The sequence below is a fragment of the Alexandromys fortis genome, unplaced genomic scaffold (assembly GCF_014885135.2).
Source record: "Alexandromys fortis isolate MF-2015 unplaced genomic scaffold, M_Fortis_MF-2015_v1.1 scaffold_46, whole genome shotgun sequence".
Classification (NCBI taxonomy): domain Eukaryota; kingdom Metazoa; phylum Chordata; class Mammalia; order Rodentia; family Cricetidae; genus Alexandromys; species Alexandromys fortis.
Window position 1 is genome coordinate 10,279,418 of NW_026067919.1, and position 141,915 is coordinate 10,421,332.

General features: G+C 48.4%; 5 protein-coding genes across 5 annotated transcripts; 2 read left to right on the forward strand and 3 right to left on the reverse strand.

Moving 5' to 3' along the window:
- Nucleotides 1–16,328: 16,328 nt before the first annotated feature.
- Nucleotides 16,329–43,842, forward strand: LOC126500622 (anthrax toxin receptor-like). Its single transcript, XM_050140656.1, has 18 exons — nt 16,329–16,579; nt 22,783–22,854; nt 23,319–23,390; nt 25,019–25,100; nt 25,192–25,225; nt 26,271–26,350; nt 26,432–26,500; nt 26,749–26,826; nt 26,919–26,979; nt 28,965–29,069; nt 30,270–30,339; nt 30,856–30,937; nt 32,237–32,371; nt 32,435–32,539; nt 33,022–33,060; nt 33,995–34,123; nt 35,863–35,940; nt 43,750–43,842. The coding sequence occupies exons 1-18, from the start codon at nt 16,329–16,331 to the stop codon at nt 43,840–43,842; spliced, it is 1,635 nt and encodes a 544-aa protein (XP_049996613.1).
- Nucleotides 43,843–52,878: 9,036 nt separating this feature from the next.
- On the forward strand, nt 52,879–53,889 carry Znf488 (zinc finger protein 488). The gene has a single exon (XM_050140682.1). It carries the CDS (start codon nt 52,879–52,881, stop codon nt 53,887–53,889), a length of 1,011 nt encoding a protein of 336 aa, XP_049996639.1.
- A 6,393-nt stretch (nt 53,890–60,282) lies between these two features.
- Nucleotides 60,283–70,528, reverse strand: Rbp3 (retinol binding protein 3). The gene is made up of 4 exons (XM_050140662.1): nt 67,224–70,528; nt 65,331–65,521; nt 63,284–63,426; nt 60,283–61,800 (listed from the first exon to the last, which is right to left on the reverse strand). The coding sequence occupies exons 1-4, from the start codon at nt 70,269–70,271 to the stop codon at nt 61,478–61,480; spliced, it is 3,705 nt and encodes a 1,234-aa protein (XP_049996619.1). The 5' UTR covers nt 70,272–70,528; the 3' UTR covers nt 60,283–61,477.
- Nucleotides 70,529–73,459: 2,931 nt separating this feature from the next.
- Nucleotides 73,460–81,389, reverse strand: Gdf2 (growth differentiation factor 2). The gene is made up of 2 exons (XM_050140680.1): nt 80,861–81,389; nt 73,460–78,046 (listed from the first exon to the last, which is right to left on the reverse strand). The coding sequence occupies exons 1-2, from the start codon at nt 81,201–81,203 to the stop codon at nt 77,103–77,105; spliced, it is 1,287 nt and encodes a 428-aa protein (XP_049996637.1). The 5' UTR covers nt 81,204–81,389; the 3' UTR covers nt 73,460–77,102.
- Nucleotides 81,390–88,358: 6,969 nt separating this feature from the next.
- On the reverse strand, nt 88,359–101,598 carry Gdf10 (growth differentiation factor 10). Its single transcript, XM_050140675.1, has 3 exons — nt 100,548–101,598; nt 91,446–92,374; nt 88,359–89,296 (listed from the first exon to the last, which is right to left on the reverse strand). Exons 1-3 carry the CDS (start codon nt 101,491–101,493, stop codon nt 89,105–89,107), a joined length of 2,067 nt encoding a protein of 688 aa, XP_049996632.1. The 5' UTR covers nt 101,494–101,598; the 3' UTR covers nt 88,359–89,104.
- Nucleotides 101,599–141,915: the final 40,317 nt, after the last annotated feature.

Genomic DNA, 141,915 nt, shown 5'->3' on the forward strand with positions numbered 1-141,915 from the left:
CAACACTGAATGTCCCATGTTTACTTGCTTCAACACTATATCACATATCACACCTCTTAAAGATACACATCAAACACACAACAAACAGACAATAACACACGCCCCATACCCTACACACTCACCATATACATTCACTACACATGCCATACACAAATCACATAAAACCCCCATAAGCCACATGTGACATTAGGTATCACACAGAGCTTGTGCATCTAGAATAACACAGCTCACACCTCACAAACACAACACATACATAATGGAGACATGTACACATGCATATATCTCAAACGCCAAATGTGCTACACAGACACACATGCCACTTAGACAAGTTGTACAAAAATGCTTATCATATATACTATATACACATATGTTCATACTACAAGTAGGGGCATTAAAAAACAAATACACACAATATAAAACACTCTGCCACCTATAGCATATGTCATGTAGACTACTTACACCACATCCACCCATATCTGCACTGGCACATATATCACACAGCGCTTGTACAAACATGCCACACTCATTCCATGCATCCTAAGTACCCATTTGCATACACACAAATGACCTGTACCCAAGCAGCTACTCCTCAAATCTCACCTTCTATGCACAGAGAGGAAGGCTCAATACTTCTGAGTTCAAGGCAGGTCAGTGTTCCAATCTGATGGAGAAAGAGAAGAATGGCTAGGCAGAGAGAACCCTGGGGCCCAGTGAGATGCTGTGACCCACGCTGCTTCTTTCTACCCTACTCACCGTGTCTACTAACTCATGAAACTTCATAGCTGGACCTTCCACAACGAACACCTTGTCTTCGTTGTCTGCAATTCCATTCAGCTACAAGAGAGAGGAGGCATCTTGAGACCCAAGCCAGGTGACAGGGGACAAAGGGGATCTCTAGATGTGAGACACAACCTCTTGCCCTCAAGTGATGATGACTATGAGGTGAAAATGTCTGAGGACAACTTATTCAACGTTTAGGTATTTCTGCAGTGGGACCTGTTGTTTGTGTCTCCTGGGACAGGCACACACCATCCTCTAGGAGGTAGGGTAGCTGCCTTTGAGACCTTCCCCCAGTAGGCTCCAGAGAGCACCTGCTTACTTGGGCCAAGATACCTTATTTCTGTCATAGAAGTCCATACCGACACAGTAAACATAAGCCCCCATGCTCCGCGCTTTATCAGCCTAAGAGAAAGGAGGTATTGATTAAACAGGCAAAATGCACAAACTGCTTGGAAGGATGGGTCAGACTCACCTCTTTCTTAGATGCCTTCACTACTCGTGGTGACATTTTCCCCCAAACCACAATGATAATCAGACTAGATCTCGTAGTGGCTGACAAAGAAGCGAAGAGTGGCAGGTTGGATGGGGCTGCAGCCCTGTACTCTTTACAACAGGTAGGCCTGGTGGTCCCCACTACTCGGCCTCCTGGGACATCACCCACTAAATAAAACTCTTGGAGAGTTAGGGCCCTGCTATCCAGTGACCAGGACTCCCAGTCACATACCACAAGTCCAGCCTATCCCTAGATGGCAGGAGGAAAGGGCAACCCTTATGTCAGGGAGGTTTGTGCCAACTCTAGGCGCAGTCCCAGGGCTGCCCTTCTGGTAATGGTGGGCACAGTGAGTCGGTATCACAAATTGGTGTGTTTTGGACAAAAGAACCTCAATTCCCTTAACATTTTTTTTCTACATGGTTCAACCTATTCCAGGCAAATGCCACAGACCTCCTCTCGGGAGGAACATGGGTCCTAGCTTTGTGGGGAAGTTGTGCTGGCTGATACCGGGGTCCAGAAGGCAGGTCAAACAAAGGAGGAGGTGAAAGTAGCCTATAGCCTAGGGGGGTAATTAAGCCCTGGCTTCCAAGCACAAGGCCTTCAGTCTGCTCAGGCCCTGTGTTTTCTTCTTTGTATTTTCATCTGTATGTATGCCAAGAACCCTAGTGGGAACGAAGCCAACCCAGTCCTTTCAGGAGCCTCGTGAATCGGGTGCTGTGCTCCAGAGGGGCCAGCTGTGCGGGGAGGGGGGGGGGCACCGGCTTCCAGAGTCCAACTTGAAGAGGCTCAGGATCTGCCCCAAGACCCTGTAGAAAGCCCAGCTCTGTGGGTCCTGCCCCACTGAAGGTGCACAAGCAGCTCACCTCCCGCATTGGCCATTTGGATCTGTTCATTCACCTATCAAAAAAATGAAGAAAACTCAGTGACTCAGGGTGAGATGGTCCCGGTGGTAGTCTACACGGTGCCAGCGCCCACATGTGGTTCTAGGCCTCCAAACCTTTTCCAGAGCTTCGTCTAGATATGTCAATCCATGTATCAGAACCGTCTCTGCGCTGGTGAGCTCATTGCGGATTTCTTTTCTGAAGTGGAACAAGGGTTAGGTGAGGCATGCGGGCAGTGCCAAGTTTGTTCCAAGCTCTTGCACAGATTCATTCATTGTACAGACTGCAAGTGTGGGGCGAGCACCAGGTCCCATCACCTGTCTTTCTGTCTTTCTTTCCTGAGTCTTTCTCTGATCCCTTAGCACGGAGGAAGCTCAGAAGGTGACAGTGTTGCCCAGTGGGTCCCAAAGAAAGGTTTGGTTTTCTCTGAGGTCATTCAGACTTTGGGTACCTTGATAGAGGCCCTACTTGTATCACCCTTGAGGCATAGGATGGCATCTTAGGGATGCGTGACTGAGTCACGGGGCACTACACTTCTAATGGAGGACCTAATGCCATAAATGCTCTCCTTTCCTTCCATGGATGCTGTTGAGGAGGTACATGCCACTCTCCTGCGGTGAGGTTGAACCACCACCTGGCTCCTATCCCATGGTCACAGAGCCCTGGCCTGCCACGCTTCCTTCTGTTCTACTTAAGGCAGTGGTCAGTCTGTTTACACTTGGGCCCTGCTGCAGACTCCATGTCCAGAAGACCCGACGTTGGGAGTGAGACCCAAGGACTGTCCACGAGGCTTGTGCTCCTAAGGCTGGAAAGGAACACGGTCTGTCGGGTGCTGTTAAGGCGGACAGAACGCACTGGAGTCGGCAGTGACTCTGTGACTGTTCTAGGGCAGGAAGGAGATGCACGTGGGATTTAGGATAATCCATTGTGACAAGGCTGAGCAGGCTCAGCAAGTGACCGAGAATAAACCCCGAGTGCCTTGCTTCTGGGACAGTGAGACCCTGCTGTGGACCAAGCTTCGAGGGTCCCATGCCTGGCCCAGCTAAGCCCTGCCTAGAAGCTGAGAACAGCATGCCCATAATCCACAGTGCGGGCCTAACCAGGCCTTGTCCACCCCACTCCAGCCATTCCTCTCTGACCAGTCCAGCCCCTTTTCTCCTGTCCAGCCTCGCTCTATTCCATGGTCCAGTCCAGCCATCCTCCTTCTGCCTAGGTCAGCTGCTTCCTTTCTGCTCAGGTTAGCCTTTTACTCTGCCCAGCCCAGCCCAGCCCATGCTGGCTCTCTGGGTTCCCTGCCACTCTTCTTCCCCTCCCTGCTCCCGCCCACTCAGTCAGGAGGCCGGAAAATGTGACCCTGTTTCCACAGGGAGCAAGGTCAGAGAGTGGGGACTTTCCTCTAGTTCCTTCAAGGTCATTGTGCGCCTACCTCAAAACAAAGCTCCCACCTAGTTGTTGACCAGAGAGTTCTGCTCTCTCAAGGCTGTTGTCCGCAAGTGAAGCTAATGGCCAGACCTCGTGCTCCAGAAATAGAGAAGTAGATGTGTTCCAGCCTCAAACAAGAGTCTAAGGACCCAACTAAGTTCCAGTTCTCTTAATGGAGATAACATGGGGTTCCACCCAGGGAGTGGTTTGCCTGCAGACTCTTTTGGTCTAGGGTGTAAGTGTGACTTGTTTTGCTCTAGCAACAGGATGTTTAGCTAGGACTGGAGCCCTCAGCCTTCAGTTTACCAGTTGTTCATTTCCTTGTACCATGTTAATGCAGTCTTTTGTCTTACTCCTACCTTTTGGAGTCAAGGGTGTTTTAAGAAGTTGGAAATTAAACGTGGGCGAATTTCAGTACTCACTGGAATTCCCTCCCAATATTATCCTATATATTTCTCTATTTTATTATTTTCATTTGCGTCTCCACATTTTTTTGCTACTTTTCTAAATCCCTGCACCTTTACCCTGGCGAGAGGTATTTTTGTCGCCTTTCTCAGGCCCCGAAGAGATCCCCTCCCTACTCCTGCTGGGGTGCTATCTCTATAAGTCTGGGGCTTCTCCCACTTCTCTCCGTATTTCTAGCTTTCTCCAAGGGCCCTGGACAGAGTGTCCCACAATTCAATACACCTCCAGTTCCACATATCCATGCCTCCTTCTCTGTCCTCCTTGTTCTGTAGGAATCCCAGACAGGGCATCCAAAATTTTCCATTTCAGACAGACAGAGATCTCCAGTTTTTAGCATCTGGGACTGTGGACACAAAAGGGCCACCCTCACCCAGTGGCTGCCTATCCCTCATATTTCCTCCTAGTACCTAGCTCTGGGTATTCATAGTCTCATGCTGAGGTTTCTCTGCCTATAGTCAAAGGGGGTACTAGATGCAGTCTCTATATCTCTCTGCTCACCCTACTGGTCCAGGTAGATGGAAAGCAACTCAGAATAGAACATGCATAGGCAAAACATTGAGGGGATACACATTCCTGCCCTGCTGGCGCCCCAGATCCTACGAGTGTTCACAATCAGGGCCAAGGGAAGATTCTGGAGTGTGATGGAGGGAAAGAGGGGAGAATTTCTGGAATTGCGGGGGCTGTGGGTTCTAGTGAAGCAAGGATTTAAGGGGACTGGTGATCTGGGGCTGGAAGTCAGTTTGTTGCTGGCCAGCCACCCTAGGAACAATGGAAGCCACATGGAGGTCTTTTGGAGGCTGGAGATGTCTTGTCCAACCCACAAGGCAAGCCTTGTAGTCAGACGGTACCTACCTGTCTGCAGTGAGTGGCATTTTGACTGTGACTTTGTCATCAAAGAGAATGAAGGACATCCGCAGATTGGGGCTGAGGACAAAACACGGTTGGGAGAAGTTGATATAACAAGTCAGTAGCCTGATAGGAAGCAACGGGGGCGGGATAAGCCAAATCTCTGCTCCCACCCCATCTCTTCTGCATGGGGGACATTTCATAGGTGGGGAGTCCAGACAAATTCAGTGAAGGATTCTGAAGCCTATGGAGATGTCGGGCTCTTAGGAAGAAAGATTGCTAAGATGACCCCATGCTCCCTTCCTGTGCTCTAAACCCAATACACACACACACACACGTACACATAAACACATACTTAAATAGATTCCAACTTTCTGTGACAGAAAACCCTGAACAAAGGCAGCTCAGGGGGAGGAAAGGGGGTTGTTAGCTTACACTTCCAGGTTATAGGTGATAATTTCAGAGAAATCACAACAATGAGATCTTGAGAAAGCTGCTCAAATTACATCCACAGTCAGGAGCAGAGAGAAACAAATACACCCATGATTGCTTTGCTTCACCTGTTCTGTATAGCTCAGGACACTATGAGCTGGGTCTTTGCACACCTTCAATTAATGATCAAGGCAAGCCCCCAAAGATGTACATACCCCACAGGTCAATCTGGTAATTACTCAGACATGAGAGAGTGTGCTCAAGAAGGGGGAAGAACAGAGGAGAGAAAGGAAAGAGTTATCTTGATAGAAGAAGCCATTAAAGGGCTAACAAGAAGCGTGGCACTAGGGTTATTCCCAGGAATCCACGAGGATGACCCCAGCTAAGACTCTAACCAACAGTGGAGAGGACACCTATGCTGTTCTTCCCCTGTAATCAGATTGATGATTACCTTAATTGTCATCATAGAACCTTTATCCAGCAGCTGATGGAAGCAGATACAGAGATCCACAGTGAAGCACTGGGCCAAGCTTCCAGATACAAGTTCAAGAGAGGAAGGAGTGATAATATGAGCAAAAGGGTCAAGATTCTGTGGTGATACCCACAGAAACAGCTGACCTGACCTAGTGAGATCTCACTGACTCTGGACTGAAAACTGGGGAACCTGCATAGGACAAAACTAGGCCCACTGAATACATGGGACAGTTGTGAGGCTTGGGCAGTCTTTTGGGACCACTGTAGTGGGACCAGGTTTTATCCCTAGTGCTTGAACTGGCTTTTTGGAGCCCATTCTTTTTGGAGGTATATCTTGTTCTGCCTAGATATAGGAGGGAGGACCTGGTCTTGCCTCAAAGTGATGAGTCAGATTTTGCTGACTTGCCATGGTAAGGATTACCCTCTCTAAGGAATGGATGGGAGAACATAGGGGGAGTGGGAGGAGGAGAAGGAGTAGGAAATGGGACAGCTATGTAAAAGAAAAGATTGCAGAGAGAGAGAGAGAGAGAGAGAGAGAGAGAGAGAGAGAGAGAGAGAGAGAGAGAGAAAGAAAGACTCTCTTCCCAGGCAATTCTAGGTGGTGGGAGCTAACATAAAACATACATGCTGAACAGGCAAGTTGACAACAATATTTCCCCATGGGTCCCTCCCACCCACCTTGCACTTGGACCATCATGTCCTTCACTTATTCAATCACCCTTTCTCATTCTTGTTCCCCATTTCTGAGGCAGGATTATCTAATTCTGAAGAGATCCATGGAACTAATCTGCTCTGCTTCCTGGCCTGCCTAGAATGCTATCTTTGATCTGTGCTCACTCCACCAAGGGATTCCCATGCCCCTCCAAACCTAATCTGCCTGCCAATGGACCCCTCCTGACAGAAGTCTTTAGGGCACAGACATACTTCACATATTTCTCCACCATATCTTCCCAGGCTGTGAATGTGCCAGCCCAGTCTGCCACGGCACTGGACCTGCAAGGAGATGAGACTTGAGTCATAAGAGTGAAGTGAATGATGGGAGAGCCAAGTGGATCACACATCATTCTACTTTTCTCATATTGCTCACTATCCACTTCCCTCCCCTTTCCCATGGTCTTTCTTACTCCTCCTTCCCATCAATACATCATCAACACATTTTCTCTTTCCCCTCTTTCTCTCTGTCTCTCTGTCTCTCTCTCTTCTCTCTCTCTCTCTCTCTCTCTCTCTCTCTCTCTCTCTCTCTCTCTCTCTCTCTCTCTCTCTCTCTCTCTCACACACACACACACACACACACACAGAAAGGTTCTGCACATGTTGAAGTTACTTAGTATCCCAGTTTCCTAGGAGCCTGCCAAACTTGGACATTTTGATTGGGAAGGCTGCTTCATTCAGACACCTTCACATGAGGGTGGATATAGGCCTGGTCACTGCTACCCTGATATCACAGTTCTCAGCTGATGTGGGACTCCCCTCTGTATGCTGTGAAAGTTTTGTTACCATTGGTTAATGAATAAAACTGCTTTGGCCTACAGCAGGGCAGAATAGAGCAAAGCAGGAATTCCAAGCAGAGATAGAGGGGGAAAGTAGGTAGAGTTGAGGAGATGCCATGTGGTCACCTAAAGAGACAGATGCCAGACAGAACCTTACCAGTAGGTCACAGCTACATGACAATACACAGATTAATAGAAATGGGTTAATTTAAGATGTAAAAGCTTGTTAATAAGAATCCCAAGCAATTAGGCAAAGCAGTGTTTTAATTGATATAGTTTCTGTATGATTATTTGGGTCTAGGCAGCCGGGAAATGAACAAACAGCCTCCACCTACAAACTGGCGCCCAATGTAGGGCTAAATACATTCACACAAAACCCGAGAGAGCTTAAAAAGAAATTCTAGACACACAATAAAAATAGAGTTCAGGGCTGGAGAGGTGACTCAGAGGTTAAGAGCATTGCCTGTTCTTCCAAAGGTCCTAAGTTCAATTCCCAGCAACCACATGGTGGCTTACAACCATCTGTAATGAGGTCTGGTGCCCTCTTCTGGCCTTCAGGCATATACATAGACAGAATATTGTATACATAATAAATAAATAAAAAAACAGAGTTCAGCACAGCTTCTTGGTAGCTGCATTTTTTCCCAGATGGGCTCTGCTTGCTGGCCGTGAGCAGGGCACCATAACTCCTTTAAGAGAGGTCTTTCTGACTCAGCATTGGCAGTGAAAGCTGTGCAGCTTCTTTAGGTTTCCTGGTTTGTTCTAGTTGTGAGAATAATTCTGGCTCTTTCAGAAGGCTGAGCACTTAAATGAGGTCTGTGAACAGCATGTTACAAAGTGCTTAATGGTAACATAGATCTGCTACAACCCTGGAGCTGGGGCAGTATGCATGGCTCTCAGAGGCAGCAAATATGCCTTCACCCATGGTGAACTGAGCAAAGCAAGCAAGCAGGGCTCTGGAATTGGTTCTAGCCATGAGTGCTTAACATTTAAAAGAAAAAGAGCCCACTCTTGGTCAGAAAATAATTACAGATACACACACAATAAAAACAAATTCAGATGAAAAAGACCTCTAAATGGGTCACAGTGTTGGATAAATGTATGTAGACTTGAGAGAGAAGGGGGAAAGAGTATAGACAGTTATAAAAGAGTACAGACAGTTATAAATTAAAGAAGTAAGGATAAGAAAATAAATATTAAACTTGTAAAAAAAGTAACAGGGGGCTGGAGAGATGGCTTAGCAGTTAAGAGCACTGCCTTCTCTTCCAAAGGTACTGAGTTCAATTCCCGGCAACCACATGGTGGCTCACAACCATCTGTAATGAGGTCTGGTGCCCTCTTCTGGCCTGCAGACATACACATAGAAAGAATATTGTATACATAATAAATAAATAATTTTTTTTTTAAAAAAAGTAACAGAGTAAAAAACATGTAAAGATGGAATGTACACAGAGTCTGGATTTTGTATATGATTGTGTTTTCTTTGAATTTTTTGACTGAATAATCTTGAGCTAAGTACAGAGAGACATTTCATTGTATGGGCTGCTAAGCTAAACCAACACATATATTTTAAAGGTATCTTGATTTCAAAATTTGGGTCTAAGGATATGTTGCTTTGGAAAAAAGATTTTGCTTTTATTTCCACAGAGGATAAGAACCTATGGATTCCTTCCAGCTAATGTGGCTTGTTGGACCAAGACCCCCCTAAAAGATCTCCATAATTCCCCAAAATACTTTGCCCAACCAGAACTAGTAAGCAGTTTCGGAAGAACTATGTCCAAATTTACAAATATTGTTTATAAATGTTTGTTTACATTTAAGGGGAGCTATGACATGCAAATGAACTTTGCATTGTTACGAATCTTGGTTTACTGATACAAATTTAATGTCAGTTTTGTTATATGTATATTTCTGCTCTTGATTAAGGTATTGTGTTTGTGCAGCTAATTTAAAAATGTAATGTAAATTAATAAATATAGGTTAATAGATAGTAATCTATAATAGTCAAGCTTGTAGTCATGTTAGTTAGGTTTTCTAGATGTGCAGATATACGTCAAACCATAAAAGGACTAACAGAATATGGCATTTAAAATGTTTAAGAACTTAGAGCTTTTCTCAACAATGAGGCACATCTGCTCCTGCTGGCACCAATCTAGTTCAAGAGGATTATGGGCATTGAAGAGGCTCCTTATGGAGTTTGCTAGCCAAGAGAAACTGTTCCTGCCTGGACTGCATGATGGTATGTTATATAAACTGGACATGCAGGACCCACAGAAAAATGACTGCTAAATTTGCCTAAAGAAGGTGAGACAGTCCTTCAGGGTTCCTGCTTCATGAAAGAGTCTGCCAGACATTTTGCAGGACACAGAAGAAAGTGACTGATAAACTGCCAATATAAGCAGAACTGTCTTTGAAATTCCCTGCTTCATGGAAAAGTCTGCCAGATACTATGGGCCTTTAGGCTGAAGATGGGTGCCCCAATGTTACAGAAGAACTTTGGGTGACTGTCTAGGCAGTGAGATGTCTCTGTCAATTCTAGAGTTTTGGAAGATGCTTACATGTACTTCCTGTTTACTTAGGTAATTTTATATCTTTCTGGATTCTTTGATGGAGTTGAAGAATAGATAGTTATAATTACAGTTTTCTTTGTTATGATAAAAGATAAAACAGATATAAATGCTGTAAGTGTAATTATTGCTTAATACCTGTTTTGTTATATGTAATTTTTCTATGCTAAAGTTGAAACCTTCCTTTTTATTTATATAGATATGGGGAGATGATGTGGATTTCCCCTCTGTACGTTGTGAATATGTTTTATTACCATTGGTTAATGAATGAAGCTGCTTTGGCCTATAGCAGGACAGAATAGAGCAAGGTGGGAATTCCAAGCAGTGATAGAGGAGAAAAGTGGGTGGAGTCAAGGAGATGCCATGTAGTCACCAAAGGAGACAGACACCAGACGAATCTTACCAGTAGGCCACAATCATTTGGTGATACACAGATTAAAAGAAATGAGTTGACTTAGGTTATAAAAGTTAAGTTAATAAGACAGCTAAGTGAATAGGCCAAGCAGTGCTTTAATTAATACAGTTTCTGTGTGATTATTTTGGGTCTGGGTGGCTGGAAAACAATCAGCCTCTGACTACATCCAACAGGTCCCATGAGCACAGGCCTTTCCAGTTCTGTCTGCTAGCCCTCCTCATGGCCTTCTATTTAGTAGAAATTTTAGACCCATGTTCTTTGGAAAATCATTCCATATATGGGCAGTAGTATGAGGCTCTAGGTCTGATTTACATATCTTGGTCCTGGAGATAGTTTGGGGTGAACTGACACTGGGCCTGACCTAGTCTCTTTTCTGGTACTGTATTAGATTTAGACTTTGATGCTATCTGAATCAGAGGCATCTAGCCCTATGCTCTCTATCTCTTTCTGGTAATCACAAATGTGCCCTTCCAGAAGGTGATGTTCATATACGTGATTGTTATACCCCATAAGCAACCTTATCCTCTCCATTGTTTCTGCCAGGCTGTGTCTCAAACTTGGTGCTAGATGATCCTATACCAGCAGCATCATTACTCATGGTACACATTGTTCTAGGCACACATGCACCATGCTTTTGGTCCAGGTCAATCTCAGTGGTTTAGTTCATTATCATGGTGGAAAACATGGTGGCATGTAGGCAGGCATGCTGCTAGAGAAGGTATTGGGAGATCTCTATGTGATCTACTGTGATACTGTGTCTATTGCACTGAAGAGGCACCATGACAATGGCAACTCTTATAAAGGAAAGCCTTTAATTGGGGTGGCTTACAGTTTCAGAGGTTAAGTCCATTACCATCATGGTGAGACATGGGCACACAGTCAAATATGCTGCTGGAGAAGAACCTGAGAGTGAAGTTTGAGCTAGATCTTGACCAACAGGCAACAGGAAATGATCTGAGACACTGGGCATGGATTAGGCATATATGAAACTTTTCTTTTTCTTTTAAGCCACAACACCAAGCTTAGAATTCTCAAAAATAAAAAAAAAATAATTTTAAGAATTTGGATAAGTGGTGGATTTTACATCACAGAGAGCTAGAAAATGAAAGGAAAATAAGTGCTATGCTATCAGAGGAAATACAAGCAGCTGCTGTATCTCCCTCAGTCAGCTGTGAAGTGTCCAAGGAAAGTATAAAGGGGGCTTCACTGGTCAAAGACACCTGAGAGGAGCTGACAGGCTCCATGAGAGGGCCAGAAGGAAGGTCCTTCTTCTTTTTCCATAGGAAGCAGTGGTCTTTTCTCAAGCTGCTGTTCAACCATCTGTCCCGAAGCCAACAAGGGCTGACACTCAGATGCTGAGGCCCCTTGACTGGTAGAAACTTGCCCACAGGTTGCTTGCTGAGGAGGGAAACAGCAGAGAGAAGAAAGCCAGGCCAGAGGAGGAGGCGTTAAGCAGAGGATCACGGAGTGACTCAGAAACACTGCTTCCACACTACCGAGTTCTAAGAGCAAAAGGCTCTCAGTCCTCACAGAGCCAGGCCAGCATCTTGTCCCTTGTGCATCGCTGTCACGGAGGCAAAGCCTTGACATAGAGAAACCTGGGTGGTAAGAATTACGGGCTATGCCAGGATTGGGATTAGGGTGTGTCCATATTCACTACAAAGACAGACAGTGGAAGATAGGAAACACAGACCTAGAAAGTCTCGTGCCTTGCCCCCCCCCCATCCCACCCCAGCCTTTTCCTTTTTAGGACAGTCTAAAGCAAAGTCACCCTTTTCTCACTTAAACTCCCTGGTGACGTGCTGCAGAGAAGGAAGGAAACTGGAGCCTCTGCCTCTAGAGCTCAGTGACTCAGATGTGCTTTATCTGGCAGCTCCCATAGTCACCCAAAGGAAGCAGGGAGAAGTGGAGCCCGAGATGGCAGGTACCAGCCATGGAGCCTTAGTTGGCTTTCTCTTGCTGTGCCCAACTTGGGAGAAGAAAGGGTTTATTTCATCTTGGAGCTTACAGTCCATCACAAAGGGAAGTCAGGAGAGGAACTCAAGGAGGAACCTCAAGGCAGGAACGGAGTTAGAGGCCATGGGGAGCACCGGCCCGCTGACTTGTTCCTGTGGTTGGCTCAGTCTGCTTTCTTATACAATCCAGGAACACCTGTGTAGAAGGGGCACGTGGGCTGGGCCCTCCCACGTCAATCATTAATCAAGACAGGTCCACAGGCCATCTGATGGAGGCACCTTCTCAATCAAAGTCTCCCTTTTCTCAAATGACTATTTCGTGACAAGTTGACAAAAGCCAACCAGCACAGTCACGGGGAGCATTTCTTTTCTCCAGTGAACCAGGGCTGCACTGCGCTGAGCCTAGCTCTCAGAGCAAGCGGCCATCAGCTCAACATCGCTCCTGGGCACCAGCTTCTCTTCTCTGTCCACTTCAGACTTGTGGGTGACATCCTGGCTTCAATCTCCCCACCCCCTTCATTATATATGGCCAGTACAGAGCTTGCAATCTGATGTCTCCCAGGCACTGTGTGGGCTTCTGAAGCCCACTGCGCTGCAGCCCCAGACCCACCCTTCAGCCATCCAGGCAGACAAAGTGCTCCTCGGAAAACACATATTGGAGCCCCCCTCCTTTTTCTTAGCGACACCCCCTTATATCTGTCCTCCCTCTTATCTTGTCCCCTAATCCCGTCTCCTTATACTGTGATCCTACTGCAATCGTCAGAAGTTTGAATCTCAGAGTCTTTGTCCAGGTGGCTCCCTCCCCTCGTTCTCAAAAGCTACTTGAACTAGAGAGCAGGTGCATACTCGTTTTCTTCAAATTCAATGAAGAAACCAATGAAAGATGATAAATGAAAAAAAAAAAAACAGACAAAATCTACCAAAGGACCTCCTGATGTTTTCCCTGTCTAGGCATAAAGGAAATCAGAGAGATCCAATTTTCTGGTCTCTCCCCCCCTTTGGTTTTTAAATACAGGGTTTCTCTGTGTAGCCCTGGCTGCCCTGGAACTCACTCTGTAGACAGGTTGGCCTCAAACTCACAGAACTCTGCCTGCCTCTGCCTCCTGAGTTCTGGGTTTAAAGGCGTGCACCACCCCTGCCTGGCTAATCACTCACAGATTAGAATCTTCCTGATTCTCTCCTGGCAGAAGCTACCATGCTGTAGCCTTGTTCCACCAGGGCATAGAAACACATGGGGGTTCTCTAGGGCCAGGGTGGCAAGGGCTACTCACTTGTCAAAGACGAAGTAAACGTCAAAGTCACCGTCACAATACTGCAGAATCTCTTCCGCCTCCACCGTAGCCTGCCTTGACCTCCAGTCTTCATAACCATAGAACCTAGCAGCATACTCATGATAGGGATTTTGGCCAGAGTGAGGGTGCCGGGAACTCTGGACAGAGACAAGTGGCACAGACAATAGCAGCAGCAGCAGTAGCAGCAGGTGCACCGAACGGGACACCTGGGGACTATGGTCTCGCATCTTCTTGGCTGACCCTGTGACTGTACTAGAAATGGGGACTCTGTGCCAGAGTCTGTGCAGGCCGAGTTCTATCTACCTCAGACTTCCTTCTCGTCTTCCTCTGCCTGCATTAAGGAACATAACCCTTGTGCCCTCTCAGCAGTCCTTCCTGCTGTTGTCTACTTGGGGGCCTCAGAACCTAGAGACTGGGTATGTAGCTGCTCTCGAGCATCCTTCCTCTCCCTGCCTCTATCACCCTGCCCCATTACCTATGATGGACAGGGAGGTTGACATGGTGACTTTGTGACTTGCCCTTTTGCTCACTGCCTTCATGTTGACAGTGCCAAGTGGCAGTCATAGGACCTTTGCAGAGGTTTCAAATAAGGCTTCCTAGTCCCTCATCACAGCTCTCCTCACAGAGATCCTTAGGGGCCATCTCAAGGAACCCAATCATTTTTTTTTCTCTAAGAATGTAGCAGAGGGAGTGAGGTTACCAGATCACTAAGGGCGAGGAGGCCAAAGGACCGGGAAGCCTATGTGTGGGACACATGAGGCCAATTGTGTGCCCTTGAGTCAGCCAGGCAGTAGCAGGGTCTAGAAAGGGATGGAGATCGGGCACTGCTGTCAGCATCCTCTGTGGATGGAAGCAGTCCAGGCATTCTTGGTCATGTGACAAGCTGCCCGATCTTGGTGACAACACAGAACCATTTATTGTGCTCACGAATTCCATGGATCAGACCCTTGAGGAGTGTGGAATGACAGAGCTCCTGGAAAGACATCAGCACTGAGGCAGGACTTGTGTGATGGAGACTGAAATTATCTGGAAGTATCTTCACTACTGCCTGTTACTGGAGGACTCCAAAGGCTCATCTGCAGCTGTTCACAGAACCCTTGTATCTGTGGATATCTATGACTTGGGGCTCCTCACATACGGTAGCGTCAAGAAAAGGTCTTACGGAGGCGCATCTCTTCGTGAGCATCTACAGGGGGCAACATTAAAATATGGAACCCTTTATGACACCTATGTTTGTAGATCAGAGCTCCTGCAGCCTAGAACGGTTAGAAACAAGGACACGGCCCCCGGCTCTTGGAGCACTGTGGGTGGTCTTGGCCCATGATGACATCATAGCACTTGCAGGGGCAAGGGGATGTGCGATAGGGAGGCAGTTGCATTTAAAAAGGTTTCAGAACCTTCCAATGGAGGGTGAACAAGCTTAGAAACACCCCCAATCAATTTTTCTTTGTTCTTTATGCATGAAAACAAATCTGATAAAATTGTTCTTAGTAAGTCTAAATGATATGGGAGAGTCTTCTGTTTTGTGTTGATTTCATTGGTTAAATAAAGAAAGTGACTTGGCTTTTTAATAGGACAAAAAATTAAGTAGGTGAAGTAAACAGAACAGGATGCTGGGAAGAAGGCAGTGAGGTCAGTCGCCATAGCTCTCCTCCCCGAGATGGAAGCAGGCTAGAATCCTTCCTGGTAAGCCACGACCTTGTGGTGCTACACACATTAATAGAAATGGGTTAAGCAAGATGTGAGAGTTAGCCAGTAAGAGGCTAGAGCTTATGGGCCAGTCAGTGTTTAAAAGAATACAATTTGTGTGTTATTATTTCCAGGGCTAAGCTAGCCGTGTGGGGATCCAGGTGGGAACATAGCCTGGCTGCTCCTTCTACATCTAAAATAGATTTTTAAATCCATATAACATGCAAATGCCTCACAGCACACTGCATTGAATTGGTGGGCTTTTGTTTTGTTTCAGGAATTACTTGAGAGAATATCTTGAATATTTTGTATTTTAGAATTCATAAGATTCCATTAGCATATTGTGGGTCTCTTGGCTCACAACTGAGAGATGGAGCAGGGTCCGAGCAGGAGATGAGCATTAGCCCAGGGGCTGCTGAGGAAGCCACCAGACAGTTCTGACTCCTGACGGAACTCTCCCCCAAGAAGCCCTATCCTGAAATATACCCTGTCCTTCTGAGGGCCCCACCCTGCAAATATAGTAAAATGGTTAAGTCACCAAGTTTGGGCAGCTTGTCACACGGCAGTGAACAACTGAACTGCCCCTGCTCACAGAAGATTGTGGCACCTCCACCCCCTTCTAGACTTTGTCAGATGACTTAGGGACAAACAGTTTCCTCATGTCCACTTCCTCACTAATGATGACCCATGATCTTGACCACTTTGAAATACCATCTCAGTTAACAAATGTCTGGATTCCTTGACATACAGGAATACAGGTGAGGGACAAGGAGCCTTTATCTGACACCACATGATCTGTGACTGCCTCTTGGCACTGCACTGTCAGCATGCAGGACATTGAGCAGAGGGGCAGGTCACAAAGTCACCATGTCAACCTTCCTGCCCATCATAACCCTAGAGTGTTGGGTGAAGGGCTATGCAGGTATTGAGAGGCAGGAACCCCCAGAGTAGCTGTGTCCCCAGTCCCTATGCTCTGAGGTCACTGAGTGGACAGCAGCGGTGAGCATTGGTGAGAATACACAAGGGCTATTGTCCCTAAGTGCAAGTAGTATCAGCAGAAACCGAGAAGGAAGTCAGAAGTGGCTTGTGGCCCATCTATCTGGAACCTTCCTAAGACCACCAAGAAGATGCTGGCCTGCTGGCCCCAAGGATCTCACTCTGTGTTCCTGTTCCTGCTGCTGCTGCTGCTTCCATCACTGCTCAGCACAGGGAACTCCCTGTCCCAGTACCCTAACTGGGAAAGCTACCGTGGCCTGGCCTTGGGCTCCAGAAATTTCCACCACCATGAAGCCCAGAACCAAAGGCATATGTGGCACCGAAGGAGTTCGAAGCAGATACCATGCCAGGCCACCCCTGACATCTACTTCGTCCTGGATAAGTGAGTGGCTATTCCTTATAGGGCACACTGGAAGCCCAGCCTCCCTAGGGGCCATGGTGGTCAGAACCCAGTCTCTGTGACTTATTTCCTGAGGTCAGGGAGGCCACCATGGTGCTTCCTGGTGACTCTGACTATAGTGTCTTGTCCCCATCTGGGTTTACACTGTCCTCCAGCCCACTGACTGTTAGCAGCTGACTTCTCAGCCCAGTTAGGAGCCCACTAAGGGGCTCTACAGAGATAATTGCTGGCACCATGTGGCCTTTGCTTAGCTATCCTAAGTGATCAACTTTCTCCTATACAAAGAGCCAGAGACAGTTCCTGTGCTGTTTGCCTCAGCGTGGCGCTCGGTAGGAAGAGGTTGTGGGCCAGTGTTAGGAGAGCTAGCCTTGATTCACTTCTCCGAACTTCCTGGTAGGCTGGGCCTAGATTTTCTGCCCATCCAACCAGAGCCATGTTGGAGAAGGGCTGTCTGGGCTCTCTTGAAGGCTTGCTCCATCAAACATCCTGGGCTGCAGAGGAGCTTGGGGCTTTTATTTTGGAGTGCTCTCTTGGGTTGACAAGGAAACCTGGGTGGTGACAAGACCTTGCTTCCTGAGCTCTGGTGACAAGACTGGGCTCTGCTCATCAGTTTAGGCTTGGATCTTCTGATTTCTGTCATTCTTCTTGAAGACTGGTGGGTGATAGGACATGGGCCTAGCTCCTTGTTTCTAAGCGAGGCCAGCAACATAGAGAGCCTTCCTAGACATTCAAAGAGAAGCCTTTTCTCTGTCCAGCCCAGGAACTCTGAAAAGAGTGGGTACATCCTGTCCCTTTGATAGTTAGCACTGCTGAGGTCGGTGTTTTCCCTTGGGTATCAGGGCCAGATGAGGATGGGCCCTATGGGGTTGTGGGACCGACAGCGTGGGACTCTACAGAGTGGCCCTTTCACGGTTAGCCTGATGTATGTGTCCCAGCTACTTCTCTAGGGCCCCTCTGGGGTGCAGAAAGGAATGAGCCCTTCTCTATGGCGCACAGGAAGGACTATGAGCACAAATAGGGGTGGTGGAAGATAATTAATTATGTAGCCTGTTAATGCAGCCTGCTGGTTCACAAGAGAATGAGGGTAAATTTAATACCAACACTTATAAAGAATATCATAGCTCAAGGCACCTGTCAGACTCGTTACTTCTGATCCCATTCCCTCAAGGAGGGTACATGCATGACTAGATTTTTCCTGTAGGTATTATGGCCTTGTCTGTGCTAGCAGGATTATACCAAATACCTTCTGTTTCTGTTTGGAGTTTATAGCTCCTCTTTCAACTCATAGCTAAAGGTCTTTAGCTTTTTCATAGCTTGCTTTTCTTGAAAAATTCTGTCACACCCCTTCCCCTCCATCATGTTTACATGACTATGATGTTTAGGTCTCAGATTTCAGCACAAAAGGCATTCTCAGACACCAGGGCATCACTGTTTCATTTAAAGCAGCATTAATCCACAAATGAGGCAGTGTTCTGAATTCTAGACCCCTGTATGTCATATGGCCTTTCTTCCACTGTTCTTGAACCCTCAATTTGTCTTGAGCTCTGGAATCAAGATTCTCCTTCAGTATAATCTCAGGTTGAAAACTTTCAGAGTTGTGAGCAGGGTAGACTCTTCACAAAGGGACAAAAGCAGATGCCCTGTCACCTCCTATTAGGGAAAAGAACTTGTCTGCCACATTGGTCTGGGACGTCCCCAGAGCACAGCGCTGTGTTCGGTTTTTAGAGTCAAAGCTTAGCTATTCACAACTGAAATAGCTATCCCAGAAGTAACGAGCAACACATGGGATTTTGGAGAAAGTTCTAGATTCTCCTGTAGTTGGTTAGAATGCTATAAGAACTGGCTCTACCTTTCAGAGCTTTATTCTCTCTGTTGTAGAGCTTAGCTGATATCATGGGGTTTATCGGTAGGAACGTGGGTTCCGCGTTAGTATCATCTAGCAGTGAGCTTGCCCGTCATCTCCACACAGAGTTCAGCTGGGTAGAAGCAGCAGCAGGGTGTGAACAGCGTGATCGCTACTTGGCGTGGAACTGTGATAGTTAATATTGACTGTTAACTTGACAGGGCTAAGCGTCACCTAGGAGACATACCTTAGGGAATGTTGATGGGCGAATTTCTAGACTGGGCTGAGTGGGAAGACTTTTTTTTAAAAATTGGCTGCACCATGCCAAGGGTCCCAGAGTGGATAGAGAAGGAGAAAGCGAGCTGCTAACTAGCATCGGTTTCCTCTCTGCTTCTGGGCTGCTGCTACAACATGACCAGCTGCCCTCTGGTTCTGCACCCATGGCTTTCCTGCCTCCGTGATGGACTATGCCCTGAAATCTGAGGCATAATGAACCCCTAAACTGCTCCTGTCAGCAGTTTTGTTCCAGCTACTGAGATGTGGAATAGTTGCTGTGATAAACCGGACTATGTGGTTAAGACTTTTAGAACTGATTTGCAATAGAAAATGTGAATAAATTTGGACATTTCTGCTAGAAAACCCCTACAGTGCTGTAAAACAGAGCTTCGTGGGTCATTCCAGTGGCTGTTGGGAAGACCAGAATGCCAAGATATATGTGGGAATGGGATGGATCTGCTCCCAAGGTTTCAGAGAGGGATGGGGACTCTGGGATCTGGGAAAGAATATGTTTGCATTACACTTACGTTCTGAGAACTTGAGTGAGAGAAAGTGTTTAACTGATAGCTTTGTCAGCAGAGCACTTGGACTAAAATGCACAAAGCCCTTGGCTCCATGCTCAGAACCACATAAAAGAGGTTTGGTGGTGCATAGCACTTAGGAAATAGAGGCAAGAAGATCACGAGTTTGGGGGTCATTCTGCATAACAAGTTTGAGGGCATCCCAGGGTACATGAGTGAAACATGATTAATAAAAGCTCAGGGTCAGAAATTGGGGTTCAACCTGAAGATCTGAAAAGTAAAACAGCCAGCCACTGGCTCTTACCTCGACCTAAGTCTGAAATAGCGATCCTGCCTCCTGGAATCTCAGAATGAGACTATCTTTTGAGAGCTGTTTCCTCCCATTTTATAATCCTCTCTAGGGCTGAAATTAAAGGTGTGCACCACCATCATTAAAGGCATGCACTTCTCAGTTTCTATGGCAACTAGTGTGGTTACTGGCAGTAAGGGTGCATAGCATTGTGGCTACTGAGATTAAAGGTGTGTGTTACTATAACCTGGTCTGTAAGACTGACCAGTGGGACTGTTTTATTCTCAAATCTTCAGGCAGTCTTTATTTGTTAAAATACAATTGAAGCACCGCTATACACAAGACTTTTTTTTTTTAAGTAAAGGACTAATTTGTTTGGTGGAAGAAATTTCAATACAGGATAGCATGAATATTGCCCATTGTTCTTGTCCTAGGTCTCCAATAAAAGATAACAAACAAGGGAGCAAGATACACACACACACACACACACAAATGTGACTTGTGGGGAAAGGAGAAAGTTCAAGTTGCAGAAGACAAGGTGGGTGCTGAGAAAGCAGTTGGAATTGGTATGAAAACAAACATCTTTAAAGAAAAACCTTCTCTGCACTGAAACAATAGAAAAGATGCCCCAAGGACAAAAAGGCTACCTAGCAAAGACTTGGTCTTCTGAAAAATACAGATTCACCAGAAGGGGAACATCTACATTGGGAATGCCACTGCAGTAGTTCAGCCGCCCACTCAAGTGTTTCTATGGGGCCAGTCCACAAAGACAGGTGGTCTAAAGGAGCAAGGTTTAGTACACAAATGTTTGTAGACATAAAGATGCTAGATTTCAGTGTTCATGGTCCATGGTGCCATGGTTCTAGGAAGCCACTGGGTCCAGACAACGTGTGGCTAGATCAGAGTACATGAAGCTGAGGAGGTGAAGTCTAAGTCTCAGTGGAGATCTAAGGGGCATCTGCTGAGAAAAGCTGAAGGCATCTGTGTTGAACGCAGCAGAGCTTGTGGGCCAGGGCTACCCAAGGGAGATGATTTCAAGACACCAGACACTGGACATGATGTTTGTCCCGCTTGGTTTTGGCTTTGCTTTAGTCTGATCCTTGCTGTGTCTCCATTTGACACAGTAAATTTTTACTCTGTGCTAGTGTATGTTAGAAACATGTAATTTGTTTCTGGGAGTTATTGGAGCTCACTGTCTTAGTCTGAAAAGATTATGTGTCTACACTTCTGAGCAGTACTGGGACTGCAATAAGCTGCTGGACTTTTGGAGTTAGACCGAATGCATTTTTATCTTCTGAGATAGTCATGAGCTGACAAAGAAAGGGGGTTGGTTTTGTTTGGTGTCAAGTTGACAAGGGCTGGACATGTGATGGTTAGCATTATCAACCTGACAGGATCTAGGGTTGCTTAGGAGACACATTTCTGGACATGGATATTAGAGAACATCTATGTCAGGCTACCTGAGGTGCGAAGATCCATGGTAAATGAGGGTAACACTGTTTAATAAGCTGGAGTCTCCAACTGAATTCAAAGGAAATAGCAAGCTGAGCACTGCATCATTCTCTTGTTGCTCTTTCTTTCTTTCTTTCTTTCTTTCTTTCTTTCTTTCTTTCTTTCTTTCTTTCTTTCTTTCTTTCTTTCTTTCTTTCAAGCCTTGGCTGTCCTGGAACTCTCTCTGTAGATCAAGCTAGCTTTGAACTCATAAAGATCATTCTCTGCCTCCTGAGTGCTGGGATTAAAGGTGTGCATCACCACCACCTGGCTCTCTTTGCTCTTTGACTATGGACACCATAGGTTTAACTGCCTCGTGCTCCTGCTTCTATTCTTGTCCACGATGTTAATGTTATTCTGTATTCTCAAGATGCAGGCCACAAAGCAAGTCTTTCTTTCTTTCTTTCTTTCTTTCTTTCTTCCTTCCTTCCTTCCTTCCTTCCTTCCTTTCTTTCTTTCTTTCTTTCTTCTTCCTTTCTTCCTGCCTTCCTTTCTTTTTGCTTTTGTCTGATATTGTGTCACAGTAGCAAGAGAAGTGACTAATTCAGAGACAGCTATATGGACATAACCTTCAAGAAGGTCATGCTCATGAACACACATGTCGCTGGAGGTAAGAATGTTTCTGTTAGTAGGTGCTTCTGACTCAGCATTTGAAACACATGAGCCAACAGAATCCAGAGGCTATGCCAGCCTCAGATTCGCTCCACACCACTATTCAGATTTCAGAAAGAATAGACAGCTATTGAACATCTCAGTCCCACATCTCAAGTACCTTTTGTGTCTTCATGGAAGTGAAGACCAGCGAAGCTGTGGATTACAGAGTCCTTTGTCTGGGGGATGTGGGTCAGAGGTGAATCCTATGGAAGGCCACAAAGGCCACTTCCTTCACAACTGTTTGCTTTCCATCCAGGGACCAAGGCGGGTGGAGGTAGGAGCAGAGCAGGGATTTGAGTATCAGAACTGGAAGATTCCCACAGTTCTCATGAGGACTGGGAACTATGATGTCATGGTAGCAGTGACTGAAGCCGCATCTGCCTCTCCTAGCAGTGTTGACTGGAGGAGCCCTTCTTAGCCCAGGTTGACTGGGTTGTGTGGGGCGATTGAAGGCTAGGTTCTGAAACAGACTTTCATGGCCACTAACCATAGCTAAGGACCATCTCCCAGAGAAAATGCCTCTTTTGTGGATGCTGGGAAAGGTGGAGGAGTTTGGAAATGGGAATGCCATGAGAAAAGAGTGTGGGTGGCACACAGGTATGAAAAAGGATCTGTATATGTTGGGGGAAACCTGATGTTCAAGAACTCAAGAGTATAACAAGGAAAATATGGCCCAGGCCTGAGCCATCCTCTGGGCCTGGATTATAGCAAGCAAGGACTTCTAGCAACAGTTGTGTTAAGTGATGAAAAGGGAAACAGAAAACCAAGGGTAACTGGGGACCCCAGAGAGACTACCTACAAGCACTCAGGGGCTTTTCCAAACAAGGGACCCTTCCCGATTTCAAGACTACAGTCCTTACCTTGCTGTGCTCAGCCAGACACACCAAGCCTCTAGCATGGCGTCCTTTCTGTTCCACCAGATGGGGGCTCTGTAGTCACCCTCTGCCCATTGCTGGCCCTGGAGAAAGTTACCTCTCAGGCTGTTCTAGTATGGCTGGCACTGTTTGTGCAGAAACCTCTAGTAAGAAGCCTGTGGAAGGCTGGGAATGGAGGAAGTGGGCTGATCCACTGGAACCCTGTATCCACTGAAGGATATCTCCTTTGTCCTCAGGTCGGACCGCATGGCAGACTCCTGGCCATACGTTTACAATTTCGTGGCGGATATGGTGCAGAGGTTATCAAAGTACGACTTGTTGGCGCAGGCTCCTTTGTAATGCGGGGGGGGGGGGGGGGGGGGGGGGGGGGGGGGGGGGGGGGGGGGGGCGTGTCCTGTCGGGCAGAGGACACACTTTCTGGATTTGGGAGGCACAAGAGGGAGGATCTTATGGAGGAGTCTTGGCTTGTTAAGCATGGGTGGGTGTGTATGAGTGTGTGTAAGGGCACAAGTGTAAGGCAAATAAGTGTGCACGTGTTTGAGCCCAGGGATGGAGTAGGGGGTTGCTTTGGCGGCCTCCCTTTCTCAGGGGTCACACTTCCATAGGGTTCAGAATCTTTCACGGGGTTTCCTCAGCATCACTATGCCTGCTAAGGCCTCAAAGGGCAAGTGATGAGAACAGGGGAAAGAGAATTTTGTTGAGTGCCTTCCTTGACATCTTGATGACGTCATGTCGAGGTGGTGGCCTCTCATAAACACCTGCTTCCTCCCAGTCAGGATCTGCGAGTGTCCATCATCACCTTCTCCTGTAAGGGCAACATCATTCTGCCCATCACTGGAGACAGGTACGTGTTCATGTGGCGGCTGGCTCAGGCTCGATGCTTCAGTCCTCCGTGGAACTGAGGGCTCGCAGAGACCCCCACGAGGGCTCCTATGGAGTCCACAGTGACTGTTGCTGCGTGCCTCTGTCCCTTATTCTCTGCTAACTCCAGCCTGTCGTCCCCTTGAATTCTGACTTCACTGGAACCCATAACCTTGTGCTTTCCGAAGTTCTCTCCATTCCTGCTGTCTGCCTTCCAACACTCTTGAATCTCCTCTGGGACCTGGCTATGGCAACACATGGGGTTGAGGAGGGGTGGAACGGATACGTGGATTCCCCCAAACAACCCTGGCTTATATAGAGCCTGTTGGTCATCCTCCAGTGGGACAGAGAGATAGCTGGGAACCAGGGGAAGGGTCTGGGATCCAGGGAAAGGCAGCCGAGACTCACTTTGGAAGGGTGAATCCCAGGGTGAGAGCGTAAGTCCACAGCATGCCTTTGCACTAGAGGCAGACACGCAGAGCAGGTACCCAAGAGGGAGGTGACCCACTTGTCCCCAGAGTACCAGGGAAAGGATGTTGAGGGCTTCTGGGAGGAAGAGCTTTGGATGCCTGGCCTGGAACTCCATATAGAGCAAGAGAAACAGAGAGAAAGAGGCATGGACATTTAGGATTAGGGATGTGCAGAAGTCTGGGAAACCCCCTGTCCAGGGCCTGGGAGAAAAGCCAGGCTCAACCAGTGAAAGAGGACATGTTCCACACCTATGAAGATGGCAGCTCCTTTTCATCTGGGAAAAGGAGCAGGGGTACTGGCCCCAAGAATCCAGGGGAAAAAAATGATGTGCCCTGTGGCTTAGGCTTGGAGAGACCTGAATGGGTTTGAGGTAGCAGAGAGAACACCTATGGGAAGGATTTGTGTAGAAAGCCCAGAGAGGCAGTAGGAGCTGGGCAGATGGATGGGGACTGGGCTTAGGTTGACAGGTTGTGATTTGACTTCATTGGGCCTCCTGGATGTTACCCTCATACTGCCTAGGCTGGGCTAGGCCAGGCATAAGGTCTTCTTCAGAGCTTGACTCATGGCAAGATCTCTTTATCCCCAATAGAAAGCCACCTTAGAGTCCACTGTGAGTCGCTTGTCACATTGGATTCTCCTCAACCCCCCATTTCCTGTCCCAGAACAGCCACTAGACACAGCCCTGCCTGCCTCAGTGAGCTCCATCTATTTTAACAGCACCTGACAGGCCGTGCTGCTTCTAGTCCAGAGACCAACACAGATACCTCGTGGAAAGCCCCCATGGAAGCCTTCAGGCTTCTCCGTTGAGCGCTTGTGCAGTCCACAGCTGGGCTCGTATCTAAGTAGACTGGCTGCTGCCTTTAGCAGGCTGGAGGGGAGGAAGTCAGGTCAGGGCTCTGCAACAGTGGAGAAGGGAGCTGGCCAGTAGCTCAGCAGGGTGACATGGTCCCCCTGAAGCCCTACCCACTGAGTAATAGTCTGCTCCTGAGTATGGCCTTGGCATTAGGGTTTTGATTGGGGGTGTGGGTCCCCATGAGAGTCCTTGGCTCTGACACTGGCTGAGAACTTCTCCGGTCCCTACCCCTGTCCTAAACTGCCTGTTAGTCTTCATATCACCTTTATTTCTGATTTTTTTTCCAGAGAAGAAATCCTTAAGGGCATTGAAAGACTGAAGTATAGCATACCTGCGGGACATGAACTCATTTACCTAGGATTGTGGAAGGTGCGGAGGGCTGGATGGAGCTACCTTTGCTTTAAGGACCATTGGGCCATCTCACAATGACTCCCCTTTTTTTGTTGTTGTTTCTTTGCAGGCAAACAAGCAGATAAAAAAGGTCAACTCAGGAGGTGAGCTGGCTGCACTTTAGTTGGGTGGGTTCCCACAGAGCTGGGGTGCCCTGGAAAGCCCACGTGTAGCTCCCCAGGCCTCTTCTAATGCCTTTCTGGTGCTAGGAATGACTCTGTGGTCCCTTCTCTGAGCTTCAGGCCCCTGTGAGCACAACACTGTATTTGAGATGCTTCTGAGAAGGGTGTGTGGGTCTCGGTCATGCTGAGGTCTTTGTCCTACAGATGGCCCTGTGAGCAGAAAAGGGTAAGGTACAGTGACCCATGAATGAAACCAGGGCTTGGTGTCCTCTTGGCTGCCAAATCTTCCTTTTCCAATTCTTTTTTTTCTCCTGACCTGTCTCTTGCACCCATGTGTCAGGCAGTACAAGGGTCAATACATAGCCAGGACCCAGGACAGAGAGTTGTAAGCCCATAGCACTTGTCTGGAGTAGGTAGGAGCAGGGGGCGGGATGCCGAGAGTGTGGAGTCTGTTACCTAACTCCTTCTGACCTATGGTCCTGATTACCAGGTCCAGTATTACCACAGGACATCTCTAGGACTGTGCCCAGACTTAGCACCAGCTTCTCCCACCTCACTGGGTGTCCTCAGCCTCAAGGATAGGCTGAGTAGAGACTGGGCTTCCCAGTCTATAGACTGCTTCTTGGAGCTGGAGAGATGGCTCAGCAGTTAAGAACACTGGTTGTTCTTTCAGAAGTCTTGAGTTCAATTCCCAACAACCACATGGTGGCTCATAATCATCCATGATGGGATCTGATGCCCTCTTCTGGTGTAAAGGTGTACATACAGATAGAGCACTCATACAAAGACTGCTCCTGACCCTTTCTACCTTCTAATCTGTAGAACAGGTAGTGAAAAAAGTTTCTTCTCACTCTAGGGTCACTGATTGGTGGGTTCTGGGTCTGGCTTCCTGAGCCAAGTAACTTAGGGATTGAGGGAACTGGGCCTATGTTGGGTAGTGCTGGGTTTGATAGCCTGGAAGGTGGGCCCCGACGGTTCTGCAGCCTCTCCTGGGACCTCAAGTACCAAATCACTTGCTTTCCTGCAGATGTCCAGCGTCCCAGCATGATCATCTCCTTACTCAACAGTCCTCTGGGTGATGACATCTATAAGTTTTCGATGGAAGAGGTGAGCGCAGCCGTCTTCAACTGCATCTCTTGCATGCTGTATACGTTGGTGGCTTATATGTAACTCCTCTCTTTCTCTTAGGCTGATGATGCTCGGAAAATGGGAGTGTCTGTTTACTGTGTGGGCGTGGGCTACTCTGACAAACATCAGGTAACAGTTTGAGCCCCAGTTAAAGCAAGCCCTTGCAAAGGTCGTCATCATCAACCCCGGTGGTGTAGGCAACAGGTGCTCACTGAAGCAGTGTGCAGTGGCAAACATGACTGAGACTCTTCCCCCAGGTAGGGTGAGAAGAGAGCATGTTGTTTCCAAAATCTAGGCTGTGGCCAGGAGCCAGTGTCTGAGCTAAGACTGAATCAAAAGATTCACGACTGGATGCTCAAGTCACGTCTCTTTTTTAGATACTGGAAATTGCAGGGAAGCCAGAAAATGCATATATAGAAAAGAAAGCTGAACAGCTGAAAGACCTCATTTTCCCAGTGAGTGCAATGGGTATAGGCAGAGGCGTGCCATCTCTCAGGATTCCTGCAGCTTACTTTTCTAACCTTGTTTACTGTTCTCTGTGTTCCAGATAGCTTCCAAGGCCTGTCCATCCCTTCAAGCTTCAGATACACGCATTATATGTATCAGAGGTAAGGGCTGAGGGCACCATTGTAGGCAGACAAATGTATTGTGTGCAAATGCATGAGATTTGTGACGTGGGGGTGATACGCATGCAATGAGTACGTGTAGTTTCTGGATGGCATGTAAAGTTTTGTGTGCATGTGGTTTATATGGGTATATATTCTGTGTGCATGTGTTTTGTGCTGTTGTTATTGTATGTCTACATGTATAGATTTTTGTGTTATACATATGGTTCATGATATGTATATTTGGATGTGTTGTGTGTACAAGGACTTTATGCGTGTTGGAGTACGGATAGGTGCGGTATGTGTATATGCGGGGATGAGGATGTATGGGGTGACTTTGATTTGGGTATAATGGAATGCACATTTGGAAGGTATATGCTAGGATGGCATAGCAGTATGTGTATAATTTCTGCTGATTTATCTCATAACAAAAGTGTAATTGGTAAACTAGAAAAAGGGCACAAAACTCTCATTGAAGCCCAGATGTAGCTACCAGTAATCCCAGAGAAGCTTGGTTCCTTCCAGAAAAGCCAAGTGTTCAACACTCACAAAATGAAGACAGTAGCATGGTGATCACATTGAGGAATGAAGAGAAAGGATTGGGAACAGAGGATATCCACGATGTTACTAGAAGCATGGGGGACTCTCAGTGTCTACAAAAATAGCTATGCTCACCTCAGCACTGAAATAGTAGATGCCTGACCCCAAGGACTGGAGTAGACAGGGTGGCATCTATCCATTCTAGCCCCCCCCCAGGTTAATTTACAGAGGTCACACCTTGGTATAATCTTGGGAAACGGCTGCCCCTCTTTGTCAGGATCTTGGTACATCCAGGCTTGGTCTCTACAAAGCTGACATTTGTGTCCTGCAAAAGAAGACAGGACAAGGAAGTCTGGCTCTGCTTCCTTCAGTCTAGGCAGGTGGATCCTCACATCTGTGTCTTCCCAGGGAGCCCCAAGGCTCTAGACGTGGACAGACAGGACTATGATCATGGCTGAGCCCTGTTCTCTGTGACATTCAGCCTAAGTCAAAGAGGGGCTACAGTGTATCCTCTAATGGAAAGACATGGCATGCACAGGCTGTCGATGAGATTAGACACAATGGATAGAAAGAAAGATGACGGGTCAGCATCTAGAAGATGGTAGGTGCTAAAGACAGAACCTGAGCCTGGTATTTCTATTCTAGTACTTGGCTCTATTCTGCCCCTTGCCTTTCCCCCTATGCTGTGTAAGAGAGAGGAGACAGCTATGTGGAGAAGGGAAGGGAAGAAGCTGCCTTCCCTACAGGCTCTCTTCTCCTTCTGGATAAAGAAGCCCAGCCATGCATTTCTGATTGTCCCATGGACAAAAAGGCCTTGGTGCCTGGGCATCTGAGGCAAACCCCAGAAGAAAGCATGAGTTGTCTCCAATGAGACAGGTGCCTCCAGACATCAGTTCAACCACAGAGCTGAGAAACTGTCGGCCATCTTGTGTGAACTTGGCGCCTACAGAGTGCCTGTTGTTTGGAGGGAAGCCCAAGGCAGGATGCTGCACCCCAAACAAAGCAGAGTGGGCCATTTGAGTCAGCCTATGTTCCAGGGGTGTGAAGAGGGAGGCACATCCTTGGTCCGCTACCATTGGATATCTATCTGTGCACTTCACAGTGTACCCTGTGCGAGGAAGGGTACAGGGATTAGCTGTCTGGGCCCTGAGGCAGCTGAGCAAAGGCTTGGGCTGAGGGAATTCTGCCTGGCTCTTGTGGTAACAGCCAGCCTGCTGCCTACTCTTTGTCTCCTGTATGTGAGCATCAGTGTCCACAAGCAGCTACCCCACTGTGAGGAAGGGTCTGCCAACAAGTGGGAACCAATACGAATGTTGGTTCACACATAAATTCTCCCTTGTTGGAGGTCACCTGGAAATTCTATTTTAGGAAGTGGAGAGCCCTGAAAAGGTAGATTAGAAAGAACGAAGCATCCAGATCTCCTCACAGTGTGAACATTGTCCTTACAGAATCAAACCCAGTCATACTTCGTGGATATGGGTTTGACTTTGCCATGCGTAAAGAGGAGGTTATTTGCAGGTTCCATTTCCACGACATCGATAAGAGTTTCGAAGGTAAGTGGAGTCACTTCTCTCGGTCAAGTCTCCCCGCCTTCGTTGACTGTCCTGCCGGAAGTGGAAAGTGTGTAGAAGCGAAAAGAAGCCTTGACTGAGATACCCGGGACATCCCCTCCTTCGTTGGCACTTCGCCAGTATTCCTTTAAACCTATTTCATACCAGAAAACACATGTTATATTTTTTCTTCTTTGCCCTACATTCATCCAATTCTTAGACATTTTTGTTATGGGACGACCTTTCCATTTATTCCTAATTTTCTATTATTTCCTATACTTCTTTAAACCTCTACTATCTCCCTAGACCTCATTCCCTCTCCAATTCCTGTCCTGCTTTGCTTTGTTATTGTTACACGTATAAAGATACGACCTGCTGGATCCACCATTGTTGCCTGTGCATGACTCCAGGGCTGGGCCATCCGCACTGGATCATCATGGAGGGCTCTGCCCTGGGGAGACTTCTTCACCCTCCCACTCTCAGAACCCCTTAGTGGCCTATAGATTTTTGCCTTGGGTGGCAGTCTTTTTTTTCTTTTCTGTTTTCAGGTTTTCTCATTATTGGGAAATTTGACCCCCCCTTTTTTTTTTGCTAATCTCACACTATTTTCTTCTTCCTTGTCCATAGTTTTTTCCTCCACTCGTCTACTTACTTAAAAACTCCCTTTCTCCCCTTTCCCCATCTAAGTCCTTTATCTTGTTTACTATTCTGATACTTATTCTAAATAAATATATACACAATGGATTTTTCAGCTAAAAATAAAAATGAGATCATGTCATTTTCAGGAGAATGGATGGAAGATCATGTTAAGCAAAATAATCCAGATCCAGAAAGACAAATGCCACATTTTCTCTCACAAGCAGCAAGAAGATTCTCTCCACCCACTGTGTGTGTATGTGTGTGCGTGTGTGTGTGTGTGTGTGTGTGTGAGAGAGAGAGAGAGAGAGAGAGAGAGAGAGAGAGAGAGATGCTCGCTCATGTGCACTTAGCTTATGAAAGGGAAAGTTGATCTCAGTCCCCAGTAGGTGAGCCCTGAGGAGCGGAGGTTCTTGCTTCTACTAGGCACCAGGGTGCTGTTTGGTGCTGGGGTGCTGGGCAGAGTTGGGGCCTACCAGGATGTCCTTGGGTTGAAGAAGGTAGAGATGAGATTGCAACAATGGTGGACGGACACATCCATTGGCAACTTTTGTCATTTTCTTTTAGATGTAAAAGCCAGCAATTTAACCAAAACTACTGTTACTTGTCCTGGACCAATCGTGGACGAACCAGGAAAGTAAGTGCCCCTTGTTGGAGGGAGGAGGTCAGTGGTCAGTATTGACCAGTGTAGTGTGGGATATAAAGTGTGGCAGAGCACCTGTCTGCCTGCAGGTGGGCTCCAGTACCCTCTCACCTGGCCTGGTTGGTGGTCCCTCGTGGTGCTGAGTGGTGCACAATGCCCAGGCTCTACTGAGGGCGGGATTCAGGAGATAATGGAACTGACAGCCAGAACATGTTCTCTGACCATCTCTCTGGGACAAGCCAGCCTGGTGGTACTATGCACACCTCCATAATGCCTTAGCTCTGTGATGCAGCTGCCTCTCATGGTCTAATCTGCAGCTCTTCACTGTCATTGCAGAGGCTCAGTCCCACTCCCTCTGGAAATGAGCTCTCTTTGCCCACAAGTCCACTCTCCAGCAGTTCAGAGTGTCTGCAATTTAGGATAGCCCACGAGAAGAACTGGGATTATTTCTTCAGTCAAGCCCAAGGTCCTTGTGACCAGGCTGTTTCTAAGTGTCTGTCTCTGTGTTAGAGTGATCTATATTCTACTCAGCCTGGACAATGGAAGAAACTTCCTGAGTAACAACAATGCATTCATTGCCAGCAAGCTATGTGTGAGTACCAGGGTCGGGCTGTGGTCCCATCTGTGCAGATCCTCTGGCTGGTGCAGATCTACCCTCTAGGTCAGAGGGGCAGAGAGGGGGTGGTTCCAGGCAGGCTCCAAGGGCAGCTTGTATACCCAAGCAACTTAGGTGACCCAGCCCAGTTTCCAGAAGGGCCAGTGAGGCATGTACCATGCTGTCTGCCAGGGTCTGCCCATGATGTCTAGGGCAGGTGGCCTTTCCACGTGGGTGTCCCAGGTCCAGGAATCCAGACGTTCACTATTGTCGTCAGGGTGGGTGTGGTAAAGAATGGGAGCCCTGGACACTAATGTGGCCCCAAACATACTTTAGACCCCCTGTCCTCAATCATATTTGGTGGCACCAAAGTCCAGTGCAGTGTGACCAGAGTGTGTCCAGGAAAAGGTTGTTTCGCTCGGCTTATAAGAAACCCACAGAGTTGAGTGGCATCTCTGGGTTTCCCTGGCTCATCCCTCATACCCACACATAGGTTGAGAGAGTGAATTCAGATTTCTGCCCCTTAGGCTCTCGCCCACTAACATCCCCAGACCTAAATGCAGAGGCAGAGAAGCCCCGTGTCTTCAGCTCCCAGCAACAGCTACTGTTACATCTCCCACGTGTTCTGTGCTTTCAGTCAGGCAACCTCCACCCAGTGATTTCTACAGCTTGCCCTTAACAAGCCTCTGCCTCTGTAGACATGCTGCAACCCGTACTCTAGGAGGTAACTGGCAGAATAGTCCCCATCCTGAAGCTCTGTGGCCTGAACCAGGACTGTGAACTCTGACCTTGCCAAGTGCCCACAAAAGTGGGCACTTTTCAGGTCACAAGATGGAGCTAATAGGGAGAAGAAGTGAGTACCAGGCTGTGGAGCTATGAGGTAGGAAGAGAAGTATTAGTCTTGTAGCCCCACCCATTCCAGAGTTTAGCCTTTCCTAGAGATTTGGTTACCCATAGCCCAGTGCACTGTCAGCTGAAGCCACCTGAAGGCCATGATATTCAGACCACAGAGGATCCTGAACCATTCTTACCTTGGCAAGAGCCTTGGAGCAGGGCCAGAGAATTGGATCTCCTGGTTATCTATCAGTTCTGAGAAGCCCAGGAGTAATAGAAAGAATGAGAAGCCAAGCCAAGAGATAGGATCTCCTGGTTATCTATCAGTTCTGAGAAGCCCAGGATTAAGAGAGAGAATGAGAAGCCAAGTTGCAGATACCTACCAGGGCCTTGCACAATTGCCTTTGGTCTTGGTGGGATGTGCTTCTGACGGTGGTGGCATCTGATCTTTCCCTCTCACAGGGCAAAGAACGATTTACCACCACAACTACAACCACTAGGAGGCCCACAACTAAAACAACACGTACCACTACCACCACGACAACATCTACCACGACAACAACACCCGCGACCACAACTACACCTACCACAACCACAGCTACAACAACCACTTCACTGACGACCACTGAAAGTCCCACCACCATCCCGCTGGTCACAGAGGAACTGAAGCCCAGCGGCGATACATTCATTTTTGCTCCAATACTCCTGGGCCTGTTGCTGACTCTGTTGCTGATTGGTTGTTTATGGCAGCTGTGCTGCCTGCCGGTGAGTTCCCTAACCTGCTCAGTCTGGAGCCCAGGAACACGCCCTCCATCCAAGAGGCATAGACACAAGGTGGCGCCATGACCCTGGGGATGACAGAGGCAGACCTGTCAGGTTCCATTTCTATCTAGAGGTGCAGGCAGTAGAGAAAGCTGATGTCAGCCTGGAGGTCAGGGGATACTGCAAGACACTGGGACTATAGATGCGGATGCAGGTGGGGCTAAGGCAAGGATGCAGTATTTCAATTGCTGGGTTTCACCAGGATCAGCACCTCAAGCCAGTTCATCACTTCCCTGCCTGCAGAGAAGAGCGAGGGCTCTAGTAGATCAGGTGGGGCCTGCTGTGCACAACTGCACAGGCAGGGACACCCATGCAGATTCCAGGATTTGTGACACATCCCAGCGGCATTGGGCGCCCCAGTCTGCAGAGCTAAGGCAGAGCCCATTCTACATCTACTAGCTTCTTTTGTCTGTTTTACCCTCCAGCCTGCCGAGGAGCCGCCCCCACCTAAGTCCCAACCACAGGTAAGTCACGCTTTGGATGCTGACTTTGTCATGGGTGGAAGGACAATGACCTTCAAAAGAGGTATTGGAAGACCTGTCTGTACTCAGCAAGGAAGAAGGATGGAGGATCTAAAAGGGTCTAGGATGGGACTCATGGTGACATCACCCAGACTTTTAGGGCCTCCTGCCTTGGCTACACAATCAGCCCCATGGGGAGCTGTTTCAGTGGGAGCGGCTGTTTCTACAGACTCAGTGGCTTTCAGCAGATGTCAAAGGACTCTGTTTGATGCTAAGATTGCAGCATCCCAAGAAAAGGCTTCTCTGTCAATCTCTGGTCCCCATCCCCATGTTGGAGGTCTTCTTGCTCCATTAGATCTGTCTTCATCCCTGTCTCCTGGCAGGGTAGAGGAGCTGGCTGGGGTCAGCCTAGGACTTTGGGGGATAAGGATAGTGAAAGAGTTCCAGATGGCCCTGAGATGTGAGGGATGTCGCCAGGGAAACACAGGAACAAGATGAATGAGTATCTGTGGTTCATGTCGGGTGAGGATCAGAAGTCATAGTGAGAGGCTGGGGCTGGTGGGCTGACATAGGAACAGGCTCCCTGTGTTGGTGAGACTGTGCTGGCGGCAGAGTGGCCTGGGTGAGGAAGCCTATGCAAAGGCCGGAGACAGATGGATGGCACAGTTGCCTGCTAGTGCTGGCTTACTATACAGCAACCAGGCCAGGTTTCTACCAGCCAGGCTGGCCTCAGAAGTGGGCTGCTCTTACTTCGTGAAGCTCCATATCTGAAAACTGTGAGGAGGGAGCTCTCTATTTTCCTTCTAGTGGAAGACCTTTCCAACTTGTGGAACATACCCTTCCATCTACCCCAAAACAAAAGCTGAGTGGCCCCACAGTGCCAAGTATGGGGCAAAGCACAGACGAGGATCAGACAGGTTTTTCTCTCTTCTATCAGTCCAGAAAGAAGCAACAGCCCCCTCCTCCAGTGTCTCCCCCAGCGCCAGCGCCACCTGTAAATCCGTCTCCCATTGTGATCGTCTGTTGCTGCACCTGTGGTGGCCTGAGTGTGAGCAGAGACACGGAGGTGAGAGGACCCCATGGGGGCTGTGACTCCCTCCTGCCTGGGTGTGGGAGGGTGCATCTCTAGGGAATAGGATCTGAACTGATATGTGTCCGAGGACAACCTTATCCTAGGGAGAAGAGCATGCAGGAGGGTCCCAAGGCCACTTGCCTTCTTCTACCACCTGTCCTCTTCTTTGGCAGCATCCGGGCTGTGGGACTGTTGTGGGATATCAGTTTAGCTATGCAAGGCTGTATTGCATTTGCCGATGTTGTGGAATATTAGTTTACCTATGTAGCGATGTGGTGCATTTGCTTATGAAATACTTGCTGAACTGTGGAAAGATGTATTGCATTTGTTTACCCTGCCCGCCTAAGGCAGCTAATGGGGCTAAGAAAAAGCCAAATGGCCAATAGCTAGGCAGGAGGTATAGGCAGGACTTCCTGGCAGAGGGAGGAAGTAGGAGGAAGAATCTAGACTTGAAAGAGACAGGGAGAAAAGAAGAAACCAGGGAGATGCCAGGGGCCTGCCAGCCAGCCATGGACAAAGCAGGAAAGCAGATCATACAGAATAAAAGGAAGGTAAAAAGCCCCAAAGCAAAATGTAGATCAATACAAACAGGTTGGACTAAGTTATAAGAGCTAGTGAGACAAACACAAGCTAAAGGCTGAGCGTTCATAATTAATAAGTAAGTCTTCATGTCATTATTTGGGAGTTGGTTGGTGGCCCAAAGAAACTTCCAACAACAGGACAGTGACCACTACTGCCTTCTCTGGCCAGGCCCTGGTCCTCAGGGTCATTTTCTTAGCTCTGACAGAGCCTCTCATGCAGGTGGATCAGTCAAGATAAACTGAATGACAAGGAGGTTTGCAAATCTAGGGACAATAGAAAACAGAAAAGAGTTGACTCAGTGGTTCTATTGCCAAGACGGGGCAGAGTTACAGGTTGGCATGGAGACCCTAATGGGTGTCACAAGAATCCTCCATAGAGTTGACCCCTGGTGGGCAGACAGTCCAAGCCTGCTTTCATCTATGAGGACTCAGTCTGAAGGAGAAAGCAGCCTGGGCTCTTGTCTCTAATTTCTTCCTGGATAGTCCTCTTCCTCCTTGGCCCTGCCTCTGTGATGGTCCCTGCTTGCTTCTGGAAGCTTTCAGTTCCTCTGTAGCCTCCCAGACTAGCTGAAGCCCAGTTCTGCCTACCTCCTCCCTCTAGCATGAAAAGAAACCAACACAAGTTTTCTAGAAATATAGGCTACTGGCCATAGGTCTAACCTGGCATAGAGCGCCTGACCCAGCCCACCGCACCAGACTGTGAACTTTAGAACTGAGGCTATGGGGTTCTCAACCCCTAGAGCTAAGGCTCTTTTACCCTCTATGCGTCTGCCTTGGTCTGTGTTGCTTGCCTCTGAACAAGACATAGGCTGTTTACCTGCCTCTTCCGTGTATCCCCTTTTCAGGTCTGTGCCCACATCAAGGCTCTCCTAAAGGCCTCTGCTTGCCACTACACACCCCTGCAGCCTCTAAACTTCTCCTAAATCAGCTGCTGGCTTCTCTTCCTACAGAAACATTACTTTGTCTCATCCCAGGCTCTTAAACTGTGTCCTACAGTGGCGATTCCAGGCACTCAAGGTTGTAGGCTCCTCTCTCCAGGAGCACATTTTGGCTCCTCCGAATTCCTTGAGCACAGAACAAGGATCCTTGTGCCTTCTGGGGCAGAGTCCATGCCCTGAGTCTTCCTCATGACTATACGTATCCATTTTTCAGGGCAACGTGACCGTGTGCAACTTCAACCCCCTAAGCTGTCACCAGTTGCCATTGATGTGGCCTCATCCTGGTGACCAGGTAAGTGGGACTCAAGGCTACTAAAAGGGGCAGAACGACAACTTCTGTTGCCTGTGATGGTGGCTTTCTGGGACTCAGATGGTGGCTCAGAACCATGTCCCAGCATGAGCAGAGGAAGAATTTGCAAGACATGAGACCTGGTACTCAAGGGCCTTCTAGAGCCTCCATGAAGTCAATGACTGGTCAGTTTGGCCATGGTTGACAGTGCTGTCAAAACAATAGTGACCCAATTGAGCAAGTAGTAAAGGTCTTGTGTGTGTGTGTGTGTGTGTGTGTGCATGTGTGTGTATGTGAGAGAGAGAGAGAGAGCATACACATGTATAAGCATGTATTCTTGCCTGTATATGTGAGCGAATGGAGGCCAGAAGTCAACAATGTATGTCTTCCTCTATTGTTCTCCCCTTAATTTCTGAGACAGCGTCTCCTATGAAACCTGTAACTTGCTGTTTGTACTATACTGCTTTGCCAGTGGTCGCATGGAATCTGCTTATGCCTTGCTCGGTATTGGGGTTAAGAACATACATGACTATGCCCAGCTTTTATGTGGGTGCAGGGGATGTGACTAAGGTCACTCTTCCAGGGTGGCTTTCAGTCTGGGCTCATCCTAATGGTCCTTCCTGGGCTCTGGCTGCCCAATTTATTGTCTGCATCCCAGACATTAATTGTGGTTGGAAGAGTGGCGTGTGAATCCTGTCTTGAGCCTAGAAAAAAGAGAGCCCTTTGCTTTCTCCAGTCCAAGGTCTGTAGCTGCTCTGGAGCTAGGAATATGACCTGTGGCAGGGTACAAGGTCTGAGGAAGTGAACAGAGGTGCCTGTGGGTCTATGTATAAGGTCTCTAAGCTGTGTCATAAAATATATTAAAAGCACCAAAGAAAGTAAGGTGGTGGCACACACCTTTAATCCTAGCACTCAGGAGGCAGAGGCAGGGGGATCTCTGTGAGTCTGAGCTCAGCTTGGTCTACAGAACTAGTTCCAAGACAGCCAAGGCTATGCAGAGAAACCCTGTCTTGAAAAGCCAAACCAAAGCAAACCAAAAAAGTACAAAGAGAAAGGAATTGTGAGACAAGCTTCGTTTTGGAAGACACTAACTTGAGAAAGCTTAGTGCCAACAAGAAGTTTTATCGAAATGGCCTCATCTTACATCTGCAGCCACGCATTCCACAGGCAGGCCAGACAATTCTTTGGTCAGCCAGACTCATGATTTTTTTCCCACCCTTACAAAGAGTCTGCTCGTGCTCTGATACAGGCAACAATGCCCCAAGGAGTAGGAGGGAGGAAGTGTGCAAACGGGGCTTCTTGAGAAATGCTACCCCACAATTCCTGTCTGCTTTCCACTTGCCAGAGCTCACTCCCTTGGCCATCTTGGGACACAACACTTCCCAGATGAGCACCCTGCATCCTTTGGCAAAGTCTGCTTGCTCTTGTGAAGAAGGTGCATGTCATAGGGTTCCTTGACAACCCCCTGAAGAGCTGAGTTACACAGACAGCAGAGCAGAGAAGGGCTTAGAAGCGGCCCCTCTGCTCTGACTTGGAGTGAGCAACATGGAAGACTTTTGTAAAAGGCCTAATGAAGACCTTCAGGCAGTTATCTGGGCACAAGATGCTGGCAGAGGGACATATAGGCAAATGTGGAGTGAATCCAGTCTGTGTGGCTCAGGGCTTCCAGGCTGGTGTGTGTGTGTGTGTGTCTGTGGTGGGGGCGGAGGGGAGTCCTAGGACTGTGCACAGTGGCGATGGAAATAGAACAAGATAGAGACCTCTGGGCTGAGAGGCGGTGTATTGAGGACCTCCTGTTCATCTCCCATCTGGCTTCCTTGCACCTACTGTGTGAGAAAACAGGGTCCTTCCCTTTGAATGGCTATGCTTCAAATTACCTGTTAACATCTCCCGAACTCACCCCTATTGCTTGTCCCTGATCACGTGTGACCCCTGTACTTGTCACAGACATTGCACACTCAAGCGCAGAATGACTTCAGTGAGCTAAAACCAAGTTGTATCCAGGAATCCTTGCTTGCTGAGGTGGTGGGAGCGTCCATTTCCTTTTCCTGACTGACCCCTGGAGCTAAGGCCTCACCTTCCATAGCCTTAGGAGCCCTCTCCTCCCCACCCCACCCCCCCCACTCCCGCCATCTCAGGCTGGCACTGTCTCCTGCTGAGGTTTGCATAAGATCCTCTCACATCTCTAGCCCGACTCACCACCCCCAAATCCTTAATCGCGTTCCCAGAAATCCTTCTACTGGGTAAGACACAAAAGGGCAGAGTTTTTCAAGGTCAGAGCCTGTGGATCTCTCTGTCTTCACACCATTCAGACTCCTGTTACCTGCAGCAGATCTGGAAGGAGAGTGCAGGTGGGAGAGTAGGACCCAGGGGAGAAGAGGGGTCACCCAAGTTTACCCTGTGGTTTTGGTGATGCTACTGCTGCTTTAGGGCCTGTTTGCTGTGACATCTCAGCCTTCTGTCTCTCCTCTTTCCTGCAGGGGCGGTGTACCAACTTTGCCCTCCCGAAGGCCCTTTGTGCTCACGACTCCTGCAGTCCCAGGGTCAGCCTGCCACCGAGCCAAGAGTGTCTGCCTCTAGCTTCCTGCTCCCAATGCCACCAGTTCCCAGTCAGCTGCTCCAGGTTTCCGTCCAGGTTGCCATTGGTCACCCCTCCTTCCTGGGTTCCTAGAGCCCGGATGTCGATGTATTGTACCTCTCAGATGCCACAGAGCCAAGACTGAGAGATCTTTGCTGCTGTATCCTAGGTATCAGGCTAGGAGTTTAATAAAAGAAATAATAGATTGTGACTTGTTACTCATTAACAAATCCATTGCCCAGGGAGATGCTCTATTTCTTGAGATATGTGCACCTGCCGGGACAGGGATCTCTTGTATCATATGACTAGACAAGGCACTGTTAGTTCTGACAACTATATCTGTCCCAAAAGGAAAACATTTCTGTAAAACTCCCTTTTTCCCAAGTTTTGAGTTACAAAGACTAAGTTTAGTCCCCTTCCTTCAATTTTTATAAAGGAAAGCATTTGAATTTCTCATCTGCTGGATTCTGTGATGTTACTTGGGTCAAGGACACAAGTCAAAGAATTCCAAGTTCGTTTCAAGTATATTTCTTTATTGTAAGGGGCAAACTCATGGAATAGGAATGGGAAGTCCAACCTCAGGTGTGTAATACAGAAGAGAGAGAGAGAGAGAGAGAGAGAGAGAGAGAGAGAGAGAGAGAGAGAGAGAGAGAGAGAGAGGAGAGATCCCTGGGCAGGCCGGTGGTTTTCTCTGGGTACCGAAAAGGTCACACCCTAACCTGGTCCAGCCTCTTAAAGGTTATTGGCTGAAGGAGGTTCCCCATCACTGTGACCCTAGTCTCTAGCTTTAGGCTAGAAAGAATGTAGAGGGGGGCAAGGCCACTTCAGGACCAAGACTTCTCTTTCCCATGACCCACCATAAGTCCAGCAGATTTTAGAGGGTTCTCTGGAGGACACAAATATCTATTGTGTCCTTCGTCTGTATCATATATGCTCCATGAGAGTGGTGCCTTGTGTGAAGTGCAACCACCCAGCATGCCCAACTGTGCCCACGTGACTACCCAGCTGCTAGGCACACAGGAGCTGACAGAAGAGGCCAGCAGTTGCTACACTGTGGATCTTAAGCTGATCTACTGTGGGTTTTGCATCTGTGTGCGTAACCTCTTGGAGGATGAAGAACTTCATGTTGGCCCCATTTTCAGACTCATTTCCAGAGTGCTGGCTAGGTGTTTTAATCAACTCGACACAGACTCGAGTCCCCTGGAAAGACAGAAGCTCAACTGAGGAACAGAACTGCCTCCATCAGATAGACCTATGGCCCTGTTTAAGCAGTGCACTTCCTGGCTTTAGAATGTCTTTGCCTGGCAGTGCATCACCTAACGGGTGCCCAGAGCAAGTTGTACGTAGTTCAAAGATATTTCACATCTTCCCTTGGGTCAACAGCCCTCCCATCCATCCCAGGGTGTGGCTTAGCCCCACTGGCCCTCACAGCAGGCTTCCATGGGAGAAGGTAAGACACAGGCAACAGGGCGACCATTGAGTATTTTCTTTGGCCTCACAGGCACTCTCTGGAAGTGACTATCATTTCCAAAAGCTCACCCTCCACCTCCCCAGCTGTGCTGGCTTAGCCACCAATGATCTGTTTGCTGTTCCTGAGCTAGGCCGAGGGTGGGATTCTCTTTCAGAGGGAAGATTGCTGGCCTGGCTTGGGAGCTGAAGCCTAGGACCATGATTTCCAAGAAGAAGGAGATATGAGAGAGACGGTGGCAGAAGGAACCCAGACCACAAGAAAACTTCCATCTTGTCATCAACATCCAAGATGCCTTGGACATTCTGCGAGCACCACACCCAGGACACCAACCGCCTGGGGTGTTGAGAGGATGCAGACAACAAGGAGAAAAGCACTCAGCCAGCCATGACTTCCGGAACCTTCTATTGGCTGCACTTCTGCCGTGCTTCAGCTTGCTCAGGAAGGAAGGAATTCAGGCCGCTCTTTCAAATCCAGTCCCCTTGCCCTCCTTTGACAGCCAGGAAGGGCCTGAGGGTCAGTACAATCTACCCAGCTCTACTTTTAGACAGATTAGATTCCTCGTAGGACAGGAGACAATCAAATGCAGAAAACAAGGTGTTGTAGGAAGGCAGCTAGTTCGTTCCTAGCTGCTCGGCAGCTCAGACCCAAAATAACCACACAGAAACTGTACTTATTAAATCACTGCTTGGCCCCTTAACTCTAGCTTCTTATTGGCTAACTCTTACATCTTAATTTAACCCAATTCTATTAATTTGTGTATGGCCACGTGGCTGTGGCTTACCTGCTAAAGTTCTGACCAGCGTCTGTCTCCTGCAGCTCCCTGGCGTCTCTCTGACTCTGCCCTTCTTTCTCCCAGCATACAGCCTAGCTTTCTCCACCTAGTTCTGCTCTGCCCTGCCATAGGCTCAAAGCATTTCTTTATTAATCAATGGTAATCATAGCATACAGAGGGAAATTCCACATTACAAAGGCAAGGGGCTCTGAGTGTCAGAGAGAAGCCGCAGTAGTGGCTGCAGTCTCCACATAGGCCCTGGTGGCTTGCCCAGATGGCTGAGAAGGAAATCTCTGGTAGCCAATTGGCTGAGCAGTATCAAAGACCCAGATGGGGCCAAGATATTGGTATAGTGCTCAGAAGCCCTAGAGTGGGCTTCTTGCCTTTAGGAAGTAAGTCAGTCACAGAGGGCTGTGATATGGGGTCTGACCACAATGGCCTTGCTTGTTCTTCCGTAGAAACGGGGGTCCCTGAGCTTCTGTGACAGTACAGTGACAATGAGAGCAGCTGTTACTTTACCAGAGTCACTTGGAGGCTGCACTGGGCAGGCATTTGCTTGTCCAGGGCAGAATGGTGGTCTTGGTGACCTGACATGACTTCTGCTGTGTCTGCTGGTGTCAGTTCTGCCCTGGACCTTTGCAATGATACAAACTCTGGAGCACAGGCTCTAAGATCTGCTGTACTTTTGTTATTTATTTAACATATATGTTCCTTTTTAAAATCATTTCTTTTCAGTTCCTTGAGATTTATTTTGCTATTCATTTTCTAATATATTTGGTTAGATTTCTACTTCATTTATTTCTCCCCTTTTGGGTTAATATAAACTTTTTGGGTTACAAACCCCATTTCTTCTTTCATAGAATATTTAAAATTTTTGTGTGTATTGTTTTGAGTGATGTCTCCTAAGACACAGAATTATATGTATTGATTAAAGCTTTCAGCTTTGTGTATGTGTTAAACATTCTGATTGCCATCACTTTCCACACTAATTCATTGTAATTAAAGAACCTGACTTGCACTATTTCTTTTAAGTTAATTTTTTTGGGGAGAATTTATCTTAACATATGATTCGGGGGAGCCCCATTGAATAAAACCTAGTAATTAGTTGTCTTACTGTTTAAATCTTCTAAATTTTGGTACGTGTTCTAGTGTCGTATTGACATTCAGCGTAATGGAGAATTTGATAAAACCCCCCTATTTGGATATAATTTGCTTGCTTTATAGGTGCATGCACATTTGGAAAGTTTGTTGTTTTCTTGGTTAATAAATCACTTTCATTAGGAACTTCTTCTCTTTAGGTTTCCAACGTTGAAGACTATTTCTTTTGGTCTGTTCACCATCCCTGCCCTATTTATGACCGCTTCTTGTTTTTATTTTGCTTGTCCTTAGGTATGTCTCTTCTAAATGTATGCAGCTTGACAAAATGAGTTTTACCTGCCCTTCTGAGTGTGCCATTCAATGTCACCATTTGGTTTTCCCTTCTGTGTGTGTCATTTAATGTCACCCTTCAGATCTCTACCCCGTGTGTGTGTGTGAGTGTGTGCGTGTAACTAGAGGGGAGTATTACTAGAATCTACCCCATTCTCTTACTCTACGACACAACCCCATCAAACAGACCACCTCCCAGGCTTCTTCTAGCCAATAGCTGGGCCCAGCAGTCTGGAAGTCAGCACATGTTCAAAACTTCAGATGCCCTATCTGCCCTGGTTACAACTTCCTTGCAGCCAGCACTCTGCCTCTTCTTCCCCAGTCTTGTTTCCTCCACTCCTTCCTCTTCAAAGAACTTTCCGACTGATGCTAATATATCATTCACTTAGCTTTGCATGCTTTTAGCCTCTTTGCACTGCATAGCTTTTTTTTTTTTTTAACCAACATTGGTAGTGGCTTTGCACCTCTGAAGATATTTTTGCTTTGTGCTCACTCCCGAGTAACAGTGCAGGTGGACACCTAAGTGTAAATATGTACGTTGTTTTCCAAGGCACCCAGAGACCTTCTAACCTGATGTCCACTAGCACTAGTGGCTATTTGACAGCCAGCATCTCCTGGGTAATCCACGTTTTGAGCTTAACGGCTTCTCGGATGTGTTTCTCTGACCTTGATGATTGCCTGTGTGGGTGCTTGGAGTTCTGGTCAGGTGCTTAATTTCTATTCTCCTCTCTGTTAACAAAAAGAATTGCTGTGAAAACATCCCTGTGGTAATTTAGATAAGAATGGCTCTCATGGGCTCATGCATTTGAATGCTTGGTCACCAGGGAAAGTATTTGAAAGTATTAGAAGCATTAGAAAGGGTGACCTTATTGCAGGAAGTGTGTTACTGGGGATGGGCTTTGAGGTTTCAAAAGCCCATGCCAAGCCTAGAGTCTACCTCTCTGCCTGTGGACCTGCATGCAGCTCTCAGCTACTGCTCCACCACCTGCCTGCATGCAGCTAAGCTCTCCGCCATGATAATAATGTACTCAGCCTCGGAAGCTGTAGGCAAGCCGCCAACTAAATGCTTTCCTTTATAAGAGTTGCCGTGGTCATGGTCACAGAAATAGAACATTGACTAAGACCTGTGATTCTAAGGGATGTGCAGCTCCAACCTTACCCACCTCCCATTTACTTTGGTAACAGATTCCGGAAGCCCAGGGGAAGGCTCTGGAGCGTCCGCCGTTTATCTCAGTGCATCCTGGATCCCTGGTGACCTCATAATAATTGTGTCCATCAATGAGTGAAAGAAGGAGCTGGGGAACTGGGTGCGTTTTCCTTTTAGCTCCCAAAGGAGTCTCCTTTCCCTACCGACTTCAAGAGGATTAGCGACCCAGGTGCAAACATTAGGGCTCATACACAGGAGTGCTGCAGCTGGGCCAAGTACCACCCTGCCCCTGACTCTACCCCATCTTCCCGGAAAATCACTGGTCCTGCAGAACATGGCCTTATGGGCACCCATCTCGGTCATCTCTCTCACAGAGACCCTTTCTGCCCGCCTCTACCCCTTTTTTTCCGGAATAGTTCTCTGGAGGACACCTGCTGATTGATGGCAGCCAGGGACCTCGCCACTGTTCACAACTTGGTAAAGCAGGGGAGCAGCGGATACTCCAGTGAGGGCCAGGAGAGCGCTGTGAAACTGCAGCCCAGGAGGCTTTTCTGGAGGTTAGGGGAAAGCAGATTGAGAGCAGACGGGTCCTTGTACATCTCATGCAGGGCACGCGCCACCAAGCTGTCACTACAGCCAGGGCCAGGAGGGTTCAAGAGCCTAGATGCTAAAGTGCACTGTGCAAAAGCTCAGAGGTGAGAGAAGACGCGACTTCCAAACGCAGCAGGACTGAGCCTGGAGCTCCTGACTGTCCTTCAGTCTCCAGAGCCTGAGGGCCAGGCGGGAGAGTCCGGGGGAGTCCAGCTCCAGACCTAGGTCCCTGGGAGCTTAGAAAGGGCCAGGGGTGGGGACCCAATGGGCTAGCGACCTGAAGGTCCCGCCCCCGAGGCGGGGCCTGGACTCCCTTGGGCTCCCCAGCCAAGTTCAGCAGCTCAGGCTGGCCGCCCTGCAGCTGGTACCCGCTGGCCTCGCTGATGCTGCTCAGAGCCCAGGTGAGACTCGCGCCGGCAGGAGACTCGGCAGCGGGAGAGGGCGGCGGTGGAATGCCTCTCCATCCCATAACCTTTTCCCTGGGCTGAATTCGCAGGTCTTAGCTCTGGGGCCGGGCTTTCCCTGCCATCTGTGGCCTGCTCCTCCTACATCTTTCTCTAGTCCACTCCCTGGGGCCCATCTTCTTGTGTCTCTCTTCTCTCACTTTTTTTCCTTGTAGGAATTTACCTTTATTGGCGATTCCTCCTTGCACTCCCGTTCCTTTCCTTTCTTCTTCTTCTTCTTCTTTTTAAAATCTTCTCTTCCTCCTCTTTTCTTCACTCTGCCCCCACTTCTTTTCTGTACATAATTCTGGTTTTTCTCCTAGACTGACTTCTTTGTGTGTGTGTGTGTGTGTGTGCGCGCGCGCACGTGTTGTAGTTCTTGATTTCACGTTTTCATGCATGCATCCCTGCACTCTATTATTCTCAACAGGGCTTTGTGCTGAGTACCGTGGTAAGAACCATGACCTGATCACAGATGTGTTCTTCAACAGATATTTACCAAGATCTGGAAAGGTAACTCAGTGTCTGGTGTGGAAAAATACATTAATGTCTGAGTCTTCAGGATGAGCAGAAAAAAAATACCTTGTTTTGGTAAGATGCTGCGTCCTTTCCTTGAAACCGTTTTCTTTCCTAATAGGCACAGACAGCCCGCCAGGAAAGCCAAGTAGCTTTGAGGGGACAGCTGCAATCATGCGTGCCTTTTGGGCAAGCTGTATCTGTCAGGTTCTGGGGCACGGAGGCGGTGGAGTTCTGGGCTGGACTGTAGGAAGACAATGGGAGCCCAGGGCTGGGTGTGTTTTGTCTCCATGAGGTAGAAGAACAGATGTGAAGTCATTTCACGTTGTGGTCAAAGACTGCCTTACTAGATTTTAAACAGAAGAAATCTAGGAGAGTCAGTCTGCTTAAATTGTTAGGGAACCAAATGTAGCATGCATATCAAAGCGATTTTAAGCACTTTGTTAAAGGTTTAGTCTTGACAAAAACATAATTTCACATTTAATGATATCTATAGTATGTCTTTCTATTCAAAAGCACATACAAAGCATACACAAACTTGCTTGTTTTCAAATATGTTAATTATCCGTTAAGGTCGGCAGCCTTGGCTTCTTAGACACAATTTAAATTGACCTTGTCATTTATTGTGCCTCTGATGATAATTCTGCCAGCTTAACTTTTTACTGATGCAGAAAAGGAAGCTTGACAACCTGTAAGCCACACAAACCTCAGCGGAAGTAGAATCTGGTCAATGAGGATGGTGGTGGGGTTGGTAGAAGAGTAGACGGTGTTATACTAAAGAGTTAGGACAATTGATGAGCATGAGCTGGGAGCTTCGGATAGGAGACTGTGTTCCGCGTTAGGGAGTGCAGTTGTCTTGTGAGTCCTCCAACCACTGATGTCAGCGAGACAGAATGGGCAGTGGCAGTGGGGAAAGGGGGGCTTCCCGGCTGATTTAGAATCACATGGCAGTTTTGTTTGGCGGATTTCTTTTCCAGAAATCCAGGAGTTGGCGACGTATGTTTAGAACATATAAGCCATTTAAAAAGTATACGAAGCGAAGTCTTGAGTCTCAGGGTTTTAAGTTTTTTTTCCCCTTCATGGCACAGTCTGTATCTTTATAAAAAAGTCCCTACTCTTTTCTCTTCAGACAATGCTACTGCTTGAGTATAAAAGGGTCTCTGTTGAACAACCTGGTAGATAAGCCATGTACTTTATCCTGTGAATGCTGCCCTGGAGGTGAAACCCTGGCAAGGGCAGGACACCTGTTCTTCCTTTCCAATAGTACCAGCAGCAAGAGTCTCCTGTATTGAGATCTTACACGCTCCCTCATTGAAGCCAACTAGAAGCACCCTGAAGTAGATATCACTATTCCAGTATTATTTATAAGGTGATTAACACCCTGAGTGGTTGTCCTGGGTCACGCACCTAGTGAGTGGCTGGGCTGAGTCTGCAGCTCAGGCTACGTCTTGGAATCTGAGTCCATAGGGCTAATTCAGTCCCACAAGTTCTAGTTGAAATATCACCCTAGATAACACTACTTGCTGGTCAGCTGATGTTTATTGGAGTACTGCTCATTGCTTTAGTGTCCTGGCCAGCCTTGACCATAGCTAACTCTGAATCCACCCAGTAAAGCCCCTGTGAAGCACCATTTTTGTCCTCTGAGTTCATTGGCTCTGGTTCTGAAGATTCCTGGGCTTGGGGGTGGTGGTGGTGAAGATATGTCATCTACTTGTTTGTGGCTCTACATGGCTAAGCTGGGTTAGTCCTGAGTCTAGCTTCACTGTAGTCCTGGGAACTGATGTTGCTTGAGTTTGAGCAGCCTTACTCTAGAAGACTAAAGCTTTAGCTGGACATGGAAACCCCTAGGAGATGGCTAGACAGCCCTTGGCCCTGCTTCTCTATGAAAGCCTGGAAAGCTCTTATGTTCCCAACGTTTCTAACATCCCAGAGCTGGGAGATGCCTAGAAACATGAGCACTCCCCACAAGAAAACACAGGTGCCCATCATTCTTATACAGATGTGAATGCATGATTCTATTCTGGAATCTTCCAAAAGGGAAGATTCCAGAGACTACGGATGCCCAAAGACTGGAACACTGGGGTTGTTTAATGCCTTCTTTTATTTTGACTGAGAAGCAAATGCATGAGACAGACTAGCAGGGTGTCCGGTGTCATGGAGCAGAACTAGCTTCTGAACTGCAACTCAGATCCGTGAGAGTTAACACAGTGTTCAGAGGACTTTCAGACTCGGAGGCATCCAGTTTAACAAGAATCTTAGCGTCTATAAACAGAGCAGAAGGAAAGAAGTGCCCTTGCTATTTGCTTATTCGTTTAACAGCACTGTGTGCTAGTTTCTTTGAGTTCACAAGCAATGGAAAGGTAGCTATGAGGTGACTCTGTCACTTTGTGATAAGCATGACACCCAATTTGTCTTTACACCGAGTGCTGAGCCAGGTTCCTTGGCACTTTAGATAGGCCGTTGTAACCCATCTTCATGGCAATCCATGGGGGTGGAGTATCCACACGTTCCCTTTACAGAGGGGGAAGCAGAGGTCCTAGTGTGGATAATGTCAGAGAATGATGGAATCCAGGTCTTCTGTCCCTAGAGTCTGTGCACTTGACCTTGATGATGTAAATGGGGCTTCACAGTAGCGGGAACAGCGAGGCTGCTTGGGAGAGTGTAACCAGAGCCTTTTAGACATTGGACCGATGAGGCTGTAGTTTCTACTCGAGCGTAAGTAATAAAACTGGAAACAGACTGATCTCTCAAAATGTAGCACTTGCTGTGTTAGTCAATAGCAGTACCCTGATTCGCAGCTCACGAGATAGGCGCTACAGGGAGAAGTATCTATGACAGGAGAGATGGGCCATGGACCTTGTTGATCTGGGGATCCTGGTGTCAGAAAGCACTCCGGATCATAGGGTTGTCATATGATCTGAGGACTCCGAGAAAAGTGAGAGGGTCTTAGTATGTTATCTTTTTTTCCAGAAAGAAGAACATGGAGTGAGTGGCTCTGAACCATTTTGTTCAATTTGTGCCTTGTGGACACCAGAGTGAACAGAGCCAAGAATGATAAGAAAAGCCTTTTAGTGGGGCAGATACAATGATGGAGTGATGCGCACCCATAAAGAGTGTCAGGATGGAGAGCCCGGGATGAACTGAGGCCATTGAGGACAGCCCAGGACAACAAAGAGTCTTTTCATATGAGGTGCAGAGCAAGGAACAAGGGTTGCATAGATCCGTCACTGCCTAGGGCAGCTGGCGTCTGCGGGAGGAGAAAGGGGAAGGGGCAGTTCCAGTCTGCCCAGAAAACAGCTGTGCTGGGGCAGGGCGCGGGTCCACAGACGCACAGGGTGGCAGGGGTGCAGGTGAGGTGGGAGACGGGGTCAGGCTTCTGACCCACAGAGCTCTGTGGTCGGGATGTGGAGATGAGCTCCCCCATCTGTGGTGGCCATCTGGGAAGCCCAGGGATGAGGGGATGCAGCTGCAGCTGCAGAAGAATGAGAATGACCCCGCCCTCAGACAGATGCCCGTGTTAAAGGAAGGGCTGGGAGTCCATCCATACAGGAGAGGTGAGCACACGGAGGCAGCAGGGTTCCGGCAGGAGTAAGCCATAGCAACCTCACCTGATATTCCATTTTGAGAGGCTTCCATCCAGCAGTTTTCATGAAGGTAGATGTGGGATCAGGGCCTGAGACGGGCTTTACAGGAAATCCTGAGACTTGCCTGCAGTTAACACCAAACAATGCTGATTCACAAGCCAGAGGTAGTCTCAGGGAGGCAGGCAAAGATTCCACATGTCCACATACATGTGCACACAACCGTGTACAAAGGCATGTACATCCAATATGCTGATAGGTGTGCACTCTCATCTAAGCACACACACATAGCTCACACGCACACACACACACATACACACACACATCCTTCGTTGTTCCTTCCTCTATTTAGTTTTAGTTTGCTTTTGTCTGTTCCAATTCTCCTTTCGGTTTCTCCTTAGTAACATTATTCTTTTCCCCTTTTCTCCCCCACCCCGTTTTTAAGGTTTGGGATGATGGCATCAATGGGACATAATCTCTAACTCAAAATCTGGCATTCTCCAGATTCACAGTGGTGTCAAAAGCTGCCCCGTGGAGTTGAGCAAAGTGACATGGGATAGGTTGGCAAAAATGTTGAGTTGAGAAACACAACGAACCACAATTTTTGTGTGAAAATTAAATGAAATCAAATGCAAGGAACTGCTGGTCTATACACACTTAAATAGAAGATTATCACCACTTTTCTTTTTATGTAATGGAGCATCCGGTTGACCAACTTTCTGCCCTGCATTCCCCTCAGAAGAGGGCAGTCATATCTGCTTGCGTGCCACTGAAAGTTCTGGCTCCTGGGATGAGCTGTCTCTGCTTGAAAAATGCTGCCTGGATCATGAAGGTGGCACTATAGGGTCTCTGCAGAGGTGAGATCAGGGAATTTTGATGCAGGTGCTTGAACATCCTTGGATATAACATTATCTGGACCCAGCTGACTTTGGAGACGTATCTGAGATTAGAGAGGAGACAGAGTGTGTGTTTTAGTGTATCGTGGGAGTGTTTGTATTAATGTGTATGAATATGTTTGTGCGAACATGTGTGTGTTAGTGTTTGTGTGAAAGTTTATGTGTATTTGTCTGTGTTAAGTATATGTGATAAGTGTTTGTGTGTGTGTGCACAAGTGTGCCTATGTAAATGTACATGTGTGTCTGTGTGGGCTCATGGAATAGAAACTGGTGGGGATTCAAACAGACCTGCTATTATTTGAGAGAGGGAGGAGCAATTTATCAATTAATTACACCTGGGAGATCAGGCATGGACTTGGAGATGTTTTTAGTGCATTTTACAGGTAGAGACCTGGGACACTGAGGGGCTGGCTGCTTTGCTCAGGGTTACCCTGTGCCTGCTGTCACCTCCGCACTCTCAAAATACTGGTCAACATGATGTCTGATGCTAGATGCAGCCCACTGAAGCTGTGGTCTAGAAAGAATGCTGAGGTGATCCAATTAATCCCATTAGCACACAGTATGCATGATGAGGGTCTTGGGGACCCAGACCCACATGGGGGTTACGACTGTGTTTGCATTTATTTTTGCCATAGAGGCTGTGCAAACAAACGCTTTAGTCAGAGAAGAGTGTGTTGAGGTCCCCTTTCCTGCACTTTGGGTAACTTCTGTATTTTAACTCTCTCAGAAAGTTGATGTTGCTTTAATCTCTTTGGGGACTTCTGAAAGAAAGGGGCAAGTGGGAGATGCGTGCGCTGTGTGCTCCCTGCACAGGGAGGCAGAAGGCAGCTAGTGGATGCAGCTGCCCAACTAGCCCCCGAGTCCCCGGGAGTAAGAAGCCTAGTCACTTCCGCATACTCTGGCTCAGGGGAAGTTGTTCCAGTGATGAAGCCTCTAGAATGCTGGTCCATCCAGTCATCACTGTGACTCTGCCAGTACCTGTGAAAGGAGAGGGTCTGGTTCTATTTCTTAATTTTGGAACCAGATGGATGGGCCTACCGAGATAGAACAGTGCTGAAGGCCTTCCTCAGAGAGCCAATGGCATTGCCTCCTAGGTGTCTCCCTTTTAACCATGGCACCTCCAGGGCACAGTCAGAAGCTAGTTTATCTGTGGATGCCCAGTGCTTTGGGACAAGTAGACAGTGGACATGGGTCGAGGAGAAGTGAGTGGAGTTAGTTGTGGGATGGCTCAAGAGTGAGTCTGGTGAGTGTCGAGGAGGAGGCTCTAAACAGGAACAAGGCCAGGTGGAGAGTGGACTGTGCCTCAGTGTGAGGCAGAGGCCAGACACAGCCCACACCTGCCAAGCGTTCCTCTGACCCTCTGGTCACTCAAGCCTATAGAAGCCCTTGCCTGTCCCTCAGTACCTGAAGTGGCCTAGCACACCTGACAACAGGCATTAAAATCAGCCTGCCAACCAGCAAGGGAACCTGCTAATGTGGGTATAAACACATTAGAATTGTCAGACAAGTCAAGCTGGCAGCTGACGCTGTCTAGACTCGGCTAATACAGCAGAGGCTCTCCCAGTACTGACGGCTGCAGGGATGGTGCCACTGGGTGCTAGCCTCGGCCTGTGTGCTTGCTCACACGTGTGCACATGTGAGTGTGTGTTGTGTTGACATCCTCCCCGACAGAGTCCTGGAGGCGAGCTCTCGGAGTTGGGTGGGGTTGTCACTTCTAGAACAGTCAGGCTGCTTTGGATAGAAGTGGCAAAAGTCACTCTGGCCAACTCAGGGAAGGAATTTATTAGGATAAGGGGCTAGAGTAAGTCCCACCATCAGAGGGATAGCTGTAGACTTGGAGTAGAGAAAGACAGGGACCGAGTAGCAGCGGAGAACCTCGGTAGTAGGAGCAGGACTTGGCTGGGAAGATGCCAGGTGGCACAAAAGATCAGATATCGGCTCTATTGTCCAAAGAGGCAATAATCTCCCTCCTCTTTTTGGCTAGCTTGGGGGTCCTTTGGTAGAGATAGTACCTTCTGATTGCTTGCTGTATGCTTCACCTAGGACTCCTCTGGGGGCTGCAGAGGGTAGACAGCAGCGTAGGCTTTTTCTTCTGGGCTGGAGAGGTCAGCAGAGTAGACATGGCTCTCATCCTGCCCGGGGAAGGCTGTGCCTAGGGCTGCAGCTGGGCAATATGGTGGCTAAGGCAGGAGAGGGCAGCGTGCTGATGGAGGCCATGGCTTCACTTGGTAGGCAGGCTCCTGAGCGACCCTCATGTCTGCACAGTAGGAGACATCTGCAGCTCTCAAAGGAAATGGTACTGAGTTATAAGCTGCGCTGGGAGCAAAAGTCACTTCTAAGCACGTGTTAGGTGGTTAACTCCCACAGTGTGGGAAGAATGTCCATAGGACCCTGCACTGGCATCCCTCGGGACTCTGGGGCCTGTGTCCTCTGCTGTTGCACCCCGCTGTGGCTGTCCTTGTTCCTCTCCTCCACTTGTACCGTGAGCCCTCGATAGCTTTGCTTTTGTGACTCAGTGTGGCCATATCCAGGTGAGGTGAAAGCGAGGTCTCTATGAAGCAGCCCCAAAGTCTCCCTCCAACAAAAACCCACCCTTTCCCCTCATCCTTGGCTTGCCTATCAAGTCCTTGACTTCCAAAGGACTCCACTCCCTGTCAGGGGCTAGAGCAGGGAAAAGAGCCCATAAAGCTAACAGTGGCCACTGCATGGTCTCAGCCAGAGCAGGGTCCACAGGGAAAGCAGCCTGATCATACAAGGCTTGGGTGGGAGTAGGGGAAAACAGGGACAAGGACTCTAAGATTGGTCCTGAGGAATCCAAACAGCCAGTGGAAGCAGGCTGGAGATGTGATGTAGAGAAAGGGGCTGCTAGTGTAGGAGACAGGGAAGGAAAGGCATGCCATAGGCACCAAGGTAGTGAAGCCATGAACCGTCCACATTGCCTCCCCCATGCTGTGGCTTCCTCCGGACTCTGGATCGGTCAAGGCCAGACATCTCCTGGAGGGGGAGCTGTGGTACTCTCTTTCTCCCTGCAGGGTCAGGTTATTGGTAAGTGTCAGGATCTCCCGTTTTCTGTCCCAGAGCAGGCTCCCTTCCCTACCTCTCCAGCTTCTGTGGTTCTGAACCAGACTTGTTAACACAGTCGGTGTTTCTGAGGCTTCCCTGCCTTTCCCTGCATGGAGCCATGGCATATTCATCTGGCGTCGCTGCTCCAGGGCTCTCTCTGGCAGAAAGCTGCCTCTGTGTGCTGCTGGTGTCTAAACTATCTGAGCTCATTGCCTCTCTTTCTCCTCAGATGACCCTGCTCCTACTTCACAGACATCGAAGGAAGGCCGGGAAAAGTGGGTTTGTCTGGTGTCAGCCTACAGGGGGCGCTGAATGACCAGTGCCCACCTCACTGCTGCTCTCCTTTTCTGCAGTGGTCAAGTGCATGCAGTCCGGGCTTCACTGGGGACTCTGATCACATAACTCCTCCATGAGCTAGGGATCAGGCCTTTGGAACTCCAAAGCCCTATAGACTAATGGTTGCTGGAACATCCACCTTGCTTAGCCAGTCAGGCCCCTCTGATCACATGGCTGAAGAAAAAGCAGCTTCTTTGAGTCCTTCAGTTGACAAAAGATGGAGACTCATGGGACCTAAGCAGATTCAGGAAGAACTGCTCAAGAAAGCAAGCCTCCTGGACTCTGGAGCTGCTGCAGGGAAGGGTGGCCAAGATCTGGCCCATTCTGAACGGAGCCTATCAACAGCACTGGACAAGGCTGGACTGGACAGGCCTCTGGGCTACAAGGCCTGCACAGAGCAGAGGCAGGGTTCCTTCACAGAGCTGTCCTGTCTCCAGGAGAGCTCAGGCGACATGAAAGCCCTGAAGAGGAAGCCAGAGGACCCAGAAGGCCAGCTTGGCATTCCGCAGCTGCCCCAGGATCTCCCCGGAGCCTCGGCTGACTGCACAGAATGCTCAGTATGGCCGGGTGCAGCCCGGAATGGGAAAAGAAGCGCTTTCAGGAGGCCAGCCTCGCGACGCGTGAAGCCCACATGCTCCCCTGCGTTTCCAGACAGTGGAAACGCAGAGGGCCCATGGGAGCTCTCGGGACTCATCACCACGGTGGATATCCCATGTTGGGCTCAGCTGTCAGCTTTCAAGCTCACGGGAGATTTCTGGAGACTGCACATGCTGTCCCAGAACATTCTATTCTGCAATGCTTTCCACGGGGCTCCCACACCGTGGCTGGATCACACCCAGGTGCAGGCTTCCACCTCCTCGACACCTTCCGCCACAGCCTGCCGGGTTCTCTTGCCACCCACACTCTCATCCCCAGGCTTGCCCACTCAGAACTGGTGTGCAAAGTGTAACCTCGCCTTCCGTCTGACGGCTGACCTGGTCCTCCACATGCGGTCCCACCACAAAAGGGAGCATGGAGGCCCTGACCCACATTCTAAGAAACGCAGAGAGGAAGTTCTCACTTGCCCCATTTGCCATGAGTACTTCCGAGAGCGCCACCATCTTTCCAGACATATGACATCACACAGTTAGTGGATGGCTAAGGAGGAGCCCGATGGCCATAGTATCCAGTGCTCAGTGGTGAGGCACGGGCGACTCCTGGCCAGCATTGAGAAGGTGGTCACAGGTGTCTTCAAGGTTGTTCCCTTTGCTTCCCAGAGGTGAATGGCTCAGTTATAATTTGTCAGATGTCCCCCGGCCCTTGTGATGTGTTTTCCTGGAAAGCCATTCATTGAAATGTTGAGCTTCGCTCATGGGTTTAGGGAATAAGGGGACCCATGACCTGGGGTGCAGGGCTGTTCCTGGCTCTGCTCCCATTGCTCTGCCTGGAGCACATGGACACAACACCTTGGCTTTTCTGACCAGCAAGCCTGCATTCAGTCTGGGCTCTTTCACTGCTGAGCCGCGGACTTGGATCTGTTTAACTTGCCGACCCTCAGTTCTGTTGTTTTAAAGTGGCGCATTGGCAGAATGTCATCGGTCTTGAGGAAGGTGTCTGGGAAGTGGCCAGATCATTTCCTGGTAGGTTGCGAGCACTGAGCCCATGGGGCTCATGGTCACTGCGCGCGCTGGTCAGCTACATTACTTGTGAAATCTCAGGGGTGAACGAGTACTGTGTTTCTCTGCCACGAGCATGCAGTAAAGCTGAGGGTGAGCCGGACATGGTAGACATGCTCAGGCTTCATTCCCCGTCCCTGCTGCGTCACACAGTGAAGCTGGGAACACCTGATGGCAGCCAAAATGCCAGCTAGATTCTCCGCCTCTGCCTGGGTCACAAGCCTAACCTCTGGGTCAGTGTAAATCCAGGCCCAAAGTGACCAAGTAGGAAAGTGGCCTGGCTGAATCCACAATAAGGGAGTGGTTAGCAATTCACCCATCCTGTTCTCTGGGTCTTCGCACCGTGAATATGTGAGGAGAGGAAAACAGAAATACATCACTTATTCGGCATGATTTCTGGGTGCCATTCTTCCTTGTGATCCTGAGTTGGGCAGGAAAGAGCAACTGGAGGACACTCAGAATGAGGTCCCCAGGAGGCACTTGATATTTTCATACCGTCCCCACAACACTTGGAAAGGTTGACAACTTCCCCAAGGCAACCACTCTGGTTTATCGGTGGAAGAACAAAACCCTGTGACCTCCATATCTGAGTTCGGTCTCTTCCTGCATGCTGCATGTCTGCCTAGCTAGCGTGGTCATGGAGTACGGCACGACTCAAGGATTGGAGCTGAGTCTGACCTAGTCTCTTCATGTCCAGTTTCAACTTAATCTTGCTACTTGTGCAGAAACACAGACATATAAACACATACAGACACACACACAGATACACCCACAGGCACACACACACACAGACTTACATAAACACACAGAGACAGATACACACAGACACAAACACATATAGATATATACAGACATACACAGGCACAGACACACACAGAGAGACCTACATAAACACACACAGACATGCACAGAGAGACACATACAGTTATACACAGGCACAGACACAAACACACACAGATATATACAGACACACACAGGCACAGATACACACACAGAGACTTAGATAAACACACAAATACAGACACACAGAGACACACACTTACACAAACACACACATAGATATACACAGACACACACAGAGAGACTTGCATAAACACACAACACAGAGACACACATAGACACAAATGCAGATACACACACACACACACACACACCCCACTCGAGTACTTTTCTCCGTCCTGTATACTAAGTAGCATACAGATCTGCCTTGTTCACGGTAGCGCTCCTCACTAGAAGGAGCGGGAGTTTGCTGTCTGTTCCCTGCTGCATTCCCATCACCTCTGACAAGGCAGACACGCAATAGACACTCAGCAGGTATCTGCTCAAAGAAATAATAAATGGATGAGTTAATAAATGAATGATCTGCCTGACGCTGGCTTTGTTCCTGACAACTCTGGTGTTGGCACTGGGGGACAGGAGATGGCATCTGTCAAGAGCGTGTCCACGCTTATTTCTGGCACAGTGGATTGACCCACGGTTTCTATCCATCTCTTTGGAAGGGCGATGGTTCTGCCAAGAGGTGCAGACGATGCTTAGGATTGTTGCCAACAAGCTGCTTAGCAGTCATTCAGATTTACAAGTTCAGGGATGTTCAGGAGCTCATGACTTAGGATTTGTTAGTGACACAGCTCCTCAGAGTGAGCACCCTGGGCTCCCAGGCTTCCTCAGAGTAAGCACGCTGGGCTCCCAGGATTCTCTGGAAATCAAGGTTCCTCTTGTGGCTTCCTCCTTCATGCCACTTTAAACTCTGACTTCCTAAGTTATCTCTTTCATAAAAAAAATAGTCTGGATATTTTTCATTCCTCAAAATTCACATTCAAGTCCCAGCTCCCTGCTTTCTCTCTGATGTCATGGCTGAAAAGAACAGCCTCTGACCTTGGAGGAGGTCCCCACATAAGACACTTCATCTGCCGACACCTGTCCCTCTTTTACGCTCTAAAACTGTGAGCCATAGATTCCTGTTGTTCATAACTGTTCAGTCTAGGGATTTTTTTTTACAGCAGCCTGAACAGAGGGGGCAGCTGCTCCTATACACAGTTCACTTATTCCTTCTAGGGTGTAGAGATGACTCAGTGGTCCACAGTTCTTGATCTTCCACAGGACCCAAGCTGGATTCCCATCACCAGCGCTGAGCTGTCACAGGCCTGAAACTCCAGCTTCAGGGAATTTGACACCCTCTTGTGGCCTCAGGGATGTGGGCACCCACGGAGCAAACCACTCCCACATCCGTAAATAACAAATAAAAGAATTCTTGGAAAAATTAAGGCTTCTAAGAAATCCTTAGGTGCAAGGGCTTATGACTCCGTAGTAGGGTGTTTGCCTAGTATGTGTGAGACACAAGGCTCAGTTTGCAGCCATACCCCCCCCCCCAAAAAAAAAGAATTTGGAAATGAGACTGAAATAAGGCATTCTGAATTCAACTTACTAGACAAGGTCTTTACCCAATCCGTATCCTGAGCACTTAGAGCCCTGAGTTTAGACCACCATTGAGGTTTTTTTTTCTTTGCCTATCATCTTGGAAACAGCTCCAACCACTATGATGCCAGGCCCTCATTCTGAGCTTGTCACAGATTCCTGGATCTTTAGGTCAGGGATCTAAACATAAGTGACTGTATATGGTTAGGAAAACACATATAGGCGAAGGTGCCAGAGCACAGGAATGGCCGTGGCACACCTCGGTGACAGGTCTTATCAAGAGCTTGGGTAGGTTTCCTGAGGAAAGCTTCCTCAAGTCCAACCTGGAATCGGATAAAAGAGAGAGCAGCGTAACTGGGTGCCACCTCCAACCCCCCAACACCTCTATGGCAGTGAGTTCCCATGGGCCATGGCCTGGAATAGACTAAAAGAGAGAACAGCAAGCCAGGGATTAAAGAAAGTAGTGGTCGACTAACTCGGCTGCTGTTTAACACAGATGGGCAGGTGAGTGCCTTCTTGGGGTGACTCAGAGGACGGTTCCCTGGACGAGGACTGGGATCTTGATACCTTGCTTCCTTTCTGTGCATCCTGGCAATGCGAGTGACACGGGCAACGTGGCATAGACTTGCTGATCCATGTCAGTGTAGAGGATGAAAGAGCCATCACCTGCTGTCCCTGAGTCTGATAGACGTCTAGCTGCTGAATGGGCTAGGGGCTAGGCCCAGCCCTTCTAACCTCACTCCTGGCCCTCCCCTCATGAGCTCTGGAAGAAGACATGCTACTCAGGATGAAAGCGTGAAAAGCCCAATCAGCCCTTGCCTCCTTCATCTCCTCCCCCCCGGGAAGAGGTGGAGCCCCCCCTAGAGGCATCCGTAAGCCATTCTCCAGATATTTCCCTTATCCCTGCCATTTTCACAATTTTCTTTTTACAAGTCTTGTTACAGGTTTAATGGTAATATACTAAATGAAATATAAATCCGCTAAGATAGCCCCCTCCCCCTTAAGGAAGTTATTCTGTGATGTGATATGATTTAAGACACTTTTTAGGTGAGACTGTTTAGATATCATTTGTATGAGGGATGCAAAGGAAAAGGAGGAGGTTTTAAATTTAGTTTTCCCTCTTTCATCCATGTTGTGTGTCCCAGGGCTGGGGGCAGGGGACCTCTCGGGTCTGGGCCCCTTGCTATTATTCTAAGATCTTGAGATTAAGAGACTATTTTCAGCACTAGCCAGCAAGGCAGAGCTGAGGTCCCTAAGCCAGGTGGCAGCAGCTTAGTCCTTTTGGAACCAGTAGGTGGTAGATAAGTGCCCTCCTGTGGAGACTAGAGGGCGAGCTTCCTGGCCCAGAACTGGGGTTTAATATGCCTAGCTTCCTTTCCTTTCATGTGGTAATGGTGGTGACCCTGGGCACGGTAAGGTAACAGAAAGATCAGGGGCCTCCCCTCTGCTGTGTTGTCCTAGCCTCAAGATAGGGGTTCTGTGGGGATCTCCATCTGCTCTTCTCCCCTTCCTTGTTGAATGGAGTGTGATCCCTGATGCACCGACAGAGAACAACAGAAGCCCCTTAGGCATGTCTTGCCCCAGAACCAGTTTGGAATCTAGGACTCTTATAATCCTCTAACCTTGCAGGCAATGGGAACGCCCGGACTGTTAGAACCAGTTGGACTCTCAGGGGCACACCAGCACCCTGGACCAAGGTCATCCCGTTCCGCTTATAGTATTAAGCTCCTTCTCCATCTGGTCTGTAGGAAGGGACAGGTAAGTCTGACCCTTGAGAGGAATGCCCCTAGAGAACAAGGCCTTTCAGTAAGATCAACCCCTTACAGCCCATATATGAGGCAAAAGGCTGGACAGGAACCAAGCTGGAGCCTCAGTTCAAGAGGGATAATGACAGATAGTGCCAATAGTAGAGTAATGTCAGATATTAGCTCATCAGACTCTGGTGTCTGTGTGACCGAGGGGTCTGGGCAAGAGAGGGTGTCTGCCAAGAGGTCTGAGTGTCTGAAAGTAATGTATGGGAGAGTCCAAGATGCTCAGTTGGGAACAGGAGTTGCCTTGGCTTGATGGACCTGAGAGTGTGCTGGTAATAAGTGCAGACATGAGTTTCTGGGACCTGTGTGTGTGTGTGTGTGTGTGTGTGTGTTCTTTTCTCTTTCACTCTATCCTTGTCTCCAGGTAGGTACCATGAGACACTCACATAAGGAAGACTGATTCACTTTGCTATGCAGAGAACATTAGTGTCTTTTAACTTCAAGTCCCCTTCCCAGGCTCAGGTCAGGGGATACTGGAATGTGATGGAAACATTGGAATCTTCAGGCAGAAAGATACGGGTTGAGGTCCCACCCATCCCCTCACCGGTGGTGCCAGCCTGCTCTATTCTTTGAGAGGAAACAGCCTGGCTGATGGAGGCAGAGGGGGACCTCTGGAAGGAGCCTGGATTGTATTCAGTCTCCGAAGAGTAGTCTGAGGGATCCGGCTGGAGAGTGGGTGGAAAAAAAATCAGTGACTTAGGACCGTAGCTGACGTCATCCCTGGGAGCTGCCTCCTGAGGATGCTGCTGCTGTTGGTCTGCCCCTGCCCGCTGGGCATCTGGAGGGATGCTGACGCCTCAACTCTCTGGTCACTTGTTCCAGATTTAATCTTCACCCCAGGTTCCTCTAACCAACCAAGGTAGAACCAGCTCACTACCAGGTGGGCTCCCAAGGCAGCTACCGTTGAATCAGAAAAGTGATGGCCTCTGACTTTGGCTAGGCTTCTGATTAACTGTAATTTCTCACAGATGTAATATTTATCTTCCCTACTAAACACATGAGGGAGCTGAGACCCAGAGAGTGAAGTAAGTCTCTTGGAATCACACAAGCAGTGGAAGACTGGACTGGTCTTTGCACTGAGGCAGGCTGACTCTAGTCTAGGACCATTGCCTTTTAGGGACTCTTCTCTAGGCAATGCAGTTGGGACTGAATCTCCCCAGAATGCAAACACTGGGTGGCCCAAAGGAGAGCAAGCCTACTGTGTGGCCTCAGGCAGGTTTTTGGGCTTCCTCCATCTCAGTGGCCTCCCATTTGAAGGGTGGCAGTAACGGTTACTCATGTGAAACCTAAGAACCTTGACTATCCTCCCTGCAGAACATCCATGGGTTCCCTAACATCTGCTGCCCCCAAAGTGCTTGGTCTCAGGCCTAAAATCTCTATCCGTAAATGCCTGCAGTGCCAGATAAGGGGAAAAAGGACGCACAGAGCAACACCGGTGCTGTGATTCCAGATGCACTCTCGTCTTTTGGGATGACTGCTATCTGGGCATCGTGCTATACACTTATTATGGGGACCTAGAACAAGAACAAAGTATTAAAAAGGAAGATAGAAACAGCGCTGACAGGTCTCTCAGCAAGAATTTAATTTAGGTTATAACCTAAATTAGAGGGAGAAGCAAGAGAGGGAAGAGAGGAGGGGAAAGAGGAGGAAGGAGGGAGGGGATCCCTAAAATTTAAATGCCTAAGCACCATGGAACACTCATACATTTACCTTATAAGGGAAGACAGAGGCCGTGTCATGAGATTACTAGCAAATCCCCCAGCTATGGCCCTGCTCTGATGCAGGCAGACGGGACCTGCAGTGTTGCCTTGCCCTGGATTGGAGAGTCTAGACAGCATCAGTTCAAGCGTGTCCCTTGAAGTTTGGTTGCTGTACTCGTAAATCTTTGCTGTTTGGTTGGGAGGTCAGGGTTCCTTATCTTCCGAAAGCTCTGCCACTTTATTAGAGCCTGGCCAGTTACAGCTTAACATTCCCAGATGCCAGGGCTAAACAATACAGGTGTGTGGTCCAGTTTTTTAAAATTATATTATCTTTAAATTAGTTTACAAAGTAGGAGGAGCAAGTTGTATGAATCCCAGGGCACCAGCCAGAGGCTTTGCTCCCTATGTCACCTCTGGGCTCTAGAGCTCTTCACTTTAGGTAGGGTGTCTGGGGGCTGCAGCTGGGGCAGTATAGACTTGCACCCTGTTATCCCGCCATTCAGACGTGATGACTGCACACCCAAGACCACGGAGCAGAAGAGAACAAAGGTGACAGTGTTTGGTGGGTCAAGACATAACCCCAGGGTCGTGGGGGAGGGATGGGATACATAAGGAAGGGCTCTAGCCTCAGTAGCTATGAGCTGCAGGTGGCCTCTGAGTACCAGAAACACACAGATGTGCAACAGCCTCAAACTACACACTACAGTTGAAAGATCACACAGAAGCCGTCTACTCGCCACCATTGTTATTCTCCAATAGTCTCAAGAGGGTATTGTGGATACAGGAAGTCAGGTGGTAAATGACACAGATGGGCTCAGACTTAGGGTGGTTTGATTTGGGATCTTACTCTACTGTAGGCTTGAGTATTGAAAGCATCTTGACTCAGTGATATTATCTATTAAGGAGGAACTTACAGAGGATAAGTACTGTCCCAAGTTAAAGAATAGCTGAAACGTTGGAAAGTGCTACCAGCGTCAAGCTCTTCTTCCCTTGGCTTCTTGAAAAATGGCTACTACAGAAGGCTACTCTCACGTGCGCTTTACATCTGTGGCTCGTGATAGCTCATGCTAGAGCCCCAGTAGTGACCCAGAGGACCTGCCATTGCAACTCTGGCCATGGGGACCCTCAGTTTCTACTTCACACTCCCAGGGCCCTCTGGAGGGTCTCCTTGGCTCTCGTAAGGGCCACTTCTGAAGGAACAATCACATCAGGTGTCACACCCACCCCTTCCCACGAGCTGCCGTCCGCGGCACCCACAGAACGAGCTGTGGGGATGGTGATGTAGAGGTGGGTGTCATCCACGTGGTAGGTCTGTGGTGGCTGGCAGCCTCCACTGGTCACTTCACCAATGACCAGTGCCCGGCCCAGCCTCTTCATGATGTAAGTGAATTCCTCAGCAGCACCGGCTGTCACACCACTCGTGAGGATGGCCACATTTTTCTTGGAGCCGTAGCGTTCACCTGGAGGACAGAGGTCCTTCAGCATGGGAGAAAATCAACACCCTACCTTTTCTGCAGTATCCAGATGAGAAGAAGAGGACCATAGGGTTAGTCTTGCTCTTTTGTGTCAATATGTGGGCCACTGGCCTCAGGCTGCCTCTCTGATTCAGGCAAGAAAGGCTTGCCTTTTCCTGAGTTTTTGGCATGCAGCTGTGTCCTGAGTAATGGTGCCCCCAACTCTAACCTGAGAGTCTCTTTGCTTTGGGCAGCCAGAAGAGCAACATTTATTACTTTATTGCTTGGTGGTTGTTTGAAACTTTTGAGTAGCTATGTTAACAAGTATAAAAGTAAACAAACAAAATTAACTTTAATCATGATTTGATTAGACAATATGTCAAAGATACATTTATTTAAAATGAAATCATTGCACCGAAGCACAGAGGTTCAGCTTTCTGCTTCTCCCTGCCCACTTCTCCTGTTAGGGCTTCCCCTATCCTTTCTCTCATTTCTGCAACAGGTTTTCTAAATCTGGTGTGATGTTACAATGAAAATTCATCTCAATAAGGACACTCACATTTAGAGTCTTAGTGGCAGAAGGTGGCTGATGGGTTCTGTATCGGACCCCGACCCCCCCCAGAGTTCTAGAATCTTTAAATCTGAGGTTATCCTAATTTTCTGGTTTTGAATATCTGTTTAAATTTAGAATTCACCTGATTCTGATTGTTTTTCTCCTTCAGAGCTTTCAATGTTATTGGATAAATCCTGGAAACTATGGTGACAAAACGCTTACGTAATGAGAAAGTGTAGAAATGAAACCGGCCAGGTACATCTCTGGTCAGAGGTACCCTATTGGCACCCCTTATGGCCTCTTGGGGGATGGGAATACAGGGTCCACACAGGGCCCTTGATTCTGCATGCTGGGCAGAGGGAGGGAGGACATTCACCAAGAAACACGACTTTGAGAGTCAGGGGTCTATGAAATCCAGGGGTGCTTCTGCTGCTTTGGATGTTCTTGGGCCCAGACAAGGAAAGGAAGGCCTGTTAGAATCTGGACATTTCTCCAGATAGTTGTGATGAGCGGCTACCGAGAGTTCAAACAAGACGAGCTCTGAAAACACCCATTTGATTAGCAAGATGTGTGTGTGTGTGTGGGGGGGGGGTGTCCTGGTCCTGCATTTGTTCTACAGGCTGCTAACACTACTGTCAAGACTGGGGGACATGCAGGTGTCAAGCAAAGTAACTTTCGAATCTTGGCTCTTTCACTTGTCAGCTGAAGGATCCTAGACAAGCTATTCAAGCCATCTAATGCCCACTTTTCTTCTCTAGACCTGTGCTTTCAGATCCTGAAGGATGTCCTGGTATTATGCCCAATGGACCAGAACAGGGACCTTATGATCTGTTATTGTTATTTTTATATACTCTCAAGTTATCTTTCTCTGTTTTTTTTTTTCTTCCAAGAAGGTTTTAGAATGAGAACACAGGGAGAGAAAAAGACTTCATTTACCTGTGAGCTGAGTGTGGGTCCAGAGTTCGCTGACAGAGTCATTGGGTCGGCTGTAGATCTTGTCCAGCAGAGTGGGGGGTGACTCATCAAAGAAGTAGGAACACAGGGCTGAGATGGAGGAGGTGGGGCCGCCAATGTTGAACCTGAGAGAAGCAGAGACAAAGAGGAGTTGGGCTCACAGAGAGGTGCTCAGAGCCCCCTAGAGTTTGGGTCTTTTTCCTGTGCAGAAGGGTTCTAATTTCAGGACATCTCTGCCCTTTTGTCCCTTGTTAATGTAGCTACTCAAGGGCAGCCTCCACAGTTCCAGGGGTGGCAGGATCCAGGGGATTCCACAGAGCACGAGCCTCTTGAGACTAAAAGAGTCTGTGATCAATTACTTTCAGAAAATACTGGCCGGGTGTGGCAGCTCACACTCTTAATCCCAGCACTTGAGAGGCAGAGGATGGTGAATCTCCGCAAGTTCAAGGCCATCATGGTCTTCATAGTGAGTTCCAAGTCATGTGAGACTACACAGTGAGACTCTATCTCAAAACAACAATAGCAATAATAACAAAAGAAAGACTCAAAAAGAATGAAAAGAAAATACTGGATTTGGAGCCTGCTCATATATATTCGTGTATTAGAGGCTTTGATGAGTCCTGTAATTAGGAATTTGTTGCAATTGTTTTCCCACAGATCAGCCATGCACTGCTCCTCTGCATCCATACTGAGTATGAATACAACACAGAATCCATCAAGAGTAGCAACCCAAGTTACTAGTGACCCTTGATGTAGTAGTAAACTCAAGATTGTGGAAGTATAGAGGGGTGAGTTGCATTCAACCTTGCATGATCCTTGCCTCTCTGGGGATGACAATGCATCAGGAAACTTTCCCAGCGGACAGCCAGGAGCCATCAGGGCCCTTGACCTCAGCATCTGACCCCCAATCCCAGGTCAGAATAATGTAGGCCAAAGGTGTCTGCAGCTGGGCTTCCCCTTAAAAAATGAGGAAGATATTTAATTAAAAAAAAAGATGCTTGTCCTGGTGGTGGCTCTGGTATTCGTTAAGGTGTCTAAGGAAGAAAGTGACCAGCTAAGTTTCTGGGTGTATAGAAAATCTGGCTACAGAAAATGATCTCCCAGGGAGGAGGCCAGTCTCATCGTGATTCAGCGCCATCTAGTGACTGTTTATAGGCATGCAAGAGGTGCAATTATAATAGGTGTGGGTGCTTAGGTGGCCAGCTGCTTGAGTCTTTCTCCAGCAGCAGAGAAGTGGAAAAGGTTCCCATTGGAGACAATCAGCCTGACCTTTCTCGTACTGGTGGGTGGTACCCAGGACATACCCACCAATAGGCCTAGGTCTGGAGGGAGGCCTGCGTCTGGCTACTGTCCGAGGACTCTTCTGCTTGGAAGAGTGGGGTTGGTGACGATGGGGGTCTATGGGAGGAACTCACCCCAGAAAAACTATTTTTGTTTCTTTCTCTTTTTTTCAGAGGCAAAGGGAGGTGAGTGGGTGAAGATGTCCAACAACCATTTTGTCATGCAAAGCTTTCTTGTTACAACAGCATTTGTTCATTCTCAAGTTGTCTTAGGGACCCTGGCTTTGTGGTGCTCAGGAGAAAGGCTGTTTTTGGGGTGATGCTGCAGATGTACAACCACAGTGGGGGTTGACAATTAGGATTATAGATTATACGACTTCTCCACCCCCCAGAGCTACTGACACAGGGCCCGCGTGGGGCCACGGATCAGCAGTTTTTTATCTTTCTTATCTCTGCCCTTCTCATTTGATTTCTTTTGCCTGACAACAGATATGGGGTAACTCTTCATCTGAAATACACATTGAGATCACTGGGGAGCTTAAAAAATTACCAGTGCTGAGGTCCCTTCAGCTAATAAGATCTGAACCCCTGGGCTAGCTGGCCAGATTCCTGGCAGGCTGGTGGCCTGGTTCCTTTCAGCTCCTTGATTGTGTCGTGGGGTCCCCCACGCCTTCCACTTTGGCCTGGAGCTCTGCCTGTCTTCAGCCAGTGCCATGGCTCAGCTTGGGATCACTGCCTCGTGCACTGACCTCATGTCGATGATCAGGGCGTCCGTGTGCACAATCTTTTTCCAGACGTGTTCCACCAGCAGCTCAGAGACCTGGGTAAGCAGCTCACAGTCCCCAAACATGTCGAACCTCAGGTAGCCAATGTTGTCCTCCAGCACGTTTGTGTGGAAAGAAAACTTGATCAGATCTTCGAAGGCTTCTGGGGAAGGGATCTGAAAGAGTGGAAGCCTCGCTTAGATCAGGAGAGCAGTAAAAGGCAGAGCCCAGGAGAGTGGTGCCACGGGCTACTGAGGAAATGGGAAAGAGTTAGTGGTATCTGGGAGGGTAGCATTGGGCGATGGGGCTGGGATGGGAGCCATGTGTGACATCCTGCAGTGAACGCTCAGTCTACCAGTCCCTCAGCTGGTGTCTGGAGAGGTATGGCGCTTCCAGCTTCACCAGACACCCCTTACGTCCCTGGGCCCATCTCCTCTGCTGAGACACGGGGAGAAGAAATTAGCAATCTTTCTCAGCAGCCTGGCCCCAGGACAGGCACTTTGTAGCCTTCATCACATTTGACAGTCACCCGGTATAGTGACACTGTTATTCTCATCTTTCCAGGACAATTCTGAAGCACAGACAAGGTGACTAACTTGTCTGAGACCCTCACAGACAGGAACAGGTGAAAAAAGAATCCACTCCAAATTCAATCCACTCTTTCACTCCACGACCCTGGCTGTGCTGGAAAAAAACAAAACAAAACAAATAAACAGGCAAAAAAAAAAAAAAAACAGACTCCGCCCCCCCCCCCGCAGTATGGCTCTATTTGTTCTCCCCCAAATACTGTTGTAAGTGGTAGGACTCAATGACCTAGACAGAGGGCAAAGAGGTCTGTGTGGTCATGACAGTGGCTCAGAACCCTTCCTTTCCCGTAGCTCTTGTCTGATTTCAGGCGATTGCCCTCCTGCCAGACTCCCTGTGGGAACTTGATTCTACTATCTTTGTGATCTCTGCCTCTAGATGTTTCCATGTGGCAGAAGTCTATGTAGCCCTAGCATGCAAAAGTCCTGACCTCCAACGGTTGGAGAACAGATGCAGAGAGGTCCCTTTCACCTGCAGAGGGCTGGTTCTAGGAGGCAATCCCCGCACTTGCCAGGTCCCAGCAGTATTTGCCATGCCCTGACTTCCTCCTTGTCCTCTTCCTGTCCAGTGAGTAACTCCCAGCTAAGCTATCTATACCCTAGCCCTCCCCTCAGGCCAAAGCAAAGCCTTGCCTGTTCACTGACCTCACCGCAAAGCCACTGATGAGAGAGTGGGTGGAGAGGTGGTGGGTGAGCTCTTTGATGGAAGGCTTACCCGGGTCGTTTCCCTTTCCACACCCTACCCACTGCCACAATCTATTGCATCCATTGGTGCTCCCAGGTACTCTGGTGCTGACTTTCAAGTTTTCTGACTGCAGCCACCTTGCTCCAAACTCCCCATCAAGCCCGTCCTTGGAACAGACAAATACTCACACACCTCATCTCAGGACCAGAACCCGTGTCGTGTCTCCATGCTTTACCTCTAAGGACACGGTGCATCCAGGTAACATAAACTTCATACTTACAGGAAGGGAAAATCCCCCGTGGGAGCCTCAGACAACTTGCCAGCTCCCTTTTCCATAAACTCATAAGAATTCTTGTTTTCTACCTGGCTAACGTCTAAAATCATCCACCTCAGCTTTTCACGTTAGATGTGTTATATTCTGTAGGTTGTTCATGGACCAGGAGAGGAGAAGAGACAGCGCAGTGAAGGGAAGAAAGGACACGGCTAGTAAACACGCAATCACAGAAGCCTGGAGCTGCAGTCTTGAGTTGCATATAGGCACACACATGCTGACAATAGGGACAACTCACTCCCAAAACTGGACCAGGCCAAGTCTTTCTTGTATCTTACCTGCATGGGCACAATTCCAGGAATGCGATCTTTGGCATCTTCTGGGATGTGTGCTGTCTTCAGATGTGGGTCCCCAGAGAGCATTTGCAGGTCTGCTCCCAGCATCTCAGCTAAGGCCCCTTCTGAAGTCACTCTTGCATACCGGCTCTGCAGACGACTCAGCTTGGCAGCCATCTTGGCCCCCAACTCAGGGGAGGCATAGTTATCTGCCACTAGCTTCCCAGCTGTCTGCAGTACTGTGGGCACCTTGGCGCGCAGGGCTACTATGTCCTGGGCTGTGGTAAGGGCCTCACTCATGGGCACAGTGATGTCGGGTTCCACACCAGCCAAGTCCCAGGCCTCGCCCGTGGTAGCACTCAGGGCCATCTGGGTAGGCATGGAGGCATATAAGGTGCTGTTGCCCACCTGGTAGATGCCCACAGAGAGTGCCCCTCCGGCTGTGGGCTCTCCGATGACTGTGGCTCGCTGTAGGTCCTGCATGGTATGAGCAAAGGCCTCGGCTGCAGAGCCACTGGTGTGGCTCATGAGGATATAGAGGTCCTTGTGGGGACCGTAGCGTTTCCCGGCAACCAGTGGCAGGGTCCATATCTCTGTGACCCTAGATGTCGCCCTATCAAAAACAGAATAGAGGTGCCGGCGGGGTTCCGCCTCGAAAAAATAGGAGCAGAGCAGGGGCACGGCGGAAGAGTAGCTGCCAGGATTGTAGCGCAGGTCAACAACCAGAGCCGCTGTGTCCACGAGCCTCTGCCACACCAGTCGTACTAGCTGAGGCCCGATGGCCTTCACCGTCTCGAGTTCCGCCATGGCATCGAAACGCAAATACCCCAGCTCACCCGGTAGCACGTCGGTTTTGAACAGGGCCTCGATGAGATAGGAGAGTTCCTCTGGGGAGGGAACAGCAGGGGGTGGCAGAGGTACCTCCTCGGCCACCAGCTCACCAGGGCTGTGGAACACCAGCAGGCGATGGTCCTCGGATACCTCCTGCAGGTCAGCTGTGAGCTGCGAGGCCAGTGACTCCAAGTCCACAGCCGTGCGGTAGGCTCCCTGGGCCAGCTTGGAGCGCAGGAGAGCTCTGGCCTGCCCCGCGACCTCTGGCCTGGCATAGTGAGCCTCCAGCAGGCGACCGGTGCCTTCTACTAAGGTACCCAGGCTGCGATGGAAGTCCAGAACCTCCTGAGCTCTCTCTAAGGCCTCTTCGGCCAACACGATGGCATCCGGCACCACACCACCACCCAGCCAGGCCTCGCCGTGGTTGTCGATAAAGGTGAGCACAGGTACCGTGAGTGCCAGGCCGCCCTCCGGCGAGTCCAGCAGTGGTACCGTGCAGGTGTGCAGCAGGCTCCCGGCTGTGATTTCACCTACCAGGGTGGCCCAACCCAGGGACTGCATTAGGAAGGCGAACTCCTCAGCAGCGGTAGCCGTCCTGTGACTGGTAAGCAGATACACCCCACGCTGGTGGCCGTATCGTTTTCCTAGCAGCTCCCTGTGGCTGAAGTGCTCCTGGGTGACATTGGTGCGGCGGTCATAGGTGGTGAAGAGGCGCATGGGGCCAGCCTCAGGGCCCTGGAAATAGGATAGCAATAGAGGCACAGTAGAGGACGGCCCCCCAGGATTGTGGCGCAAATCCATGATGAGGTGCTCCGTGTCCTGCAGGGGCTCCCACACCTGGCGCAGCACATAAGGGCCCAGTACTCTCAGTGCAGAAGTGTCCGCAAATCTGTCAAAGCGTAGGTAGCCCACATTGCCCGGCAGCACGGATACCTGAAACACAGAGTCCACTAGGGCCCTCAGAGCAGCTTCTTCCTTGGGCACCTCAGGAGCGGCTTCTGGAGGGTCATTAGGCCCAGTCTCGGGCCTAGAGGAGCTTTCTCTGGGTCCAGTGACTCTCACCAGGAGCCTGGGATCCTCGGATACAGCCTGCAAGCCAGCATTGAGCTTTGTCACAAGGTCTTCCGCCGAGACCACAGCTGAGTAGTCCATGCTAGCCAGGCGGTGTAGCAGGCCCGGCACTCGGTCCACCAGTGTGTAATAGTCCTGCAGGGCTTCCTGAAGCCGGAGCACCACCCCCGGGAGGGCACCGCGCAGGGTGAGGATGGCCAAGGCCTTTTCTAGGGCTTGCTCCGCTGGTATCCCCACGCAGGGCAGCACTCCACTGCCTTCCCACGTCTGGCCACCTCCTCCCAAGGGTCCCAGGGACCTGGACACGGGCAGTGTGAGGAAGAAGTTGGACTGACCTATTCTCAGCTTCTGGAGGTCCAGGGCACCACCCTCCGTCCGCTCGCCCACCACGATGCCCCTCCGCATCTGCTTGAGGATGTAGGCGATGTCCTCAGCCACACCCCCAGTGCGACTGCTGGTGAGGACTACCACATCTTTGTCAGCGCTGTATCTCTCCCCTAGGACCTTGGGCAGGGTCCAGATCTCGGTGGTGGTATTGGAGGGGCGATCATAGATGGTATCCACGTGCATGACGGTGTTCCCAGGGTACAAGTAGGAGATGAAATAAGGGATCCCAGAGATGTGACCACCAGCACAGTCCCGGAGATCGAGCACCAAGGAGGAGGTGTTCATGAGTTGCCTCCACATATGGGTCACCAAGAACCCCCCCAGCTCACTCAGTACCTCCTGGCTGGGGAAGTCATCCACTCGTAGGTAACCCACGTTGCCCTCAAGGACCTCATGGTGGATGCTTTTCTGTAGCTGGGCCAGTAGTTCTTCCCGGGTGAGGTTGGTGAGTGTCGGTGCTGGCTGGGGAGCCTCTAGGGTGCTGGGCTCATAGGAGATGAAAAGGCGTGGGTCATTCAAGGAACTCTGCACTCCGGCTGTCAGCACGTGGGCCAGCGTCTGAGGGTCTGAGATGCCCAGAATCTCACGACTCTTCATAGCCTGCTCAATGGCTGCTTGCATTCCCATCAGGTTCTCGGGGAAGCAGTAGTTATCCAAGAGGACCTTAGCCAGGTCCAGCACCAGGCTTGACTGGAACAGGTGCTGCATAGGGTCGGCCAGAACACAGAGCAGCGTGGGCAAGACCAGGACCCATTCTCTCATGATTGGGATCCCAGGAGCTTTGGCTCTTGAGTCAGAGCCCCCTTGACTGTGTACAAGACCGGGGTCCGGCTCTCACAGCTGCCTTTCTCCCTTGTCCTTCTTAGCAGGCAGACAGAAGGTCTGGGGCTCAACGTGGGAGTTAGATGTGAGGCTTCCAGCTCTGGTAAGCCTTTAATCCTGTCTAATTCAAGTGCGTGCACCAGGGCACTAGGAAGAAGAGGCCAGGGTGGTTTGACCCGGAAGGAACGCGGCATCTCATCTTGCCGAGCCGTGTCTGCATAGAGTGACACAGATAATTGTGTTTATTTTGAGCTCCTGCCATGTGCTAGGTCCTGAGCTATGCTTTCCACACTCACAGTGTTTATTAAAGCATTGCAAATGAGAGTTGTTAATCTATAAATAAATATCATTTCCCCGCTACTGTGGGTGACCCAGGGCTCTGGAATTAGGTAGATGTAGTTGGAGGTCTGGTTCTGCGGCTGTCTCTTCCCTAGATTAGGAAAGCATCTCGTTTATTCATGAGACTATGTGAGTTATTGGGTGGATTAAATACGAAAGTTTTCACAAAGAATCGCAGTGTCTGGAAGTTACCAATGAGGGATCTATAACAAGTCTCATATATATATTTTGTTGCCAGGGAGTTCAGTAGGTAATTGATCCCACCATTTCAGATGGGGACGGCTGAAAGGCAGTGAGAAGAGGCTAGGAAGGCCACCATTATCTCAGTGCCAAGGCTGAGTCTGGGACCATTTCTGGGCTAAGGAACTGAAGTGTGTCCTTATACCCTGCTTATATTTCTCGGTACAACAGGTCTCCTCACAAATTTGCAACAAGATAAGTGAAGTGTCCGGATTTCCGTATCCAGTGTGACAGGTGAGAGTAACACGGCCTCCGTAGTGCCAGATCAGATCAGGTTAACTGTGAGATCTAGTGAGCATTGTTCTCTGTGTAAGTGAGGACTCCTGTTGGCGAAGGGTTCAGCTTCAGCCCAGTGCTTGCAATGAGAAGTGAGTGGTTCTTGGTGGCTCCAAGTCACACAGAGACTACAGGTCATTCTCATTCCTGTGGGAATACACCTGGGAGCCAGTCCCAGATGCGTTGCTATGCACCCACCGCCTTTTCCTCATGAAAGGGCTATGGATTTTGCTTGTGTCTTGCCCTGGATATCTAAGAACACCTGCCATGGAGCCCACACCTAGAACCCCTGCTTTGCCCAGCCAGCCTCTTAGTGGGCACGTTCTCTCACTTGGCAGATAACCCTAGGTCAGATTGTAGGGGAGGGTGGGGGTGTACAGACAGGGAATAGCAGTTGGTGCTGCCACTTCCTATGCCCTCCTTCTGGCTTCTTGAATTGTGTCTAGAACACACTGGCCGGGCTCAGTGAATGGCAGATAGCCCCATGGTGTCAGAGCCAGAGAAGGGGGTCTTTGGGATGAGGATGAGAGAGCTTACCCTGCAAGCTGGAAACCCACAAGACAGTTTCTGGAAATCGTTATCTGAAGATGTTTACCAAGTAGTTTACAAAGGCCAAAGAGGTCAGTTCGCTAAAACGAACATATTTTTAGCTCATTAGGATTTGTTTAATACCCAAGGGACATATGGTCTCATCACTCCCCTGTTTGCAGCCAATGGAATCAAGGAAGATTTACTGTCGGAATCAGACCAGGGTGGGAAGACACAGACCTCTCAGCAGGGACTGAGCCTTTGGGAAGCCACAACTCTAAGCATGCTGTCAGAGTTCCTCTGAGGGTACGTGTCTGTCACTGCTGGAGCCCAAGCTAAGCTCTGGACAGGGAGAAGCAGAGACTATCAGGAACAATGCTGTTCTATAAGAAGCATGTATCGCAAAGACGCCCTCCAAGGATAGGCGGCAGAGGGTCCTCGTGTATACAAATGAACAGCTGCCCAGTGTGGACTGGAAAACCACCTACAACCCTTTCCACTGCCTGGGGGACATGATACCTTGGCTGGGAGACATGAAATCTAGATTAGGTTATAGACAGAGGTACGTCTGTAGAGAGCTATCTGTTAATACATTTGTCTGTTCACCACCCGACTGTCCATTATTTTAATGCCAGGACCTTCTTGTCAGTCTTGCACCATGGCGTCAAAATACCAGAGACAGACAAGTTAAAAGAGGACAATCTTACATTGGTTCATGGTTGCAGAGCTTTCTACTGGCTTCATTGCCTTTAGTTAGGCTGGTGGCAGAACATGCTAGAAAAGGCTGCTCATCCCATGGTGGACAGTTATGAGGGAGAGAGGGGGCAGGAAGAGGTAGAGAGAGGGAGGGGAGAGGAAGGGGAAGGGAGGAGAGGAGAGAGGAAGGGAGGGAGGGAGGGAGGAAAAAAGGAGGGAGGAAGGGAGAGAGAGAAAGAGAGAGAGGGAGAGAGAGAAAGAGGGAGAGAGAGAAAGAGAGGGAGAGAGAGAAAGAGAGGGAGAGAGAGGGAGGGAGGGAGGGAAGGAGAGAGAGAGAGATTACTTGTAAAACAAAACAAAATTACTTACCTTTGGCGATCAGGAGCCACTTGGAAGTCCCCAAGTTGTGTCTGGTCAGTATTCGGTCACAGGAACAGAGAAATAAGGCAGATCCCCTTCCCAGGTACTTTCATCAGGGCTGCCATGGTGTTTTCAAATCTTGCTTCTTCCCCGGAAGCACATGAGCTCACAGTTTCTTGGTTTGACCTGACTTTAGCTTTTTTTTTTTTTTTGATGACATCATAAAGAAACCAATTACCTACCATCTCGATTATTTCATTTAAAATGAGCAAGTGGTCTGGGGAGATGGCTCAGTGGATAAAATTCTTGCCCCGGAAGAATAAGGACTGGAGTTCTGACCCTCAGCACCCACACGGATGTCAGCTGGGCATGGTGGCTCACATGTAATCCCAGCCCGTAGGAGGCAGAGGCTGGGTCCCCAGAGCAGGCTAGCTAGCTAGGTTGGTCTAGTATAAGTGAGAGACCCTGCCTCAAGATAAGAGTGATGGACACCTGACACCAACCATTGGCTTCCACATGCATGAACAACCCTCCCCACAGGCATGCACACACATGAGAACTTGAATACATGCACGTGCATACCACCAACACATAAAAGATGGGATGCTTATGAATGCTCCAGATCCCACATGGCATTTCTGATTATTATTTATTGTCCTTGCTTTATAAACACTTTGACCCAAAACGTGACATAGACTACAGGAGCCCCCGGCCCCCTTTAAACCTGCACACCATTCAATCTATCAGCTATAGCAAAGGGGCTTCTACAGCTCCTGTCCAGACGTTCCTATGTTAGGAATTATCAGGACTACAGGAAAACCAAGTCCAAAGGGATGCAGGTGAGAGGATGCTGCAGAGACTGATAGTGGGAACATTTTTCTGAGAGCAGGGATGTGTAGTAGTGGAACAAGTTCATTGTCTGGCGAACAGTAATCATCTGAGCAGGATGAGTCCAAGGAAAGCTAAGGCAAGCACATGGCTGTCTAGAGTGATCACTTACAAAGCACAGACTGCTATCCAAAGAGAAAGGGGTTCTAAACTTGGTGCAAATCACCTGAGGTGTCTCCTTGCTATTCTTGTTAAAGGCAAAGCTGGGGCCGTGCAAGGCAGAGAATGGCATGTCTTCCAGCTGTTTCCCATGGGGGTGCCATGTGGATACACCTAGCTGGTCTTTGAGAGATGGGTGGTTTCACTGCCTATGACTCACAGATTGGAGAGACCCTGTGGTCTTCCTTGGTACATATTAGGACAGAGATGACAGGGTCGTCAGACCCCAGGGCAGGTACTCTGCAGCAAAGCACAGATTCTGTCTGCCTAGATTGACGAGGCCTGAAACCACTTCCAGAGATTTGTCCCTCTGCCCATGTGTCTGGCACATTTTCTCAGCTCTCTCCCCTTGTTCCTGGGACAGAGGTAGAAGGTGGCTTCTCCATGAGCAGTGGAAGGACAGCAATCTCCTTCCATGGCTTCAGCATCTCCACGAACATCACAGTGACCTCTGTACCATATATAGAGGGTGCTTTAGGAGCTATGCCCAATATAGCACTGCAGGTGGGTTAACCGACCATGTTAGTGACCAGAGAATGGCTGTATTGTGTTTCAACCCGGGGCGGCAGGTGAGCAAGTTTTGATAAATGCCATGAAAAAATAATCCAGTGGCATGAAAGCCAGAGACCCACCGTGAGTCTCTCCTTGTATGTCCTGTTATTGTGTACTGGCCCACATCAGTTTGTCCTGTGACAACAGAGCATGTGGCTCTCCAGAAGTGACCAAAGCAAAAGGCTTATGGTCTTACCTGAGGACTCATGACCATGAGGCACCCAAGCCAGGAGTCATATCAGCTCCCCGTGCTGGGTCTTAGAACTGTGTAACAAATTGTCACGTGCCTGGTGATGGAGATGCTGAAGACTGGGATGTGTTTCTGGAAAGGGAAGTCCTCCATGGCGGCTGTGGAGACAGGATCTGAGATGCAAACACATGCAGAGGAGCACCTACCTAGTGTCCATTTTTTATAATACCAAAGTCAGACTTCATGGTTTTCTGTAAGGGACACCAGACCCAGATTTGTCTTCTGTGGAGGCCTTGAATGGGGGAGATGCTCCCCTGAGTCAGGACTGACACTCTCCAGAGCTGGAGCACCCAGTAGGCCAGAGTGAGTGGTACTAGAGCTTGGGGTCTCCCTCACAGGTGATGACATGTGGGTTGTGCAGCTAGAAATTGGGGGTGGGAATGGGCAGGACATTGGCCTAGGGAAGGAGAACGGGGTGAGCTTGAGAGTAGAGTTAGTCTGGAGAGAAGGGCTTTGAGCATGGTAGACAGATACTGGCAGAGACACGCTTGGGCAATGGGTGGAGATAAACTAAGGTCTTCTGTCTCCTGGAGAGAGATGTTCTGCTCTGATGTGTGTATCTGTGTGTGTTGGGGAAGAGATAAAGTGGGGAAGCTAACTTCTTGCAAACTTCTGTCCACATAGTTGCTCATACCAGCATACATACACACAGACACACAAATACACACACAAATACACACACACACACACACAAATGCGTTCGCTGACCCCATTGTGCAGATATCATACTCTTTTACCCTGTGGAGGCTCTATGTTCCTCCTGCCTGACTCCCGAACCCCAGGTAAAGTGTTGGAACATCTCCTAGGGGCTAATCAGGCAGGTGGGCAGGGCTGGGGAACTGGAGAGGCCTCAACTCTGACCTCACATTAAGGAAAGACACATACCAGACATTAGACTTGATTTCTAAGTATTTTTTTTTCCTCATGCACAGAGAACCATCACTAGGACCTAGAGAAGACATCACTACCCACCGCCGCCTGGAAATAACACTGCCATGCCACACTGCCTGGCATGGCTCAGGAATTTATCGTTTCTTCAACTCTACCAATAGTACTTAATTGTGGTTTGTGTTAAAGACGTTCATTGATTCCATGTAATTTAATGTAGTTCATTGTTTTAAATTATGTGGGAACATCAATCAATGAGAGTAGTCCAGATCTTCCCCTCTGGGCCCTGCCTGGCTGAGGGCATAAGGCTCTTCCTCACCCCATCCAGTCCTATGAACCACCAGGAGAGTCGGGTGAGAGGCTGAGGCACAGGAATGGAAACACTGTCCTCCTTGGGGAACACAGTACTCAAGGAAGCTGGCAGCTGCTGGTAGAGTCAATGGCATTAGGTGAACAACAGGACTGTCTTCACACGCTGGGACACCGCACCCAGTAAGGCCGGACCTCTCATCATTTGAATGCAAGTCACCAAGGAAGGCAAATAGGCAAGCTTCAAATAGTTAACCAATAGCACATTTGGTCCCAACAGATCCAAACCCTGCCTTGTCCTCTGTGGAGTCCCCAGGCAGGAGATGTTCCTGCCTGGGCAGTTGTCCAGAGTAGACCATTTCAGAGGCCCAAGTCATAGGTAGTCTCTCCCGATGGTCCCAGAATTGGAATAAAGGATTGCAAGTGCTCTTACATGACCCCCGAAACACATGAGAACTGGCCTAGTAGTGAAATCCGATCAAATCACAGCGAGCATCAGAGGGGAGGTCCTGAATGGCCTGTCCATTCTGTGCTTGCTTGGGGATATTTACTCAGGGGTGGGGTTTGGTCAGACATCACAGGGTGAGCATGGGCATGGAGTAAGCAGATCATACTGGGGCACAGCAAGCGGTGGGTATGGACTTGGCTCAGCCCTGCCTGGCCCCATGCTGGGTCTTCCACATCTAATGACTCCTTAAGTACCCAGTGATCTGTTAAACTGAGGTGCTTTGGAAGGTCCCAGGCTTTAGGGCTCCCACACTCAGGGCAGACTCCCACCACCGAGTTATCAAAACTTGCTTGCTGAGTTTTGATCTCTACAACTGACAATCAGAGGTCACAGTGCACATCTCAGTGGGGTGTGGAAAATAACATGAAATGAAGGATGGAGCCTACCTCTTCCTTTCCTTCCTCCATGTCTCTGCTTCCTGGACCCTAGAACTCCCATGACTCCATACACGTCACTTGCATCTTCTGCTGGTTTCTGCTTACTTTTCTGCTATTCCCCCATCCCTCTTCCTCCCATTTCTTTTTCATCATTTCCTTTCTACCCACTAACCTTTCCAGGGTCTCCTATTCTGCCCACATAACCGTATACCCCAGTTAATGACAGTTCAGCAGAGGAGACAAGAGAAGACAAGTCACTGGAGACAAGAAGGGCGAGTGATTCTTTTCCTTCTCCAGGATGGTTTCAGATCATCTTAGACCCTGTTGTGCCCGGGGGGGTTGCAGGACCCTATCAGGACCTCTTCCCTATCCTTCATCCCCACCCCAAGTGGCTGCAGGGACTACCTGCAGCCACACTCCGCCACACTCATTCCCTCATAGTGGTACTTGAGGGTTGGCACCCCCATATCATCCTTGTAGAGGATGGAGATGGGACTCAGTTTGGTGGGAACGCAGCAGGCTTTGCCCACCTTCGTGGGGAACTTGAGATGCACCAGGGTCTGCACAATGGCATGCTTTGTGGGTGTCACATCATCAGCCAGTGGGAAGAAGCAACCTCCTTTACACTCGTAGGCATCGTATTCCTTGGGTGCAATGATCCAACTGTCCCAGCCTATGTCCTCAAAGTTCACCCTGAGTGATGTCCTCTGGCAGTGGCTGCTGGCCCCAGTGCTCCTCTTCCTTCTAGCTAAGAAAGGTCCCACAGCTGTGTGCCCATCTGCTTCCTCCTCCTCATGGCTCTCGCCTGCTTCCTGGAAACCACTCCTGGATGTCTTCACAAGCACGGTCTCCTGCTCATGGCCGATCATCTCCTTCAGCTCCAGTCTGGTCTCTTTGGTCCCGTTGCTGCGGTCATTGGAGAAGACGACAAAGAAGGGCAGGTTTTTGGAACCTGGTGGGACGCTGATGTCCAGTGTGTCACAGCCCTTCCTATGGCTCTCCACTGTGACTTCTAACTTATTCTTGTTTGTGGCGGAGTCTGCCCTGACCCATCTCTTCACAGCACTCGATACTTCCAAGGTCTCCCAGCCTTCATCCTGAATGTCCTGAGATACTAAGAAGGTCCTGGTCCCCGAGGCACCATCCCAAGAGTCATCTCCATCCAGAACATCATAGACAACCATGTTTCCTTCCAGCCCACGAGTGGAGTCCACGTGATTTTGGCAAGAGACATAGAGGCGGAGCTCAGCCCTTGTGATCTGCTCGTGCCGAGGGATGGAGATGTTGAAGAGTAGGATGTGTTTCTGGAAGGGGAAGTCCTCTGTGGCAGCTGTTGATATAGCATCTGAAACGCAAACACACGCGGGGAGCGTCTATCTGGTGCCCATTTTTATGATACCAACGCCTAACTTTGGTTTGCTTTGAGGGACATCTAGGACAATAGATTTTGTCATTGTTGTCTCCACTCTGTGTCAAGAACATTCAGGAAGGTTCTCTTGGAATTATTTTTCCCCAGAAAAAAAAAAACAGAGGCAGGTACCTTCAGTTAGGGTTAATAGTATCTACTATCTATTGAGCACCTACTGTGTGCTTGGCATTGCACTATGAGTTTGGGAGGATCTAGTTATTATCCCAACTTCACACATGTGGAGATCAGCATCTAGAAGTGTTTATTGTTAGAGTACACACAGATAATTAGCAGTCTCATCTAAGGCAGGCCAGGAAATAGGTTGTCAGCTTTAGAATGAAGATTCTACAGTCCTGGCTGGGGCCAAAGAAAGTCCATAGTTAGATAAAGTAAAAAAAAAAAAAAATCACAGCATTAGAATGTTTAAATAATTTGGAATATGTTAATAGCTTCCATCAAAAGTGAAAGTGGATTTTTTTTTTTAAGAGGAAAAGCATTTCCGTCCCAACAGTTTTGTCATCATGGGCAAAGGTGGGGATTTTTCTCTTAGCCTCCTAATTGTCTAGTTTCCCACTTCCAGGCTGCGGCTTGAGCATGACACTGCCATTTGTGGGTCCCCGCCCACACACCATCACCGCCCATCCTGGGCAGACACGTTCTGATACACCCAGAGGATGCCCGGAAGTACAGATGTTTCTAAGCCTGGCACACAGTGTTCCTTCTGTATGCACGCATGCCTGCGGTGAAGTGCAATGTGTAAACCAGGCACAGTAAGAGCTTCACCATGAGTAAGGAAAAACGAGAATTAAAAATAAAAATCACACCCGTAAGTTGTGAGTCACTGTTTTGTGATTTACATTTAGTAGTTATGGACCACAATAGAACCTTTGAAACAGACCTGGGTTCTCTCAGATTAGGGAGACTCCTGTATCCGTCACCGTGAGGAGAGACCCATGCTGTGCTGAAACCTAGCTAGTAGTCTACAGATAGGAAGCGTCAGTCCTGACTCTGCTCCTAATTGAGCTGGTATTCTTGGAAAGTTTTGAGTTTCTGGGTGCCTCAGTTTCCTCTCTTGTAGAATGGGGCCCATCTTACCTGCTTTTATTAAGGTAGCATATGGGACTTCCAGGCCAGTCATGAGCTCAGTTAACACTTCCATCCCCCTCCCAAGCCCTGCAAGCCCAATGCCTGTGACAAAGCCTGTGGCCTTTACTCAGGCTCTCTGTGGTCTCCTCACTCAGCATGGATGCCCCATTCTGGCTCCTGAATCACATGGCGAAAGCCATGGCATATCAGAACAGTGGGAACTGCGCACTGTATTCGTGGCCTGAGGTGATCATACCGTGGCATACCTCTACAGAGGCCACCAGACCACTGTCAGACATGAGAAATCACATGCTTAGTGGGAAGAGACAGATGTTTCCCAGGTCATGTATGTTTGTATGTGTGCATGCATGCATATTGATGCTGTTGTTGCTGCTAGTGTGTGTAATAGATGTGTCAAGGATATATGTGTAGGTGGACTGGTGTCTCTGGCTGGGCTTCACATTCAAGCACATGGAATAGGATGATTTAGGCCGCAATAAAAACAAAACAACAAAACAACACCTCCCCCCAAAGAAAACCTCATCCTCTCTCTAAAGCAGAGATCACAGACAATCCCAGAGGCCTGGTGACCTGAAAACTGTATGTTTTTAAAAAAATAAATCCATATTTTTTTTTTTAAAGAAGTAAGACAAGTTCCCTTGAAACTTCTGTTGGGCAGTCAGAAAACGCAGCAGCACTCAGCACGTTTGTCCTTAGACAGGTACACACTCTGCAGGCTGAACTGATCTGGCCAGTACTGGCTGTGCTTCTGAACTGGGGCCCTTGAGCAAATCTCTGGACCAGAAATGGGGAGGCCCCGGGTTCCTGGTCCTTAAGAGTGAGATGCCACAACAGGATAAGGGGAGCTGGTTCTGTGCAGTAAATACAGCCAGTGTGCTTTGCAAGTGTGCCTGGTCTGTCTTCCTCAGTCCTGGCAACCCAGCTTTCTGCCCAGGAACTCATTCTACCCAGATTCTGGAATTCTAGGACTCATCAGCTATGGACCTCACCTCCATGTTTATTTTCTAGTCTTTTAAAATCAAAGACACTTGATTTAAAAACGTATCGGATGGACAGACACAGAACTACTGTGCCGAGAAAGATTCCATCTAAAAAAATAATAAGGATCTCTTCTAACATTAACAAGTCTCAGGTTTAAAAAGGATTTTATAACAGAAACTGGCTTTCCTTTAAAAACTTCAAAACAAACAGGCTTATTTCTATTTCTAAGTCTGAAGGGGACAAGAAGGGAGAGAAGAAGAGAAATCAGGAGGAAGGGAAAGGGAGGAAATGGAAAGGGAGGAGAGGGAAGGGGGGAGAGAAGTGGGGGGAGGGGGATAGATGGAAGCAGAAGCCTGGCATCCTTGACACCTGATGGCTTAAAGGAGGCTATGCCCCAGGGGAGGAGCCAGGCTGTCAATCAGAATCTTCGGTGTTGATGGACAAGTCCCATGATTTGCACAGCCCTTTGGGGGAAGCCACTAAGCACACAGAAAAGCTCATCGGAATATTTGCATCTTCACCCTGTTTTAACACTGTGATTCCCTTCAGTATAAGCTTGAAGAGCTGCTTGTGGTGGTGGTGGTGGTGGTGGGGCACTTTGCTGTGGGGGCGGGGTGCCGTATGTCCCACCCCATGAAACCCTGGGGGAATTCCGCACTCTACCTTCCACACTGAAGCTCCGAACGATGTTGGAGGCCGGAGTGGACGACTTGTCGGTCGTGTACCTGTTGTACAGGTCGATCATGTACTGGGGTGGCTCCACTCTGGTTTTGTCCTGGGAGGGGATGCCGCTCAAGTTGAGGCTGCGCAGGAAGTCCACCTTCATGTTCTCCAGGAACATCTTCAAGTCAAAGACACCCTCCTCTCCACCTCCAGACAACCCCAGTGAGCTGCGGGCGTTTCCCCCGGGGGATGGCTGGACCCAGTCCTGCAGCGGCTTCTGGTGTGTGGGACAGACCAGCAGGAACAGCAAGAGCAGGGCCACCCAGAAGGCCCCAGGGGACATCTTGGGCCCTAAGGAGGGGCTGCAGGGCTGTTGTGGTATGTCACCAGGTGCAGCGAGGAGGAGCCCGGGAGAAGCGGGCCCACATTGTCCTGCTGACTGCTTAGCAGGGAGCGGAGCTGGCTCAGGTTCTCCCCAGCAGTCTGAGGCCTCCAGGCTTCTTATCTGGGTGTGGATGCTATGCTCGGACCAGTTATCTAAGGCAGCTCTCTTTAATGAACACTGTATAAACATCTAAAAAGCACTCGGGCTGGTGGGAAGGACACAGGCTACTGTAAAGGATCGGCATTTCTCCGGGGGGTCATCCACCCTAATTAGGATCTTCGTTTATTTCCTTGCTGGCTTGGTCAGAAGACTCTCCAGGCAGAGGGACACTGGCCCCATCCCCTGGACCACAGGGACAAAACATCCAGGAAATGAGGTCAGGAAGTTCCCCAAATGTAGAAAGCTCACCAAGTACCCAGAAGATAACACAAATTGTGGGGGCCTGGAAGGTGGGGTGAGGTGAGGACTCCAACAGGGTTGGAAAAGACCGGCCTTTGTGCTAGCAGGGCCTGATGGTGTAACTAGGCACTGTCCTCTGAGGAAAGGGCTCCTCAGTATTACAAATGGAGCGCGCAGGGCCTAGCACACTCAGCGTGCCCGTGATGTCCCAGCCAACACAGATGAGGACTCCAGTCCCAACTCCCTTGCTTGTTCCCCCAAGCTGTGGCCTCAGCTCTTTCAGCCTCCCTTTCACGAGCAGAGAGGTAAGGACTTAGGAGATGTGTTAGCATACACGAAGGCAGCCGCTGGCAGCTCCTAGCAGTGGGCGGTTGTGTTCAAGCAAGCCTCCAGTGCTGGTTTGACTCTGAGTTGGATCCGGGGGAGGAAGTTCTGTGTCTAGGTCAGCTGCTTCTTAGTACCATAAACAGTTGCATCCAGAGACCCTGAGCTCCAGCCCTGTCCCTGGTCTGTGTGGTGCTGGCGTGTGCAAGTGTACCTGCATAGGTGTGTATGTGTGTGTGTGTGTGTGTGCATATGTGATTCATGTTAGTGGGGAGGCCATCTGGATCGTACCTATCAGTCAGGAGACCCACACAGCAGTTGGGGTACACAGGAGCAGTTAGGCGGTTCTGAGACGGATCCCATGCCCAGAGATGGCTTCTAGCCTGTGAAGGCTGCTTGTGACAGCCCAAGGACCCTGTGTATTAAGAGCTGTGTCCCCATGCTTAGCTTCCATCTATTTCCACCACAAGTGGCATTAATAAAAAGCAAAGAAAGAGCACAGCTAAAAATATTTGCAATGAGTGGTGGCCTACTCCAGAGAAGATAGGGTATGATGTTCTGTGCTAACGGGGCTCCTGGGGAGAGGGTACAGAAGGTCATGGCAGGCTGTGGTCAGAGGACTCAGTGTGGGAGGGTGAACTGGCAGACACATTCAGGGGAGAAGGAAAGGACACAGTTGAGGAGACACTGTCTGGGGGATGGATAAGGAAGTGTGCTGGGTACCGATTCCGTGTAAGAAGTATCAGGGCTGGAAGAAGAGGAATGGAAGAACTGCCAGGTCCAGGAGATGGAGATGAAATGGCGATGCCAGTGATCCAGGAGGAACTAGAGGACCATCTGGACAGTCTCACGACGTGCCATAGCCTCTGGGGTCAACAGGTCCCATCTATACTCAGAGGCCAAGCTCAAGGGCCTCCCGGAGAACAGTAGGAGCTCTTGACAGTGCAAAGGGCTGCTACCCAATGTATTAAAAACTAGACAAAATTTCACCCCCCTAATGATAGCAGCATATGCTAAAGAAAACCTGGGACAGGCCAAACATGAAAGATAAAAATCCTTTACAGCTTCACAACCCAGCAACACCCAGAGTTACAGACTCAGACATGTACTATGAGTCCCTGCCAAACTCTGGTGGCCTGGAATGCTTCGGGATTAGGAAAGCTTCCGACTGTCACCACGTCGTCTCAGGCAGCTGCTGTGCTGTGGGAGAGGCATAGAGGCATAGCTGAGGGAACACAAGAGGCATATTTGGTTCATCCATTTATTTCAGGTGTCACTGAAGCCTGTTCTCCCAAGGTGGGAACCTGGGTCTCATCTGTCATTTACAGAGGTGAGAGTGGGTTCACCTGAGTTTCCATACCATGGTCGTCCTAGGATATCAGACACCCCTTCTGTCCCAGAACACACACTCTCTTCCTGCAATTCTTTGCTTTTGTTTTTTTCAAGACAGGGTCTCTCTGTATAGCCCCAGTTGTCCTGGAACTCACTTTGAAGACCAGGCTGGTCTCGAACTCACAGAGATCCACCTACCTCTGCCCTCCAAGTGCTGGGGTTAAAGGCGTGCACCACCATGCCTGGCTTCCTACAGTTGTCCAGAGGAACAAAAATCCATCCCTGTGGAAGCTGCAGGGAGTGGCTGGAGGCAGATAGAGCCAGGATGGATTACTTACCAGATCTGGGCAGAGTTTCCCTGAGAACCTGTTTCCAGTTGGCCCATGATAAGCACAGATTCATTGAATGCTCCTGGCCTGGGCCTGTGACAGTGCCCAGTCAGAAAGTCTGATCCACTGACCAGCCACCCTAACACCTGGGAGGTTCTTAGAAACACAAAGGCTCAGAACAGAGCAGAAAGCTGTGTGATCCTAACAGGTGGTTCTTATGCATGTTCAATCTGAACACTAGATTTGGCTTTATTTGATGGGGCTCACATGCTATCCACCCTCACCAGTGTGTGTGTGCATGTGTGTGCGTGTGTGTGTGTGTGCGTGTGCGCACATGAACATATGCACATGTGGGTATATGTGTTGCTAAACATTTGCTCTAAGCACAGAAGTTTTGATAAAATAGGAGAATGGTGTGAGTCTTCTACAAAATAAAACAAGAAGAAACAGCTGTCCCACAGACTTAGTGGGTAGTGAGTCCCTGGTTCCCCTACACATACCAAAGTCTGAGGATGCTTCAATTCCATTTCTAAAATGTCCTGGAGAGATGGCTCAGCAGATAAAAACACTGCTGCTCCTTCAGAGGAACTGAAATTCAGTTCCTATCACCCATGTCAGACAGCTCACAATTTCCTATAATTCCAGTTCCAGGGCATCTGATGCTTTCTTCTGATCTTTATGGGCACCTGCATGGTTCACACATGCACACACACACTCATGCACACACACACACCCATGCATGCAATGAAAGTGAAAATAAATCTTTAAAAAAGCTTAAAACAACTACAAAGAAATGCAGAAATGAAATAACGCATGCTCCTGTTGATAAGGCAATTTCTCTGATCTAATCACTATATTGTTCATATGAATTAAAATGCTATGTTGCACCTTACAGATGTGTGCAACTTCTAAGTATTTATTGAAAGTCAACAAACATTTTAAAATAAAATAAGACCACACCATGTTTTTATGGTGCACTCTTTAGAGTTAAAATTTCTACATACACAGTATAGATTCTGGGTTTTTTTTTTTTTTTAAATGTTTTCAATCCCAGGGTGATTGAATCTAAGGATTTGGAGTCCACAGAGATGGTGTGGAAAAGTCCTTCTGTATATGTGTTGCTTTTATTGGATAATCAATAAAGCTGCTTTGGCCTACAGCAGGGCAGAATAGAGTAAGGTGGGAATTCCAAGCAGATAAAGGAGAAAAGAAGGTGGAGTCAGAGAGATGCCATGTAACTGCTACAGGAGACCTTATCCATAAACCATGAGCCTTGTGGTGATACATAGATGAATAGAAATGGGTTAATTCAAGGTGTAAGAGTTAGTTAATAAGAAGACTAAGCTTTTGGCCAAGCAGTGTTGTAATTAATATAATTTCTGTGTAATTATTTAGGGTATGGGTGGCCAAGAAACGTACAAGCAGTCTCTGCCTACAGGAGGGCAGCTGTATGGTTTATCATGATATTTGACACATAAAAATGTTAAATATTTGAATACATAAACAGAGCTACTCACATCTTTTCACTCCCAACTCATACAATCAAGAGCACTGGAAGAGATTAGAGGAGGGAGCCTAGGATTGGATGGGGCTTAAGTGACAATTGCCAGAGGCATGGAAGGAGACCCAAGCTCCAGTGAGCATCACCAGCTTTGGGGAGTAGAATGGAGAAGAACAGAACCTGGAGAAGCATCATCATCTGAGGAAGCTTTTGTTTGGATGTGGGATTTCCCTCTGCAGGCTGTGAATATGTTTTATTACCATTGATTAATAGGGAAGCTGCATTGACCTACGGCAGGACAACTGTTTAGGCAGGAAAACTAAACTGAAGGAGAGGAAAGAAGGTGGAGTCAGGTGGATGCCATGTAGGCTCCCAAGAAGTAAGAGGTAACAAACTCCAAGCCTCATGGTAAAACATAAGATATTAGAAATGGGTTAATGTAAGAGGTAAGAGCTAGCTAGGAATAAGCCAAAGCCATTGGCCAAACAGTGTTGTAATTAATATAGTCTCTGTGTGATTATTTGGGTCTGGGTGGCCAGGAAACCTAAGTGCAGTCTCCATTTATATTTAATTTTAGGCGTTGGTAAAGCAGCATAGACTAAGTTGAGCTCTCATTTCAGTGCTGTGGTGCACAGCCCACAGTCGGAGCTTGTGATCTGGTTTCCTTCTGGTCTCTCAGACAGGTCGTCTTTTAACCTCCTTGACACACCATGGTCACATGCTCCAATGCAGGCGATACCCGCAATGTTCTCCTCCAGCCAAGACCAGCTCTTCCTTCTTCTCTGACCCCACAGTTTCCCCTCCTCTTCTGAAGACCTTCTCCCATGCCTTCTCACCCCTATGCCTGACGTCTGTGTTTCTCCATCATATCAGATTTGTTTCCATTCTGGCTACAGAAGCAGCCGTAGGTATCTGGTGGCTCTCATGGTATCTTCATGAATGACGTATGCACTCAGAGTTTCTTATTGGAATGCCTCAAACCAGCCATCTGGTTTCACCAAGACTCTGCTCTCACACTCCTATAAAAACAGAACCAAACCTGAAGCTTCTCAAAGTCTGGCTTTTGGTCTGATGAGCTACTCTCTAAGATGCTCTAGCCTTCCTTTCACAGGGTGTTTAAGTTCAAGAACATAGCCCACTGGCAAGGTACCAAATTTCTCTTTCCAGACCAACACAGGCTCAGCAGAGTGACCTCAGAGACCCATGCATATCTAGGCAGTTTTCTGGAACTTTTTGGTTTTTTAGACAATGTGATGCTATGTTTTGGTTTTAAGGAGAAAGACGTAATTTTGTACATAAACTCATCTTAGGCCTTGCTTAGCAGTGACTGTGTTCACTGTCATTGAGACAGCCACACTACACCCTCAGAAGGGAATACTGGCTGGGAAATTTATGGGTAGTCCTGGCCATGTTGCCCTTGACACAAGCAGCTCTCAGCACCAAACCTGAAGTTGCCTGTGTGTGCCTTCATCAGATCCTAGTGAACACATTGTGTTATACATGGCTTTTTTTTTTTTTTTCTGAGAATTCATTGGTTGCTAAGTTGCTAGGTGGTCGTGTGGCAGAAAAGATGCTACTTCTGAAATAAAGGCTGCTGTCAGAGGGGTCAGCAATGACACCAGCTCTTTCCATTGTAGTGGGGATGTCATCATTCACACGTCCAGTTTACTGCACCCCAAAGTCATTTTGACATGCCCAGAAGACACAGCACCACACCCCCTGCATACTATGCACTGTGCATGGAGCCTATCCCCCTGTCCATGGTTGGACCCCAGTCACAGTCTCTCAGGTTGCTCTGACTCATCTCAGAAATTTAGAGACAGAGACTTGGAGGTGTTGCAGGCCTTTGAGAAACTCGGTGATCTTCCAGAAATAATTGCAGAAATTGCAGAAAGAACTAAATGAAGCTATCACAGGTATGGAAAGAGAGCAAACATTTCAATGGGGGAAAACAAGGGTTTGGAAGGAAGAATGGAGTCATTTCAAGGCCCAGTATTTTATTTTGCTATTCGTATAATTATATTTCACCTGTTTTGGGGGCATTTGACATAGCAGCAAAGCACTGGTCTGCAGGTCAGTTGGAGACACTGACACCATCCGCTACAGCTCTGAAGGACTCATTTAGTTTTATGTGTGCCTCTTCATGGATAAAGGACTAAGCCGGTGTTGGTGGGCACAACCCTCAACTGACTAAGCAGCATGGGGAGCTGTGTATGCATATGTCCTCAGGTACATGGAGCACCTCCAAGGATAGGGAATGAGGATGATGATGGAGTCCATCAAGTCCCCATATCTCTCTTACTTACCCATTCTGGATGCTCTTGCAGCTCACCCAGACCACAAATGCTGGCATTGCAGCCTTCTTCAGAGATTGCCTGGGCTTCCCAGGTTACTCGGGCCACCTGAGTAGAGTTAGTGGTTCACTCTGGAGCAGCTTGGAATTGAAGCTGCTTCACTGCCAACTCCCCTTCCCCAGGCCTCTGCTCACTGAAGGGCTATGCACACAACCGAGCACCTCACAGACCCAGGGGGATGTGGTGGTTGGGTGGGGGTGGCGTGCACAATTCCCCATCTTACCTGTGTTTCCTAGAACACTACCTTAAAGCGTACTAAACAGCACACACACCCCCACCGCTTCTCAGCTCACTCCCCTCTTAGCTTTGGCAGATTTACAGTTCTTTTGTTGAGGCTCTGACAAACATTATTGCGCCAGGACTTGGCTGATGGGATTGTGGTGCATCTGCCTCAGATTGGACCAGTATTCTCCTTTAAAAAATGTTCAGCTCTGGGCTTCAGGAATTACCACTGCAAGGAAGGCAAACACCATGCCAATACTCGAGTTATTTGGCTTGTCATTTGGGATGTCATTTGGGGTGGCTGTTTGTGATAGGGCTATTGGAAGATAGCCTTGTATTCTGCAAACACGTAAAGGAGATTATTTAGCTCTTCCAGCCCCTCTTGAACTGGAGCTCCTGAGATACTCCCTAACTGCTTATGTCAAGTCTCCTGTTTTATTGCTTCCACTAAAAGACCTGTGCTTGTCACTCAAGACAAAGGCTGCCACAGACATCCACCAATCACAGGGCTAGGGATGTGAGGAAACTCTAGGAAGGTGACTCTACCATCTTGGAACCCTGACCCATTTTGATGTTAAGGCATGGTAGGGATTTACAGAACGGATAAGGGAACAATTGCTATTTTGGAATGGGAAACATTCCGTTTTCCAGATATCACTGTACCTTTAATTTATTAGCTTTCCATAAAAACACAGAACACTCACAATCTACAGTATACAAAGTATAATTTACAAAAATATAAAATCTTGGTTATTTTTTAGTATTCCAACATATTACTGTATGTGTTATTTCCGTATGCATGTTCAAACAGCCCATATCTAACCTGTACTATTACCTCTGTGGGGGTTGGGGGTCAACTCTCTCCTTTTTGTTTTAAAATAAAGAATACATATATTAAAGGAAGAGACCGATCTTGATTGCATGTGCATATTGCATGTATAAAAGTGAAAATGTAAGAGAAAACACACGTTCATGCCAAGATTTAGGCCCTGTTTCTAGTATGTAGCCTGAGGGTTGTAGAATGAGTACTTGACCTGCTATAGGGGTGAGCGCCCCACGGTTTGCATAGTCTTTCCGGGTTATGAGATGATGAATGCACAGAGTCGACATTGTGGACACATCACATGATATGTCCAGGCCTTGGAAAATGTGGGTAGGGCTGATGGGCAAGCTTCAGTCCATAGTTGATTCCAGGCTCCTTCCAGGAACTCAGAGTCTTTACGGAGCTAAGGGAAACTGAAGAACAATGGCACTGTGTACAGATCTTTCTAGGTCCCAGCAGGGTTGCCTACAAGCTCTTTCTAGCACCTGCAGCTGCCCCGAGTCAGGTCCTGCCTCCAGAAATGCCACTCTGCAGGGCCCGGATGACGCCGGACTGTCTTCCACCTTGAAGCCGTCTTACCGACAGGCACAGGTCTCTACAGACATATTGGGGTACACCTTCAGAACCACATTCCGGTTCTCATCCAGGAAAAGGACTCCGAGGGAGTTCATCTTGTCTGGAACACAGCATGGCTCTGGGATGCCAGGGACAATCCCCACAGCTCTGACAATGCTCTGGATGGTGGCATGATTGGATGGGCGGACAATCTGCAAGATGAGAAAAGACAGCTCAGAGAAAAGGGCTTACCGCCGTTTCTTCAATAAGGCCATGCAACGGGTGGCCTGGAAGAAAAGGCTTCTGCCCGGAGCCAGATACATGTTTCCTCTGAAATCAGCCACAGCCTCAGTCCTGGTGCCCCTAGGTGCCCACTTTTACTAGTCTAAAAGGGGTGTCACAACTGCTGCTCGAAACTGACCACTTGGGGGCGCCTGCATGTCACCTTCCTAGGAGCACCTGGAGCTGAGCTGGAAGGAAGGGTTCGCAGGCCTAGAACCACACTTCAGCCAGCAGCCACAGGTCCAGAGCAACCGTGGCCGAAACTAAAATGATGCGCTTAGTGCAGCAAGGGCTGCAGACAGGCATTGCAATACGTGCTGGACTTGGGGTGACATCAGCACTAGGACATTGTCGCATCTTGACACCTTATTAATTTATATGGACAGTGTGACCTTCATTTTACTGAAACAGATACCAAATGACAACCAGATAGTCAAATGACTAAGACACACAGTAGAGATGCCTCAGAAAGTGGCCTGGCTTAGAAACTGGGGCCACTTCTGAAAAGATGAACACAGCCGGCCAGGTAATAGGCTTCAGTTCTTGACTGGCTGATGAGAGCTGTGGCTAGCAAGAAGCCGTGTGTGTGTGTGTGTGTGTGTGTGTGCGTGTGCGTGTGCGTGTGCGTGTGCGTGTGTGTGGTGCATAGAGGGGAGGCAGCAAGGGAAGGGCAAGACCGACTACACGTGTGGGGTTCAGTCAGTTCTGAAAGTACTGAAAGGGGACGCAGCAAGCCAGCCTGGTAATTCAGTAGCTGCAAGGCCACATCTGTCCTGGGCCCTTGTGAAGCCATTTAGCAGAGCACCTCTCTTCACCAGCTGTCTCCCATCCTCTCTTGTATGTGCACGGAGGAGAAGGCCCTTAATTCCAGACAGATTATATGGCTCATATCTGGACCTGGGATTTCCCACTTGGTCTGTTTATCGAGGTTCAGATTGAATTTATACACCGACCTTCTTTCTTGGAAGACAGACCACAGAGGAGTCTGCAGAGTTAACGAAGCAGGGGAAACTGCTGCAGTGGGTACTTGCTGCACACCGTGGCCCCGGTCTGCGCTCTATGCGCTAGACCCCAGTTCGCGAGCTTTGGGGCAAGGGGCTGGAGGTTGAGAACACAGACGCAGAGACAGACCGACACGCAGACCTTTAAACACTGATACCAAAAGCCCCCCTTTAATAGCACCATGGAGGCTTAAATACACTGTAGTCAATGGCCATCAGGTGAAAATCCCATCCTCTGATCCTCTAAGCTAGGCACAGCTTCTAGTAAGGTTCTAGGAGGGAAGAGCAGCTGAAGGCCAGGACTCATTAGTCCCAACAGGTGCTGAGGGAGGATGTGGGCAGCCTACCACCGCTCAGGCCTCAGGATGACGGATGGAGTTAACCCAGCCTGGGGGAAGGTGAAAATTCAGTGCCAGGAAGGTGAAACAGTCCAGGACTGTGTATCTTTCAGACTTCTGTGCACTGGGAAGGGTGGCTTGGCTGTTGGGTGGGACAAACCAGGGGATCCACTGACACTCAGAGCAGTAGGGGAGCCCACTGGGAGAGCCACTGACACCCAAAGCAGCCCGATCACCAGGATCAATGCTCCTGCTTCAGACTAGAACAGGTAGGAGAGCCTTGGTCAGGAGGGAACGTTGGATACCTGACTTGTCCACAGGGAGGCAGCACTGACTAAATCTCTGAGGATGTCTGCTCTCTGGGAATGTCCTTTTCCTTGCTTCTAGGAAGTGATGCCTTGCTTTAAAGATTCCAATTCAAAGAAAGGTATTAGTGAGTGATACATGTCTCTAGTCCCAGAAGATGGGGGGCTAACCAGGAGGACTGAAGTCAGCCTGAGAGACTGTCTCAGGAAACAAACAAACAACAACAACAAAACAAAGCCAACACTTAAAAAAAGCACCTCCAAAGCAAATCAACCCTAACAGTTGGTGGGGCACCTCTGTCTATTCCGGCCTCTGCAGACAGGAGATATATCATCTCCATTTTGCAAATGATGAAACAGGTCGGGCAAACAGAAAGATGGCCAACAGGACAGAGCCAAGTTAGGATGAGACAATATCAGAACACAGAGTGGTACCTTGGGCATGGGGAACTCACAGGCCCCAGCACAGTAGTAGGCGTCGAAGGATTTCGGCGAGATGATCCATTCATTCCACCCGATGTCTGCAAAGTCCACCTTCAGGTACCTTCGGGAACAGACCCGTGGCTCATCCCACTGCCTCCTCCTGGCTTTCTGCATCGTCTTCTCATCAAAGTCCAGCACCTGTGAGGAGGTGGTGAACGTATCCTGGTCCTTCTTTTTGCGGTCTTTGCGCCCGGTGCGGGGTTTCAGTGCCCGGAAGGGGCTGGGCCAGAAGTCATGCTTGTGGTAGTGGTGGGCGTGCAGGGCAGGCGCTGGTCTCTCGTCCAATCCTGGCAGTTCATTGTCCTGCAGGGGTCCAGAGACCTGAGCTGCCCGGCGCACGCGGGGGTCCGCTGAGCTGTTGGGGGCAGTGCGAGGTTCCAGGTCTCCAGCTGGAAAGGGGTCGTATCTCTGCAGCGTCACTGCCACACTGTTGGGCTCTGAGATGGCCAGGTCATTGGCATAGACAAGGATATAGGGCATGTGGGGGCTGGGCCTGGGTATCCCAGGGTCCTTCTCCCCAGAATCCAACTGGGCAGAGAGGAGCAGCTCTCCATCTCTTCGGGCAGCCTTGACCATCGATGAGATATCCTTAGCCTGCCACAGGCCCCGTGGCGGAGGTGCCAGAACCATGGCCCCGCGGAGCAGCCCCTGCGTGGCCGTGTTCTGTGAGAGGCTGCGGAAGATTAGGTGCAAGCGTGCTGGTGGACCTGGGGTCAGGAAGCGGCAAGATGCATTCTTGGCTCGCGGCTTGCATAATGCCTCACGTGCCCGGGGCCACCGTGGGGGTTCTGAGTAGAAGTGGAAGGTGGCTGTGAGGATCATTTCCGAGTCTTGCATGGATGTCAAATTAAAGAAATACACAGGCTTCTGGTTGACCACTTCTGCAAGAGAAAGACAGACCATAGCCTGTTAGATTTTCTCTTGAAGAGCACCCTGTTCTTGGGGTAGTGGTACAATTCCCACCGACCCAGTACTTCCAAGCCAGACTCACTTCCCTTTCCTCAGCTCCTGCAGGCCTTACACTGCAGGCCTGAGAGCTTCCTTTATTATCCTCAATAAACTTGCACAGTTGAGATCCAAAGGTAAGGAATTGTCACCATTTCACTGAGAAATGAAGATAAAACCAGGAGGCAGAGAGAGAAAAAGGGGAGGGAGGGAAAGAGAGGGCAACTATCAAGTCTATAAGACACTAAAGCTCCTGATGGTCTCTCCTCACCTCCCATTGGCTTTCAAAGAACAAAGCCGTGTCACTGACACCTTCATTAAGAGCTTGTGATGGTTTGGGTTAGATCCAAGACCTGCCTCAAGGCAGCTGGTTCAGTATTTGCCCAGCACTCTGTACTATGTAGTTTTTTAAAGGTAACTTCTGTTAAATGTGATAGTTCTTCCAGATGAGGTGAAATAAGGAGATCTTTATTATTTTTCGCTGCAGCCTTAGGACCTTCTAAGATAATGTAGTTAATTCTTGTTGGGTTCTGTCCTAGGACTTGTATGTGTGTGTGTGGCACTGAAAGCTGCCGTGCTCCCTCAACTGAGGTGGGGCAGGACTAGTGCCCTCACCCCTATTTATTCCCCCTTGGTATGTGTGTGTATACAAGTGTATGTATTTGTATGTATACATACACACACACACACACACACACACACACAGCCGAGCATAGTGGTGTACGCCTTGAATCCCAGCACTTGGGAGGCAGAGGTAGGTGGATCTCTGTGAGTTTGAGGCTACAGAGTGAGTTCCAGGCTACAAAGTAATATACAGAGTTCCAGGATACCCAGAGCTACACAGAGAGATCTTATCTTGAACAAAACAAACAAAAACTGTTCTTTCAACAAGATAGTAATATGGAGGTTTCAGTAGGTCCCTCCACTCCAAGGTTCACACTGCTGTCTGGAGACCCACGCACAGGAGGGTGAGGCACATTTAGCAGTCGTGTGTGTGTGTGTGTGTGTGTGTGTGTGTAGTAAACTTCTGCTTTCCAGGAGCAGCCGGAAGAAGCCCTGTCTGCTCCTGGTTCTACCAGGTGTTCCCCAGGGCCACCTGCAGCCCCAGTCCTGGCAGCAATGCAAACTCTCTACAAGAAGGAGGTCTAGGATTCACAAGGAGAAAAAGTCTTGGGATACACAGACTAGAAGGAGACCAAAGTGGCTGGGTGGACTTGCTCCTCCTCCTCGTCCTCCTCCTCCTCCTCGTCCTCCTCCTCCTGCTCCTCCTCCAGTAGAAGGCCTGTCTGCTTAATACAGCAGGAAAAGACTCAGAGCTCATAAGCCCAGGGTGTGTGTACCGGCACAGGGGAGATTACACTCTCCAAGAGACAGGTCAGTTTATATAACACCTGTATCCAGAGGATGAGCTGGGATTGTTTTTCAAGAACCATTGGCTTAGGACCAGAAAGGTACTCAGTAGTTAAGTGCACATGCTGCTCTTGTAGAGGACCCGGGTTCTATTCCCAGTACCTACACAATAGCTCACAGCTCTCTGTAACTTAACTTCCAGAGGATTTGATGCCCCTCTCTGGTTTTCTTGAGTATGTACATATACACTCACACATAAACCGAAGGTAATAATAATTTTTAAAAAAAATTCTCAAAAACCCACCCACTGGCTCAGTATTTTGTTTCTATTGGGAAGGAATCATAGAGTTACGATTCTATCGAGAATATTCAAGCTCCCTTAAGAGACCCCACAAAGTATAAAGAAGTGGAGAAACACCTACAGTGGGCTGAGGAGAGACTGAAGATGTTCCTTACCGGTCCCTATGCACTTGGCACGTGCCCCGTATGTGAAGCGATGCTGGGTCCTGAGGACTTAAAACCTGGCCTCCCAGAACTCTGTGGCTTTGAGTGTCATGACTCGGAGGCCCATATCCTAACTGGCACATCTTGGAGTTATGACTATGGGGGAAGCTGGAGCTCACTCACCTTAGGGGAGGTGTGTGAACGTGCAGAACTTCATAGCTGGAAGCTGCAGGGAGGTGTCCCTGCTCTTGGCCGCAGACTGGGGATCCTGTACAGCATGCATGTAGATATCGATGGGATAGCCTGTGCCACCTTCTGCCTCCCAACCACTGATGCGTGTAGAGGGAAGCTCACTATGCAGCACACACCTCTAAGCTGCAAACACCCTAGAAGACAAGCTCTCGGCCTTAGAGGTGAGCATCATACTCTAAGCCTTATTTTTTCATTAGTCTCCTAGGAAGACTAGAACACTCAGCCTGTGTGATCCTTGCAGGACTAAAGAAATGGCACATGCCATATGCTTGGCACAGGGGGTGCCCACAAAAGTACTTCCTTTGTAAAGAATCAAGGATGGCAGAGCAAGGGTTTCCTATGCAAACTCAAACGTGTTCACACACTACTTGGTCTCTATAACATCTGACTTGGCAGCTTTTGTTTATCTGTTATCTAGTTCAGGTGTTTCTTAATCAATTATCCTGCTCATTGGTCCAGAGTGGGAGGAGCCTCCAGAGGCCAGGTGAAAAGGAAAGATTCGACTACACTTGAATTGAATGCATCTAGGTAGAGGGAGCTCACTGCTCACTAGACAACTTTCTCAAAAAGATGCTTCCTGGCGGGAGATGCTAAGGTCCAGATGGGTCACCCCCGAGCCCAGAGTTGGGGGGCAGTCTATGCATGCAATACAGAAGCTCCAGGCTGTGACTGCGAATGGAGGTATCTCTGATGTTTCCAGTTAAGTGGAGCACAGGGCACCGAGGAGAAAACAAGCAAAGTCCCTCTGTCCTGTATACCACACTAGAGCACCGTGGCTCCTCTCTCGCAGCCAATGAGAAGACTGCTTCCCTCCTCTTGTCCTTCAGTTATCCATTCAGTTTCCCAATAAACATTTGCAAAAGGTCTGTGCTTGCTAAGTGACAGGCTGCTTGGAGTCCCGGCAAAGGCAGGTGAAGGTGCTTGAAAGCCTCTTGGGAACACAGAATGGTAATGATCACAGTTATCCTTGGGGCCGATCACATTACGGCTTTGCAGAGCACTCTAAACAAGGTACCATATTATGGGGATATATAAATTGCATACAGCTCCCAGTCAGGCCTTTGACACCTAAATACTCCGTTCTTTACTCGGGTCCCACTTGAACGTCCTGCCAACCTCCCCAGTTACAGCTGTCCTCCCCACCCCAGGTCCCATTCTCCTGGCCTTCCGATGAGAGGTACATGACAGGCATGGTTCTTCATCTGCCTCCATGGCTTCCTGGTCACCTAGGCCTCTTCCAGATCTCTACCTCATACGGTTTCCCCTTTTGGCTTTATGGCTGAAGAGCCACTCGCATTCTACACCCTGACTTTGTCTTCTCGTCACTCATAATATCCTGACGTGTATTTATTATTGCATATCCCTCCAGAACACACACCCTAAGAGGCTTTGCTGGCTGTACTTCATTCTGTAACTCTGGATACTAGCACAAGACCTGGTGGCTGCTGCTGCTCAGAAGCAGGTAGGAATGATGGGTTCCTGCACCCTGCACCCTGAGAAAACAGGAAGGAGTGGGGCCAGAGCAGGCTCTGGAAGGGGAGTTCTTGGTATGCCAGAAAGAGCAGGTAACTAGCCTGATGTCTTATAGCAGCCAAAAGGCAGATATAAGGTGTGACCCCAGGTGGATCTCACCTGAAACACATGCCCTTTGCTCTCCCGTGTGCTCTATTGTCATGGTGTGTCCAAGAGTGTATAAACAAATAGCACCCGCTGTAAGAAAAAAAATAGGTAATTTTGATTTCTGTATTTCCCAGAAAAAAAGAACTGTTTTTACGTAAACAATATAATATCTGTGGATCTTTGGGATTCGCAGAGTTGCAACCTCTTAGCAGAACACTCAGCTTCACCCTGGTGACGGGAATGGGACAGTACTCTGATGGCAACTCACACAGAGGGCTCTGTCCCATACGAACAGGATTCCAGCCACCTTTTCCTCATCGTCCCTGGAACAGTCACCAGGGACAGCAGAGCAGGCATGCCATTGTGACGATGCAAACTTCTATGCGAGCTGGAGGTAGGAAGCAGAGAGCCAGCCCCTTAGCGGCAGAGGAGAAGGGGGCTGGGCCTGCGCTGAGCATCTGTTTCATGGGTCTTTCTGAGTAGGAGGCTGAACTAGTCATCCAACCCTTCCAACACTGGCAGAAAATTCTCTTTCCTGCCCCCTTCTGGCTTCACACCAACCTCAGTCACTGTAGTCTTTTTAGATGCTGCATCTGCCTCACCGTGGCTTCCTTCTCTCCTGGTCTTGACTATAACAGTTATCCTAGAATTGTCAATCCTTGATGTCCCATGCAAGCTCCAAAAGCGTCACCTATAGGATATGAAGATTAATGTCCCCGCTAATTAAAGAACCTCAGCAAAACCTATAGGACGAGGTCTTTTCCAGGGGAAGAACTGCAGCGATCTCAAGGAGAGCTGCAGATGGGAATACCTGCATGCAGAAAACGCAGCCCCATTAGGTTAGTGGTTATGTGCACGGTCTGTAGGCATATGTGCATTGTTAGTGCAGGGCTGAACTGAGTCTGCAAAATATTATTTTAACGCTGGTTGTATCAGGATGTGTGGTAAGAGTAACTTATCATTTGTTACTGTGTTTAAAAAAACAGCCTGTCTTCTCTCATTTTTCCCCACCCCTCCCCTTCCTCTCTATCTACCCCCTCCCCCGTGTACACACACACACACACGGTACATTGTTGCATTGTCAGCAGTTAAAATCAAGGTCCTCAGGGATTGGCTGCATTCTACTTATTTGCCTCCATAGTTTTCTCCTAACCAAATGCTCAACAGCCCCAACACACAATGGACTGTCTCCCCTCTGCATTCAACCCGCCCATCAACACACTAAGGTCTTTCTGTCTGTGAAGACCTCACTGGCCCCTCCCCGTCAGTGCTACCCTTAGGGATCCCGCAGAACACCCCAGCTACTGTTACACTAACACCCCCATTCCACTGCACTAGCCTTTGGGTCCTCCCCAGGTCCTGAGCTATTTTGGGCAAGTCCATCACTCTGTGCATCTTTATGTCCTCCAAGTGAAATGCTTAGGAAAAGCGGATGCTATGTTTTGGATTCTGCAAATGCAGGGCATTGAGTCTCCAGGGTAGCAATATTAAAAGGTACTGAAACCTTTAAGGGTGGCACCTAATGGGTAAATGTTAGTCACTTGAGATATGTCTCCCTTTAGATTTCACTTAGTTCCCAAGAGAGGGGCTGTTACACCTGGCTAAAGGCTACCCGTTCTTCCTGCTTTCTGCTTCTCTGTCTTGCCTCATGACCAGCCCTTCTCACAAGTTTTCCAGCCACAATGCATCCGTGACACTATGATGTAACTCCAGGGTTTTCCACCAGAGCCACCACCATGATGGTTAGCCTTCCAGTCTCGGAACGAGAGCTAGGTAAATATATTTTTCCTCCATGAGCTACTCGACTTTTGGCAATTCTCTACAGTAACAGAATTGGGATACTTCACCCGAGAATGAAATCAGCTTGACTTGGCAGTTTTGACAGCTGGGAATGTCTGGGAGATGAAGAAAACTAGCTTGGTATCACATTGGTAGGGGTCCAGCTTGGAATTAAACACAAATCACTCATTGGGAGCATGGAGGTAAACGGCGGTCTAACCTGAATTTAGAGCCAACTCAAAGGCTTTTCCTCCACAGATGCAGACTACAGGGGAACAAACTGCACATCGGGAGAGGGGAGTGGAAGGGTACAAGGAAAGCTGGTGGAATCACAGTTAAGAGCTAATAAATTGCAAACGAGCACATACCAAGAACTGCTCAAAGTCCTTGCCATATCTGAGCTCCTTGAAAAGAATGTTATTAATCAGGAGCGGAGTCACAGTTTAAAAGTGGAAAGAAACTCTTAGTCATGAGAAGTGCAGTCCTGTGGCTGGATCACAGAACCTGGATCAGGATGGTAGCGCATGCTCAGAGCCCGGGGCCTTGCTGCAGAGGAGGGAGAAGCGGCTGTAACAGCTTCTGGGAGTGGGTGCATTTGCTGTCTGGCAGGATGTGCTTACCTGGGAGGCTGTGGCAAGGAGTCTGTGCCCTGCTCACAACACCCCACAGATGGACCTTTCGACAAGAGACAGGAACGTCTGAGACGAGGGGTGGAACAATTTAGATGAGTCAAGGCAAGGCACAAGAAACAGGCTCCGACTCTGTGCCAGGCACAAATCTACCTTCTATTCAGTGGTCACCCCCTCTGTGTGCACACAAGAAATGATGCCCAGAACAGGCAAGTGATATGTGCCGTGGCGCACAGCCAGTGGCCTGGAAAGTTGGAACTTCTTTAGCTCTTTAGTTAACTCTCTAGTGTATAAGGAATCCAAATAAGAGGTATTTTCAGACCCTTCAGGACTAGACTAGGACTATGACTTCTTAAACATGTCAGTCTGTTACACCCTGATGCTCTGTTCCCAGACTCTGGGCTTCATTCTGATGGAGAGACTGCGGTGGTACGTGGCAGTGAGAACAGCTATTAGTGTCTGACACGTACAATAACTTCCTCCCCTGTCCTGTCCTTCTGTCCTTCTCTGTAAAATGAGGGTGCTGGATTTAAGGTGTAGTTTCCCAGCCATCTGTCGGGTTAAAATGTCCACCGCTATTTGTACTAGGAAGTATTTCCTCTGATTGGTGAAAACAGACAGAACTTGTAACCAGTGGGCATGCCCGCTTCTTATTGCAGTGGTGACCTTGGCGACCTTTATCCCTCCACTTCAAGACTTCAAGGACAAAAAGGGCAACAAAGGTCAAGTTCAAGCCTAGAGGTGCACAAAGTGCTCATCACAGTGCTTTTTGTTCCCGGAGTTACAACGTGCAACACCACCCAGTCCAGCCAAGGGCTCAGAACTGATGTTCTTACTTCACGCCATTTAGCTTCAACCATGAAGGGGGATACTACCACACACTACCCATTTTATAGAGTACAAACAAGTCCACACAGTTTCAGGGAATTAACTCAATCAGGCCAAATGCTTCTTAAGTGACTTAACTTAATAATGTTTCTCCAGAAATGAACTCCGGGTATTGAACAAAAGGTACGGGGGAAGCCAGAGGGACACTGGCCTGGTTAGCATGACAGAGGATGTGCCTCTTTGTGAGAGTCGATCCCTCACCGGTGTTATGTCTGAATCTGAAGTCACAATGTCACCAGGGCCCTGAATCCAGGTGGGACACATGCTCTGAACCTACATTGTTCCACCTCAAACGTGGCTGCGGTTCATTCCTACCACTCTTGGGAGAAAAGACTGCCAGCTGCAGGATTTCTCCCCGGGGAACAGTCTCCTCTCAGACAACCGCAAAAGACCCCTGCCCACATTTTCTGGAACAGCATTCTGAAACTCTGAGCAGTCACTATGACAACCAGGGTCTTCTCACCACCTGCTTCCTAGGCTGCACTTCCTCTGCCTTTAGGCCTGAGCTGGCAAGGGCTGCTTAACCCGAAATCAGTGGACTGGAGCTCAGAGTGACCTTCTCTAAGAAGAGGGTAGGAAGGGAGCATCCGCCAAACCCAAACCTTGGTGTGGAGAGTAGAGACGTGGAGCATGGCCCAGGAGAGGGACAAGGTGCTTCTGGACCTTGCTTAAAACCTGTCTTCTGAAGTCATGGGAACGCAGGCCCTTCAGAGAGCACATTGTTTCCTTGTCATCCCAATCATGCTTCCTACCTGGGTCTAGCGTTTGGTACCTGCACAAGCACTGCCTTGTAACATGCCAACCATGCTCCTCTCTCATACAGCAAGTGTCAACACAACTTAACACCACGGATTGTCCTCCAGTCTATGTCTGTCTCCACTCTGTGCCTAAAGCCTTCTGTATATGCTGACCTTTGTCCAGCAACTGTGGAAGTTTCCAGGGCCAGGAGGTCTGCCCCCAATGCCACTTTGGTCCCCACTGCAAGCTCTAGTCAGGTACAGAGAACAGAATGGATTGTCAGTGAAAGGATGAAATAAAAGTCAGTACAAGATAGGAGGGGGGAAGCGGAGCCGTAAAGAAATAGAGGGGATAGATAAGAGAACTCTACGTATAAGGAGGACTGGGTCCCGATGTAGCCTCTACTTACCCAGCCTGGCACGGAAACTTCGGACCGTGTTGCCTCCTCCTGGTCGAGCGCCCCGTCGGTTGTACTTTTCATAAAGCCTGAGCATGTGGACAGCGACCATATCCTGGGCGCCTGGACCCAGCGCAGTTGCTGCTTCCCCAGGTGACTGCTGGGGGTCCTTTTCCCTCTGCAGACCGTCGGCTGCCAAGGGCAGTGAGGACAATGATGGGCCCCTGTGGCCGCAGCCTGCGCCCTGCAGCAGCAAGAGGAGCAGAGGCACCATAGGCAGCAGTTGGGACCCCAAACTGATCCGAGCAGGACGAGAAGCCATGGCTGAGTGATGGTGGTGAAGGGTCTGAGTCCAGGAGGACAGACAGGGAAGGCTCAGGGTTGGCTGCGCACCTCGCCTAAGGTTGGAGGGTCCGCGTGGGACGCGGACAGCCCCTGTGACCCGACTCGAGGTAGTGGGATTGGCTCTCGGCGGCAGCGCTGAGCGCAGTGCATCCACGCCGCGGGACCAGCGGTCACAGCTGTCCGGAGCCTCGTGGAGCCCAGCCGAGCCCGGCCGGCGCGCTCCCTTGATTGCCTCACGATGCAAACTTTGCAACCCACGGAGCGGCGCCCGGACTGGCGAGTTCGAGGGGCGGGGCGGGGCGGGGTGGCCGAGGGCGCCTTCGGAGGGGAATTCGGTTGTGTCCCCACTCGCAACCGCCGAGAACCCGTCTGTGGCCCCGGTGTGTTGTGCCTGAGCTCTGGTGTGCGGGAATGCGCGCACCGGGGTGTGCGATTGCGAGTGTGGGGGCCGTGGGCGTGGGCGAGCGCGCTCCCTGCTCCCCCGCCGAGAGCCGGAGACCCAACCCCGTGGCCGGCTCCGGAGTGTCGCTGCCTGCAGCTGAGCCCGGGCGTCGCGGGGGCTGGGCAGCCTTCGGAAGGGGGGCCGCCTGCGGGGTTGCCCCTGCAAAGACATGCTATGGCTATGTGGTTGGAAGGTGACAGCTCCCCCATGAGGACCCCAGAGGGGATATGTGCCTAGCTGTCTCTGAGCCAGTGTGTGCTCAAAATGCAAAGGTGCAGCCTTTGGGAACAGGAGCTCTGGGATTTAACAACAAAAGGGGTGTGTGTGGCTCCAAGGCTCAACCGACCTAACTCGGGCAGTGGAAAGCAAGAGCTTGATCAAAATACAAAATTAGAGTTATCCGATTAACCGACCCTTTATTTGGCAACAGTGATTCCGGTTGTTGAAGAAATACATCAAAGGTCCTTATAAATCTTCGGACAGGGTTGCTAAAAAAGAAAAGGGCATGCTTTCAATTTACTTTATAAAAAATTTCAAAGCATCAGAGAGGGAAGAGAAAAAGTTCACGGTTTTCTCAAAAAGAATTCTTCGTAAAGTGCTAGCATAGGTCGCCCCTGACCCCTGCTAGTCAGCTTAGCCCCGTGGGGCAGAAGGGCCCCAAAGGTGCTTCACCCCAGCAAAGTTACTTCCCCACAGATAGAATTAGAGGTCCAAGTGGGGGAAAATCTGGCAGACGTTGTCACTAACTTTAACTGAAACTTAGCAGAAACTTAGTTTCTAATGGTATGCAAACAAGCAACCAATCACAGTGCTAGAAGTATGGCTTTTTCACAGATCGACACTACTCAGTTATTTTCCAAAGCAAACTTTTTGCTTAAACTACATCAAAATTATTGTAATTAGAGAGTTAATGAAATGGAATAGTTATTATGTTCAACATGTAACATGAACAAACAATATGTAATAGCATGTTCATATGTTATTAAGCTGCTGAGTTGCTTTTAATTTTTTTTATAATTACAGGGCTGTTGATTTCCTTTTATTAGCCTGGGTATTTCATTTTGTACATTTGAAAACGCTCTTTAGGGATGGGGTCCATAGAATTCAGCAGACTGAGAAAGGAGTCCAGAGCCCTAAATATTAAGGAATCCTTAAGTCTAAAGTGGTTCTCAACCTTCCTAACGTTGCGACCCTTTAATACAGTTTCCCAGGTTGTGATGACCCAACTAAAACTGTAGTTTTGTTACTGTTATGACTTGCAATGTAAATATCTATATTTTCCAGCGGTCTTACGTGACTCCTGTGAGAAGATCATTTGCCCAAAGGGATTGTGACCAACAAGTTGAGAACCACTGCTTTAGAGGGACAGACAGGACCCTCCAAACCCATGTTCTTCTATAAATCCAGCTCATGGACACCCTCTGTCTTGCATGGCAATAATCTGCACAATTGTGAACCCAAATATTCCTCTTATCTGGTGGCTTTGGGCTCTGGGAACCAAAATAATTACTTTTCATGGGAGGATCACAATGCAATCCTTGAAAGTTTCCTGGAAAAAAGTTTCTCCCAGTGTATAACGCAACCCACTTACAGTTTTAAAAAAAAATCTCTGTCACATTAGAGTTCATCCAACCCGGAGCTCTGAGACTTGTGCTTTTTAGAAGTGCATAGGTTAGAATTTATCATGTCTATAAATAAATATTATTTTGAAAATTAATGCACAGTGTGATCAACTTCCCATTCGTATATAGGTCCCATTTGTGCTGTTTTCCCAAAGTGGTTTGCCTGAAGATGAGAGGCTATCAAGACCCAGCACCGTAGCGGGATCTCTCCAGATGAATGGCCTGGGCCATCTTTCCTTACAAGTGTCCTTCCCCCACCTCATTTCCCTCCTTTTCCATGTGCCTCTCACTTCCCCTTGCCCCCCTTTTCTCTTCTCCCCCAGAATGCCTCTGACCTGTGCCAGCTGGGGGTAGCCTCTGCTCAGGGGTAGTTTTGTCTCTGCTGGGGCTAAACACAATCGAGGCCTGTGAAAAGGAGGGTGACTCTGCAGGAGGCCGCACAAGCTGGGCTATTCGGATCCTTGTCCATTAAAGCCTCCTCGCCCTCCTTAACTCATTCTGGCTTCATTCAAGCCAGCTCAAGGGTCAGGCTTTAGCAGGCACTAAAACCTGTAGGGTACAGATTCTTCGACATTGTTCCGAAAGAATTAAGGCATCAGCCAGGGACGGCTAATATTTCTTGCCTCATTTTATTGCCGAACAGCGGGATTGTAAAGTTTTGAGCACTGGAGCACTGTGGCCCCCTTTCATGTGGCCGAGATGATGGGATAAAAATGTGTTTGGTGAAGCAATTCAGATTACCACTGGGTCACATCCTCGCTAGCTCCCAGAACAGCCCTCCAAACAGCACAGCGCAGACAAGAAGCAATCTGTGCAAAGGCAGCTCGTGCTGAACAGGGCTGGAGCGTGGAAATGAGGCTAATTGTGGAGCTTGCCAATGAACATGTTTTGTTTTTAATAGCTCGGGCTGCAGCTCAGAATAATAAGAATGCTGACGGCTGACTATGGATCTAAATCTTCCAGTCCCCTACTTCCACAGCTTCCCACACAGTCGTCCTGCTCCCGGGGACCATTCTGTTAAGATCAGGCTCTTGGCCTGATGGGCTGGGATGAAGAGTGTTCTTTCTAGAGATAGGGTAGAAGTTGAGGGGACCTCAGTCTCCCTTCCTCTAAGCCATACATTCTGGGGAAGGGAGGTTGCCTTCAACTCACAAAACAGGAAGTAAGAAGTAAGGAACCCTGTGATTGGAAGTCCCACACCCCAGTGTAGCAAACTGATAGCTCTAAGAAACAGGAACTATTAGGTTTCTCTAAAATCATTCCCCAGGTAGATGTCAAACGAAAAGTTCTCCCTGTACTATCCAGTTCTTCTGTGACTGAGTCAGCTTGTGGTTCTAACCAGCTCTGTTGCTCTGGGAAAGCCCCATGTCCCCTCTAAATCCTGGAAGTCTGGTAGCCACCCCGTTTCACCTCCAGGACTGTGTGCTGTGGCTGTGGCTTCATGTCAACCCGGTCTGGGAAGTGGCAGCATCCATATGGCCCTATGAGGTCATTTAGGACTCGGCTCACGTCCCATCTCCACCACTGCCTAGCTGTGGGAGACTTTAAGCACCTGGATCACTTTCTCTGGGCTTCTATTTCTTAACAGCAGCATGAGCAGAACATTGTGAGTTTATGGGTAAGGTCTAAAAAGAGACAATCGGAGATTGCTTTGCCGGCGTTATTGCTGCTCCTTCTGCGGTGGGTTTGAAAGAGGCTAGCGCACATTCAGAGTGGGTCTGGGACGTTTGGTGAGAGGCTCTGCAGAGGAATCACTTTTGTTTGCACTCTGCTAAAAGCTAAAAGGGAAGGGAGATGTTTCCTTGGCTAGCAAGTGTTAGCCCTGTCGAAGGAGCTGTTGTTATCTGTGTGTCTGTGGCATGATTCACGGCTCTTCATCTAAATTTCCAAAGCGGTTGGCCCTTGGAGGACAAAGGAAATGCCAACAAGTCCCTGTCCCCTTTTGGGGTATGAGCTGTGGGGCGCTAGAGACAAGAATCTCAGGGCCTCTCCAGGCTGCCAGGCCAGAGTGTAATAAATCTGTGAAGTAACAAGCACAAAGGACTTTATAATCAATGACAGATTTTATTTTTGCTCTGGCAAAACTCATCCGTGGAGTTCACATTTTATGGGGAAATAACTACCCTGTCTGTGATTCCTCCTCAGCCCACACTCTCTTTCTGAAAGTCAGGAAAAACCAAGAGGATCAGAGTCGGCCTCTCTGAGAACTGTGGCCAGGGAAAGCACGACTTCCCCTGGGCGGGATCCCAGCTCTCCCCGTACTTCCTAGGGTGGTGAGGGCCATTCATTTCTGTTTTGCTAAAATACCCGTGACATGTGAATAAACCAGGATTACAGAACATTGTCTCGGACAGTAATCTGAGCCTGCATGGGCTCTGGTTTGATGAAATATGGTGCTCTCTGAGCAAACATGGGCATTGGTATTACTTCTCGTTAAAGCTGAACAGTGGGACTATTTAGAACGGATGCATGAATGCAGCCCTGTGGGGAGTGACAATCTGAAGGAGCCGATTTGGAGAAGGGGGTGGTGGGGGTGGGGATGTGTTTGAGTTGGCTCGGGCCAGCTAACTAAGAGGAGTCTACTGCAGACGCAGCCAAAGGGACACTTTGGAAATCGCAACTCCTTTGGGGTTGTGTAGCCTCCTTACATCCCCCAGTCTTCCTCAAAACCTCTGATGGTCCTCTCTGAGATAGACAAAGCCTCTGCCCTCTGCTTGGTGTTCAGGCCCTCGCCATCTTTCCTGTATGTCTTAGTTGAACCTTTTCCCATCTCCTCCTGTCTGTCCTCTCACGCCGCAGAATTCAGAGAGGCCACATTGCTTCTCTCAGTCCCTCCCAGCTCCACTCTCTGGCTGCTTTCAGGTGACTTCAGGGGGTGCCGCCATACACATCTGACTCTCCCTGACTCTCAGACCCCTAACCGACAGGCAATTGCCGTCTGCTCCAACTGTTGTCCGCTCAGGGTTCAGAGCAGAGTCCTTCTGCAGGAACTGTCAGTGAACTGACAGAAGCACGTTGCCCCGTTCCCCCTCCTGGCCTTGTTTGTTCTCCTGGGGTCAGCCAAGTACAGCAGGCAGATGCAGGCTGGAGGGCCCTAAACAGCTCTGGCTGCCACAATGCTCCAGGAGTCGTAGCTGTCATAGCTCATCACGGCAGGCTCTTCTTTCTGGTCAAGACTGGTTCTCCTAGCTCTGGGCAGATGTGCACCACCCTCGCCCCAAGCACCCTCCTAAATTCTCTATATGGTCGTTTCTGTCTTAGTGCCAGGGATGACCTGAGGATGTGGACTCTGAGGGCATAAGGCCTATGCCACGTGCTGGACCTGGTGCAGATAGTAAGGATGGCAGACACCTACGCCTACCTACCTCTCAGATCCAGGAAGAAAGAGTAACTTAGAAGACTGTGCCAGGCTCTGCTGAGGGCCCTGGACACATGGCAAGAGAGAGATCATGAAAGACAAAGGGCTGATCTAACCTCAACACAGGGCATCCGAAGGTCTCACAGTTAAGTACATAAACTCCCAGCCCTTGCAGATGATACAGTCAAGGATTGGAGCAGGTTTTAAATAGGAGGGTGACAGGGTTCCAGAGTTTACTTTGTTGTACCAAAGTCAGAGACCTGCCTGCTAGGGGGGAGGGGGATGTTTCTTGAGAGTTGGCGCATTGTGGTTGGTCCACTTTCTTAAGGAATCTCAAAACTCTATACTTCTGTGAATGCTGTGGCCCATGAAGACCATACTCTTTTCTTCGGAGATGTGACTGTGGCATGTGTTCCTCGCGTGACCTACTTAGACCTGTCTTCTGACTGCCTGGGGAAACATAAGATCATGTTGCCTCATAGCCTGTCCTTGGAAGGTCTGGGCCCACCACAGGAGAAGCCGTGGTAGAACGGTTCACATATACCAGGACATAGGAGCACATTATGGGACCGATCATAATGGTACTGGATGTACTGGATGGAGGATGGGTGATAGATTTAGAAGGAGGTGTGGATTAACACAGGCTCGCTCTCTTGTGATGCATGGTTTATACTACGGACAGGGTCTCATGAATGGGGCTGAGACGCTTAGGGGTTGGCTCTTGGAAGCTTAGAAAAAGCAATGGTCTGCAGTAAAAGCATAAATGCCCAATATTGCCACAATAGACAAAAGAGGCACAGAATAAAGGTGCAGACAAATGAATGTGCTAGGTTTGAAATGGTCCAGAAGGGCACAGAACCACTGAAGGTCCCAGGAGACTCTGCCCATAGAAAAGTGACATAGGATCCCCGGGAGAGAGATGTGTGGTATGAGAAGCACAATGATAGCCGTAGCCGGCAGGTGGAAGCAGGGTGGGAGCTCTTATTACTGAACGTTACTACAGAATGAAAGGATCCCAAAGCCACGGGGTACTTACCCGTCCCAGGCAAGGCAGATGCAACCACCAGAATAAGTGGAGCAGTAGAGTACCACCAGGGCTCTTCGCTCACACAGAGGTATGGAGATACTTAATAAAAATGCGGAATCTCTGGGGAACACATTGCTGTGCAGCCAACGGGAGTATTGCTCCATTTATGCAGTCAAAAATAAGCTAAAAAAAAACCAGAGGTGAATGAATGAGGCAGAGGGCAGCTGCACCAACAGAAGCTACGTTCCTTTGCTCACCGTCAGATGAGCCAGCTTTTGGTCCTGGAGCACAGTGGGTGAAGATGAGGCCAGGCTCCTGGAGGCAGCAGCAGCACTTAGCAGGCAAAGGTTATAATGAGCTCTCTCATTAGAAGGGACCTGTGGTCGTATAGTCAAGTAGCAGCTGAACAGAGGGGAACACCTGGGCACTTCAAGGATGGAGTGGCATAGAGACCAAGTTCTCGTGAACACCAAGGTACCCCTAGCACCATCCTGTTAGGGTGAAGTTTTAGATAAATGGGTGTTTATTCACAGTCGGCTTATTGAGCCCCAGGGTCTCTTCCATAGCCATTTCCTCAGACCTCAGATGGATAATTGGAATAAGAATCCTTGGCAGAGGCCAGAACTTGGTACTGGTTTCTTGGCCTGTAGGGTAAGAGCCCGTGCCACAGGGAGGCAAGTCGAAGCTTTGCGGTGGTGGGGGCGGTATGTAAGAGTTCCTATATGAGAGGAGGCCAAGAGGCAGCCTTTGAAATTGCTCTCTCGCTCTGCTTCAGCCAGATCAATGAATTAAAATCGGTGATAAAAACCCAGGGGCAGCAGGGAACTGGCTCCACCCTTTGGAACATGAAGTATGCAGCTAAGATGCCACTGGTTTTCTCAACACCTCATTCCTTAGTCTGATTCTTATAGAAACCCCGCAGAGAACCACAGTGGGAGAATCTAAATGCAACCAGGTGCAGTGATGATAGCCTCAGTTTCATCAAGCGCACTAGATACGGCATCTCAGCTTAGGTAGATTGGTCCCGGGGAAAATAGCATGGAAGTCTTTCTGTTGGTCACCATATCTATTTAATCCCATTCCAGAAGGACTAAGAAGCAGCTGTCCTTCGCATAGGTATGGCAGGGATATAGCTCAGTGGTGAGCACTTGCCTGTACATGGACCTGGTATCAGAACACAGTTACTAGTATATGCATTTCATCCTCTAGGGCCTCGCTAATGGCCATCTCTGGCATGATGGGCCAAATGGATTTATGACCTGTGAACATTCTACTGAGTATTTTGTCTTTGCCCATGACAACCTGAGTCACTAAGAAATGGCAAGTACTTTGGAGTGTCTGGTAAGGAACACGTGCTTCATAGAGATTAGGGGCTTGCCACGTTAGTGAGGCGATTAGATGGCTAGTGTCCCCAACATGTTGGGCCATCTCTTCCAGTGCAGAGAATACATTATTGTATCTTTCTTTTCTTATCTCCAAGAACAACTCTTGGTAGGTTACAAAATCCACCCTTAGGGATACCCTTTCCAGAGAATCACAGAAGTCTGTCCTGAGACTTCGGCTTGGCCTGAGAGCAGAAAAGGGCTCTACAGTCTTTCTAGACTGAATGAAGAACAAGGAGCCTTGTTGCTTGTGCATTATCAAGCCTTAAACCCTGGGTTTTGCGTGGAGGAAAGACACCATCTGGGATTTATGGCAGAGCCCAGGGAGAGCAAGGGTTTGAAGCAAGGCCCAGCCATCTGCAGCAGAGGACTTCATCTTCTTTGAAAGACACAAAACCAACCACATCAGGCCAGGCATGGGACATACGGCAGCGGTGCAACCAGAAATGCTTGTCATGAGCTGTGTTCTCTGCATGTACTACATCACAGGCCTGGGGAAGCCCAGTAATAATTCATGGAAGAAGGATGTGGTCCAGCCAAGGCTGGGCAGAGCATAGTGGCAATAGTCACAGTTGCAAGGGACAGCATAGAGTTGCTTCACTCTACCAGGGCGCCCAGACCTTCACACCGCCCTCCTGCTGTGAACCATGCTGCTCTTCTTGTTCACAGTTATGGCTGCATGGAGGCCTGTTATGATCAGCTGATGGGGAAGGACAGTATTTGTGCGTGCTTCATGGATGGGTAGTTCATTGTTTCAAACTGAAAATGGACTTTAGTTGTGCACCCCTCTCCAGCAGGGGCGGTACTGAAAGAACAATGCGGGGGGCTTATGAGTAGATTTTGGGGGTGGTCCGTGTGGAAAGAAAAGTGACCTGAGCTAAGGATATAGATGGACTTACAAGCAGTGGTAATGGCAGATTGAACAACAGAGACTGAGATGCACAAGAAAAAGAGGCCTGGGGAACAAGGCAGAGGGGCAAGCATGAAGGAGTGACAGGAAAAGAAAGGATCTTTGCATTATATGTCAACGGCTACCAGAGGGTCACTCAGGAATTGACAGGAGAGAAGGCCTTGATCAGCTGCACTGCCCAGCTTCTGTTGGCAGCCATAGAGGATGTGTGCACGGAGCCGCGATGTCAGAAATGAGAGCGACAGCGTAGGTATCCAGTAACCCAGACTGCTCTGGTTCCGCCACATCTCAGTGTCCAGACAGCCAGCAAGGAGATAAATGCTAGTCCCTAAGCTGGCCCTGTCCCTGGCTGAGCACATGGAGCACTTGGTAGAAGGGTAATCTGGTTAGGTTGCTTCTACCCTGGAAGGGCTGGTGATTCATGCTGGCTGGAGTCTTAGGTTTGCTGTTGGGACTTCAGAGTCTTCGCCAGGCCAGGTGATTTTCCTGCCAGGTTCCCATGGCAAACAAGGGAGAGCAGCGGTCACAGTTTGAGTAGTGTGTGATGGTGCCCAGGGGTAAGACTGGGCTTTCCTTCCAGGTAATCCCCACCCTGAGCAGAGGAAGAACTGTCTGAGATAGAGAAGGATCTAGAATAGGATAGAGCAGAGAAGTAGTGAGTTTGCATTATCCTGAGCTGATTTCCAGGGGATGGAATCCATTTTTAATAATTATATATATATATTTATTTTGTACCAATCCCTGTTCCCCTTCCCTCTTCTTCTCCCTCTCTCCCCCTTTTCCCATACCCATCCTCCATCTGTTCCTTAGAGAGGGTAAGGCCTCCCTCTAGAAGTCAACTAAATCCATTCTTATAACCTCCTGGGAAGTTTTATGGGGGGGGAGGGGGCAGGCAGAATTCTGGAAGAGCCATTCCTAGATAGTATAGAATTGTCTGTCATGCAAGCAAATTATCCCAATCTGAAGAAAAGATGGGCTGCAGTGGACACTCTGCCCTGACCAGCTGTGCCCCCACAGCTGCCCCATTCTGTCTTACCTCTTTCCCCAAGGGTTCCTGGAGTCAGCTCCCCACTGAGACACTCACCAGGAATTGCCTCAGCTTCCTGAAGGGGGCGCCCAGCCCATGGTCATGCCTCTCCTTTCCCAGGGCCACCTAGCATTGATGGGTGGCGAGCCAGAGCTTCCCTGGAAGACCTGGGCTCTCTTTTGTCGACTTGGCATGCATTCAAGGGTGCATTCTGGCTTTAGAACTACCTGTGGGAACTGTTTCAGCACCTATTATAATCCCATCATATTCGGTGCCCTGCCTGTCCTGCCTGCCTCCCGGTGACAGTGTCCTAAGCACCTGGCCACTCATCTGGCCTTCTCCAGGTTCACCAGCCTTCCGGCATCAATAGTGCTCACATATTCCTGCATGACAACTGCTCATTTCTTAATCTTCTGTCAGCCTGTGTATGAAAAATGTCCTTTTCCTTTGGTATTTCCTTAAACATCTCTCTCACGCTTGTGGGTTTCTACTTTTAGCAAAGAGTCTGCTAGATCATAAGAAATTCATGAGCCCGTGTTTCTTTTTATTTATTTTTATGGTTAGCTTCTATTTTTAACAAGGAATGCTGGTTTTCCATTTTACACTTGAGATGTAAAGGTTCTGTTTAAAATAAATTTGAGTCAAACAGGGTGAGCTAGTTTAACAAAAAGAAAAAAATAACCAAATAAATGATGGTTATGAGAGGGCCCGTGCAGGTAACTACCTAAAACCCAGCAATGTGCGAAACACCTACCCCAGCAGTTCTTCCACCTGAACAGCTCCCTTCTGCATCAGTGAATAAACACTCCACGAGAGCCACAAGACACTGTGCCTTGGGAAAACCGTCCACCTTGAAAAGTTAAATGTGTCCCACTGTGTGTGCTGATGGATCTCCGTGGCTGATTCTCTGACTGACCAGTGAGATTCCTAGGTGCCCAAGTCTTCATCTTATTCTGGCTTTCAGCAACAGCATCCAGCATGAGCCAAAACACAGGGTAGATACCTCAGGTAGTCTTCTTCAATGCTCCCCCATCACTGATTGCGCCTGAGACCTTGACCTATGATCATGTCATGTTGACTGCAAGCTTTCCTTATATGGCAATGTAAAGAAGGCTCTAAATTATTGAATTTTGAATTAATAAAGTGGAGATTATCTTGGGTGGGCTCGAATTAATTCAATGGTGGCTTTTACAGGGGGATCTGGGCCTTGCACAAAGATAGCCTGCTACTGATAACCTTGAAGAAGACACTGTGTGGGGTGGGGTGTGACCAGTGTGTGGAGGAAGGGGGGGGGACTCAGGGCTCGGAGAGTGAAGCAACTGATAGCCAGGAGGAGGCAGGAACCCTAGTCTTGCAGTCATAAGGAACTCAGATTATGAAGGACCTTGAACTCCCAAAACCAATCACCACCTTGTGGCAGTTGTAGGTTGCTACTAGGGCTGGGAAGGAGCAACTCATCGGGATCTGAGAATGGGGTGACAAAAACCTGCTCATCTCACGGCCAGAAAGAAGAAAAGATAAAATGGGGGAGAGGCTGGGATCTTGCTGTCCCCTTCAAGGCCAAACCCAAATGACTTAACGTCCTTCCTCCAGCCCCCACCTAGAAAAGTTTAATTTTCAGCTTAATTTTGGGACTCACACTTCGACACAGGCCTTGGGGAGACGTCCAAGATGCAAGCTACAGTAAAGCAGCAGTTATCCACTCTGAGCCAAGATGCCTCTAACCAGCAGGATGTAAAGCCAGCTACTGGTCAGTCCACGCCTTCGAATTCCTTGTGGAGGGGGGAGGGTTGGGCAATGTGCCGACCACCCTAGGCTCCTTTTTCCCTGTTCACACCTGCTGTGGCAGCCATGTTCCTTGTATCACAGGGAGATTTTCTCTAATATTAGAAAACTCAGATAGCCTAGGGAAAGAGGAAGATGAAAGGCAGGGAAGAAAAAAGAAGAGGAAGAAAAAGGAAGAATAGGAAGAGAAAGAGATGAAAGGGGAGTAGGGGATACAATATGTTGCGGTCGGTCGTTGACCGTTGTGGAATAAACCAACCCAGAACTTACAGTGGTTTGACGCAGTACAGATGGTCCTTGGCTCTTGATAGGATGACTTGAAATTGCTTTGACTTGCCAATGGTGTGCACACGAATGTGAGATGCCATCACTAGGAAAAGTCCTTTCAATTTCCAATTTTGAGTTCGTCTTAGGCTTTGAATATGCAGTTCAGAACGATCTTTGGGCTGGCCTCAGTGGTGACCTTCAACTCCCAGCCAGTTGAGTCACTCTGAGGGTGACAGGCATATTCTGCACTGCTGCGTGCTGCTGAGCTGTTGACACTCAGGAGGCCGGGCGTAGTGGATGAATTTTCTCAGCAGATACTTTCCCTGTAAGTCAGGGTTGTTGGATTACTTACATAATGCTGATGTGAGTGGAGGACTGCATACTTAGCCCTGGTTCTAAAGACTCGTGCATTAGTTAACGTCTTTGGAGGATGCAGTCCATGTTACAAGGACCACAGTCACCTCAAGGCTTACCTGGAAGCATCTGCTTCAGCGGTCCTCACAGGCTGTGGGCAGGTACAGCTCCTCAAGCCTGTTTCCTGCACAGTTCTAAGCCTGGCTCCTGTTTATTCCATGACTTTTTTCTCTTTCCGTATCTCTCTGCATCTGTACCCAGATTTTGATTCATACCAGAGGCCAATATTCTTCACTGACTCCTGGACACCAAACCTACCTGTGACCCTCTGATATTGCTTGCGCACTGGTATCCCCTGTGGGATGGCACAGGGTTCTGACCTGAAGCCTGAGGTTTTGGTATCTCCTTGTGGCATATCCCTAATCAGCTTCCATCTCTGTGAAACAGATATCTGAGCTATCACCACCATCCATCCACCTATCCTATCCTTGGTTCCTTTCCTTACTGGCACCTTTGCCTTTTCTTGCAACCTGTCCCCACCCAGTCTGACCACTTCACTCCTCCCGTCTCAGACAGCAGAGGGATTTTTCTGATCTCAGAGCTGACCCTGACCCATCCTATTTCTAGAACATTCCCTGGACCTCCCCCCTTTGGAGTTGCCTCAGTGTAAAAGCCTTGCCAATGAGCCTCACCCATCACTATACCACTTCTCCCTCTACACTCTTCCTTCTAGATCCTTTTCTCAGTCTGAAAGCTTATGGCACCAGAATCAATATTAGACTGTCTTCAAACCCCAAGGCCAAATTTCGTCTCATACAGATGCCCTGCTGGTTTCTAAAACCCCTTCTCCCTGCCTCACTCCCAGGAATGGAACCTTCCAATTGTGCAGAATTCCTGTAGGTGTCTTCCTTGTTCTGTACACTGGGAGATGACTGTTGAGAATCTATCCTATGGAAGGTAGCAAGAGATCAAGAGTGGGTTCAATATGATAGCTTCCTTCTTCCCCCCCTTCCTCTTCAAAATGAGAAATTTTAATGTTAGCTTGTTCCATAGTTAGAGCTACTGCAAAAAGGAGGAAGGTACCTAATTGGTTTTCTGTAACCATGTGGTTTGCAACCACTAATTCAGCCAGTCATGGCTCAAAAGTATTAATAAAAATTGTGTCTTATTGAACAAGTACAGTTTTTTAATTCTGTAAACAATACAGTGTAACAGTTATTTCCACAGCCCTTACACTGTATTGAACACTGTATGCAATCTTGGGGTCAGTTACCAGCACAGGATGATCTGTGTAGGTTATATGCAAATGCTATGCCATGTGATCTGAATTATCTGAGCAGCCCCAGACTGTGGTGCCTTGTGGGGGCAGTTCTGGAACCACTCTCTTGTTGATATCTAGGAATAACTATATAAGATAAACTTATCAATATTCACCTCACTTTCTTGACTACAGACAATATTTTTTTCTGGAGTGGGTTAGAGAGTAAATATCATAGGACGTGGAGGCCATGTTCTCTCAATGTTGCCTGTAAAATCAACCACAGCCATGTCAATAACTGGGTGTGACTGCATGCCAAGAAGCTTAATCACACAATTATCATCACTATCTCCTGTGGCAGAATAAAGGAAGAGTGGTGGGCACTCATGAGTCCCCATCTCTGAGCTTCTTCAGCCATGATTTACAGCTAAAGAGGAAAGGTGTGACCACAGTTGCCCGTGTTGAGTGTCTGTAGAGTACTCTGATTGACAGGGGCATGTCTGTGAGAGGGTTTGTCTGGCTTTTAGAGATGGATGGATATGCTGTGTGATGTAGGGTAAACTGTTAGGAGCATGTGAAATACTCAACCACCAGTGCATTCTCCATTCCTGACCAGGGCTCAGGTTTTAAGAAATCATTCTTGATTATTCCTGTGCCATGGCTTCAGCACAGGTGGATTCTTTTCACTTATGAAGTTACTTCCTACGGTGTTTCTTACCAGGACCACCCCCGGCTCTGAGGAGGAGGCACAGTGCTTACCAGTGACATGATGGACTGAGCGGGACAAGCAGTGTGCCCCAGGCTCCAAGGAGAAAACATGGGGCTGGCCGAACAGACGTGTACTGTCGTGGGGAGCAAATGTATGGCGTGGTATGGAAGAGAGAGCAAGAGAGACAGAATGGTTTGCATTTTGTGGACAGAGACATATCTGAAGAGGTGAAAGCAGTGAGGCGCTGGCTGAGGTGGGTGACTTCATTGCCACCCAGGGCCATGGTGATGTCTGGGTTTATGACCTGGTGCAGCTGTGGTCTATGTTGATGTCCATGGCTCCTGCTATCACCGAAGGCTTAGAGGACAGGGCTGTACAAAGTTGGCCCTGCCCCTCGCTGGCTGCAACACTAGCAGGTCCTGCCACTCACCGGCTGAAGCACTTAGGAGAGAGGGTCCTACACCTCACTCAGGCAGCCCAATAGAGCTGGCCCTGATGGTGTAGGTGTAGGAGGGCCAATCCCGAGGGTGTGAAAGCAGAACTGGACCCACCCCCTTGCTCATCACTGTGAGGGGCGAACTAATCAAGGCAATGCTGGAGAGCTCACCCTGGAGGTGAGGACAAGGGAGAGCTGGTGGGTTGCCCAATCCTGTAACTACCCAGGCCCAAGGCTATGAGTTGGCTCGACCTAACATCCACCCCATCTATGATCTGCGGGAGCACATGAGGGGGGTGGTCCTGGAGATCCAAAGCTGCGGTATTTCAACAACACAGGGCAGCAGCGGGATAAGCAACAGGAGTCTCATGGACGGTCCAGCATCGTTAGTGCAGCGGAAACCAGAGGCCTCAAACCAGACCAATGACTTTTTGCAAAGAACACTTGCAAAAGATATCTTAAGATATACCATGTGACTCACTGCATCATACTACAGCTTCAATGGTGAGATTTTCTTCCTTTCCTTCTTTTTTTTTTCTCTTAAATTTTATTTTATTTTGGGGGTTTTCAAGGGCAGAGGGTAGGTATGAAGGGATGGGGAAGTGAAGGGGAATAAGATGCATGATGTGAAAGACACAAAGAACAAATAGAAAGTTAAAAAAAGATGTTTCTTACTTAGGAGTTCAGTCCTTCACCAACCCTTTTCCATCTTTATAAATGCATTGTAGGCTACTGCATATGTCTCCCACCTGGTGTTCTCCAGAGCAGAGGGACTCACAATATTGGCCTTTTTGGACAGGCCTGGTTTCTTATTGATATTTTCCCCTATTTTGTGGCCCTGCTGCAGGACCCAAATACTGCCTCCAAAAGCTAGACTCTGTGAGAAGTTGGCAGATTCATGACAGATCAGATCCTGTCACAGCTGGAGCTGAGCAATGGCCTTTTCTTTTGGTTTCTGTTGGATCTAGCCTACTTGGTACTCTTCATTGTCTGTGTAGGCCTAAGCAAACAGTGTGTTTGCTTTCGGGGAGATGCTGAAGCCCTGCACTTAAGGACCTTGGAATCTTCTATACCCATTGCCTCAATGCAACATTGTCTTGTCAGCTGTCAAAGTCCCATGAGTGGTTTCATCTTCCAGTGGGGACAAGAACTCAGGAGGCTCCTCTACTATTCAGATGACAAATAATGTACCGCATTCTTGCCCTGGAAGGCAAATCACTGGGTACTGTGTATTACTCTGCTCGTTGTGAAACATCATTGTGATGGTTAGTTTAATGGCTAACGACACAACCTAGAATCACTTGGGACAAGAGTCTCAATAAGGGACTTTATGGATTGTGTTGGCTTGTGAACATGTATGTGAGAGGTTTTCTTTTTTTCTTTTTTCATTCTTTCTTTTTTTTTATCTTTTAAGACAGGGTTTCTCTGTAGTCCTGGATGTCCTGGAATTTACTTTGTGGGCCAGGCTGGTCTTGAACTCATGTAGATCCTTCTGCCTCTGCATCTTAAGTGCTGGGACTAAAGGCATGCTCCACTACAGCCAGGCAGGAGTTCTTCTTAATTAAGGTAGATAATATGAGAAGGCCAAGCCCTCTGTGGGCAACTCTGTTCCCTTGGTAGGGGGACTGGAACTGTGTAAGGGCAGAGACATAAAGCAGAATCAATCAATCAAGCAAACAAGAGGGCACGTGTGTATTCGGCAAGCAAGCAAGAGGGCATGTGTGCATTCGCTTCTCTCTGCTCTTAATTGTGGATGTGACTAGTTATTTGAAGGCCTTACCTTGACTTCTCTGCAGCGATGGACCATAGTTCGGCGAAATAAACCTTTTCTCTTATAAGTTGTTTTTCATCGGGCCATTTTAATCACAACAACAAAAATGAAACCAGGGCAAGTCATCAATCATCTTGATGCTCTGAGCACTTCCTGGTGACAGGCTTAAACATCACACATCTCAGGAAACACGCAGCCACTCAAGTGTCCCTCAGGCCATCACATCTCCCTTCTTCCTGTCCCCTGATGTCACAGGGCAGGAGCCATGTCTGTACTCTTCTACATCTGGCTTTAAGGCTTCCCTGGCCATGCTGTGGAGGATAGCCCCTCAGCCTGCTGAGTCATAACGCCATATCCGAATACCCTGATGCCATATGCTGATCTCAGCCTTAGCTTCTTCACTGGCTCCTAAGAGAAGCCATGCCCTGAAGTGCAGACTGGCTCACCAGACTGCCTTTCTACTGTTAACACTTAGTCCCATGGGCGTTCAGCTTGCCCTGCTTCACTGCTGAGTCACATGTCCGTCACATGATGGGATGGCCCTTGCTAGTCAGACTCCATCCATACACCTTTAGATGCCAGGTGTTGCCTCTCAGAGATACCCTCTACTGATGGCCTTAGAGTAAATTAAAAGTTAACAAAGTAACCTTTCCTGGGCATCTCTGTGGGTATTATGGGATGATCCACCCTATTCGTTGAAAACGCAGAGTCAGGACAGCCATGGGAGACTCCCAGAAGCATAGTGGGGAAGCTTTGCAGGGCATCCTATAGTTCCATAACAGTTAGTGGTTGTTTTTCGAGGCAGTTCATTGGCCGGGCAGAAATCCTGAACTGTAAGTTTGTCCTGATTGGTTAGCTGACAATTGTATTTCTAACTGAGTGATGATGCAGAAGTCTGAGAGACACTGGCTTCATTGGTTCACCCGAGTCTATGGGCTCTTCCTGCCGTTTGGCCTTCTGCAGTTATGAATGAAATCCTCTCCTCATCCAGACTCCACTTGAGACAGCTGCAGATTTTATGGTTCTGTGCTGTTTTCTTTCACTGCAGCGCCTGCATGAGCTTGTTCCTAACATTTAGCTGCATTTGTATAAGTCAGTGGTTTAAAAGGCTGGCTGCGGGGAACACTGGGTGAAACTGAGGGATGGGTTGGCCTGAGGAGAAAAAGAGATACCAGGCCTCAGGGTGGGGTCCTCTGTGGACCCAGGAGCTAGATGGAGGAACACTCGTCAGGGAGGGGCTGCCTCAGAAAGTTCTTAGAAGATATACAGGGAGAATGTGAGCCCAGAATGGAGGTGAAGGGATGCCAGGCTCCTCCTCGAGAAGAGTTGTTAGCACGATTATACAGCAATGAAATTCCTGAAGTAATCAGTCCATAAGGAGAAGGGGTTATTTAGCTCTTGGTTCTGGAAGGTTCTGTCCAAGATCAGGCAGGTGGACGGCTTTGGGCCTCTGGGGAGAGACCTGATAGCAATGATAAGGAATGCCTGGGAGAGCAAACTGCCTGCATTGCTAGCCAGGAGAGGAGAACAAGAGGTGGACAGGATCTCAGTTCTGTTGGGGGTATCACTTCTGCTACACCTCACTTCCTGAAGGTCCACAGCACCTCTCAAAGAGGTTACTCTGGAGAATACACTTCTAGCAATATCCTTTGGGGGCACCACCCATCCTCAGGACCGAGGTAAGCAAGGACAAACCTTGCCTTGGTAGACTTTTAAGCAGTGACAGCCACCAGGACCCATAGGACATTATGGAAGAAGGCTGCTTTATCTGCTGCAGCTTCAATAGAGACTTGACTATTGAACAGTGGATCAGGCACAGCAAGGCCCTAGCTGCAAGAGAGGTGGTGGATGAGACAGCATAGGAAGCAGGACAGGCTCCAGGCTCCAGTCTTGCCTCTCCCTCTCCTGGAGCTGTTTAACTGGAAATGGGGTTCAGAAGACAATGGCTCTGATCTTATTGGAGAAGGGCCTGGCATTCTGTGTACCTGGGATGGATCATTATAGACCGGTGTATGGAGGGGAGTAAGGAGACAGTGTAGCTGTCACTAGAGGCCCAACCAGGCCTGGCTGTGTGATCTTGGATAAGCGTCAATTCTGGGCAGAGGGCAGAGTCTTCATGTAGCCCAGGCTTTGCAGGCCACGCTGAGGTTTGAACATGGTTCTTTGTCTCACTCTCAGAGACGCTGGGTCGTTCCTCCTTGGTGGGAGAGGGCAGCCGATGATGTCATTCAAACCGTCTGCCCACAGCTTGCTGTGATTTCTCTTTGAGCCGGGAAGCCAGTGTGCTGCTATGGTGCCACCGTGTCCCAGACCCTCAACACATTAAGGGCTGCTCTGCGCCTCTCTGGAGCCTGCAGCGGCACCTGGCACACCGGCAGGAGGCTTTTATGTGCCTAGTTAGGTTTTATGGTGGAGCCAGGCGGAATCTGTGTCTGACGAGGCATGTGACTGACTGTGGCATCCGTATTCCTGACTGGGACTGCAGCAGAGCAAGAGGCCTGTGGGGGCACCCTGAGGGCACACCCCCAGGTCCAGTCACAGGACAGGCCATCCGGGCTAAACACTGACACTCCTGGAATAATTCGTTCATGAAGAATCAGGGCTGAGCCAAGCCAGAAGGTAAGGAAAGTGAAGTGTGTGTGTGTGTGTGTGTGTGTGTGAGATAGATAGAGAGAGAGAGAGAGAGAGAGAGAGAGAGAGAGAGAGAGAGAGAGAGAGAGAGAGAGAGTGTTATGGTCTTGGGTCTTTCTCCACCCCTGCCAGCATCAACTGTAGCTCTGAGGGATCATGAACGGGCTACAGGATTCTGCTTCACTACAGTGCCAGCCAAGAACACGATAGTACGTCTGTTAGAAAGATAAAGTAGCAAGGTGTTTTCTGGCAGCAGGGGCTCTGGGGAAGGCAGGAGGCAGAAACTGAGAGCACGTGACAAGGCAGAGTCACCTGTTTTGTCAAAAGTGAGGAAAGAAGCAGGGAGGCTACAGAGGAGAGTGTGCGAGCTGTTCCTGTGGAGGCTGCAGCCAGGGCAGGAGCAGGTGTCAGAGAGGCAGCAAGGTCACGTCCCTTTGGGGCTTTCCTAAGCTTGGTGAGGAGTATGCACTTCACTTTGATGGATGGGAGAGTCAGGAGGACATGTCAGTTTACTGAGATTTTATGGACCCTTGAACAGGAAGGTGGGAGGAGCTGGATAGTACACAAGGCTAAAGGGATCACCTCTCCTTAAGCTGGCATGGGAATGTGTTGGGCCATTTCCATTCATACCCACTGACCTGCCATTTTCAGGAATGCCCTGGTCTTGATTATCAATCACATGGTCAGAATAGTCACAGATGCCCGGAGAGCTAGCAATGCTAAGCTTCACATCTGAGAGGTGTTGGTTGTCCCATGCACATAGAAACAGGCAGAGTCCTGCATGCGGCAGGCAGCAGAGAAGAGAATGCCAAGATCATGAACATGCTGGGAATTGTGGGATATTCTGCAGGAATGCTGGTGGCTATGGCAAAAGGGTCAAGAAGAAAGTTGGTGGGGGAGGGTGGGGGAGGCAAGCCTGGAGTTTAACCCGGTGGTCATGTTAAGAAGGTTATAAATCCTGGTCAAGTTTAAGTTCAGAGAAATCTCTGAGGTGTAGCTCCAATGTAGGGGGAGCTGTGATAGTGTTCCAGGTAGGAAGTATCTAGACTCTGAATTGTAATGGCACCATGGGATGGAGAGAAAGGATAGATGTGGGGAGCACGGGACTGACTCAGTCAGGATGTATAGGACAAGAGGTGCTGGGGATGACCACAGTAAAGTCTTCAGGTCTCTGGGTAGAAACCATGGGCGGTTGCATAACCCAAGGTCAGGACACCAAAATCTACTTCATGAAGAGGAAGAGTGTGCCAGTAAAAGCCGATGTTCCCTCTTTTTGAGTTTCAGTACCCTTTCTCCAGTGATCCTTGCTGTGAGCTGAGGCTATACAAGAGGCTCTTGCTAGTGGAGATGCAGATGGAAATCATGTAGACTTCCCTGTCCTGTCCAAGGCCATTATCAGATGCTGAATTCTCCACATTGTCCATCTCCTAATGGGTTCAAGTCTAAGTAGATGCACGCAGTAGAGTCCTTATGGGGGAAGCCTGCCCAACCTCCATAAACTTGGAATAAGAGGATCCTCTGAGACTAGGGGTTTCCTGGCTCTGTCAGTAGGGGTCCTGTGTACAGGTTACTCATACAGAGTGATAGAATAGGAGGTGACAAGTCACAAGGGCAGGTTTATCCAAAGAGGAAGAAGCTGGCTGATGTCTTTGTGCCCTGCCGAGTCTCCACAGTGAGCATCATCCTGCTGCCTAGGAAGACCAAGTGAGGAAAAGAAGGCTCTTCTCTTTTGTGTTTATTAGGCTGCTTTGCAAAAGTCCTTTCCTAGGCTTCCCCCTAGATTTTTCTCCTAGCAAGTCCCACTTAGAAGGAGCTGTGTAAGTGCCTGTCTTATCGCTGTATCCGTTGTCCACATAAATTCTGCCCAATGGCCACTGTCTTCAGAGCAGTGTCTAGGAGGTCCTGGACCCTCTCATTTCTGTCTTTACTGCCTTTGCTTGTGAGTTTGTCTGCTTTCTGGTGGTCCCTACAATTGGCACACTAATTCTCAGCCTCTTTCCCACCAGATGCTGTTGATCTTTGGAACCAGGTTGATTTCTAAGCTGCCTGCTGGGAAGCTCAGTGTTCTGTGGAGTTTCCTTTCTCTTCTGTATATTTTCTTATTTGCTTTGTTTTAAACTAAAAGTGTTTAGAATCTTCTTTAGATGCTTGTGTTCTGAGTCTTCAGCATTGATACATACCGAATGTGTCCTTTTTGCTCCCCCTTTTGCTGGACCCTGGATAGATCTTTTACTTAGAAGCATCCTTCAGATTCAAGATCAGGTTTGGATTTTTTTCCTATATGCCCATTCTTCCAACATTTTTTTCTATTCCATTTTCCTGGAACTATTCTTCATTTCCTCTTAGGTTTTTTTGAATTGCCCCCTCTAGTTTCCCCCTCTTTGCTCATATTTTTCACCTCTTATTTCTTGTTGTCATTGTCTTTTGCTGTCCTTCCTTCCTTCCTTCCTTCCTTCCTTCCTTCCTTCCTTCCTTCCTTCCTTCCTTCCTTCCTTCCTTCTTCCGTACTTCTTTCTTGTTTCATATGCTGATAATTATGAAGTCTACATCCTCATGCACGCAAGCCAAGCATTCTGTCGCTGAACTAAACCCCAAGCCACTGGAAGAATTACTAAGCTTTAATTAGTGCCTAGACAGTTTACTCAATTCTTATTTACTATGTTTGTTTCCAATAATTCTTCTTGATTATCATGCATTGTTATATCTTACTATATTTGGGGAGAAATACATTTTTTTCTCTAATGTTCCTAAGAAACCTAATGGTATCTTTGTTTTCCTTTTTGCATCACCTCTGCTTCCTTTGGCACCTGCCTTTTGTGCAGCAAGCTTTCTTGAAATGCTAAGCCATTCATTCACATTGAAGAGCTGGCTACTAGGAACCTTGGAATTAAAGAATGCAAAATAAAACAAATGTATAAGAACTGACAGGAAATTTCAGTAATATGATTGAATCAATACTCCTTAGGAAAATGCAGGAAATTAGATGACATTCTAAGAAAAGGACTTAGGAATGATAAAGAATAATTGTATTAGTCAATGTTAGCCAGAACTGGGGGAGAAAGAGTGGAGAGACTAGATGATAGATAGTTATACAGACAGACAGATAGAAGATAGATAATAGATAGATGCTAGATAGGTAATAGAGCAATAGTTAGTTAGATATACAGGCAGATTTAAGTATATAATGGGAGCAGGATTAGCTGGTTATGTCGACTTTCCATGTAAGACAGAGACCAGGGAAGGTATTGAAATAATTCAGATGTATGATTCAGGAGTCCTATAGTCACAGTACAGAAACTAATAATTAAGAATCCCAACATTATGAGCATGAGCAAATCGATACTCCCAGAGAATGAATTTGATTCTTTTCTCTCTGCTCTGTTGGGAACCTCAGTAGATTAGATACTGCCCATCTACATGGGAGGACCATCTGCTTCGCTTGGCTCACCAATTCAAATGCTAATGTCTTCTAGAAACATCATCACTGGCACACTTAGACATGCTGTGTTGAACAACTATTTGGGCATCCCTTAGTGAAGTCAAGTCTAGCCACATTCAATCATTAGCACCACATAAAAACAGTTGTGATTGAGTTTGCTTGTAGTCCTAGATCTCAGAGGGCAGATGTGGAGAATCAGGAGTTCAAGACCATCCTTGGCTACATAAGGCCAGCCTAGGTTACTTGAGACCCTGTCCTAAAAATCAGTCTTAAAACAGGAAGTGACTCATACCCATATATAGAAAGCTAACCTAACCTAGAATTAATTTGCTCATGTTCTAAATGTAAATCCACACAGTCAGAGCAACTGGAATGACAATTCTGGGAGATTTTTGATGAATCAAACAAATGGCTATTTAATTCCATGGAAAAGTAAGATGGTAGAAATAACTAGTCCATTTTGAAAAAGAAGGTATCTCTATCTATCTATCTATCTATCTATCTATCTATCTATCTATCTATCTATCTATCTATCTATCTAAACTACACTTAGATAAGACAGATGAATTAAAGAGATCTAGTGTATATGATGACTATAGTTAATAATAACAAGGGAAGAAATTAGTATGTTAATTAACTCAATTTAGATATTCCACGATGTATACATATTTTCTTTGAATATTATTTCATTTATTTTTTTGAAATTCCATTTATATAATGTATTTTGATCATACCTATCCACCACCACCCAGCTTGTCTCCCTCCTAACTTCATGTCTTCCTTTTTTATGTTGTGAATAATTCTTGGGGTTCAATTAGTGCTGCCTGTATGTACATGGATATGATGCCTTACACTAGGGCATAGGCAACCTACAAGTACTGTATCTCCAAACGAGAGTGACTCTCTCTTCTTTGGTGGTCATCAGCCTCCTCAGTCAATGGTGAGTCCTCAGGAGCCCTGACCCCATCGACACTGGAACTTCGATTGCCTTGAATCTGTGTGGGCCTTGTGCAGGTAACCGCAACTGTTATGAACAGATGTATGCGGCAGACATGCGATGCTCAGAGGTCAGCATTTTACAGCTTTTCTCTCCACCTGCCAGCTCTCCCACTCTCTCTGCTGCATCTTCTCCAGTGTTCTCCAGCCTCGGTGTAGGGAGGTGGATGCAGATGATTCAGCCATGGCTGAGCCCTCAGTTAGTCATAATCAACACCTTAGCCAGTTATGAGTCTCTGCATTAATCACTGGCCACCGTAAAAAAGCTACTTTGACAAAAGTTAGAGACCAACATTAATAAATCTAGAAATCTATTGGCGTAAGGACAAAAATTTGGAAAGAACTTTGACAACATGACCATTTAGCAAAATAATAGAAACAGTAGATTTTCCTCCCTAGGGTTAATGGTCGTCATAGAAAACAAAAGATGAGGACCCTAGTGACTGCAATGTGATTGCAGAGAGAAATGAAAGATCTAAACAACTAGGGAGCCAACCATCCACGGATTAGAAAAGTCGTCATTATGTCATTGGTTTGCCCCTTCATTGTTACAAACTAATGCAGTGCCAATCAAAATCTAATGGGATTTTATTTTTTGGAAAATGTGAATTAATTGTAACATTGATATGGAAATTCAGAGGAGCTAGAATAACTGAAAACCATGCCCAAAAGCAAGTTTGGAGGACTGGTTTTAAAACCTACAAAGCTCCAGTAACCAAAACAGTTTATCTTCAGTAACCAAAATAGCTTGACATTCACGTCAAGACAGACACATTTATGCAACAGAGCAAGAATCCACAAACACACAAACACAGAGACAACTGGCTCTGAAAACACACATGATCCAGTAGAGAAAGCACAGTCTTGAGAAATTATCCACAAGCACACACATGAAAGAACATTACTACCTACGTGCATCTATTCAGATGTAAACATAGAACTCAACTCACAGGATAAATAGAAAACTCTGAAGTTTCTAGAAAGACTTTCTAAGAGAAAAATACGAGATGAAAGATGGGAGCCTGGGAAAACTCCTCAGCGTTCTTATATGTTCTTAACAGGAGCTACAAGGTGTGGTTTGGGCATCAGGAGCAGCCAAGTGGATAAATAGGGCCAGAAGACAGATGCCTTCCTGGTGAAGAAACGTGGCTGGAAACACTGTATGGGACAAGGCTCAATGTAACGAGTCACTAAGAGATGAAAATTGGGATGAACAACCTTGCAACTAGGACCAGGGTTATGAGTTGGCTCACCCCCAACATCTACCCCATCTATGATCTACTAGAACACGTGTGAAGGGGCTGGTCCTGCAGACCCAAAGCTGCAGGATCTCCACGACTCAAGGCAATAACAGGATATCCAAGAGGAGTCTCACTGAGTGCCCAGCATTAATAATGTAGCAGAAACCAGAGACCTGGAACCAGACCGATGACTCTTTGCAATGAACACTTGTAGGTAAAGATATATGGACAAAAGGGTTGACTGTGTGGCTCACTGCGTCACACTACAGGTCCTATAATGAAAATTTCCCCTTTTCCCATTCCTTTTCTTTTTTTCTTTTAATTTATTTTATTTTGAGGGGTTGTTTTAAGGACAGATGGCATATGAAGGGATGGAGAGATGAACAGGATTGAGATACATGATGTGAAAGACCCAAAGAATACATAAAGAGAAAGTTTTAAAAAATGAAATGAAAATTGAAACCAAGATGAGCTAAAGCTCTAAATCTATCCGAATGACTAATAGAAAAAACAAAGGTTAACTGACAATCTCCCATGCTGGAGAATATGTGAACCATAAGCATTCCTGTTAGTTACCCATGCAAGTGCACAAAGTGCATCCACTTGAGAAACAGCCTGGGCATTTCTATACAAGAGTGAACATAGCCTTGCAGGTGATGCGGAAATCAATATTACACTTAGAAACCCAACCAGGTGAACTGAAAACTCCCTTCACACCACAGTCTGTGAACATTCATAGCAACTGCATCCACAGCCCGGAGAATGTATCCTTCAATAGTTCAATGGATTAAACCAACTGTGGCATAACCCTGCACCAGAATACAGTTCAAAGGAAACCATTAGCTTATATCTCAATGTGGATGGACTTTAAATATACTTTAAATAAAGTAAGTTAGCCTTTACTTTTGTGAATTATAAAATAGATAAAATTATAAAGATTTTAAAAAGAGTCATTTTAAGAGGTGGGGAGGAGTGGGATGAGAGACTTCTTAAGTTCACAGAATGGGCTGAATGGAGGTGGCGCTCTATCGAGAGACTCAGTGGAAGTCTGTAAGCATATGGTTTCCCACTTGGAAATTTTAGTTATTTGGCCAACTGAGCCAAAAAAAAAAAAAAAGAATGAAAAACTTCAAAAACAAATACTTTGTAAGTCTTAAATCATGCAAAGCACGAGGAGCTCTTGCATTCTCCTGATTTATGAGACATAATTCACCCATCTGGCCTTATCCGCTACCTGCCCGCTAGCCTCCTAGATGCTGGACCTTCTCAGTTAGAAGATCAGGTGTCTCGATAGAAAGTAACATTTATTTCCCTTAATATGGCCCCAGAGTTCAGGAATTGAAATGCTGGCAATTTGGAGATGCTAAAGAAAGACCTTTATTTAAATAAAAAGCGAGTGTTAATGTAATTTATCAAACTCAAGAAAGAAAAACAGTCACATGGTGAAGTCGCTAAGATTTGTCATAAGAACAGGTTTTTCTACCCATGAAACAGAGAAGAGGCAAAAGTAAATCTGTCTAACTCTGCGCTGCTCACGTTGTCACACCTCAGGATGCGAAGGCCACAGCTGTAGCGCTCGATTGGTGCTTCGTTAAGGTGGAAAGAGCAATTAAATGTGTAGATGGGAGACGCAAGCAGAAAAGGTGTTCTGTCTGATAACCCTGTGCGGCACCCGGAAGTGTTAGGTTCCCTTCAGGTGGCCAAGGTTTCAGACGTCTGCCAGTGACCTTGAGTTGTATTCCACACACTTAAATGGGATGACTCTGCATCTTTATCAAAATCCATAGAACAGAACATCCAAGGATGCAGATGTGGAGAATGTCAATGTTTTATAGGAAGCGAGGCACCAGCATATGTGTAATACAGTGATATATGTCTAAAGGGATGGCATTAACTACATCATTATGACGGTTGGTGGGGATGGGGACAGGGTTGTTATTACAAAGGAAAAAAAAGACTAAAACGAAAAAGGGGGTTGCACGGACCTATGGTGACTGTGCTCAGAGTCTCACAGTTGGATAAGTTCAAATCTGTCTATCAAGTCAAGGGAAAGCCAGATATAAAATGTAAACCCAGACTGAGCCATGCAAATAAGATTGGAAACTGAGTACAGGCCTGTGTGGGTGAGTAAGTCCGGGTCTAGTCCTACCATGGGACTTCCCAGTTCCTTCCTAGTCATGTGACCACAGGAGATCTTATCATCCTGTCATCCCAACAGATCACAAACACCAGTTCATGCTCTCATAGGCAGCCCTACACTGCCATCCACTCTCCAGGGAAGGGATTGTGCCTTCCAGACTGCAGGAAGTGGGTGGAAAGGGGGCTAAGGCCATGGAGGCTCAGGTCTAGAGGTTCCCACGCAAACTCTCAATACAACTATGTTCCCAAATTCAACTTCCTCTTGCATCTCTCCAAGGGGAGTATTGTGGGTATTCCCTGCATAACAAGACAGAAGAATACAGTCTTCCTAGTCTCGTCTCAGTCCATCTACTCATGGGTTCTGCCATAGTGTACTAGAATTATCATCATTTTCTGTCTATAGCACCCTGGGGAACAGTTTGGCTGGCTGCAGGGACCATTGGACCAGGTGAGGCTCCAACCAGTGGCTTCATCCTGCTTACCTTTAGGCTCTTGATTCCCAGTAGGAAATCCCAGTATGAGCATCCCACATGCTAAGATGGTTCTTCATCTAAGAAGAGCCTGCGCGCTGAGGGAGACCATGAGGTCTTTCACTGATTTCCTTTTTCCCTCCTCCTCACTATCCTCTTTTGCTAAGGGCTGTGGGAAGTTTTTAGATGCATTCTAGGCTAAGGGTGCTTGAATGGGTTTGAACAATTCTACCAGCAGCTGTTGCTCCCTAGCAGACTGGTCCCCACCCCTGGAAAATCCCGTGATGCCATGCCTTGTGAGTGCCCTATATTTCTCAGGATAGACCATGGGGCCAGGCTGACTGAAGAGGATGCCTTCCTGTCTCTGCACGGTTCATGCTGGAGATCCAGGCTCAAAGAATTACATCTGACTCACTTTTTCCAATTCCCTAAAGGCTCTTGGAACTGAACAACACTGAGGCCCGCCCTCCATGCCCACACAGAAGCCCATCATGAAGGGCTTTCCTTTTCTAGAGCCCGTGTTGATCTGGAAAAAACAACAGGGTCCAGGCAGGAGTAGCATGTCTTTTCGACTCAAGAATGCCTCCCTAGATCAGGATCTAGATGTTTGGTGTGCCACCTTATTCCCTTAGATGGCTCAGATTTATTTTCTACTCTTGTTCTTTCATGAGTACAAGCAATGGGAAGAAGGCTGATCTAAGAGTTCTTGGGTCTAATGTTTAAAGTGTCTCAGGTTACTCAGCAAGGGGGAAAAGAGGAACCTTATGAGAGGGTGTCTTAAGGTTTCCATTGTTGTAAAGAGACACCATAACCATGCCATTTTTTTTTTGAGACAGGGTTTCTCTGTGTAACAGTCCTAGCTGTCTTGGAACTAGTTCTTGTAGACCAGGCTGGCCTTGAACTCACAGAGATCAGCCTGCTTCTGCTTCCCGGGTGCTGGGATTAAAAACAGCTCTTATAAAGGAAAACATTTAATTGGGGCTGGCTTACAGTTTCTGAGGTTTAGTTCAATATCACCATGGCAGGAAGCATGGCGGCATGCAGGCAGACATAGTATTAGAGAAGGAGATGAGAGTTTGACATCTAAGTCCTCAAGCAGCAGAGGCAGACACTCTTGGACTTGTGATGCTACCTTGGTGCTGGCAGAAAGCAGCTCCATTTGTTCTCTGAAGCCCAGGGATGGAGATCTGACTGCACACCAGAGCACAGTAGTGCTAGATACCTCTGGGCATAGAGCCCAGCACCTAACAACATTGTTTGCTCTATTTAGAGAGATCCCACTCATCCATTTTACCTTTGAATCCCTTTGAGAAGTAAAAAGGGTGTACATTACGGGTAAATCAATACACTCTTACGGTGACGATGAAACACCTCTGTCCCCCAAGGACTGTCCAGTGGTCGTTCCCTGCCTGAAGGGGTGGCAGAGTTGGGGGAGAGCTGCACGAACACAGAGTCTGTGTTTAAAGACTCCTCAGGCAACCATTTCCTTTTCAGATCAAATTTTCTTCCTATAGGGATCTCTCTCTCTCTCTCTCTCTCTCTCTCTCTCTCTCTCTCTCTCTCTCTCTCTTGTGTGTGTTGTGTGTGTGTGTGAGTGTGTGTGTGCATGCAGCTCTTCATTAGAGCCCTGCCTATCATTTTCAAGATGTTCAAGGCTCTGGATATGATTCCTGGCACTGACACAAGGAAAAGAAAAGAAACAAAAAGCTTTCCAGTCTTCTATGTGTCCCGGGTGGAACCTGTCCACTTCCCTGGGACAAATCGCACTCTCCCCTGCCCTCTGAGAATGTGATGGAAAAACAGGAAAGTCTAGAGAATACCTGCAAGGACCTATTGGTGTCTAGCCTTTGGGCATTATGAGCCTCCTGACTCTACCCACAGTCATGATTTAATGTCTGGTGTGTGACAAGCCTGCAGTTAGCAATTCCCTTCCCATGACTAGGCCACAGTATTCATGACTGTACAAGTTAAGATGCCACCCTTCTTCCAGGGCAAGATACAGACTTCACAGGGCTAAAGAGGCAGCTCAGCAGGATATCACTTGCTTGGGTACAGAAGAACCTGAGCTTGATCTTGTCTTCTTCTTCTTCTTCTTCTTCTTCTTCTTCTTCTTCTTCTTCTTCTTCTTCTTCTTCTTCTTCTTCTTCTTCTTCTTCTTCTTTTTCTTCTTCTTCATCGTCCTCCATCATCATCATCATCATCAATGGCGTCTTCTAACTACATTATATTTTAAAAGGTGGCTTTACAGAGAGCCTAGCCATCTCCAGTGGGTAAATCTCTACCATCATGTTACAATGTGCAGGGCCTAAAGCTGCTTTCTAGGCATAGCCAGGCCTACAAACCGAGAACTGCTCTGGAGTCTCTCTGTATGTGTGTGAGTGGGGAGGACATGATCAGAGATGTAGCTATGACTTACGACGAAACAGCACAGCGCCCATACGGATCCCTCAGAGGCCTTCGCTGATTAAGGCTGTACACATTCTAGAATGCGCGCTACAGAAACCCAAACCTTTGAATTCAAATAAAACTGCTGCCTTCCAACTATAAACTTTGTGAGCAGCGAGATGGGGACTTTATGTGGCTTGCCTTCTTCCTGCTGGCTGTGTTCACAGTCTCTGCAAAGCTACCAGCCCCACAGCTGGTGCTGATTAAGGGAGTGTTGACAGCAGGGTTTTCTTTTCCTACTAACTGGGGGGTGGAAGTGAGCATCCACTGAGTTTCTGGGGGGGGGGGGCAAACTCCTGCAAGGCGCTCTGTATACCGGGTTCTACCTAATTGCCATCCTAGCTCTGTGTAATCTGTTCACAGCCTCTGTTTCACAAGAGGGAAAGTTGAAGGTCGCAGGGGTTAAGTCGCCTGACCTTGTTGACAAAGCTGGTAAAGACACAGTTTGGCTTGGAACGTAGAGCTGCTTGACTCCAAGGTCCGTACTTCGTCTTTGCTTCAGATTCTAGACCAGTGCTGTCCAATAGAAACAGAACGCAAGCCACGGGTAAGAGGGAAGCATGCAATTTTATATTTTCCCCTAGCCACATTAGAAAAGGGAAAACCAGGTGACATTAACTTCAATTTTGTGTTATTTAAACCAAAGTAGTATTTCACCATGTAATCAATATAAAAAGTGATCAATTTTACATTATTTTTAGTGATCTTGGACTCCATTGTATAATTTACAAAATATAACACATCTCAGTTTGGACTCTCTGCGTTTCAAATCGCTAACCATATGTCACTTGTGGCTGCGACATCAGACAGCTCAGCTATAGAATTTCAAACTGGCTATTTTTGGTCTCTCTACTGGATATTCTTAAAAAAAAACTTTTTTTTTCCTTAAAGCTCTTTAATAAAGTCGAAGGTTTATGAAGTACTCAATACATGCTCAGTACATAATTGAAATGTTTTTTTAAACCTATACTGGCCAGCGTGGGCCACTATAATGGAATACCATAGGTAGGATGGTTTAAGCAACAGAATGCTGCTATTTCTTTACAGTTATGCGAGAGTGGGAGCCAAGCTCTGAGGACCAGCACGGTGGGAGTCTGTTGAGAGTTCTCCTGGCTTGCAGCCAGCTACCTTCTCCATATGTCCCTCACATATGGAGCAGCAAAGAGAGGATGTGTCTGTGACTTTTCTACCTCAGCCTTCCGAGGGATGGGATTACAGGACTTTCACAACAGTATCTCTCCTGACCTCCTCTAACCCTGATTATCTCTCCAGAGTCCTGTCAAACGCCGTCACGTTAAAGACTAGGACTTCAATAGATGAATGGGGTGGGGGTGATTACGCACTATCTCTAACTGAGCAGCATGCAGGCCCAGAGCATTGCACGGAGTTCAGTGATTCCATCTGATCCTTGGTGACTGAGAAGATGGTACCCTGCAGAAATGCCCCGCAGAGTAAAGGCTTGCAGTGTAGACTCTGCTCTCCACAGCTATGCAATCAGCTTCCTCCATCCCTGTACAGAGGCTGGGGTGAGGCATCCTTTTTCTAGTTTTGGAGACTCAGAGGTGGAGTCTGGGGTTTATGACCTGTTCCAAGTTACATAGGCAGCCAGATCAGGAGTGGTGGCTTCCCAAGGCCCTGGTCCAAGGTCCTTAGATTCTGCTTTGGGAACAGGTGCTGATGGCCTGTTGCTATGTCCCGGGGGACTGAGAGTCACATATGTCTTGTCTGCTTGTGCTTGCCTTTTGGCCTTTTTGAACAGCAAGTAGATGCATTAACATGTTTTGGATCCTCATTTGTGCCAAGTGCCTGGTGGCTTGGCCTGTGGGCTTCTGTGTTGGTGTACACCAAAGATACAAGACTGCTTTGCATATGACCAGAGACCTCTAGAGAGTCATCGCTGTGTGATGGGGTAGGAGTAGGCATTTGAGCAAGCTTTGTGTCTTTTATTTTTTTTTTTTAGTCTAATTTTGTCCTGATGTCTACTAAGAGTGGTCCCCTGTCAAAGTAGTCACTCTCTAGGACAGTTCTGACCAGCAGAAAGTTGGATTTTTACGTTTATCACATGAAATCCAATACGGGTATCAAATACGCATAAGATTTACTACTCCAGGGTACTGGCGAGGATGAAGGCACTGGAGGAGGCCTGCTGAAAGTGTGCGAGTAGCAAAGAGCTTACCTGGAGTGGCGAAGAGAGAGGGAGACACAGACAGAAACAGCAACAGAGACTCACAGGTGAGCCTCCAGGGACTCTGTTTTCGTTAGGCTCCATGGCATTCTTCCTTAGCCTTTTCCCCCAAGGCTGCTAATTAGTTACTCACAGGCCTGGTGGCCATCACTATGTTTTATTCTTCTCAGAGTTATGATTGTGTGGACGCCATACCTGAGAGACTAAGTAAAAAGGGGAAACCAGCACAGGGACACGCTCAGTATAGGAAGGTGTGTGTGGAGAAGGATGCTGTGTCTGTACCCCAAGGAAGCCTAAGATGAGGTGTGGAGCCAACACCCTCCTTATAGTCCTCAGAGGAACCAAGCGTGCCAGTGCCTTATCCTTGAACTTCGGCCTCCAAGACAGTGAGACGGTTTCTGCCTCTTAAGTTAGAGAGCCTGGGACACTGTCAGGCTGCCCTGGGAAACAAATGCACCTTTCCGTTTGATGTACTACCGAACACTCCCTCCTTAGGAAAAACACAAAGTTCACAGAAGTTACTTCCGCAGTTACTCCCAAGTGTCCCTGGAACCCCAATCCATGCCACCTGCTACTTCCACGGGGACTTCCTTTCAGCCTGCAAATGGGCTCCTGGCATGAGCTCTAGATCTCGCCTCTAGATGGCAGAACTGTGCGCTGAGCGGCAGGCCAATGGCCCACTGGGTCCATGGGTCTCACTCAGTCCGATTTGCACAGCTTTTATTTTCTTGACAAAATGTCTCAGAAGCAGGCTGCATCTCTGAAAGAACGTTTCTTGACTCTGCTTGTCCTTTAGTTTGTTTCCGTAAGTCAAAGAAATGTCAGGAAGACCCCCAGGATGCCCGTCAGGACACGGTGCAGCTTGGTGTATTGTGATTACAGGTCACAGAAACACCTTTTCGTTTGCCCGCGATATCTATCTTGCAGCATGGGGACTTTCTTTCTGGCCAATTTCACTCTTAGGATGGAACATTAAGGAACTGGGGCGGTTCTTAAACAAGGTGGTTATTACTCTTTGCAGACTTTCTCCTCTCAGCATGACTTGGTCCCTGAAGGCCTCAGTACAGAACCAGGCTTCACGCCTCTTCCTGCCTTCCTGCCCACCCCCCTGGTGGAGCTTGTGGAACACAACTCAAGGCACATCCAGCAGACTTGCGGTGACTCGTGACACCATGACACATCTCTGGACATAAGTCTTGACAACACCAATGCCCTTTTACTTTTGATTTTTCCAAGAAAATTTAAGGTAAGGCATTCTGGCTATGCAATATTACTGTTAAAGTCCATCTGCAATCACCTCCTTGAAAGTAAAAATTAATTTAAGAGAAATAGAATTGTATTATATGAAGTATTTATAATGGGTTTTCATCATTAAAGAATACACCAAGGAGTTTTCTCTATCACTAAACTGACTTAAATTTAATGCTTTTTTACTTCCTTTTGAATTTTATGCATATTTTATTATATTCTATATTTTGATTATTTTGGAAGTAAATATCCCCTGTTAATGATATTTAGATTATCTATAGCTTGGGGTCTGTTACTAATAATCTAATAATCTCTACCAGTTCCTAGTAATGCCTTTGTGTAACAAATAGGTTTTGTTTTTGTTTTTGAGACACAGTCATTACCATGTAACCCTGGCTGGCCTAGTACTCACCCTGTACACTGTGTAGTCAGGGCTGGCCTTGAACTTGTGACACTTCTCTTTCCTCAACTTTCTATGTGCAAGGATTACCTGCATGCCTTACCACACCTGACTAATAAAAAATTCCCCATTTGAAATCCTAGCAAAGCCCTCAGTTTCCCATCTTGGTGGAGCCTCTTTGTGTCTCCTGGTGCTTTGTGGAGAGCATTTCTCCATCAAAGCATCATCCCTTGAATACCCGGTACCATTTTCAGGATCTTGCTAGCTGGAATGTCTAACGTGGCATTTGACTGCTTTGAGCTTTGATCCAGTTTCTTGTGTCACATGTTCCCAGCCTACCTGTTTCCTCTGTGATGTCCCTTAACACATTGGCCCTTTCCATTTTTTTTTTTCTACGGGGTGGCTTGAATTTTTGTGATTAGTCAGCCAATATTACTGGTTCCCTGCCTTCTCCACCTTTCCTGCTGCTACACAGAGTTGGAAGGCTCTTGGCAGGCAGTGTTCTTGGTTGTAAACACTAGAGGCCAGCTTCACTTAATGTATGCAGAAAAGATAATTATTAGAGGTTATGGACTCCTCACTGAAGGGGTTAGGTGTTTGGTAAAAGGCCTATTTTGGGATTGCTGGTGAGCCAATTCTTGCTGTTGGCTTCTTTCAGACAAAAGCCACTTCTCCTTTGCCATGCACTACACTGATTTTTATATGGGATGCTAAGGTTGCATCGTCTCCTTTTCCACCATCCTCCATCCCCACAACCAATCCCTCGTAATCCTCATCGACATTATCTCCTCCACCGCCTTCACCCCCTACACACACACTACAATGTCCTCTATAAAAAGTGTCCCTATTCTGTCTGCTCCACCCCAGCCTATGTCCTGCCACTGTCCCCATCATCAGCATCCCTTTCCTTACTTCCAGTCCTACCGTGATCTCCACCAACAACAACCCAACACAATCCCCACCGCTGTTTCCGCCACTGTCATCTCCCCATCACAACCACCTCTTCTCCCGCCATTTCCTCTGCCATCAGCAATCTATCACCATCTCTCTGACCACCCTGACTACACCATCGTCCCTTCTACTACCATCATATCCACCGACACTGTCCCATCGTCATCATCATCCTGCTACCATCAAGCCCCAGGAACAAGAATTCTTCTACAACGAGCGCCTCCCCTCCCACCACTGACAACGCTGCTGCACCTCCACAGCTCTCCTCCCACCCCCTCCAATGATCACAACGACAGGAAATTCTGAAGGGCGCCATAGTCTGATTCTAATAGGCCACACAGAAGCTGTAGTGGTCAGGGATCAAGGAGAGCAGTCTGATAGTTGAGTGAACTGGGAGAGGATTGATACCCTATATTATGTATCAATGTAATACTGAATACCACACCCTTTTGTCTATCCTAGCTTCTCATCGTGGACTGCTTCACATGCCCCAAATCCCCACTTTCACTGTGATTCTGTCAAATTCCAACAGATTTAAGAATCCCAATCCTAACATCATTTTTCCAGAAAGTTTGTTCAGAAGATGCCTGTGGTGTCGACAGGTGGGTGATGGTACTCTCCCATGATCTTGACTTTCAACGCATCCCTCACATTTTTAAAGTGATATAGCATTTCCCCACTCATTCTAAAAGGATCTGTGAGTGACAGTTAGTACGAACTTCTCTCTGGTTTTTCAGTCCTATGTGCTGACAGATTTCCCCAACGTTATCTTTTGGTTCACTTATTGATGATTATTTGGGGACAGGGAGGGGTAGATAATATTCAAAATATCTCAAATACATTTCTCTCTCAGGATGTTTCTGTGAGGCTGAGCCACGCGCACTTAGCTTCTCTCCCTTCCTGGTCTTCCTTGGCACGTGCTCTCCCCGCATCTGTCTGGTGCACTGTGTTAGATCCTCCACGCTCTTCCTGCAGTGCCTTTCAGTCCGTGCTCCACTCAACAGGAAGCCTTACCTCTGCCTGAGCAGGCTCTTCCTAACCTGGGCTGCTCAGTACCTACGTTGTCTGTCTGTAGGCATTCTGGCCATAGCCCTAGAGGAGGCTAGTCTTCAGGTAGAAGACGGCAATCCGAAAGGGGAGCTCATGAATTTCTGTGGAAAGTGGATGCTGGAAAGTGGAGCTGGGCATTTGTGTTCATCTGCCTCTTCTCCAGCCATGTGACTGACCTGGGATGTGCCTGCTGCAGGGAGACCCCTCAGCTTCTGCCAGTTAGTGGAGGGGAGCTGACAAACGGCTTCCTCTGTGTGTCTACTCTCTGCTGGTGAATTTCCATTCCTGTCTCTGGCCTGTGCCAGGAATAACACTTCACACTTGTCTGACACCCTTTCTCCTCTGAGCTCCAAGCGCTTTACAAGCAAACAGTTACTATTATTGCCCTCTGAACTCTTGTTCGACAGAAAGTCTGAGGGCTAGAGGATCAAAGCTGGCAGAGGGTGAAGATGGAGCCCCCCAGACACCTGGTTATCTATGGCGCCTGCCAGAATTAGAGAGGAAACACAGGCCCCTAAGGATGAATAGTCTGAGGGAGAGTTATCAGCACCGGGTCCTCAGAGGCCTCCCTGGAATCCTCAGGGCAATGCACTGGTCCTTGCCAAGGGTATCTGAAAAGAATGGAACCCTTGAGACCAGCTTCTAGTAAAGTTAGGTGGAGAGTCCATGGTTCACCCGGAATGAGAAGATCCATGGACCCCATGGCCTTATTGCTCTTCTAGAGGACCAGAAAGCTGGTGTGAGTTGTGGGCCCCTACGTACTGTAGCCGGGTCCCCCTGCTACAGGCTTAACACAGCATGGAGGTCCTCATCTCTGGTGAATCCCAGCAGAAGCTGTTCTAGTCATTGTTGGGGTGTCCTCCACAGTGTGGAACGAGACAGAGAACTGGACAGATGCTACTGTGTGTGTGTGTGTGTGTGTGTTCATGAAAGGCTGTTCACCCAGCCTGATCACTTCACAGTACAGGATCAGTACTTCAATGAGTGGCCCACTGTCTTGGTTCCACCCAGACACAAGATTGGTGTTTATAACCAGTGCTTTGACTCAGATACACTTTCTCCTCTGAAACATGGTCTGCCTTGAAGTTAAAGACCATAGACAAGGCTCCACAGACCTTGCTTGAATGGCCTGGAGTCTTTTCTGGCTGGGCAAGTCTTCTCAGGTCCTGAGTTCTCTTTCCCAAGGGCTGTCTTTACCCTCCACTCCAGTGCCAAGAGGTTTCTCTGGGGTCCAGCCCCCTAGGACTTCACAGATACTTCAAAGAATTTTGGGTCCGGGCCCAGGCACAGCAGGGCAGCCCTTGTCCGGCCCTGTGGTTTGTGATCTGGCCATTCATAACTGGCTCTGAGCAGACGCTTATCATTCTTCCTGACCACCCAGTCAGTGCACACAGCCTGGAAGGGCCGTCTAAGCCGCCTGAACCAAGGCCTGCTCAGTCCTCGAGGGCCCTGATGCTCAGCTCCCCTGCTGCCGGCCACCCTGCTGCAGACAGTGGGGCCTGCCCAGCCAAGTGGACACTGGAGCCCAGAAACAGCAGGAACTGTGCATCCCCCACAAGCCACAAAGGGGGATTCACAAATGAAAGGGGCCGAAAGAACAAAGCTGTCACACCCGTCCATCATGGAGCTGGATCTCAAAATAACGCAGGCCAGGCCGGAGTCCCGGAGCAGTGAGTCAACACTCGCCAGAACAAGCACTGTGGGTCCCTGACTGCATGGAAAAACACCCTGGGAGCCAGCTGGCTGTTCTCACCCAGACCTGGGAGGTTTGGGTGTCTGTGGGTTGGTTTCGAGCTTCTTTGTCGTGGTGGGAGCCCATAGAAGTGGGAGGAGAGGCGGGAACGGTCTTAGCTCTGGTCTTGTCTCCCAGGGGACACAGTCGCAGCTACCTCCAGCCCTGCTTCAAGACCATGGACGATGAGCATGAGGCCGACTCACGTGGTGGCTCAGCACCATACTTGAAATCTTTCTCCAATTGCCAACTCTGGCCCTGCCCTGTTATCAGCTTTCCCCCAGGAGCATGACGAGCCTCCGAGAGGGAAAAGAAGATAACTCAGAAGGTAAAGTATGAACTGCACGAGTCTAATGACGTGAGTGAGTTTGGATGCCTGGAACCTATGTAAAAGACACAGTAACGCACATGTCTTTAATCCTAGTCCTCCTGTGGGGAGATGGGAGGCAGACACAAGGAACTGCTGAGGTAACAGTCAGATAGCCAGCTATATGCTGTGGCAAATAGCTAAGAGACTCTACCTCAGACAAGGTGGAAGGTGGGACAAACAACCAAGGTCCTCTGGCCACCATATATGCTCTATGGTGCATGCATGGGGGGGGGGGAGAGCCTGAATATAACTGCTACAAAGCCAATGACAACATGAAAGTCAGCTTTCTATTCTCAAACCCAGGACCCAGGACCCTTAGGGACATAGGGACACTTCCACAGGCACAGTTGCCCTTTCCTCCTAGATAAGCATTTCCTGATGCTGATGCTGTCTGCCATCACCCCATCCAGAGACGTTCTTCTTTCCTCTCAGCACCCTTGAGGCTTTGTGGCTTGGAAACCAGGGGAAGTATGTCTGAAATGGCCTAAATGATAAAACACAGAGTTGTGATCTAACTTTGTTGATAAATCATTTCGTATCCCTAGGCCTCATTGTCAAGACAGAGACCCAAAAGAGATCCGGAGGAGAATTTCAGCTGGGAAATGTCAGCATCCTATATGATGAACCAACAGGAAGCTGCAGCAAGGACTTCATGCAAGGGAGGGTAAGAGACAGGAGTAAGCCCTGGTGCTGTCCCTCCTTGAGTTCTTTGCCACCTCTTCTTTGATCACTTCCCTGTCTGTCCTAGGGCTATAGCACAGTCAGGACTGGCTGGGGCACCTGAGTGGCAGACGGGCTGTACCAGGGCTCTAGTTGAGGGTTCATTCACCACTGTGCTCTGCAGAAGTGACTTTCTCCCAAAGTCTGGAGTCTGCTTCCCCACAGCAAAGAACTGGTCAGACAGGGATGCGAGCTGACACAGCCCTTTAGGGTGTTTCTTGAGCATCCACTCCACACCCAGCCCCTTTCAAAGTCCCACCAGCTTTGAGACCTACCCTCAAAGAGTAGGCTGCTCTCAGGCATTGCGTGCCTTATGCTTTCCTCCTGGGAGGTTCCCAGGCTGAAAGCCAGCAGAAGAGCTCACCACGTGCGATTTCTGCCCGTCTGGAGATGGGACACCCTCCCAGGGTGAAGACAGAAGGCTCAGGCAGCTGGATGAAGGCTGCCAGATTGAGTTCTGCAGATGCCTCAGAAGGTGGAGGCTTCTGGCTTCATGTGCAAGAGGGGGCGATGGGGGTGCTTCTGCCTGCCTGGCTCCCTGGGCTGGGACCACAAACACTTTGAGCCTCCCTTTGCCTAGCAGTGAGCACACTTCCAGCAGCTCCGTGACTCAGTATTTTTATACCATGTTGTAAATGTGAACACTGACTGCAAGCAAAACAAAAGAAAAAACAAACAAACAACAGTGAAAACCCCAAGTCAACTCTCTTGTTGCTGGTGACACCATGGAGGGCAAAGAACTGGACTTCATTCCTAGACTGTGAGAAGAGGGAGGGGCAGAGTCCAACCTCAGCTCTCACCCCACCCCACCGAGCTCCCTGTAACAGTTGTAACCATGGCTGCCCTGGATGGGAACATCCATGTCAGAGTCAAAACCCGTTTCTAAAACTTTCAGACGCAGGTCCTTTGGCAGGCTCACTGACAGGGGTCTGGTTCTTTGTTCATTGTCTCATGCACCCCTCCCCCCCAGGGAGCCAGTGAACTTGAGGCGGAGGGAATTTGCCACTTAATACTGTCTACCATCACCCCGAGGGCTCCTTTCACTTAATGGAGAAATGTGTCCTTGAACGACGACTCTTGCCATTTGGTTTGTGCAGACACACCGCCTTGTTTCTGGTCACCCCGTCTTTGGGAGCTTGGGTGCTCGAGATAACAGTGACTCCACAGTGGCTCTGAAAGTCCTTGAGACCAATTAACATAGCTTGAAAATGTAATTTTTAAAACAGAGGGGAAGGGCACACAACGAGCCACTTAGAAATACAAAACTGAGCAACATTGAACACCCTCATGGTGTGCAGCCGGCAGCTCTGGAGCTGGTGAGCTTTCCTATCTTCCCTTCCCGTCACTCACACTCCTTAAGTTACGCCTCCTTCGCCTCTTGTTTGTCATCCCCTGTGCTCTCAAATCTGTTTTCTGTCTCTACGCTTTGGCTGTTCTGGACTGGTCATAGGGAAGGGAACAGATTTGATTTAATCCCTGTCCTGTTTGGTAACCGGCAAGCTCTAGCATTTAGCATGTAGTTTAGGAAACTCATAGGTGTTTGAGCAAACGTCAGCACTTCTGTCTCAGCGCTGAGGACCACTCCACTGTGTGGATGAGACAGCACTTTTCTAGTCACACATCCCTTCGTGGATATCTAGGTTGAAGTGACCTCTGTTTATCTGCTCCGAGTAACGCTGCTCCACACAGTCATCTACACGGTCTTATGTGGATGCGGTTCCTTTCAGTATCTGCCAAGGAGTGGCAAGTTTAGCTTTTGAGGAACTCCCAAGCTACTGTCTGCTTTACTGTCCCACCAGCAGTGAGTGAGGCTCATGCCTAGCCTCTCTGCCGTGAGGGCCTTGCTACTGGGCGTTTCCATCCTACCCACCCTAGCAGACATCAAATGGCACCTCCCTTTGTGGTTTTGGTTTGTATTTCCCTAATGGAGAACCTTTTCATGTGCTTCTTGGTCATTTGCATATCCATCACAGAAATGTCTATTTAACTATTTTGCTCAATTTTAAATTGGGCTGTTTGGGGTTCATTATTGAGTTGTAGGAATTCATTACACATTCTGAATAGCAGACCCTCATCTGCTATCTGATTGGCTGTTGTTTCTCAGTGATGTGGCTAGAACGCATGCTGGATGAGGGAGTGTGTGTGTGCACGCGCGCGTGCAGCTGAGCTACGTCCTTTCTCCCTTCACTTTCATCATAGCTTCCTGTCTCCTACTGGTCAGATCATCTCCTGCCGCCATCTCTTGCTTTACCTCTTGAAAAGGCCTAGCCAATGACTGACCAGCCAATTTCCTTCTCCTTGTAGATGTGTGGGGTGTTAAGGGCTGCTGGAGAAAAACCAGACTACTGGTGTGTGCCCACCAGCATCACCAGAGTCCCAGACTTCTTATTCGTATTTAGCTGGTCCCTCACCTCCCTCCTTGCAGTCATTCAGGGAGTCCCAGACCCTCTCCTTTGAATAGATGGTGTTTCCTGTCCACATCCTTCCCATGTGTCTTCTAGGTTTTGCTCTTGGTGATCCATTTGGCTCCTGTCACATTCTCTGTTTCCCTTTCCTTATTGCTGCTGCCTAGCTTGCTCCTTTTCTTACAGAGATCCCAAATTTGCCTTATCTGTTGTAATGGCCTTCCTCATCTGCTCACTGGCTTCTGGTCCACCCTCCTAGTTAGTG

Bases quoted from the DNA above. Each gene is read 5' to 3' on its own strand.
- Rbp3 (XM_050140662.1), bottom strand. From the start codon at position 70,271: ATGAGAGAATGGGTCCTGGTCTTGCCCACGCTGCTCTGTGTTCTGGCC. The intron at 63,427-65,330 runs GTCAGTGCACGA...TGCTTCTCTCAG, and splicing joins GCCCTGATCATCGACATGAG to GTTCAACATTGGCGGCCCCA. The intron at 61,801-63,283 runs GTAAATGAAGTC...TCTGTCCTCCAG, and splicing joins GACCCACACTCAGCTCACAG to GTGAACGCTACGGCTCCAAG.
- LOC126500622 (XM_050140656.1), top strand. From the start codon at position 16,329: ATGCTGGCCTGCTGGCCCCAAGGATCTCACTCTGTGTTCCTGTTCCTG. The intron at 22,855-23,318 runs GTACGACTTGTT...GCTTCCTCCCAG, and splicing joins ATGGTGCAGAGGTTATCAAA to TCAGGATCTGCGAGTGTCCA. The intron at 25,226-26,270 runs GTGAGCTGGCTG...GCTTTCCTGCAG, and splicing joins AAAAAAGGTCAACTCAGGAG to ATGTCCAGCGTCCCAGCATG.
- Gdf10 (XM_050140675.1), bottom strand. From the start codon at position 101,493: ATGTCTTTGCAGGGGCAACCCCGCAGGCGGCCCCCCTTCCGAAGGCTG. The intron at 92,375-100,547 runs GTAAGTAGAGGC...TTTCTCTTGCAG, and splicing joins AAGTTTCCGTGCCAGGCTGG to AAGTGGTCAACCAGAAGCCT. The intron at 89,297-91,445 runs GTACCACTCTGT...CTCATCTTGCAG, and splicing joins GTGAGTTCCCCATGCCCAAG to ATTGTCCGCCCATCCAATCA.
- Znf488 (XM_050140682.1), top strand. From the start codon at position 52,879: ATGGTTGCTGGAACATCCACCTTGCTTAGCCAGTCAGGCCCCTCTGAT.
- Gdf2 (XM_050140680.1), bottom strand. From the start codon at position 81,203: ATGTCCCCTGGGGCCTTCTGGGTGGCCCTGCTCTTGCTGTTCCTGCTG. The intron at 78,047-80,860 runs GTAGAGTGCGGA...TTTGCGTTTCAG, and splicing joins TCGGAGCTTCAGTGTGGAAG to ATGCTATATCAACAGCTGCC.